At 40.3% G+C, this 144,179-nt stretch overlaps 1 protein-coding gene, 1 non-coding gene and 1 pseudogene across 5 annotated transcripts; 1 reads left to right on the forward strand and 2 right to left on the reverse strand.

Annotated features, from left to right (window-relative positions):
* Nucleotides 1-23,144: 23,144 nt before the first annotated feature.
* ATL2 (atlastin GTPase 2) lies at nucleotides 23,145-91,972 on the forward strand. 4 transcript variants are annotated; one of them, XM_036872822.1, is made up of 14 exons: nucleotides 23,146-23,299; nucleotides 58,714-58,958; nucleotides 75,678-75,812; nucleotides 76,059-76,163; nucleotides 79,355-79,405; nucleotides 79,705-79,761; nucleotides 81,225-81,317; nucleotides 83,438-83,576; nucleotides 84,356-84,483; nucleotides 85,612-85,668; nucleotides 86,593-86,664; nucleotides 88,164-88,595; nucleotides 90,141-90,155; nucleotides 90,253-90,413. In XM_036872822.1, the coding sequence occupies exons 1-14, from the start codon at nucleotides 23,182-23,184 to the stop codon at nucleotides 90,358-90,360; spliced, it is 1,755 nt and encodes a 584-aa protein (XP_036728717.1). In that variant the 5' UTR covers nucleotides 23,146-23,181; the 3' UTR covers nucleotides 90,361-90,413. The 4 variants fall into 4 exon arrangements, with proteins under 4 accessions (XP_036728720.1, XP_036728717.1, XP_036728718.1 ...); XM_036872824.1 differs by lacking the exon at nucleotides 23,146-23,299 and adding an exon at nucleotides 23,306-23,833; XM_036872825.1 differs by lacking the exon at nucleotides 85,612-85,668 and having other exon boundaries at nucleotides 23,145-23,299.
* Nucleotides 91,973-96,465: 4,493 nt separating this feature from the next.
* LOC118905776 lies at nucleotides 96,466-113,389 on the reverse strand (annotated as a pseudogene).
* TRNAG-CCC lies at nucleotides 108,649-108,721 on the reverse strand. The gene has a single exon. It is a non-coding gene; the product is annotated as a tRNA-Gly (tRNA).
* Nucleotides 113,390-144,179: the final 30,790 nt, after the last annotated feature.

Here is a 144,179-nt window from a genome sequence, read left to right on the forward strand (position 1 = left end):
TGGTGCGGGGCATTGGGTAGCTCTGATTGCCCTTCGAGCAGCGGGACGGAGACCGGACTGCCTCTGAGCTATCATCTAAGGGAGGTCAGGACAGCCCAGTCTCCGAGTATTTATCTGTTAAATGTGTCCACTGTCAGGACTCTGTTTCTTTTTTTTTTTTTTTTTAAAGGAATTCCTTTATTTTTATTATTTATTTATTTATTTATTTATTTTTGGCTGTGTTGGGTCTTCGTTTCTGTGCGAGGGCTTTCTGTAGTTGTGGCAAGCGGGGGCCACTCCTCATTGCGGTGCGCGGGCCTCTCACTATCACGGCCTCTCCTGTTGCGGAGCACAGTCTCCAGACACGCAGGCTCAGTAGTCGTGGCTCACGGGCCTAGTTGCTCCGTGGCATGTGGGATCTTCCCAGACCAGGGCTCGAACCCGTGTCCCCTGCATTGGCAGGCAGATTCTTAACCACTGTGCCACCAGGGAAGCCCAGGACTCTGTTTCTTGTTGAAAGCTGTTGGGTGTTAAAGAGCGCCCTATTAAAATGCAATTATCTTGGGGAGGGTTCTGCCTTAAACCTGACTGGTTTTCTAGTACTGTACTGATAATTGAAGGAGTGGGGGAAGGCCAGGGGGGTGGGCAGGGGAAGGGCCACTAGGTGGGGCAAGGCTTGGACCGGAAGAGAGAGAGAAGAGGAGGCTGAAAGAGAAAGAAACATTTTGTTTCCGGACTACACTGCCTTCCAGCGCCACCAAGAAGAGAAAGCAATGGCTAAGGTGCCTCTGTGCCACCAGCAGGTTGAGGACATAGCCAGGTTGGGGAAGGGAAGGAGGAGAAAGAAGAGAGAAGGAGAAGAGAAAGGAAAGGGAGGAAGGAGAAGGCTTCAGGTGGGCAGGTTGGGGGCTAGCGTCACTGAGTTGGTTGGGGGCAGGGGGCACGCCCAGTTGTCACCTCAGCCATCGGTTGCCGACCGCGGGCCCGTGGAAGTGTCAGAAGGTGCAGGTAGTGTGGTGGAGGGGAAGTGGCCACAGCCTGGACGTCAGCGGGTCCAGTCCTGTAGTAACTGCCTGGATGACCTCTGGGGGATTCTCATCCAGAACAGGACGGGGTTGGCCCTGTGGTTTCAAAGGATGCTTCCAGCTGGAACAGTTCTTGAATTGTGAAATGGTAAAGATTTTGAAACCCCATAATTCTACCACCACGGGTGAACCATGCCTTGCCCAGAAGATGCCCTGATTAACCCCCAGGAATGGCTAGCTGTGTAGCCTCTGTCACCCCTAGTTCCCAACGCTGAGCTGCATTGTTGGCAGAAAGTTTATAGGAAAAGTGCTTGGAAACTGCCGCTAGTCTTAATCCCTTTCTTTCACCTGGAGATAGGAACGCCTTTGTTCGAGTCTCAAGCAAGTCTCAAGTTATGTAACTCACTCTTATTAAAACTCTCCCTGACTGTTTTATATTCAGCCTTTTCGATGCCCTGGTTTGCAGTTTTAATTGAATAGGTGGCCTTGTATTTGTGCTAAGTTTTTTTGTCTTTCTCTTTCAGATCTTGACAGGATAATCACATTGGTTTGTTTAGTAAACACTGAGGCCAGCTCTGCAATCCAGCGGCCTGACAAATGGCCAGTGACTGCTCTGGAAAAGAAAGCTTTGTTCCTCCTGCAGGACGTCAGGAAAAGCTTCCAGGAGAACAAGCTCTCACCAAGCCAGACCCCCTTAGAGAAGCAGACAATTTCCCCAAGGACAAGATTCATTTATCATTTACACCTCGAGAGAGGTCATCCCTTACGCCCTATCTAAACTAGCTCCCTTTCCCCATCTGTAGTCCTTTTAAAATGGTCTTCATAGCACTTACTACTATCTGAGTTTATCTTATTACTTTTTTTGTTTAGAATGACTGTCGTGCTCCACCTGGCACTGGAGCGTGGGCTCCTCCCGGGAGCAGGGGAGCTGAGTGCCCACAGCCTCGCCTTGCGAGAGAGTAAGTGCACAACCAAGCAGTCAGCAACCACTTACTGAGCACCTAGTATGTGCTAGATATTGGGCTTGCTGGGATGCATGCGTCTATAAAAAAATGAAATGAAATAAATGTGTTACATGCTTAGAGGTCTATTGGCAAAGCTAGAAGTTTCCTCAAACCCTCGTGTTCTCTCCTGCCAAGAATTTGGGAAGTTGCCATCCACTGATTCACCACTTGATGTTGTACTGGGTCCTGGGATGGGCAGGAGAAAGCAGGAGATGAACAGAATATGTTCTCAAGGAATCCACCCGTCCAGTGTAGGGTGGGCATCCGGGGGAGGACAGACGTGGAAATGAGAGCCCTACTATGTGAGATCGGTGCCTTCATCGAGTGATACACACGGTGTCCTGGGAGCAGTAATCAGAGGAGGGGGACAAGACATGACTGAACCCTCATGCTTTACAGCTTTACCTGCTTGACAGCTTTAAAGCTGAACCATGGTGCTTTACAGAGCATGTGGGTTCAGCAAGAGTGTGACAGCAGGAGAGAGGAAAGAGCATTCAAGGCACGAGGAAGAGCACGTGCAAGGAGATGGAGCCAAGAGAGGATCTGTGTGAGGGTGGAAGAGGAATAAGTTGGTAGAGCTTCGCACAGGCTCGGGGAAGGCGGTGAAGGTGGAGGAGGGAGGAGGGAGGAGAAGCCACAGGGAACCAGGCTAGAAAGGTTAAGTGAGGCCAGACTATGGAAAGGCTGGTTCCAGGGCCTCGTAAGGAAAAGAGAGGCAGAATAGAATCTCAGACTTCCCGGACTGGACGGGGGACCCTGAGGTAACCAAAGGGAGACATAGTTCCAACCCTCTGGGTCCTGACTTGTTGCTGCAGCTCTGATCCTAGAAATTTGCCATGGCATTTGGATGCATTCAGTGGTACGGGAAGATTTGGGGAGATCTTTTAAAGAAAAAGAGTATAAAATTTGATGGCAAATATGCCAGGGTGCCTCCCAGGGCTTTGGAAGAGCCTGGTACAAGTGAGGCGTCCTGAAGCTTATCCTCATCAGCTTCTTAGTGACGCCACCTCTGGAACCTGTGTGGTGTTTGTCCTAAATTGTGCAAGGCAGAAGGAAGGCCTGATTTTATGATTTCACAGCTATTTCCCTGGGAGGAAAGTCTTTTGCTGCCAGTTCTTCCTCTGCTATAAACAGCGCTTGGTCCTGTGCCCTCTTTTCTACCTACACCCTTTCCCTAGGGGACGCGCCCTCACCATGACTTCTGTGGTCAAGCCCCTGCCCGCCCTCTGACCACCTCGAGCCTCTCTTCCAGCTGCAGCCACGCTGGCTGTCGGTCTGGTCGTCAGACTGTCAAGCTCCCTCCCATCTCAGCACCTTTGCATCTACTGTTCCCTCTGCCTGGAACACTCCCCAGAACTTCATTGTCACGTTCAGGACACAGCTTAAATGCCACCATCTCAGAGAAGCCTTCCCTGATCAACAAATAAGAAACCTCCTAGTCACTCTCTATTTCACGGCTTTGTTTTATTTTCTTCATAGCATTTTGTGTTTTTTTTTACTAATCAAAGGCATCTTATTTTTTTGTTTGCCTTTTTCCTGTCTGTCCTCTCCCCCCACTTAAGCTGCTTGATAGCGGGGACCTTGTTTTTCTTGCTCACTGTGCTATATCCTGCAGTGGTTCACATAGACACTCATTTTAAAAAGAGCCCAACAGAGTTTACTGAGAGCATTTCCCATAATTACAATACTTTGTATTTGTATAGCACTTTCTCGTTTCCAAAAAAATTTTAAATACGTATTCTCACTTCCACCTCAAAATAATCCAAGGAGGTAAGTAGGAGAGGGATTGATATGGCCCCAAATTAAAGAGGAGTAAATTGAAATTTAGAGAGGTGAGATGACTTGTCTAAAATTTTCTAGCTATTAAGTGATAGCACAAGGTCTCTTTCCATCAAAACCAACTCTCTTTCCATGCTGGCTTATATTCCTAAGACTTGTTACTTCTCCTGGCTCCTCAGAACCAAAGAATCTATCCATGTATGGAATGAGAGAGCACCTCTCCCCACTCCTCTGAGAGGGAAGGAAAAAAGGATTTGGCTTCCACATAAAGGTTCATGGCAGACAGCCCAGTCTTCACCTGTGGGTTCAGCAGAGAATCAGGACAATTATTATGTAGTGATAATGATTAAGTTTGGACAATAACAATATATCCCTTAGGTGCAGTAGAATTTTGTTACCTATCATGAAAATGATGAGGGACTTGAATTTTCATTTCGATTTATTGTCAAAAGTACTGACTGCTGGGCAATTTCACGTATCTCACCCATAAAGGTAAATCTATTAGATGGTGAATGAAGAATGAAAGCCAACCTTGCTGTTTTTTAAAACAGAGGCATTGGAAGTAATGTTTTCCTAAAACTGTCTGGAGAATCAGTGACAGAACAGGGAGTTGAGAATCCTGAAATTCCTGGTCCTCATCAGAGACTATTGAAAGTCAACTTCTGCAACTCTTTTGGGCTTTAATTCTCCACTGATAGAAATCTTTAGGAAAATGTTGATGCATTTGTGATACTTGATGTGACCCTTGTATGGATTTTTTAATTGACAAATTACTTACAAAAATGTGCAAATCATATAGAGTGCAATGAATTTGTACAAAGTGAACACACTCATGTAATCAGCTCCCAGATCAAGATATAGATCATTACCAGTACCCCCACATCCTCCTCCTAGCTCTCATCTCAATATCTACTCTCCTGGAATAAGGGTAACCACTATCCTGAGTTCCATCACAATAGATTAGTTTTACTTGCTTTTGAACTTTAAACAAATGGAATCATATAGTATGTAGTCATCTTTTTCTGTCTGGCTTCTTTTGTTCCACATTATGTTGGTAAGACTCATCCATACTATTGCATACGGTTGTAGTCTGTTATTTCTCACTGCTTTATAATAGTTTCTTGCCTGACTGTGCTGCACAGCTATTCTACTACTGATGGTCATTTGGGTTGTTTCCAGTTTGGGGCTATTATAAACAGTGCTGCTGTGACCACTCTTACACATGTCTTTTGGTGAAAATATATATGGATTTCATTTGCACATAAATCCAGAAGTAGAATTGCTAGATCATAAGATATATTTGTAGATATAGCCAAAGAGTTTTCCAAAGTGGTTTTACCAGCTTATTCTCCCATCGTTGATGTATGAGATGTACAGATGATCCATGTTCTTCTTTTTTTTTTTTAATATTTATTTATTTATTTGGTTGGGCCGGGTCTTAGTTGCTGCATGTGGGCTCCTCAATTGTGGCATGCGAACTGTTAGTTGCAGCATGCACGTGGGATCTAGTTCCCTGGCCAGGGATCGAACCCCCGGGCCCCCGGCATTGGGAGCGCGGAGTCTTAGCCACTGTGCCACCAGGGAAGTCCCATGTTCTTCTTAACAGTTGGTGTTATCTATCTTCTTGTTTTAGCTCTGCTAGAATGTGACCTATGATGGATTTTAATATATTTAAACTATAATTAATTTAATTTGTTATAATTTTGTAAATATATTTGTGAAATGGTAGATAAGGAACCTGAGATTAGGTAGACATTAGATCAAAAAAAATTTTTTTTAATTGGGGTATAGTTGATTTACTACTTTAGATCAATTTTAATGCTCAGTTATATTCTTGTGTTGTTCCCTGATTCCTTCATGTATATAGGTTCAGCCCACCCAAAAGATGACAAGCTTCTGGAGGTCAAGGGCTTTGTCATAGGCTCCTTTCATAGTTGTTATAGCCCTTAGCACAGTGCTGGGTACAGAGTAGGCGCCCAGTAAATTCTGATTGAATTGAGCTGAACTAAGTGATGGAGGCAAACCCACCAGTGTCTCTCTGTTCATGGTTCCCTGCCTAGTCACTCCACTTTCAGGTATTTCCTAGGGTGATAAAAGGACCAAGAGAGAGGAATTCTAGAAAATGTCCAATTCCTTCATGTTCTTCTAGAGCCTGCGTTCCAAGTGCTAAAACTTTTTAGGTAGAATGAACCCCTCTATTTTCAACAGGATTTTCCTGAGGCATGTACCTAAGTCCACTAGAAAGCGGAACAGACAGAAGACTGTCTTACCCGGGGTTGTCAGGAGAGAGCATTGTTTGTGCCCTTCCATGCTTGAAGGGGTGCTTTGGACTCAAAATGTCTAATCTTATTACACTAACCTGATTTCCCTATGGCTGCATCCAGTTTGAAAGCAATTTCTCCAAAGGCCACAGTAATCTCTAGGATACTTAGTTCCTTTTTTTGCTGATTTTTAAAAAAATCTGTCCTAATTGTTAAGAACTGTTTCTGTCATCTCATCAGCTGAAGGATCCGTACGTGGTTGTCCGTTTCAACACGCAGCAGTGTGTCACATTATGCACATTTTTGTTCATACTGAATATTGGCTCTTTCTGACTGAGATCCTGAGATGTTATGTTCGTACATTTTAACTGTTCTGATTGAGTTTGGAATTAGGCACTTATTGAAAACAATTGGTGGAAATATCCACCCTCCACCCCCTTTCTTTCAGTTTTGGACTCTCTCATTGGGAAGATGGGTTTTAAAGGGCGTGGTCATGAAGGGGGGATGAAAGAAGGAAGAAAAGATGGATCTTGAGAAACATGTATAGCATGCTGATCAAACTAAGCCAGTTTCCCAGACTCCATCTGGGTCCCCTGCTGTCAGGCATATCAAGGTAGAGGGTGTGTGTGTGCTTGTGTCTGGGGGATGGTGGAAGAAATGAGAAATCCCTGAAAAGAATATTGTGGTAAGATCCCCAAAGCATATCAGATTGTAATTGTATACAGTCACTGATGGGAACAGGCTTGTTCTGCAATCTGCAATCATGATCAGCAGGTAATCAGATCTAGTGCTCTGGGGCCTCCCACGACACAGCGATTGTTGTAGACTAGACTCAGAAACAATGGGCTGTTTGACTCTCTCTTATCCGGGCTGGGCAGCTTGCCAAGATTAGTGGGGAGAGGGAGGGGGGGCTATGAGTTTCAGAATGTTTTTCCTCTGGGGATGGGCCTCATGTCTCAAATCTCCTGATAGGAGATCACATGTCACATACATATATGTTTCTCCCTTCGTGTATGTATTTGCTTTTCAATCTCAGATTGAACTGGCTATGACTCTTGGGTTTATTAAATTCAGGTCCATTAGGTTACTCCATGGGTATATTTGTTAGGTAGCCAGGTGCCATAAGTTCAAATGCTTGGGGTAGATCAAGCAGGCAGCATGAATATGAAATGGGGTTTGTAGCAAGCTGGAGAATCTATTTCTCTTCCAAAGGGGGATACACTAATCAGCATCAGACAATGGTAACTACGTAGGTAGGCTGGCCCAGGGGGCCAGATCTTCTGATTTTTCAAGAAAAGCCTGAAATCCAGATTTAAAAAAAAAAAAAGTGTGTAATTTGCTGATTTTCCAATGTTTATAATTAATTCAAAATTAAAAAAAAGTCATTTTGCAGGCCAACTGTGTAACAAACAAAACAAATCTGCAGGTCTTATCCAGTTCCCAAGCCTCAGCCTCCAGGTTAAACTGATTTGCTGGTGGGAAAAACCCAACTTATTCAAGTCACTTCAAGTTATAGAGGACTATATAGATGGTCCCTGACTTGTGATGTTTCGACTTAATGATTTTTCGACTTTATGATGGTGTGAAAGTGGTATGCATTCAGTAGAAACCGTACTTTGAATTTTGATCTTTTCCTGGGCTAGTGATGTGCAGTACCGTCCTCTCTCAGTGACACTGGGTAGTGGCAGTGAGCTGCAACTCCCAAGCAGCCACACCATCATGAGGGTAAACAACTGATACACTTACAACTGTTCTGTTCCCATGCAACCATTCTATTTTTCACTTCCAGCATTCAATAAATTATATGAATATTCAATAGTTTCTTATAAAATAGGCTTTGTGTTAGATGATTCTGCCCAACTGTAGGCTGATATAAGGATTCTGAGCACGTTTAAGGTAGGCTAGGCTAAGCGTTGATGTTCTGTAGGTTAGGTGTATTAAATGCCTTTATAATTTAATGATACTTTCAACTTAAGATAGGTTTATGGGTTTATCATGGATTTATTCCATCGTGAGTGGAAGAAGATCTGTATTATAAGGATACGTGTGACAATAAGATAAACAGGATTTTCAGCCACGCAACAGGGTCTCATAGAAAGCCAAGAACTCTATAAACATGCCAGGTCAAGGGCTGAATAGGAACAGCACATGACTGGTACTTACTGAGAATTGGAAGGTTCTTTATCACCATCAGTGGTGTAACTTACGCTTCTCAATTGGTGGCACGTTTCAATATAAGCTGCCTATGACTACATTAATTTCTCTGGTAATCGTAGACTTCTTGAGTGAGTCTCAGGGCTTCCAGGCTGCTCCTAGCCTTCATTACTTCAGTTATGCCCAAATTTGGGGGTGTGGAGCTAAGTTTATTTTCCTTGTGGCATGTGGATTGTTGGGGCAGAAGAGGAGGAGCTGCTGGTCAGGGTGTATTTGGAAGTCATGCCCCATGTTCTGATCTATGACAGACAGAGCTGCTTCTCCATTGACCACTCCTCCTTTCATCCTTGCTAACAATATCCCAACTTTGTTCAGGTATCCGGCAATGTGTGTGCTTCAGAGAAATCTGCTCCCAGCCCAAAGCAGGGTGGATCTTAATTACATCAAACCAGTCATGGTAAGTCCATTTTCCTTGTCAGAGATTAGTTTAGAAATCAGCATGGGTAGCAATTCTGAGCATTGAGATTGAGAGAAAGCCTAAGGGAAATTTTTGTCCTAGATTTAAATCCCCCTGACTCAATGAACTGCAAATGATCTAAAAATTATCAAAGGATCGATGAGCCTAGGAAGTTGCCTTTTCACTGCATCACCATTTGCAAGCCCAGTGCAAGACGCCCTGAGGCTGTCTCCCAGATCCTAGCTCACTGTAGATCCTGTCTCTCCGTGTTTCCCCAGCAGCACCTCCCAAGTCTCTCTTATTAAGATATTTGCTGCCTGTTGTCCTTTATATTTCCTTCCCACCTTTGCGGTCTGCATCCTTCTCCTTTCCCCTGCCACCCAAGAGAGAATAGCTGGCCAGATTGCTTTGGTGGATGTTGGAGCGGATAGACTAGAAACCAAGATCTTCTTATTCTTCATTTCCTTGCTTGTGGGGTTTGGGAACACCATCATTTAGTGAGCAGATGCAGATCGACCAGACTCATATGGGACTCCAGTATATCCCATTTATACTCTCTCTTTTCTTTTTTGGTTCCTGAATTTTTGTTGCCTAATTTCTCTTTCTTTGCTCTTGACCCACAATGGGCTTTTTCTCACCTTTATAAGTCTAACTTCCTCTTAGCCTCACTTTCCCATTCTTGACTGCTTACAACTAGCTCTTTTATCCCATAATATCCCTTTTCCTTTCTCTTCACCAGAGGCCCGTTATTTTCCTTCCACCCTCCCCAAAGCATCTGTGTGTGCGCCTGGAATTTCTCCTGACTTATTTTGGAAAATAGCCGTGTATCAGTCTTCTGCACATACTACTTAACCGCCCCCCCCCCACCCCAGAATGACTACCAGCTCCTCAGGCCTCAAATAAGCGTCATGAAAGATATTAAAACCACTCTGTAATCATTTTCCTTGTTAAAGTATTACACTGAGAGGTTTTGTGTTCTCTCCTACAACTGCAACTTTTATTGTGGGAAATAACCTGCTTATCTTGTAAAGAACGAGTACCCTACCTACAGTCATGGTGAGCTTCCCATGGTTTTTTTCATTGACCTGAATTTGATAAATCCTATCAGTCATCATCAGTAAAGAATGAAATAAAAGAAAACATGAATGTATTCGAGGAGAGAGTCCCAGCATGGGATCCAGGGTGCTGTTGGTCATGACCTTCAGATTTAAATATGCCCATGATCTAAAATTTTTAAATGATGTTTCCCAGATGGACATACCCTTTTTTGGTTCTGTATCAGTAAAACAAGAACAGAAGGAAAGTATCTAATCCATGCTGAAATTCCTAAGTATGTTTATTTTTAACATCTGTTACAGGACAATTTTGCCGTACAGAGCTGGGGCCAAAATATAGTGAGGACAATATTTCTCCTTCAAGGTAAGCTGTGACAAAGAGAGTGGCATGGACATATATACACTACCAGACATAAAATAGATAGCTAGTGGGAAGCAGCCGCATAGCACAGGGAGATCAGCTCGGTGCTTTGTGACCACCTAGAGGGGTGGGATAGGGAGGGTGGGAGGGAGGGAGACGCAAGAGGGAAGAGATATGGGAACATATGTATATGTATAACTGATTCACTTTGTTATAAAGCAGAAACTAACACACCATTGTAAAGCAATTATACTCCAATAAAGATGTTAAAAAAAAATTTCTCCTTCAAATCCTTTTCAGCTTTGCACCCATTGTCATCACTAATGTGCATCGTTTTGTGCTGGGTTGGTCAAATATCCAGTGCCCTTGATGGGAGAACAGGTAAGATTAGTTGAGAGTAGGGCCTGAGGGGCGGGAGGTAGAGGAGAGGCACAGCATCAGCTCCCTGCCTGTCCTCTTGGAAGCTGCTGGAGACCTTGGTTAGAGGGGTGAGACCAGAAACTGAGGAAATGACTTCATGGGACTTTGAGGCAGCAGGAGGTGGGAGGAAAAAACTGCAAAGTCTCCCTTCAGGAAAGACTTTGGGAATCTTCAGGCACACGCAGAACTGCTTAGAGCAAAGCATGGCAGGGCTGGTTGGAGCCTGATCTCGCTGTGTCTGTATGGAATCTTTCAGCCATGGTACCCAGTAGACCAGAGGCTCTAGGAGCATCAGCAGTCTGCAGGCTTGGCACAGATCCTAGCTCTCTCTGCCAGCAAGGATATGGCTTTGTCCTCAAGAGCTCTGAAGAAAGCAGATGCTGATGGAGTGTTGGAGGAGGTGGCAAGGCTGGGCAGAGAAGAACCCTGAACACGAATACTTGCTCAAGAAAAAACAAATCAAGCAGCCTATAAATGATAGTAGTATGTTGCATCCCCTTCAGTTTGGTGGAAATGAAAGTCCATAAAGGTTAAATATGTTTTCAACTGTTCTTATCACGGAGTCAGAATTGCAATCTAGACCCCTTGCTGCTCCAGTTTCTGGGTTATCCTTAGCAAGTGTGGTTATTTTTAAGGATGAATTTCCATGGATTAAAACATGGTTGTGCTGGAAGTGAGCGTGTCTTTAAAATGCACCATTGGCTTCTGGAATGGAAGGCGTGGTCAGCCATTGCCAGCATGCCCCAGTGTGGTATCCACAGGGTGGTGACAGCTGCTGTGTAGTTCTTCTCCAGCAACAGGGGACCCTCCTCTGAAGCAGTCTGGGCTCTGGATTTGAGAAGCAGACTACACCTGATACATTGGAGCAGCAATCTTATATTCTGAGATCTGCCATTGATGTCACGTGGTGACAAGGAAGGGACATGTAGTGGGGGATAGTCAGGCCAACCTCAAGGAGCTAGTGGTATCATACACCTGGAGTTCCTCAAGTTGCTACAGGAGAACAGAATTTAGTAGTTCCAAGTGTGAACTCCTGAGTTCTACCAGTGGGTTCAAAGCCTAGCTCCACTATTTTATAAGCTGGATAACCTTGGGCAAATTATTTAATTTCTCTTGGCTTCAGGCTTCTTGGTATAAAATGGAAATAGTAATAGTACCTCTGCTTTGGAGTTATTGTGAAACTTAACTGAAAATAAAAAGTAATATAATATAAATATATTTATTATGGTAACATGAATTACCAGACACATACAAGTACCTGATAAATGTTACTTTTTTGTGTGTGCTGTGTACAAGAAATGCACTTTATTTTTTTTCTTCCAATTTTATTGAGATATAATTGACATACAGCACTGTATAAGTTTAAGGTGTACAGCATAATGATTTGACTTACAGACATCATGAAATGATTGTCACAATAAGTTTAGTGAACATCTATCATCTCATATAGATACAAAATTAAAGAAATTGAAAAAAAATTTTTTTCCTTGTGCTCTTATAAGTCTTAGTAGAGGATTCCAGGGATCTTCCCCTGTGACTTGAAAATCTAATTCTAGTATGTTAGGTTCCATTGTTTCTACTTGCTCCTAAGGCACTAAAGGAACAAACAGGGTTGCAGACAGAGTGGAGAGCTTATTCGGTCGACCACTTGGCAAGGGGAGGGTCCCAGATACACGTCTGGGTCCCAGTGCTCTTGTTCGGGGCCTTGCTGGACTCTGCTGTGAGGTGGCTTGGCTAGTCTGGTCCCTAGGCACCTTGCACTCATCTGCGGAGCTGGAGCTGACCTGCCTGTGCTTTGTTCTTTGGTGTGTCCTGGACCCAGTGCTCTTTTTTTGCTGGTTCAGGTCACCTTGGAGTGGCATACCTGTCTGAATCTCGCCTACAGCCTCCATCTGATTCCTAGCTTAGGGTGAACCCTCTGTACTCACAACGATGACCTCTGGTTTCCAAATCGGCTACCTTCCTAGTCCTCCGTGGTGTATGTGGTGGCCTCTAGGCCCCAGCCAAGGGGAGCTCAGAAGGGATAAATAAGACCTGTTTCCACTTAACCTCCGTGCACCATCGTTTTTATTTTTATTATTTATTTTTTTGGCCGTACCACTCGGTATGCAGGATCTTCTTCTCTGACCAGGGATCAAACCTGAGCCCCCTGCAATGGAAGTGTGGAGTCTTAACCACTGGACCCCCAGGGAAGTTCCGCACCATCGTTTTTAATCTGCTATGACCATTTCTTGAAGGAGCAAGGACGCTCAGTGGAGCAGTTTGCTCCCTGAGTACTAAATGGGGGAGAGGACACAAACTCTCTCTGCTTTCTGTTTAACATCGACTTCCTGATATAAGCCCTAACAGGGCAGACAGGATCACATGTCCCCTTTGTCTCTCTTCCTGCTCTCAGACTCAAAGGAGATAGGAACATGTGCAAGGTCAGGAGTAAAAGTGTCGCACATGCCCAGCACCAACAGTGTATATGTGGGGAGTGGAGGGAAAATAATGTTTGAAAAGTAGGGAGCCAGAAACTAGCCTCTGGAAAATTCTTCCAACCGCTAGATGGGTAAAAATGTAAAAAGAGGATTTTGTACTCATCAATGATGATGAAAAATGGAATTTCTCTCCTGTTAAGCCTCTACTGCGAAATGCAGCACATACAATTATAAATGCCCCATGCATTTTCAATTCAAAGAGTATGTGAGATTATAGTCACTGAAAAGAAAACTTGATATGCCCTGAAATCTGAAGCTCCTACATGAAAGAGACCTGATAGAGATTTTCTCAAATTTGACAATAATCCTAAAAGTTTACATATCAATAATAAAATGTTATGAAGCTAAAAGAGACTTTTCTAAGCTATCAATAAATGAAAATTTTATTAACTATGTTGGAGAAAAAACTAAATTGTCTTTATTTTCTCTTCAGAAAATGATATCCCAATTCATATAATATGAAAAGCCAATCAAAGACCATGCAGCCAAAAAAGTCAGAAAAAAAGTATGAGATGTATGCCATGAGGTTAATCAATAAAAATATAAATTTTCTGTACATTTGTGGAATGTTAACTTTATAAAATTTGTGATTTCTTGGGATTTCTTTTCTTATTCTAAATATTTACTTTCAAATCTACTTTTGGTTCATAATTTGTTTTCTTAAAGAAGTTCCCCAAATTTGTAGATGCTTTAGACCCCACAAATCCTGGATCTGCTCCTGATGGGAGCTGCACAGCCAGTAGTCTAATTGACAGTGGCCAACAGTGGATATTTGTGCATGCCTATGGGAACATGACCTGTAAGTGAATGCCATTTATTATCTGTATCACTGTCAAATAAAACAAAACAACAACAACAAATTAAGAACCACTGCTCTAACCTAAATGTCCATGGACGGATGAATGGATAAAGAAGATGTGGCACATATATACAATGGAATATTACTCAGCCATAAAAAGAAACGAAATTGAGTTATTTGTAGTGAGGTGGATGGACCTAGAGTCTGTCATACAGAGTGAAGTAAGTCGGAAAGAGAAAAACAAATACCGTATGCTAACACATATATAAGGAATATTAAAAAAAAAATGGTACTGATGAACCTAGTGGCAGGGCAGGAATAAAGACGTAGACATAGAGAATGGACGTGAGGACACTGTGGAGGGGGAGGAAGCTGGGGCAAAGTGAGAGTAGCATCGACATATACACACTACCAAATGTAAAACAGGTGGCTGGTGGGAAGCAGCAGCATAGCACAGGGAGATGAGCTCCGTGCTTTGTGACGACCTAGAGGGGTGGGATAGGGAGGATGGGAGGGAGGCTCAAGAGGGAGGGGATATGGGGACATGTGTATGCATATGGCTGATTCACTTTGTTGTACAACAGAAACTAACACAGTATTGTGAAGCAATTATACCCCAGTAAAGATCTATTAAAAAAAAAAAAACCCCAGTGCTCTAGACAGCAAAAGCAAACAAGTAACTATACCAGAGTGATAACCACTATCCTGAATTCAATGTTTATTATTGTTATGTATTGATATTAGTTTATACTTTTCTATGTATATATGTTCATGTTCACACATCGGTAGTACACTCTGTGCATGTGGTCTGGTTATCTATTGCTGTATAACAAATTACCCCAAAACTGAATGTTAAAATAACAATCATTTCATTATGTCTTATAATAGCTCACCTTCTTAGAGGGTGATCAGGACAAGCTTGAAAGATAAATATTCGCCAGTCAGATCAGGTGGCAGTGGTATCACCTGCAGATATCTCAGCTTGATCAAGGAACTGTTATGGGAAAAGAAAGAAGGAACTCACTTTCTGAGTGTTTATACCTGAAGACAGACCTCAAGAAGATTGGGGGTGCGGAGAAGTGGCACTGGGCTGGGGGGAAGTGTTTCAGGTGAGGTGCAGCTTTAACAGTCAAAATATGATGATGAAACTACACTGGTGGCAGTGAATCCAAAGATTAAGTAGGTTACAACAGGGACAATTAATTCTAAGGGTATCGTCAAGGTGGAGTGTTTTGCCTGCCAACTAGCCAGCCAGTTTTGGGGAGTTTGGAATTATGCTTGGGTGTGAGATAGAAAGAAAGATTTCGTTGCTCTCCAGTTACAAATACAATATGTTGATTGTAATAAGGCCAACGTGGATATTGTCTTAATCTTAAAAGAGGCTAAGTAAGATGTGTAGTTCCTTCTGTGAAGCATGGTTTTCCCACTGACTTCAAAGGCATTCCTGAGGGCGGGAGTGATGCGGGGCGCTGTTAAGTGTGTCTGGATGGGCTGTCTGGGGTGGATATCATTCACTGCCCTGTTCTCAGAGGAGTTGAAAGCACATGGCAGTGTTTGCTTCAAGCTTCTAGCACATTTTCGGTATCCTGGTGGCTGCATTCACTCCATCATCGTTACTTTTGAAAAGATGTTATTGAATATAGTATAGTTCCTAAAGAGTTCTCGCCAGTGTTCTTTTGTATGCCGATCTTAATTTAAAAACCAGTCACTACTTCTCAAAATGTTCTCAAGCAAGTCCAGTTCACGAATTGGGATTTTTTTTTTTTTTTTTTTATGGTAAGTTACCTTATTTATTTATTTATTTATGCTGTGTTGGGTCTTCGTTTCTGTGTGAGGGCGTCTAGTTGCGGCGAGTGGGGGCCACTCTTCATCGCGGTGCACGGGCCTCTCACTATCGCGGCCTCTCTTATTGCGGAGCACAGGCTCCAGACGCGCAGGCTCAGTAGTTGTGGCTCACGGGCCTAGTTGCTCCGTGGCATGTGGGATCTTCCCAGACCAGGGCTCGAACCCGTGTCCCCTGCATTAGCAGGCAGATTCTCAACCACTGCGCCACCAGGGAAGCCCCCACGAATTGGGATTTTTGTTACTCCCACTACTAGACTATTTTAGTGACCACAAGATACCCTTGAATTCCATAGAAGTCGATCACGCAAGTAATGTTTCCATTGTGTCAAGGAGAGTGCTTGTCACGGTGCTCATGGGTGCCCCTGTGTAGGACTTGTCTTAAAATAAATTTATTTATTTACGTATTTATGTATTTATTTTTGGCTGCGTTGGGTCTTCGTTGCTGTGCGTGGGCTTTCTCTAGTTGCAGACACTGGGGGCTACTCTTCGTTGCAGTGCACGGGCTTCTCATTGTGGTGGCTTCTCTTGTTGCGGAGCACGGGCTCTAGGTGCACGGGCTTCAGTAGTTGTGGCACACGGGCTCAGTAGTTGTGGCGCGTGGGCTCTAGAGCACAGGCTCAGTAGTTGTGGCACACGGGCCTAGTTGCTCTGTGGCATGTGGGATCTTCCTGGACCAGGGCTCGAACCCGTGTCCTCTGCATTGGCAGGCAGATTCTTAACCACTGCACCACCAGAGAAGTCCTTTGGGCTGGACTTTGAGTGGTGTTTACCTCCACTCCAGCTACCTGAAACAGTTTCCTGGACATCCAGAAGCTATTTCTAGCTTCTTAGTGGTCGGCATAAATGGTTCTTATGATTATAGCGTTTCCAGCATCTAGCCCCTAGACCATGTGTTATCCGGAGATAGACAGTTAAGAACATAGACTCTGGAGGCAGACAGAGCTGCATTTAGATCTGAACTCCTCAATTTACTAATCATGTGGGCTTGAACAAATTATGCCACCTTTTAAAGCCCCAGTTTCTTGTTCTGTAAAAGGCTGATGGTACCAATAATGCTTGCCTCATAGAGGTATTTTATAGATTAAATGAAATTATGAATAGGTATTATCATTTTTAATTATGCTCCCGTTCTTCAATTTCTTCTTAGACTTGATTGGAGTAATAATCATGATGGTTATCATTTATTGCCATGTGCCAGCCACTGGGCTAAATACTTTATCTATATTATCTGTGATCATCATGAAAAAATGCTAGGAAGAGACCTTTACTTTACAGCAGAGGAAACTGAGGATCAAAGAGGTTACTTAACTTTCTCAAGGTCATTAAACCAAGTGGCATAGCTGGGGTTTGAACTCCAGAGTTGGTGTTCTTTTCACTAAGTGACACTGATGCTCATGTACCCAGTTCAAATCATTACGTCTGAGGATGAATATGGATTGGAAGGGTCATTATTTCCCTCTCACATTCATGAGGGACAGCTGTCCCTTGCTTCAGAGAACAATGGACACCTAATATTAAGCAGCAAGCTGGATGGAAACCCATCTGCCCACAGTGTTCCACATGGAGCAAGTGCCTTTCAAGATGTCCACAATTCTCAACATGAGTTCAGCACGGCTGTGTCAGAGAGGCGTGCACCCATGTCCAGGGTGCTACTAGTATTAGCCTCAAGGAACCCTTGATGTTCTTGATTTGATCTCCTTTATAAGATGTAAGTCAATGACCCTGGCATATCAGCTTTGTATATAAATAAAATTTCCCTGCCAATCAATAATTCAGAGTCCCTCTTCTTGTTCACAACTACTCCAGCAAGAACTTTGATTTCCCTCCTTCCTTGCAAAAAATTTCCTCTTTGGCCCCTCCCTCAAAATGGTAATCCCAAAGAAAGCCAAAGCCAATGTGGCAAATCGGTTTGTTAGGCACAGTCACTGTACAACTTCTGAGATCAATCAGTGGCCACTGCCCCCGAGGTCAATGAGAGGAGCCTGCAAAGTCCACCAAGAGATGCCAGTGATTGGGTCAAGCTCACTAGTGCTCCCAACGCTGCCAGGGAATTTCCCAGCCTTGTTCTTCTTTTTGTCTACTGGCCCCTGAAGCAGTCCTGCCTGTGCCCAGATCTGGTCTCACATAGCCTCCGGGAAATGGCTCATTCATCTTCTGTCAACCATTCTTGGACAAAAGAGCACATCTCTTCACACGAAGGAGCAATGGTATGCAAACATGGTGGGTACCTTAAATTATACTTCTAGTAAACACATCACTGAAAGGATAAGGTCTACAAAGATGCAGTTTGCCCCTAACACAACCTTTTCCATTCTGAGAGAGCAATTTATCTTTTAGCTGCAGCAATATTCAGCATCTCTTCTATGGTGGACACTGTTTTATAATTGTTTACCTGTTCCCCTACTCTAACCCTGCCCTATCCATCTGATGCCCCTAAATCAAGGTAATAGTTTCCATTAATAGATACCCAAATCTCTACCTCTTACAGGGAGGAAGATTCCTTCTGTCTTACACCATTTCCATGAAGGTGAAAAATATCCTAGGGTTGGTTCCAGTCACATCTCATATCCCCAGTACCCTGTGCTTTCCTTCCCTAGAAGACTCAGAAAGAGTCTCTCTGAGATAGGCTACATCATATTTTTGACTACCTCCTTAATTTCTGCCACAAAGATGATGCTCATGGTTCGCCTTGTACCCACACTACCCCAGCTCTGGAACCAGCCGTTTCTCCAATGACTCCACTTCTTTTTAGAAGGGAATAGTATTAGAGATCAAGAGTGGGCACTAGGTATGATCATTACTACCCGGGTGTCTCTGCTTAGGCCTTTTCTGTGGACAGAGCTAGGAAATATTTGCATGTATATACACATCTGTACATATGCAACACATATATATGAATGTTTACACTTGCATACACACACATATTCATACACATATTTTAGAAACCTTTGGTTGGTATCAATACCTCCAATTTAATCCATCCCATAGAGTCTATCTTACCTCCACCTTTTGTTATTTGTATGTCCCTTCTTTCCCATCAAGAACCCTGGCTCTCAACAATAAAACACACTTACTCATTTGTTTACTTCTATAAAACGTTGAAAATAGGTTCAGAATTGCTTTGCCCATACCTCTACAAAAACAAGCCTACTAAAAAGAGTTCAGGACTTGTTTGCTGTTCTCCCTCCACCCTGACCAGGACCAAGAAATATTTGTAGTTCAATACTATGTTTGTAGGTTACTTGGATTAGTTGGCTTTCTTTTCCTCCCTCTTCAGTTTGGTTCTGTTATTCATTTAAATACTGTTAACATTTATTTGGTTTGCTTTCAGTTTTAGAACCCCCTTCCCTTTTTTTTTTTTTTTTTTTTAATTTTATTTATTTATTTATATTTATTTATGGCTGTGTTCGGTCTTCATTTCTGTGCGAGGGCTTTCTCCAGTTGTGGCAAGTGGGGGCCACTCTTCATCGCAGTGCGCGGGCCTCTCACTATCGCGGCCTCTCTTGTTGCGGAGCACAGGCTCCAGACGCGCAGGCTCAGTAATTGTGGCTCACCGGCCCAGCTGCTCCGTGGCATGTGGGATCTTCCCAGACCAGGGCTCGAACCCATGTCCCCTGCATTGGGAGGCGGATTCTTAACCACTGCGCCACCAGGGAAGCCCCCCCTTCCCTTTCTTGTTGATTTAATTTTATTTTTTTTATCATGTAGAACATGTTTCCAAAAGTCAACACTAGATAAAAAGGCGTACTGTGTTCTGTGTTACTTCTATCTTATTCCCCCCACTCCCAACTCCTTGGAGGCCACTAACTTTATTATTTAACCTCGCCGAGTTTCTTTTTGGATAGGCAAGTAGATATTGTATGTTTTCTTATTCCTCTCACACAAAAGGTAGGCTCTACATAGGCTCTTTTGCAGTTTGGCTTTTTCACTTAAGAATGTCTCTTGGAAATCACTCTATATCAGTTCATAGAGATCTTCCTCTTTCTTTACAGTTAAAAAGTGCTCATCATGAGTAATTATCATAGTTTACTAACCAATCACCTACACTTAGATATTTAGATAGTTTCCAATATTTTGCAACTGCAAATAACGCTGCAGTGAATAATCTTCTGCAAAAAAAATTTTTTTTTGATTATTGGAGTTGTATCTTCAGGGTTAATGCCCAGAAGTGAGATTGGCATGTCGAAGTGTAAATGGGAATGAAATTTGTTGGATATTGCCAAGTTCTTCTCCATAGGGGTTATACCATTTTGCATTCCCAGCGAGAATGCAATGTAGGAGAGTGCCTGCATTCCCCCATATCCTTGCCAACAGAGTGTAATCGTAAGCTTTTGAATTTTTGCCAAGCTGACACCTGACGGGTGAGAAATGGTGTCTCAGTGTTGTTTTAATTTGCATTTCTCTTATTATGAGTAAAACTGAACCTTTTTTCATATGTTTAAGGTCCACTTCGATAATTCTTTTTGGTGAATTGTCTGTGGATGTCTTTGCCCATTTATTAATAGGATTTTAAAAATTTAAAAGTTGTTTATTTGGTAGAAATAGCTTTTAATACAATTTACATTAACTGAAAGCAGAATCCCAAAGACCTGGCTGTGGATAAGCTATGGATTCTGCCCTCCAGGAATTCACAGTCTATAAGCTGAACACTATTACAGTGGATATGAGCATAATCTCTGGACCCAGATTGCCTGCCTTCAAATGCCAGTCCTGCCACTTAGGCAAGTTTTTCACCACTTGGTGCCTCAGTTTCTCCATCTGTAAAATGAGAATAGCATTAGCATTTACCGCTTAGGATTACTGTTAGGATTAAATGACTTACCATATGTAAAGTACTTTGAGCAGTAAACATTCCATAAATGTTGGCTATTTTAGAGTCAAGAAAATGCTCTCAATACGTTGATTTGATCCCATAAGAATCCTGTTATATAGTTAGTTATAAAAATGAGGACCTGGAAGTTTAGAAACATTAGGTGAATCAGTGGTAGAATCAGGTGGTAACCCATTCATTCATTCGTTTATTCATTCATTTATTCCACAACTATTTTTTGAGACCCTGTTATGTACTAGGCACTGGCTTAGGTGCTGGAGCTATAGCCTGAACAAGAGAGATCTTTGAGCTCTTGGATGCTCACTTTTTTGTGGTGGGGCGGCCTGTGTGGGTGTGGAAAGAAACAAAAACCAAGGAAACCAATTTTTTCTGTCTTGTTTGTCCTTGTCTGTTCAGCACACACAACAGTGTCAAAATTCATTTGTTAAATGAAAGAATAAAGGAATGACAGAGTAGTGAAAAACGAGGCTTGATGCATAGGTAGGGCACAAATCATGAAAAGTCTTGTCAACTATTTTGAAGAGCTTGGACTTTATCCTGAGCAGAGAAATCACATGAATAGATTTGCATCTAAGAAAACTCAAGCCAGTCTGTGTGGAGGACCCACAGGAGAAGGGGGAACAGCAGGGAGGTTGTTATAATAAGTCCAGTGGGAGGTAATGGGGTCTGAATCAAGAGGGAAGCTGAGGGGATGGAGAGGAGAAGAGCTGGAGGGAAATTTAGAAGTCAGAATTGACTTCACTGGGACTTGATAGGTGTAGAGGGAGGGAGAAGTCTGCAGTAACACTGAGGTTTCACTGTGATAAGAAATTGAAGAGGGATGGCTGACGGGGGAAAATGGAGGAAGGCCTTTTAAACATATGGATTTGAGGTGACCATGGGACAACGCTCAATCTCTTGACTGTATTTGCGTTTGGCTTCTTTACACTCCTTGGAGTCAGGAGATTTGGACCTGTCAGGGCACTGTAGTAGCATATGGGATAAACTGTCTAACAGTGGAAAGGACACTGGCTAGGAGGTCACTTGACTAGTAGTGCAGCCTTAACCCTCACCTCCCTAATGGGGTGAGCTCAGGGCTAAGTTAACTGCTAATTTGTAATTGGAAGTTTATTCTTTGATGGCAAAAAATACTCATCTTTGCATCTTGTCTCACACCTTAGATGATACCCTGCATAAAGCAGACTGTGGCAATATTAAATAGATGCCTCATAGGGAGATTATGAAAGGAAATCCATCATCAAGCAGGGCTTATGGCTTGGGGCTTAGGTTGTCCCAGGGCATCAAACCAGGATGCAGGGAGTTAGGAAGTCCAGGAGGAGCTCCAAATCCCTTTCCATTAATACAGAAAACAGATGAATAAACAGCCCCCAAAACCCCTCTAGAATGGCACCTTGCAAGCTTTGGTGACACACAGTGCTTTTCTAGAGGTCATGCTGGATGAAAGTCTGTGAGAAGACCTGCACAAGGCAGCGATTTGGACACCTGGACACATGCGTTTACCAGAGAGAAGGAATTTCTAGTGCAGCTGGTGATAATGGAAAAAATCCAAAAGAATAGGGACCAGGTTTCACAGAAGCTTCCACAGGCAGATATTTATTTATTTATTTATTTTTTTAATTTATTTATTTATCCTTGGCCGTGTTGGGTCTTCGTTTCTGTGCGAGGGCTTTCTCCGCTTGCGGCAAGCTGGGGCCACTCTTCATCGCGGTGCGCGGGCCTCTCACTGTCGGTGGCCTCTCTTGTCGCGGAGCACAGGCGCCAGACGCGCAGGCTCAGTAGCTGTGGCTCACGGGCCTAGTTGCTCCGCGGCATGTGGGATCTTCCCAGACCAGGGCTCGAACCCGTGTCCCCTGCATTGGCAGGCAGACTCTCAACCACTGCGCCACCAGGGAAGCCCCAGATATTTATTTTTAAAAGTGACCTGAACTTTCTATAAGATGTCACTGGATTCCCCACAAGAAGGTTCATCACAGTTAGGAAAGGACCTGCTACAATTCATTTTCTGATTAGAGTGCTTTCTGGTTTGCACCTGTAAGGGGCTAGGAGCAGGAGGGTAAGGGTATGCACAGTTAAGAAGATAGGAGGAGGGCCTCATAAGTAGAAGGAAGCTATGCCAAACAAAGCATAGGATGGTCTCTAGATGGGAAACAATATTAGAGACCTGTGCGAAGAAAGATCAAAAGGAAAAGCAGGGCACCAGCAATAGCTTGGGAGTGCGGGGCGGGGGGAGCGAAGGAGGGAGGGGGGAGAATAGCAGTGGAGGAGGAGATAAAAAGGAGAGAAGGAAAGGAGCATGAAAGCACCCTCACGTGCAGTGCACGAGTCAACGATTATGGAGAAGAGCTGCAAAGAGAATTGGGTTACTCGATTGGGAAGGAGGGACTTGGTTCTCTGGAGAGCCCCTTCGGCTTTTACACAGACGCGCTCAGCGCTAAGGGGGTGTGGTCCTGGGCTTAGGGCGGTGGGAGTGTGAGACGATTGCGGTGGGGGCACCGCCCAATTTCTCCCCAAGGTGGAAGCCTGGGAAAACCGAGCGGCAGGCTGCAAGGCAAGCAGGGCGGAGGCGGAGCGAGGGCGCCGAGGGGCGGGACGAAGGAGGGCGTGGGGAGGACATGGAGGCGCAGTTGCGGGCGGCGCTAGGACCCGCCGGCGCTCCGCCGGCTCCCGGGAGGTTGATAAAGCGGCGGCGGCGTTTGACGTCAGTGGGGAGTTAATTTTAAATCGGTACAAGATGGCGGAGGGGGACGAGGCAGCGCGGAGGCAGCAGTCGCACGAGGGGCTGCGGCGCCGGAGGCGAACCAGCGACCCAAACACCGGCGTTAACCACGTCTCGTCCACAACCCTCCTAGGTACGGGCTGGCGAGGCGTAGGCTGCAGGGCCCGGGTGGGCAGAGGGCGCGGGCCGCTCGGGCTCGCTGGCACCGGCCGCAGGGTGTGGGGTCGTCGTCCGCCGCTGGCTCGGCTCTCCTCCCGCCGCCGCGTCTGGCCGCAGGGCCTAGCCCCCGCCGCGCCCCCGAGCTCCCGCGGCGCGCGGCCTGAAAGGGCGGTCCTCCGGCCGCGGCTCCCGCAGCTGTCGGTTGCACGGGCGGCGCGCGCGTCTGCGCCCGGCCCGGCCCCCTGCCTTCCCGCCCGCCGCGTGGCTGTAGCGGCGTCCTCCCCCCCAGAGGGGGCGGCCTGGAGCAGGGGCCGCAGACCCGGGGCGCTGGGAGGTCGGCGGCGGCGCGGGGAGGTCCTAGGGAGCTCCGGGCGACCTGTCACCCGGCCGGCACTCGCTGTCCTCTGTCCTTCGCGCGGAAAGGGAGGAAGGGTTAACCAGGTCGTGATGGGCCCAGCAGAGGAGGAGGACGCGCAGCTCGCGGGGGGAGCAGACACCTCGCTGCCAGGTTGGAAGGTTCTCCAGACACGTTTCCAGGAGGGAACCGCGGTCCGCGGGCCAGGGCTGTGTCCGGGGGCTCGGGTTCCGGGGACCCTCTGTTCCCGAACCCATTCATGCGGATAGCGCGTGGCTAGGATGCAAGTTCAGATTTAATTGTCAAAACTGGGGTTATGAGCTGTTTACTAATATTGAGGTCACAGTAAGGCCCGATCGGACTGAAAGTGTCGGTGGTGTGAAGTCACCTGATCCTTCGCTCCCCGGTTTTGCTGAATGTGAGCTCCTACTGTACGTGTACAAGGAGCGCCCCTGCCCCCTGGAAGACGCATTTGCCTTGGCGGCGGAGTGTTGTGTGTCCCTCTCACTCATAACGCCCTATTTTTAGGAGTTTAGCATTTGATCTTTCACTGTGGTGTGAATTGAACGCCTGAAATCCTGATTGAGAATTTTGATGTTACTTAAAGGCATAAAGTTTTTCCAAGGCTTATAAATAGTAAAAGCCTACGGTTAGGTAAGTATGGCCATGGCATAGATAAGAGTTTATTAACTACACTAAGTATGAGCTGTGTTTTTCAAATTTCTCTCCACAATCTGATAAAGGTTTTGTGAGGTAAAATGTAAAACATTTTGATAAAAGACTCACTTTAAAAGAAAAGTTTATGTGAAATATACTTCGTCATTCATGGTAGACCTTGGACGTGTGGAATGTATGTCAGAGGTGATGACAAACTATAAGTTTTGCTAAGGGGAAAAGAACAGGAAATAAAGCTGATTTTATTATTGTTTGCCAACCAAAGCACTTGACAGAACTGTTTACATAGAAGAAAATGCTGCCAGAGGAGAGAGTTTTGCCTTAGACCTATTCTGGTTGGAATTCTCAAGTAATAAGTTGTTCTGGAATGCTGATGGATGATTAATTTAGCTCTTTTGGACCCTGGAGAGGGGGGTGGTGCGTATTTATTTACTTACCTACTATGCCGTTTTAGATGTAGTTTCAAAGCGTTTTATGTGTTTTCCTTATTAGGAGAAGCATTGCTTTATGACTCAGGGTTATGAACATCGTTTTTAGGCTGTGGCACAGTGAGAAGAGATGCTGTTCTTTTTTTTTTTAAATTAATTTATTGGCTGAGTTGGGTCTTTGTTGCTGCGTGTGGGCTTTCTCTAGTTGCGGCGAGGGGGGCTACTCTTCACTGTGGTGGTGGGCTTCTCATTGCGGTGGCTTCTCTCGTTGCGGAGCACGGGCTCTAGAGCGCAGGCTCAGTAGTTGTGGCGCACAGGCTTAGTTGCTCCGCGGCATGTGGGATCTTCCCGGACCAGGACTCAAACCCATGTCCCCTGCATTGGCAGGCTAATTCTTAACTACTGCGCCACCAGGGAAGCCCCGAGATGCTATTCTTAAGACTTGATCAATAGGGGTCATCAGTTATTAAATGCTCCGTCTGCTACTCACAGGTTTTTGTCTTTGTGTGTGTGTGGAGTCAGTCCTTCACTTGATAGCCATTCCTATCAAATGACTGCCTAAAATAGTCCCTCTCCCTGCTAATTTGCTCTGAGTCACCCATTAATACATTAAAAACCAAGTAAACTTTTTGAGATTTGTGTTTAAAGTAAGAGCAAACAGGCTGTGAATGAGTAGGGACTCATCTGATTTTGGCTGTAGAAACTCTTTGTCTCCCTCTGCTTTCTGGATAAAGTCATAAGAGTTGAGTTGGGGTGAGTCAGGTGCCACTCTAGTAGTTTAGTCTTAGGAAGATGCTTTGTGTCTCTTAAAGAGAAGTGCTTACTCTTTCTAGGGTTATATTGTAAGACCTTTATAAAGCCCTTATGAACTCTTCTATTTTAATGACTTTGTCGGATGCTAAGAATCTGTGGATGTGATTATTTAGTGAAGTGTTTTGAAATCCTTTGAAATTCTTTATTTGGGGAAGAAAGAGCTTCCTTACAGTAAAGAGGTACTTATTATAGGGCAAATAAACCATGAGTTAAAATGAGATTCTGGCCTTAAGTCCAAGGCACCTATTTTCGGTGCCTTCATTTTTAGTTTACGTCTGTGTTTTAACTTTAGGATAAAGTTTTTGAGTATTCACAAGTGAAAGTAAATTTCTTGAAATTGTTAGACTGTTTCCGAAATTGTGTCTTTTCCATTCATCTGCTATTAAGCAGCTGCTAAGAGTATACCTGGAGGACTGTCATGTAGTTTGATGCTGGAGTTCAAGACATATTTAAAATTGTGCGACCTAGTAGTAAGATGCATTTTAAAAAGTTATTTATGCTCAATTGGAAGACCTTTTTGACACACAGGATTGTAAGCAAAGCTGTTTGGCAGGCTGTCAAAGAGCCAGAAATGTAAGGGATGGGAATAGAAGTTAAACTTTTTTGTAATAGTGATTTATAGCGTTACAGAAGGAGTTTTTTCCAGAGTGGGTGCAGGGAAACAGTTTTTTTTTTTTTTTTTTCTTTCTTTTTTAAAGTGTAATCGTATTCTGATTGCCTAGCCATTTTGGGGTTGTATTGTTTACTCTCTCGGGTATTATTTAACTTAAGGAAGAGAGATGTGAATATAGAATAACTAAACTTGATCCCCCAATTAATTCATTACTCATGTAAGTTTCTTCCTATCCTTTACTCTTTTTCACCACCCATAATACAGAAGAACTATTGAGGGTTTTCTCCATAGCTTTAAAAGTGGATATCCAGAAAAAAAGAGCAACCTGAAAATATGGATATTATCAGTAGGATAATACTTGATACTTTATAAAGCACTTTAAATACCTTGCTTTGATTTTATTCTTAAAACCTTCCTGTGAGGGAATTAAGTTGTTCCCATTGAAGGGAGTGATTGTGCCTGGTCTACAGCCACAGAAACTACTCAGAGCTACTCTTAGTGCTCCTCACCAGACTTGGAGGAGGGTAGGGGCCTTTCTTCATTGCAGATTATTACATATCATTAGAGATGACTGGGTAAAACTTTGTTGAATGAAGTCTGAAATCATACTAATGAGAAGATGGGACAGTTAAAAAGTAAAGATAGGGCAGGTCACTAAGTGGAGTGGGAAATTTTAAAGTAGGAAGGCAAAAGATGGATACTGTAGAAAGAAGAAGAAGAATTAATAAAGTAGGCTTTGGAGTTAGTCTTCTGGGCAATACAAGTAGAATCTAGGGGATTCCCTTGCTAAGGTACCAGTTTAATAAAATTATTTGTATAACTTGTATTTCTATGATTGGCATCAAAATAAGCAGTGACTAATAACTTGGGGAAATGTGTAACTGACGATGTTTATCTAGGCTCTGTAGCACATTTTACCTGTTTATTGTGTAATACTCTGATTGTGAGGGCAGTATTTCTTTAATCACAGGGAATCAAGATCGTGTAGTGGAAAAAGAATGAGGAATCAAAAGCTGAGTGACTTGGTTTAAACTCTTTGAGCTTGAAACCCCTCACATACAGTAGTGATAATAATCCCATAAGGGCGGTAGTGGGAAACAAATGAGGTGATAGGGTACAAGTGTTTTGTAAATTGTAGAGCTGTGTGTAAGACAGTAATATTTATGTAAGAATGTGCCAGTTTGACTACTTGTTCTATTATATATGTGTATATTTGCAATCACAAAGTCTCTTCTAATTTTTTTTCCCTATAATGTGGACAAAGGTTTAATGTGGGTAAGGATGGTGGGTAAATTTTTAACTTTATCTGTAAAATGCTGATAATGTGTTCATGATTAGAGTTATTGTATTAAATGTGATTAAAGTGCTTAACCCAATGGCAAACATTCTATTTGATGATACTTATTACTATAATATGTGGTTATTTAAGAGATTTTGAACTAAACATTTAATTTTTAAAATAGGTGATTTAAAAGGTCTTTGTTGGGCTTCCCTGGTGGCGCAGTGGTTAAGAATCTGCCTGCCAATGCAGGGGACATGGGTTCGAGCCCTGGTCTGGGAAGATCCCACATGCCGCGGAGCAACTAAGTCCGTGAGCCACAACTACTGAGCCTGCGCGTCTGGAGCCTGTGCTCCGCAACAAGAGAGGCCGCGACAGTGAGAGGCCCGCGCACCGCGATGAAGAGTGGCCCCCGCTAGCCGCAACTGGAGAAAGCCCTCGCACAGAAAGGAAGACCCAACACAGCCAAAAATAAATAAATTTAAAAAAAAAAAAGGTCTTTGTTCAGTTTTTATAAGATAAAAATAAGCATTCATGCTTCTCAGCTATCTCTATTTTAATAAACTTGCATTTTAGAGAATCATTTAATCATGTGGCAAAATACTCTTCTGAAATTGTTTATTTCAGTTACAGGATTCAATGTGAATTAATTTCGTGGTTAAGGTCATGGCAGTTTTCCAGTAGAGTACATTGGGTTTTCAAACAGTAAAGGTACAAAATCTAATTTATGTCTCTTATGCACAAGAATGCCTAAAAAAGTGATTGACTTGAAACCACACTAATCATGAATCCCATGAAAAGCTTTTTTTCCCCTTCATGTAATAGTCATTTATAGAAGAGTCATGGGTAGTGATAAGAACATACTTATTTTAACTAAAGACTTAATTTTGAGTACTGTAAACTTCCTGTGGCCTTCAGAATGGAATAACATTTTTTCCTTCCTGATGGTTAATATCTACCCTAGCAAGCTTGTAGGTCTTTTTTTGGGTTATTAAATAGATAATAATCTATGAAGGCACTTTAGAAACTTTAAAGCCTTCTACAAAGAAACTCTGTAAAGGGGGTGAAATTGGCACATTCAGCGAGCTGCTCTTTTTGTATTTGAGTGAATGGGTTTATGAGATATTAAAAGCTGGATTAAGTTCACCTTTATTGGAATGGTGGGGGGAAGTTGAATTTTGAATGATAAGTTGGAGAGAAATTTTGACACGAAAATCACCCTTCTTACTAGTTTTTTTGACAAAAACAGTTATTAATCATGAGAAATTGCTGTTTTATAGCCCTTTAATTTTAAGATAGATTTGACAATATGAGCAGGCTATGTGGAATTTTTGTTTAGAGTCAAGAAGCTTTTTATTGCATACACTTGGGTATTTCTCAAAAAATTCTGAAGTAGGCTAAAAGTCCTTGGGAAGGTTGAGCAATGTACCAGATACCATGTCTTACAACTGGATATTAAGACAGAAATTTACTGCCTTTTAAGTTACAGCTAAACTTGTGATTGAACAGGACTTGTGATCACAGCTCTTAACCTAGTTGAGTAATATGGTAATTTATGCTTTGTTATAAAAGTTTAAAATTTAATTCCAAAAACAATAAATCTTTGTAGACACTTTGGAAAATACAAATAAAGGAAAAAAGAAGAAAGTAGAAATCATACCAACTAGTGGTAACCACTGCTAACATTTTAGTATACATCCTTTTTAAAATGCATAGTTTCATTTTTCCTAGATTAGGATCTTACTGTAATTTTGTAACTTACTTTTTCATTTCATATTGTATTTCTCTATATGATTAAATCTGTACAATATGATTTTTTAAATGGCATTATTCTACTACTTAACTAATCTTCCTTTTGGTTATGGAGTTGTTTCTTGTGAATAATGCTAGCTAAGCATCTTTATAGATAAACCTTGACCTATAGGGTAAGGTCTTAAAAGTAGATTTCTGGGTCAAATGGCCTGTACATTTTCAAAACTGAAGACATGCATCAGCAAATCCATTCAAAAAGGTTGTATCCATTTATTCTGTCTCCATTAAGGTTAGATTTGTGCTTGTTCACAAGTGGGTGTTAATTAAAAATAAATGCCAACACATAGGAAAAATGGGGATCTCACTGTTTGTTTCATTTGCATTTCTTCAATTACAGTTGATGTTGAAATTTTAATATGGTAGTTGAACGTGAATTCTTTTTTTAATTGCATTTTTGTATTCTTTGACCAGCTCTCAGTGTTTCTCTTATCTTTGTGAAAGCTCTTTTGTATACAAATTCTTCTTCATGTCTGTTTTTTAACAAACATGAATAGTATGTTTTAAAAATGGTATATTTATTATTTATTATTATATTTATTATTTGTATGTTATTATTTATTATTTTAAAAATAGTATACTAGTATATAAAAAATAGAATAGTTTGTTTTAAAAAATATTTAAAATGGTTCCATATGGGTGTTTTTCTTAAATGGCAACTCTCAACTTATTAAGTTAGTGCTAGTCTCTTTTGAATATTTAGGTATGCTGCTGGAGTTTCTTTTTTTTTTCTCTTTTTCTGTTTTTATTGTTTTAAATTCTTTGTGAGATATTAGTTGTTTATTCCTGTCTCTTTATAATGCCAGAGTATGGGCATCTGCTTCAGTGCCCAGTAGTGTGGTAGAAGCTTCCAAGCTGAGGAGCTGGGTTCAAATCACCACCACCACCAAGCTTTGGCTTCCTTAACAAAAAAATCTACTTTAGAAATTTAAGGTTAAAAGATAATGTCTTAAAACACCTGACGTGTATTGAATGTACAAAGAAAGTGATTCCTTCTCAAGGGTAAAGGAGAACGTGAAGGGGCTGAGATTAGTTTTCTTTTGGGAGTAAAGAGATGAAGTAGGACAGGCAGATAGAGGACCATACTTGGACAAAGAACTACCTTTTCTGTCCCCTTGATGTTATGTTGCTGTATTGAGCACCTGCCTTATAAAAGGGCTTCTCTGTTGCTTGTAATTAATACCTACATAGAAAAGTGTAGAACAGATCCCAGTTTCTAAGCTTTTATGTAGATGGGAGATCAGATAGACCTTATGCATATTTGTGAATAAAGTTTATCATTAAGTTTATAATTTCAGAAGTAGAAATTAATGTGTGTTAATATTGTTGAGCAAGACTTCATGGGGGAGGTTGGGCTTATCAGTCCTTGAAGAATGGGTGGGTCTTAGCAGAGTTGTAGGATATATCACTTGTTTGAAGATAGAAAGATAGGCAGTATGTTGGGAAGCTTTAGTTAAAGCCCTTGTTCTGCTTTCTAAGAATATTTCTAAAAAGGATACTTAAAAAGTATTTAAAAGCTATTAGAAGCAATTGAAAGATCAAATGTGTTAGAGCATGTTTACTAAAAAAAGGAATATGAGTTTTCCTGTAGCCAAGTAGAGCAAAGAATTGATTTAAATAACTGAATAATTCCTAGAAAAACTGAATAGTCCCCCAAATGTGACTAAAAACTGTAAAGATGTGTGCTCCCTGCCCCTATTTTTGAGCATGTGTATTTCTCTGCCACAAGGAATCCTGACACATACTCTAAAATTGCCAAACTTAGGGAAAGGACAAAAGGAGAGTATAGTGAGAACCTCTGACTCTTATCCCATTTGTTTTTTTCAAATTAGTCACATTTTATCTAGCTGGAAGGATGTTTATTTTTCTCTTTTTGGCACTATTTCTTTTTTACAACTGCTCTCTTAGTAGGAATTTTGCCTGTATTGAGCCAAGGTTGGGATTTGAGTATATACTCTACTTTCCTTTCCTTTTTTTTAAACTGCAACTATAACAAGTCATCTGAGGTTGAGAGCTGGAGCAAAGTGGAACTTAGTGTCTTATTTCCAGAGTCTTGGCAGATACCTATTTGAGATTTGTCATGAAAACACTATTCTAAATTTAAGCTTGTATGTATTTTTTTAAAAATAACTCCTTTGTTAACTGGTTATCCCAAACTTCAATAGCTCTTCTATGAGTTTAATATCTTTTAACTTACTACAGAGTTAATTTGGGGGCTACAAAGAGAATGGTTAAACTATTCGCCTAAATTGAGGCAACGTATGTACTCTGGTTTTGTTGGATTCCTGATTGCTGTGTTACAAAACCTTGGAGTCACTGTACCAACAGTACTTTTGGAAATGGAAATTTAGTACATTGTCGCTTTATAAAGGCCTATAGAAAAGAGAATCTATACAGAATAATTTAGTGTTATCTGTTGCCTACTCCAAAGAAGGATGTTGAAGAACTAACTAGCTCTTGCATGCATCGCTTTCTATTTTTACTGTCACATCTTGACTTTGCGCTTTTCACCTTACATTCAGGCTCTTCCATTTGCCTTATATCTGATTTCCCTGTTTTTAGACTCTCATTATACTTCTTACTCACTCATCACTTTCAGTTTATCTCTGCAGTACAGCTTTGATCCTATCACTCTGCTTCAGAATTTTCCATGGCTCTCCTCAGGATAATGCCTAGCATTCTTAGCCTAAACTTTTACGGTTAGCTTAATCTGAGTCTCATGGATACAGCCTTCTCCAGGGTGTCTTCATTGATAACCCTAGTTTAAATAATCCAATATAGCTCTTTTTCTTTGTACTGTCCTTTTATACTTGTTTGTGTCAGAACTTTGAGAGTAAGGACTATTAGTAGCAAATTGCACTTCTTTAGTATCTAGCATAGTGCCTTGCTCTCTCATTACTAGTTTGAAGTAGGTAGGGTGGGAGAACCTTCCTCAATTCATGACACATTGTATAGGTGTGCTGAGCCTTGTTGGAATCAGTGAGTATGAAACAATGAATTGCACATTTATTTACATATATATGCATATCTTACTAAATATGGGAAAGTATAATTTTATTGCATCTTATGTTTTAAAAGTCTGCAATTTAAAACCTGCCCTTCTACATAGCTTATGAAGAAAAAATTGTTTCCCAAATGTTGGGGGACTGTATAAATGATTTGCTGACTATAAGTCATTAAGTTTTGACAAGGAGATTTTTGGAAAAAATAAAGAGAAAAATAGCTGTTGCCAAGATTTGTTATAAAGATGAGAAATAAACTTTTCTGCTTTTAAACAAACTGTATTTTTGATAACTTTTTAAAGCTTTCTAAAAATCTTGAGCACATAAGAATTCACTTCTGAGTTTAACGAATGTGCATAGTTGGAAAATGATGGATCTGACGATTAAAAAGACCTGGGTGTACATCGTGATTTGATTACTTACAAAATGTTAAATTTTGTTTAAGCAAACTGCTTAATCTAAACCTCAGTGTCCTCCTTTATACAAACAAGGAAACTCTTAGCTAATCCCGCAAAGTGATTTTGAGGATTATGTAGTCATTAGTATAGAGTAAGCACTCTTAAGTGTTTTTCTCTCTTCTATAGTAAAAGGAACAACACCTAAAATTATTTCGTACAGTAAATTATTTCAAGGAATGAGAAAGTTCCTAATAATGTTTTCACCTCTTCTCCCAGATAGCCACTTCTTTCAGTTCTCTGCTCGAATGTCTCCTCATTAGAGAAGGCTTGCCTGACTGTTCTTTTGTAAAATGGCAACCCCAGCTTTCATTTCCCTTAACCTGTTTTATCTTTCTCTATAGCACTTAACACCAGCTGATGTCATATATTTGTTTTCTATCTCCTCACCTTTTGGATGTAATAAATTCCTAAAGGAAGGATTTTCTTTGTTGTTTATTTTGTTTGGTCCTGAATCTGCAGTTCTTAGAACCATGTTGTAGGTGTTCAGAGAATATTGAAGGAATAAAGGCTTATGCATCCCCACTTCTAGTCCTTTCACCCCTGCATCAGAATTGCCTTGGTGGTTGTTAGTGGGGTGCTTGTTACAGATGTAGATTCCTGGACCCCATATCTGAGCTAAATCAACTTTGGAGATGAGAATCAAGAGTCTGTAGTCCAAACAAGCCACCCAGGTGGTTCTTTTAAGCTTTAGTGTGCATGGGACTCACTGTTTTACAGTGTGGCTGGGGCTTATTAAATATTGACAGTATAACTTGGTTTCAGACCCATGTATAATTAAATTTCAGATGAATCGACTATTCTGTAGCAAACATTTTTTTTTTTTCCTGTTGCTGTGTCAAGGAATAGTTATGTGTTTTTGTAGTTTTGATTATTTTGGTTACTCTAGTTTTTGTCCAGAAATCCAGTTTAATCCAGACCTTAAAATCTCAAATACAGGATGCTTATCAGTCCACCTTTCCCAAATAAAACCAAACCCTTTAAGCCCATACATAATCTGTACTTGTTATTTTTTACTCATAAGAATAGATGAGCTAATATCAGGGATTTACTTTAAGTGATAAGCATCATTTAAAAATATGGGCTGATTTGAATCTTCTTTCTATGGCTATACCACTGGGGGACAAAGATTGATCTTTATAAGAACTATCCTGTAACGTTGAAAGGCAGTTTGGTATAGAGGAAACAGCATGGGCTTAATAAAAAGACTTAAATAGAAATCTTGATTCCTATACTACTTTTTAGCTGTAGAATCTTGGAAGAATTTTTTTTTTTTTAAACTTCTTTGAATGTCCACATTTCTTCTCTGAATTGGGGATAATTGCTAAGTCACAGGGTTGTTGAGAGGATTCCTCTCACAGTGCCCAGCATAAAGTTACAGAGTCATTCAATAAATAAGTTCCTTTCCCTATGGAAGTAAATTCTTAAGCAACTTAAAATACTTCATTAGAAACAATTGTAATGTATTTCAAACTTACAAAAATGACAGAGGAAAATATAATAGATGCCCAAGTGCCCATTGCATAGATCTAATACATAATATTTGCCATATTTGTTTTGAATCCTTTTTTTAAAGAAATAAAATGTTACTGTACAGTTAGTGTTCTCCTGACATCTTTCTTTTTTCCTCTTCCCTCCCTCCCTCCCTCCCTAGATATACACCTATCTTGAAGTTAGTATGTATGTTTCCTGGTTTTTTAATAGTCCTATAATATATATATTTATTTTTTTCCATAAACAATATATGGTATAGTGCTATATTTAAAAATTTTTAGTAAGTGGCTTGAACTATGTATTTGTGGCTTGATTTGTTTTTTCATTCAACATTGGTTTTGAGTTTTATCTATGTGTACACATTTAATCGTATTCATTAATTTTAATTCTCTATTTCATGGTTTATTTATCCGTGGATATTTAGGTTCCAGTTTTTTTTTTCTGCAGTTACAAACAATACTTCAGTGAACAAGGAACCTTGTCTCTTCTGTGCATTTGTGTAAGAATTCCCTCTAGCATATAAGTAACTTATCTAAAAATTAAATTCAAAAAGTTTCAGTATTGTGTACTCTAATTCTTTAAAAATCTGGACCACAGAACAAGAGTGTATCTCCCTACCCTTTGAAAAAAGGTACAAAAGATGCCAGACCCTTTGGGTGACTTGGGTGAGATTTTCTGCAAGACTTTCCTTTAGAAGAAAATAGAGAAGAAACTTACTGAGGATTCTAAGTTGCGGAACCTAAATAGAATTTTTCTGAATTTTTGTCTTGTTGCTTAGAGTCTCCTGAACCATTATTTATTCTATGGAGTATACTTACTTCTTATTTAAATGTATGCTTTAAGAGCTGGTTAATATTTGATGATAAACTTTGGGAAAAATATTTTGTAATCTATTTTACAATTTTCTTCATCTGTTTAGATAAATGCATAAAAGCATTTTTATCTTCAGTATTTTTAAAATGGGAACAGCAAAGATTCTGTGACATCAGTGCTGGTTACTGTGGAAACAGTAGATTTCAAGTGAAAAATGTTTGAATCTTATAGGAAAACAACTTTTTGTTTATCTCCTGATTTGATAGTAATGAAGGAAGGAAATATGAACTACATTATATGCTCTTTAAAAGTATTTTTAAAGCTTGGTTATTTAGGATGGTCTTGTTGGTCAAGTGGGCAAAGCTGATGGGGGAAAGTATCTGATATCTGACATTATTAGTAGGTCTTCTGGAGTCTTTATAGTTTCTATTTTTGCAGTTTGCATCATAGTTCCAGTTTTATATGAGAGAAATTTAACTTTATAAGTTATTAATAACATTATTTTATAGGAGCAAATAGTTAAACCCTTTCTTGTAGTAGCTGCTTCTCTCCTTAAATTTTTTTGAAGTCCAAGTTTGTGTCTTTGTCAGTATTCTTATTCCAGGCGGCATCTTTTTGGGCAGGGAGAGGGAAGCCTGCTATTAAAAGCTCACCCTGGGCTTCCCTGGTGGCGCAGTGGTTGAGAATCTGCCTGCCAATGCAGGGGACGCAGGTTCGAGCCCTGGTCTGGGAGGATCCCACATGCCGCGGAGCGACTAGGCCCGTGAGCCACAATTGCTGAGCCTGCGCGTCTGGAGCCTGTGCTCCTCAACAAGAGAGGCCGCGATAGTGAGAGGCCCGCGCACCGTGATGAAGAGTGGCCCCCACTTGCCGCAACTAGAGAAAGCCCTCGCACAGAAACGAAGACCCAACACAGCCATAAATAAATAAATTAAAAAAAAAAATTATTAAAAAAAAAAAAAAAAAAGCTCACCCTGGTGACCGATGATGACTCCAGACCAAATCTGTACATTTATATTCTTAAAGGAGGGATGTCCAAGTACACTGCCTCTTTTCACTTTATACAGAATCCACAGTACTTCGACTGGAGTGTTTAGTTTTATCAGAGTATTAGCAGTCTCCCAGGAAAAATGGAGGATTATAGTTTAGCTTGAAAACTTTTTTTTCCTTCAGTGAAAACAGTAGCATCACTAGAAACTACATGAAGTAAAATAAACTGAACGATCTTTATGTACTAAATACCTCTAAAATATCATGATCCTTGGTACTCTGTTCTGTTCAGAGGACCATTGATGTTGCCATCACCATGAAGTTATTTAGAAATGCAGTTTCAGGCTCCATCCCAGATTTCCTGAATCAGAATATTCATTTTAACAAGATCCCCAGGTGATTCATATGCATTTTAAAAGTTTGAGAAGCACTAATATAGAGGAAATAACGTTAAATTAATAAGACCACGCCCAGTTCTCCCTCCAAACAGTGGTCTAGTCTTGTGTTTTCCTTATCTTTAAAAAGAGTGAATTTGGCTGCATAATCTCTGAAGCCCCTGTGAGTGATATATTAGATTTAATTTTAAGTATTGAGGCTAATTTTATTTTTTATAAACACTTTACTATGGAGAATTTCAAACACATACAGAAGTAGAGAGAATAGTGTAATGAACCCATTTCCCACATTCAACAATTACGAACTTCAGCAATTATTAATTTATGGCCTATTTTTTTTTTTTTTTTTATTTTTGGCTGTGTTGGGTCTTCGTTGCTGTGCGCAGGCTTTCTCTAGTTGTGGTGAGCGGGGGCTACTCTCTGTTGTGGTGCACGGGCTTCTCATTCCGGTGGCTTCTCTTGTTGCGGAGCACGGGCTCTAGGCGCGCGGGCTTCAGTAGTTGTGGCACGCATGCTCAGTAGTTGTGGCTCGCGGGCTCTAGAGCACAGGCTCAGTAGTTGTGGCTCACGGGCTTAGTTGCTCCGCGGCATGTGGGATCTTCCCGGACCAGGGCTCAAACCCATGGCCCCTGCGTTGGCAGGCGGATTCTTAACCACTGCACCACCAGGGAAGCCCTTTAGAATTCACCTTTTATATTGTTTTGCCTTTTTTTTGTTGTTGTTTATTTTGGTCGCACCGTGTGGCACGTAGGATCTTAGTTCGCACCGTGTGGCACGTAGGATCTTAGTTCCCGATGAGGGATCAAACCTGCTCCCCGTGCAGTGGAAGTGTGGAGTCTTAACCACTGGACCACCAGGGAAGTCCCTATGGCCTATTGTGTTTCATGTTTACTCCCTTTCTTCCCTGGCACTTCCTTCTTTCCCTTATTATTTTGAAGCAAATTCTACACATCATGTCTTTTCCTCCACAAAGAGTTCAGTATGTATCTCTAAAAAATAAGTATTGTAAAACTTCATACATTTAGAACTAACATACAGGTATGCACAACGATCAAAGATCATGTTTATTGGTTGAATTTTCTATACTCAGTTCTTTTAAATTAAAAAATAAGAAGAAGGTAGATCTTAGAGTCAGGACATAATGGAGTTGGAAAGCAATTTAGAGATATCATCAAAATGTCCTTAATTAGCCAGCGCAATATCTTAAAGTCAAGTTGTTTAAGTGACTTCCTAAAGTTGACATGCTGGTTGGAGGTAAAGTCTAAATTAAGTGCCCAGGTTTATCTGGAATCAGTGAGCTTCAAAGAAATATACATTTATGACTGTATGGATTATAGGATTTTGTAACATCTGCTACTTACTATGGTGACTTGGGGTTGTGTGAGATCAGCTGAGCCAGAAACATGTTTCCTTGAATGATTTGAGCTGGAATTGGCTGAAAGAGAAATGTATTCGAGATTTAGAAGGTGGAAAGGGAAGTAGCAGCCGTGTTTACACTGGGAAGATTGGCTGAGACTCAAGCACTATTGTGGCTCACAGCATGCACATTGTCACAGATCTGCTGGGTCACCTTGGCGGTGTGGGGCAATATCCAGGCCTCAGTTCTTCCAGCTCTATTGAAGCTAATTTTCAAGCATCTGTAGTAGAACTTGAATGTCCTAAAATTTCTTGACATTCTAGGGAGTGTATGCATAGTCTCTTGATGCTTAAAACTTAAAACACTTGTAGGAGTTAAAAAATGTCCGCTTCTCCAATATACAAACATTTGTGTTTGAGTTATTTGTTGTCATATGTTTAATTTCTCTTTTAAGTACCTAGGAGCGTGATTGCTGGTTGTATGGTATGTGCTTAACTTTATATAATGTATTGCCAGAAAGTTTTTTAAAGTGGTTGTATCGCTTTATACTCTCACCAGAAATATATATGAGTGCTAGTTGTTTCCCACCAACTCTATTTTTGTCAGTCTTGTAAATTTTAGCTATTTCAGTGAGTATGTAGTGGTATATCATTGTGGTATTAATTTGTATTTCCTTAGCATCTGATGGTGTGAGTATATTTTCATGTGCTTATTGATCATTCATATATCTTCTTTGAAGCGTCTCTTGCCCATTTAAAAATTGTTCTTATTGAGTTGTAAGAGTTCTTTATGTATTCTGAATACTGGATTTTGATTAAGGGTTTTTATGTCTGTTCATGAGGGATGTTGGTCGGTAGTTTTGTTTTCTTGTAATGTCTTTGTCTGGTTTTGATATTGGCATAATTATATTGGCTTCATAAAATGAGTTGGAAAATGTTCCTTTCCTTTTTTTTCTGTAAAAGTCTGTGTAGAATTTGTATAATTTCATTCTTAAATGGTTGGTAGTTCACCACATTTCCAGTGAAGCCATCTGGGCCTAAAGTTTTCTTTTTAGGGGTTTAATGCATTTGATTTTAAACCTGATTCTTTTCAGTTCTCCCAGTATATTCTTTTAGTTAGCCAACTAGTAATACATTTCTTAGAATAGGGTTTTTTCTTCCAGATTTTAGGAGGCAAGAATTGATATGTGTTTAGAACTGTATTTCTGGAGAAGTGGGGTGAGGGGAGTGATGGGGTAGGTTCAGAATTTTATAGTCACTTTACCTTGTATATTTTGAAAACATTTTGTTTTGATCCTTCACACCACCCTCCTGCCCCTCCCAATCACTAAAATGTTGTGGAAGCAGAAGATTGAGAAGTAGTGTTCTAGAATATTTGAGAGACTTTTTCTCGCTTCTAAGAGCTGTAGCCTATATCTCTATCTTTCGTACTTAGATCTACTTCATTTCCTAATAAAGCCTTTGTTAGCTTCACCACTTAAAAAAAAAAAACAACTTAACTATTATGGAATTGTCAAATATGTACAGAAGTAAAGAGAACAACATAAGGAACCTGTGTATATACATCTCCCAAATTAAACAATTATCAATATAATGGCCACTTTGTTTTATCTATTTTCCGTAGCCAGTCTCCCTACCAGACTATTTTGAAGCAAATAACAGATTGTATGAATGTTTTGTGTCTTTAAAAGGTTAAAGATTTTTAAAAAACATAGTTGTGGTACTATTATCATGCTAGAAAAATAATTCCTTAATACCAAATATCCAGACTTCATGTTTCCCTGATTGTTTCAGATTTGTTATAGTTGATTTGCTTGAACAAGGCCCACATACTGCATTTGGTTGATACGGCTCTTAAGTCTCTTTCCCCCCTTTTTTCCCCACTTTTCCCCCTTTGCTCTTGGAATTTATTTGTCCAGGTTTGTTTGTCCAGTGGAATTTCCTATGTTCTAGAGTTTTCTGACTCCATCTCTGTGGTGGTGGTGGTGGTGAACGTGTCTCTTATCTTTCCTTTCCCATAGTTAGATCTAGAGGCTTGATCAGTTTCATGTTTTAAAAAATTTTTCCTCAGACATACATCTTTGACGGTGTCTTGTGCTTCCTGATGCATTGAATCAGAAACCACAAAACTTTTGATTGTCTCTTTGTAATGTTAAGACTGATTCAGGTTAGGCGTTAATCTAGCCATTATAATCTATCCCATCAGCTTTTCTCTCAGTAGTCTTAGTAGTCATTGTGCATTGTTGCCTTTTTGAAGTCCCCATTTCTAGGCAGTGAAGACCACCTGGATTCTCTTTATCCATGACCTTAGACCTTACTACTTAATTGGTTCCTGGGTAAACAGTGTTAAGTCAGATCATTAGTTCCTGTAAGTTTGCATTGTTTCTAATTGAGTTTTGTTTTAGGGAATCTGTTTCGTTCTATATCATGCTTGATCTTGAAAATAGATGAAAAGAAAATTGGACAAGAAAATTTCAGGCATTTATTAAGAGCATAAATTAGATATCTAGCATAAATATAAATATATTATTACTTAGTAATGATTATATACTTAATACTAACACAACCTTTTAAGGGCTTTTTTTTTTCTTGAACTAGATTGGCTGAATTAATTGATTGACTTTTTTTTTTTTTTTTGGCCGTGCCACAGGGCTTGTGGGATCTTGGTTCCCTGACCAGGTTGAACCTGTGCCCCCTGCAATGGAAGCTCAGAGTCCTAACCACTGAACCGCCAGGGAATTCCCGAGGGCCTTTTCTTAAGAGCAAGATAAAAATGCAAGTCAGGAGACCCTCTTTCCCTGGTAGAATTTGCTTTAGCAAGTTTAGGAGGTCTGCATTATTCCAAAGACCTTATAAATATATCCAAAGTTATTATCATCTGGTTCATATTTTGCTTGGTGATGCTTTAAAACTTTGAATAGCAAATGCTGTCTTCAGTGATTCCTTGCTTTTTCCACTTTGAAAGTGCTTTGTTGCTGAACTATTTTGAGTGAGATTCTAACAATTAGGTCAAGTTTGCCTTGAAACTATGCATTGCTGTCTCTTGCTTGGCTTTACTTATGCATTCACTTCCTGAAAAACTTTGTTTTGTTGATAGTGATTTCAAATAGTGAATTCCTTCTTAACTTCCAGGTAACATTACTGGAAAATTCTTCAGTCCATCTGTAATGGCATTTAACAGTTCCCACTGAATTTTCAGTGCTGATCAATTTTCTTTCTAAACCTCTCAAATCATCTTTGAAGCTAAAAACCTATTCCTTTGATAGCTCACTTACCCAGTTTTTAAGCATTTTGAAGACTGTACATAGTGCCTTTAAGAAAATGGTCTCTTTGGTTCAGAGTTTTATGGATTTGCTGATACATACATTCTATCAAAGTTTTCCCACATTGTTAATCAGTCTGTCCCTTTTAACAAAAATGACTGGTAATTGTATTGACCTAGAGATCTATGTTTCTTCAGTTATATTTTTTGTCTTTCACAGCTGTACTTTGTTGAACATGATAGTTTGAACCTGGAATATAACTCGTACTCTTTATTCCTCACTTCTGTAGATTTAAAATGCCATGCTTTATTTCTAGAGTGATAATTTTTTTACTTAAAATTTTTTTTGACTTTTGATGATACACTTTTTTTTTTTGAGGTCATAGTTAAAGGAAAAAAGTTCCAAAATTTGAAGAAAATATAAAAAAAGTAGAGAGCAGAGTACATTTTTTTGTGCTAAGCACTGACTCCAGATTTTTTTGCTGGATTATTAACGTCAGCTCATTAGCCAATGATCCTTAATTTCGAGTTGGTCATAGTGTTTATAGTTATAAATTTGAATTTTGACCTTTATTGTGGGAATCTTAATTGTAATAAAGGTCATGAAAACAGGGTAGGGTTATTGAAAGTAAAGCCATTTCAATTTGAGGCTTTGCCTGTTTGTGCTTATAAGAGAGGCAGCGATGGGGCTTTAACCAGTTTTGCTATCTGTTGTGTGTTTATAGGCAGTTCCAGCTTTTTACCCCCTTCAGTTGAGGGAACCACATTATTCCTATGGGAAAAACACAATTTGCTTTATAATGTTAAACTGAAGCAAAATGTTCCTGACTGAGCATTCTGTAAGAAGTAAATCATAGATATATTATGTAAGCAAATATATAGGAACTATAAACCTTTTTGATTAGTTGCCAACATTAATTATGTATTGTATACAAGGTACCCCACTGTACTCTAAAATACGCAAGCAGCACATCATTTTTTTTGAAAACTGTCTGCAAAATACACTGTTTAAGCATTTAATAATTTGCTACTATAGAATTAAAGGGACTTCTGGGTTGTAATTTACACTCTTTGTTTTCTTAAAGCTGCCTAGGTTATGAATAGACAGTTCATACAAGAGGAAACAAACATTATGCATGGAAAAATGGTCAGCCTCGGTCAATTATATGCATGTTAAAGCAAAATGGGGACTTCCCTGGTGGCGCAGTGGTTAAGAATCCATCTGCCAATGCAGGGGACACAGGTTCGATCCCTGGTCCAGGAAGATCCCACATGACGCGGAGCAGCTAAGCCCGTGCGCCATAACTACTGAAGCCGGTGTGCCTAGAGCCCGTGCTCCACAGCAAGGGAAGCCACCGCAGTGAGAAACCCGCGCACCACAATGAAGAGTAGCTCCCGCTCGCCACAACAAGCCCGTGCGCAGCAACGAAGACCCAATGCAGCCAAAAATAAATAAATTAATAAATAAATTTAAAGGGGAAAAAAAAAGCAAAATGGGTACTGTGATTAAGAAATGAATTTTAAATTTAATTTTAGTTTGTATTTTAAAAACAAGTAATTTTGTCAGTATGGATGTACATATCAATGGAAAATGATTTTTAGGTGTTTGATTCAGTTATTGGAAAACTTTAAGTGTGTTTGGAACAACTTGTGTATGTGAATCTACCTCTTCAGTTGTAAATTTTATGAAATCTAAGTGATCATGTGTTTTTGATAAGCATTTAGTGTCTGAATTGAAAGGTGCTGTAAGTGTAAATACACAGTAGATTTCAAAGACAGTATGAAAGAAAAATGTAAATATCTTAATGTTAAAATATTGATTTTGAGTCCAAATGAGAGTATGTTGGGTATATTGGGTTAATAAATAAAGTAATATTAAAATTGTTTTCTTCTTTTTACTTTTTAATGTGACTAAAGAAAACTAAAAATTACATGTGGCTCATCTACCATGTGGACAGGGCTATCTGTTCTATAGTCTTTTTTTTTTTTAGCAACTTTATTTGAGTATAATTGCTTTACAATGGTGTGTTAGTTTCTGCTTTATAACAAAGTGAATCAGTTATACATATACATATGTTCCCATATCTCTTCCCTCTTGCGTCTCCCTCCCTCCCACCCTCCCTGTCCCACCCCTCTAGGTGGTCACAAAGCACTGAGCTGATCTCCCTGTGCTATGCGGCTGCTTCCCACTAGCTAGCTATTTTACGTTTGGTAGTGTATATATGTCCATGCCACTCTCTCACTTTGTCACAGCTTACCCTTCCCCCTCCCCATATCCTCAAGTCCATTCTCTAGTAGGTCTGTGTCTTTATTCCCATCTTGCCACTAGGTTCTTCATGACCTTTTTATTTTTCTTAGATTCCATATATATGTGTTAGCATATGGTATTTGTTTGTTTTTCTCTTTCTGACTTAGTTCACTCTGTATGACAGACTCTAGGTCCCTCCACCTCACTACAAATAACTCAATTTCGTTTCTTTTTATGGCTGAGTAATATTCCATTGTATATATGTGCCACATCTTCTTTATCCATTCATCTGTTGATGGACACTTAGGTTGCTTCCATGTCCTGGTTATTGTAAATAGAGCTGCAATGAACATTTTGGTACATGACTCTTTTTGAATTATGGTTTTCTCAGGGTATATATGCCCAGTAGTGGGATTGCTGGGTCATATGGTAGTTCTATTTTTAGTTGTTTTTTTTTTTTTAAATGTTACTTTTTTAAAGATTTATTTATTGATTGATTGATTGCTATGTTGGGTCTTCGTTTCTGTGCTAGGGCTTTCTCTAGTTGCGGCAAGCGGGGGCCACTTCTTCATCGCGGTGTGCGGGCCTCTCACTATCGCGGCCTTCCTTGTTGGGGAGCACAGGCTCCAGACACGCAGGCTCAGTAGTTGTGGCTCATGGGCCTAGTTGCTCCGTGGCATGTGGGATCTTCCCAGACCAGGGCTCGAACCCGTGTCCCCTGCATTAGCAGGCAGATTCTCAACCACTGCGCCACCAGGGAAGCCATATTTTTAGGTTTTTAAGGAACCTCCATACTGTTCTCCATAGTGGCTGTATCAATTTACATTCCCACCAACAGTGCAAGAGGGTTCCCTTTTCTCCACACCCTCTCCAGCATTTATTGTTTGTAGATTTTTTGCTGATGGCCATTCTGACCGGTGTGAGTTGATATCTCATTGTAGTTTTGACTTGCATTTCTCTAATGATTAATGATGTTGAGCATTCTTTCATATGTTTCTTGGCCATCTGTATATCTTCTTTGGAGAAATGTCTATTTAGGTCTTCTGCCCATTTTTGGACTAGGTTGTTTGTTTTTTTGATATTGAGCTGCATGAGCTGCTTGTAAATTTTGGAGATTAATCATTTGTCAGTTGCTTCATTTGCAAATATTTTCTCCCATTCTGAGGGTTGTCTTTTGGTCTTGTTTATGGTTTCCTTTGCTGTGCAAAAGCTTTTAAGTTTCAGTAGGTCCCATTTGTTTATTTTTGTTTTTATTTCCATTTCTCTAGGAGGTGGGTCAAAAAGGATCTTGCTGTGATTTATGTCATAGAGTGTTCTGCCTATGTTTTCCTCTAAGAGTTAGTGTCTGGCCTTACATTTAGGTCTTTAATCCATTTTGAGTTTATTTTTGTGTATGGTGTTAGGGAGTGTTCTAATTTCATACTTTTACATGTACCTGTCCAGTTTTCCCAGCACCACTTATTGAAGAGGCTGTCTTTTCTCCACTGTATATTCTTGCCTCCTTTATCAAAGTTAAGGTGACCATATGTGCGTCGGTTTATCTCTGGGCTTTCTATCCTGTTCCATTGATCTATATTTCTGTTTTTGTGCCAGTACCATATTGTCTTGATTACTGTAGCTTTGTAGTATAGTCTGAAGTCTGGGAGCCTGATTCCTCCACCTCCATTTTTCGTTCTCAAGATTGCTTTGGCTATTCGGGGTCTTTTGTGTTTCCAGACAAACTGTGAAATTTTTTGTTCTAGTTCTGTGAAAAATGCCAGTGGTAGTTTGATAGGGATTGCATTAAATCTGTAGATTGCTTTGGGTAGTAGAGTCATTTTCACAATGTTGATTCTTCCAATCCAAGAACATGGTATATCTCTCCATCTATTTGTATCATCTTTAATTTCTTTCATCAGTGTCTTATAATCTTTTGCATACAGGTCTTTTGTCTCCTTAGGTGGGTTTATTCCTAGATATTTTATTCTTTTTGTTGCAATGGTAAATGGGAGTGTTTTCTTAATTTCACTTTCAGATTTTTCATCATTAGTGTATAGGAATGCCAGAGATTTCTGTGCATTAATTTTGTATCCTGCTACTTTACCAAATTCATTGATTAGCTCTAGTAGTTTTCTGGTAGCATCTTTAGGATTCTCTATGTATAGTGTCATCTGTAAACAGTGACAGCTTTACTTCTTCATTTCCAATTTGTATTCCTTTTATTTCTTTTTCTTCTTTGATTGCTGTGGCTAAAACTTCCAAAACTATGTTGAATAATAGTGGTGAGAGTGAGCAACCTTGTCTTGTTCCTGATCTTAGTGGAAATGGTTTCAGTTTTTCACCATTGAGGATGATGTTGGCTGTGGGTTTGTCATATATGGCCTGTATTATGTTGAGGAAAGTTCCCTCTATGCCTACTTTCTGCAGGGTTTTTATCATAAATGGGTGTTGAATTTTGTCAAAAGCTTTCTCTGCATCGATTGAGATGATCATATGGTTTTTCTCCTTCAGTTTGTTAATATGGTGTATCATATTGATTGATTTGCATATATTGAAGAATCCTTGCATTCCTGGAATAAACCCCACTTGATCATGGTGTATGATCCTTTTAATGTGCTGTTGGATTCTGTTTGCTAGTATTTTGTTGAGGATTTTTGCATTTATGTTCATCAGTGATATTGGCCTGTAGTTTTCTTTGTTTGTGACATCTTTGTCTGGTTTTGGTATCAGGGTGATGGTGGCCTCGTAGAATGAGTTTGGGAGTGTTCCTCCCTCTGCTATATTTTGGAAGAGTTTGAGAAGGATAGGTGTTGGCTCTTCTCTAAATGTTTGATAGAATTCGCCTGTGAAGCCATCTGGTCCTGGGCTTTTGTTTGTTGGAAGATTTTTAATCACAGTTTCAATTTCAGTGCTTGTGATTGTTCATATTTTCTATTTCGTCCTGGTTCAGTCTCGGCAGGTTGTGCATTTCTAAGAATTTGTCCATTTCTTCCAGGTTGTCCATTTTATTGGCATAGAGTTGCTTGTAGTAATCTCTCATGATCCTCTGTATTTCTGCAGTGTGAGTTGTTACTTCTCCTTTTTCATTTCTAATTCTGTTGATTTGAGTCTTCTCCATTTTTTTCTTGTTGAGTCTGGCTAATGGTTTATCAATTTTGCTTATCTTCTCAAAGAACCAGCTTTTAGTTTTGTTGATCTTTGCTATCGTTTCCTTCATTTCTTTTTCATTTATTTCTGATCTGATCTTTATGATTTCTTTCCTTCTGCTAACTTTGGGGTTTTTTTGTTCTTCTTTCTCTAATTGCTTTAGGTGCAAGGTTAGGTTGTTTATTTGAGATGTTTCCTGTTTCTTAAGGTAGGATTGTATTGCTATAAACTTCCCTCTTAGAACTGCTTTTGCTGCATCCCATAGGTTTTGGGTCGTCATGTCTCCATTGTCATTTGTTTCTAGGTATTTTTTGATTTCCTCTGATTTCTTCAGCGATCACTTGGTTATTAAGTAGTGTATTGTTTAGCCTTCATGTGTTTGTATTTTTTACAGATCTTTTCCTGTAATTGATATCTAGTCTCATAGCATTGTGGTTGGAAAAGATAGTTGATACGATTTCAATTTTCTTAAATTTACCAAGGCTTGATTTGTGACCCAAGATATGATCTATCCTGGAGAATGTTCCATGAGCACTTGAGAAGAATGTGTATTCTGTTGTTTTTGGATGGAATGTCCTATAAATATCAATTAAGTCCATCTTGTTTAACGTATCATTTAAAGCTTGTGTTTCCTTATTTATTTTCATTTTGGATGATCTGTCCATTGGTGAAAGTGGGGTGTTAAAAGTCCCCTACTATGACTGTGTTACTGTCGATTTCTCCTTTTATGGCTGTTAGTATTTGCATTATGTATTGAGGTGCTCCTATGTTGGGTGCATAAATATTTACAATTGTTATATCTTCTTCTTGGATCGATCCCTTGATCGTTATGTAGTGTCCTTCTTTGTCTCTTGTAATAGTCTTCATTTTAAAGTCTATTTTGTCTGATATGAGAATTGCTACTCCAGCTTTCTTTTGATTTCCATTTGCATGGAGTATCTTTTTCCATCCCCTCACTTTCAGTCTGTATGTGTCCCTAGGTCTGAAATGGGTCTCTTGTAGACAGCATATATACGGGTCTTGTTTTTGTATCCATTCAGCGAGTCTGTGTCTTTTGGTGGGAGCATTTAATCCATTTACATTTAAGGTAATTATTGATATGTATGTTCCTATTCCCATTTTCTTAATTGTTTTGGGTTTGTTATTGTAGGTCTTTTCCTTCTCTTGTGTTTCCTGCCTAGAGAAGTTACTTTAGCATTTGTTGTAAGGCTGGTTTGGTGGTGCTGAACTCTCTCAGCTTTTGTTTGTCTGTAAAGGTTTTAATTTCTCCATCAAATCTGAATGAGATCCTTGCTGGGTAGAGTAATCTTGGTTGTAGGTTTTTCTCCTTCATCACTTTAAATATGTCCTGCCACTCCTTTCTGGCTTGCAGAGTTTCTGCCGAAAGATCAGCTGTTAACCTTATGGGGATTCCCTTGTGTGTTATTTGTTGTTTTTCCCTTGCTGCTTTTAATATGTTTTCTTTGAATTTAATTTTTGATAGTTTGATTAGTATGTGTCTTGGCATGTTTCTCCTTGGATTTATCCTGTATGGGACTCTCTGTGCTTCCTGGACTTGATTAACTATTTCCTTTCCCATATTAGGGAAGTTTTCAACTATAATCTCTTCAAATATTTTCTCAGTCCCTTTGTTTTTCTCTTCTTCTTCTGGGACCCCTATAATTCGAATGTTGGTGCGTTTAATGTCCCAGAGGTCTCTGAGACTGTCCTCAGTTCTTTTCATTCTTTTTTCTTTATTCTGCTCTGCAGTAGTTATTTCCACTATTTTATCTTCCAGGTCACTTATCCGTTCTTCTGCCTCAGTTATTCTGCTATTGATCCCTTCTAGAGAATTTTTAATTTCATTTATTGTGGTGTTCATCATTGTTTGTTTGCTCCTTAGTTCTTCTAGGTCCTTGTTAAACGTTTCTTGTATTTTCTCTATTTCCAAGATTTTGGATCATCTTTACTATCATTATTCTGAATTCTTTTTCAGGCAGACTGCCTATTTCCTCTTCATTTATTAGGTCTGGTGGGTTTTTACCTTGCTCCTTCATCTGCTGTGTGTTTTTCTGTCTTCTCATTTTGCTTAACTTACAGTGTTTGGCTCAGTACAGGCTGCAGGTTCGTAGTTCCCGTTGTTTTTGGTGTCTGTCCCCATGTTCTATAGTCTTAGTGGTAATTTTTTGTCTCCTTATAGCAGTTATTTAGAGAGGGTTGTTAATATCTCCAAGTATGATTATGCATTTGTCTATTTTTCTCTTTAATTGTCTAAATTTTTGCTTCATGTATTTTAAATCTCTTATTTAGGGTTTTTATGTTTTTCTGATGTTGACCCATTTTATATCTAAAAATACTTTTACTCTTGAAGTCTACTTTGACATTCATATAGCAGCACCATTTTTCCTATGGTTATTTGCATGTGTATCTTTTTTCCTACCTTTTACTTTCAACCTATCTCTGTCTCTTTATATTAAAAGTGCCCCTACTATACACGGTATATTGTTTTGCTTTTATTATCCAGTCTGACAATCTCTGTCTTTTTTGAATGTTTAGTGTATTTACATTTAATTTAGTCATTGATTTAGTTGGGTTTAAGTTTGCCATCTTCCTATTTCTTTTCCATTTGTTCATTTTGTCTTGTTTTTTCTTTGGGTTAATTGGATATTTTTTAATAATTCATTTTGGTTCCTCACTGGCTTATTTAGCTATACCTCTTTATTTTTTTAGTCATTGCTCTATAGCTAACAATATGCATCTTTAATGTATCAAAGTCCATTTAGAATCAGTGTTTTTACCAGTTTCCACTTCAAAATCATAATAACCTTAGAATGAATTTAATTATTTGTCCCTACAACATTTGTCTTAATTTTTAAAAACCCCACCTTACAGTCTATTATTTTTCTTCTAAATGATCAGTTATCGCTTAAGGAAATTACTTGGGGGAAACAACCAGTCTTTTATTTTTGTACCCATTTATTTACTACTTTGGATACTATAGGAGGGAATGAAGAGGCTTTCCATTTGGTATCATTTCTTTTGAGCCTGAAGAATCATTTAGCATCTCATGTAGTGCACATCTGCTGGTGACAAATTCGCTTAGCTCTTTTGCTCATTTTCTTTATTTGCTTTTATTTTTCAATAATACTTTCACTGAATATACAAGTCTGAGTTGACATTCTTTTTTTTCTTTAAGCACTCTAAGGATATCGTTTTATTGTTTTCTGGCTTCCATTGCTTCTGATGAGAAGCAGTCATTTGAATTATTCCCTCCACCACACCACTCTTTTTTTTTTATTTTATAAATTTATTTATTTATTTTTGGCTGCATTGGATCTTTGTTGCTGCGCCTGAGCTTTCTCTAGTTGCAGCGAGTGGGGGCTACTCTTCGTTGTGGTGTGCAGGCTTCTCATTGCGGTGGCTTCTCTTGTTGCGGAGCACGGGCTCTAGGTGCGCGGGCTTCAGTAGTTGCAGCACGTGGGCTCAGTAGTTGTGGCTCGCGGGCTCTAGAGTGCAGCGTCAGTAGTTGTGCACGGGCTTAGTTGCTCCGCGGCATGTGGGATCTTCCCAGACCAGGGCTCGAACCCATGTCTCCGCATTGGCAGGCGGATTCTTAACCACTGCGCCACCAGGGAAGTCCCCACCACACCACTTCTTTAAAAATTTTCCCTTTCCCTTTGGTTTTTAGCAGTCTGACTGATGTGGTTTTCTTTGTGTTTACCCTACTTGAGGTTTGCTGAGCTTCTTGGATCTGTAAGTCTCTGTCATCAAATTTAGTAACATTTTGACTATTATATCTTCAAATATTTTTTCAATGTTTTTTCTCTTTGTTCTCCTTCTGGGACTCTAACTGCATATTGGATGTAGCTCTACAGGTCCCTGAGACTCCGTTAGTTATTCTTTTTTCTTTTTCTTCTTTGAATTAGAGAACTTTGGTCTGATTTCAAGTTCACTGACCCTTTGTTCTGCTGTTTGCAATGTGCTGTTAAGTCTATTCAGTGAATATTTCATTTTAATTATTGTACTTATCAGTTCTAGAATATTCATTTGTTTTTTAATAGCCTATTTATTGGCTGAGACTCCCTAAGTATTCACTTATTAAGAACTTATTTTCCTTTAAATCCTTGAACATATTTACAATGTCTTCTTAAAAGCTTTTATCTGCTAAGTTGAACATCTGGGCCATTGCAGGATTGCATTTATTTATTTATGTATCTATCTATCTATTTATATATTTATTTATGGCTGTGTTGTGTCTTTGTTGCTGTGCTCGGGCTTTTCTCTAGTTGCGGTGAGTGGGGGCAACTCTTTGTTGCAGTGCGCGGGCTTCTCACTGAGGTGGCTTCTCTTGTTGTGGAGCACGAGCTCTAGGCACGCGGGCTCAGTAGTTGTGGCTCACGGGCTCTAGAGCTCGGGCTCAGTAGTTGTGGCTCGCGGGCTCTAGAGCTCAGGCTCAGTAGTTGTGGTGCACGGGCTTAGTTGCTCCGCAGCATGTGGGATCTTCCCAGATCAGGGATTGAACCCTTGTCCCCTGCGTTGGCAGGCGGATTCTTAATGACTGCACCACCAGGGAAGTCCCAGGATTGCTTTCTATCAACTGCTTTTTTTTCTTGACTGTGGGCCACATTTTCTTCTTTCTTTGCATTTCTAATAATTTCTTGATTCATATACTTTACGTTACACATTGTGGAGATTCTGGATTCTGTTATCTAGTTTTTGTTGTTACTTGCAGTTCAGTTACTAATTGCTCTTGAGCTTTTGGAGGCTTGGCTTTATACTTTTTAGTGTAGATCTGTGGAAAACTTAGAGGCAATCCTCCTAACTTGAGGGTGACTAAATCTCCAAACTGTCTCCCCTCTTTTCAAGTCTTAGTATTAGGCTTTGTTTGGGTGTATCTTCAGTAGGCCTTACTCTAGAACAGGGTCTTTGATTCGAAGATGTGGCCTTTCTGGTGTTTCAGCTTGATGCCTGAAGTGTTCATCTGTTCATCATGGCTGGGCCAAAATGCCAGTGTCCCAGTACTGTTTGACTTCTGGTATCTCTGTTCTTCTTACAACCCTGTAGTTGCTGCTTTTTGGTAAGCCTTGCATAGTGTGTTCCCCTGCAGCTGTGAAGCTTATCACCCTTGGCCAAGGACTTCTGGGCTCTACCTCTGCATAGTTCCTTTTTCTCCGTCCTGCTGCACAGCTTCCAACTGCTTTTAGTAGTCCTGAACTCAGATCTTTGCTTGTGCTTTGGTTCCCCACGCTGTGTTTAGGAAATTGTTCTTAGCAGAGTGTGGCAGTGGATGGGAGGGGTGTGTGTGTGTGACCTTTTCTCGAGGATTACTCTCTTCTGCCTGTTGTCCAGTGCTTGAAAAAAGGTGCCTCTTATATTTTGTTTAGATTTATAGTTTGTGGCAGAGGGCCAGGCTGGTAGCAGTTACTCTAATGACTGGAAGAAGAAGCCTCAAATGTTGTTTTTCTCTCCCCCGCAACTCCCAAGTAAGTGTACCTGTGTTTTTAAAAACAAGGCAAAACAGAATTGGGGAAGATTTGTACTACTTTGTGATTTGCCTTTTCCCCACTTATTTTATACTGATTTGAAGACTATCTTTGATTTTTTTAAAATGTGTGTATGTGGTTTAAAGCTGCATAATATGTCAACATGTAGTTAAGATATTAGGCCGGGACTTCCCTGGTGGTGCAGTGGTTAAGAATCCGCCTGCTAATGCAGGGGATACGGGTTTGAGCCTTGCTCCGGGAAGATCCCTCATGCCGCGGAGCAACTAAGCCCGTGCGCCACAACTACGGAGCCTGCGCTCTAGAGCCCGAGTGTCACAACTACTGAGCCCATGGACCACAACTACTGAAACCCGCGCACCTAGAGCCCATGCTCTGCAACGAGAAGCCACCGCAGTGAGAGGCCCATGTGCCACAACGAAGAGTAGCCCCCACTTGCTGCAACTAAAGAAAGCTCAGGCACAGCAACGAAGACCCAATGCAGCCAAAAATAAATACATTTATTAAAAAAAAAAATAGGCCAATTTCCAGTTTTAAGACGTTTAACATTAGGGACTTCCCAGGTGGTCCAGTGATTAAGACTCCGCACTCCCAATGCAGGGGGCCTGGGTTCTATCCCTGGTCAGGGAACTAGATCCTGCATGCTACAGCTAAAAAAAAAAGATACCACATGCTGCAATGAAGATCCCACATGCCACAACTGAGACCCGGCGCAGCCAAATAAATAAATAAATAAATAAATAAATAAATATTAAAAAAAACATTTAACGTTAATTTTCACTACCATAAATAACACTGATAAACCAACTTATATATCTGTGTTAGCATCTTTGTTTCTTATAATAAATATCTACAAATAGGTTTACCATGGTATAACCTTTTTAAGGCTTTTTAAAATATGTGCTGGGGGCTTCCCTGGTGGCGCAGTGGTTAAGAATCCGCCTCCCAATGCAGGGGACACGGGCTCGAGCCCTGGTCTGGGAAGATCCCACATGCCGCGGAGCAACTATGCCCGTGAGCTATGATTACTGAGCCTGCGCGTCTGGAGCCTGTGCTCCGCAACAAGAGAGGCCGCGATGGTGAGAGGCCCGCGCCCCGCGATGAAGAGTGGCCCCCGCTTGCCACAACTAGAGAAAGCCCTCACACAGAAACGAAGACCCAGCACAGCCATAAATAAATAAAAATAAATAAATTAAAAAAAAATATATGTGCTGGATTAAACTTTTGAATACTTAGATACTATTTTCATTTTGTTATGGAGTATAAATGTTGAGGTCCAAGTACCAGACATCAAAATATCACTTTGCTTTTGTTGAATAGCTAATTTTTATAGATAGACTGAGTGCACTGAGTCCAGGCTACTCTCCATAAAAATTTGTTACAAGTTTTTATTTGGAATGTGAATAATAACTTAAAATATACTTTCACTGCTTTTGAAAAATGAAATACTTTTTACTTGTTTCTCTTTCTACAAGTTTAGTTTTGGGTTGATGTAATCTAATGTTAGGAACATTGTAATGCAGATTTGTAGCACCTTTTTATTGTCGTAGTTTACGATTAAGATTGAAGTTTGCAAATGTACCTAGGTCAGTCCTGAAGTGTAAATTTTCCTGTTGGAATATGTGCTGAATGTATGAATTTGGCAAATTTAAGGTAAAGTATGATTAAATAGCAATAAAAAAAGACAGGTGTCTTTTTATTTTAATAGACTTTTATTTTTTAGAGCAGTTTTAGGTTCACAGCAAAATTGAGCACAAAATAGAGTCTGGCCACAGGCATGCGCACCCCCCAACCCCTGACCCCCCACCCCCGGTCCTCACACACCTGCAGCCTCTCGCCCTATCAGCGTCCCTCACCAGAGTGGTACACTTGTCACAATCAGTGAACTTTCATTGACACATGATTATCACCCAAAGTCCGTAGTTTACATTAGGGTTCACTTTGGGGGTTGTATATTCTATGGGTTTTGACAGATGTATGATGATGTAGCTCTACCATTAGCTTCATAGAGAATAGTTTCATGGCCCTAAAAATCCTCTTGTGTTCCACCTAGTCATCTCTCTTTCCCCACTTTTTTACTAAGACAGTGTCTTTTTGTAGGCCTTGTGGTAAATAGGTTAGGTATGCTTAGTGTTAAGGTATGGAGAAATATTTGAGAAACAGTTGATTGTCTGTAGGTGTCTTTCAGCTTTGACCCTGAAAGATCTACGTCGGGGAGAACTGACTTGGAACAGTGAATTAGGAAAATCTATTGGAGGGCTGAAATCTTTTCCCAGCAATCTCTTGGCATTAAAGAGTGGAGATAAAATCACTAGTCTCTACATAGATTTTAACTTCAGTTTAAAATCTTAAGTAATGCTAAATTTAAGAAGACTTCTAATTGTAGGTGAACACAGAGTATTAATATTTATAGGTATTCTAAAGAAATTTGTATATAATTCTCTTTTATATGGTGGCCTATATCAGTGTTTGAAGAATGAAGTACTTTATCTGGAGTTAGTCCAAATTTAGTAGAGGAATTATGATGGGGGAGTAAATGTAGCTGAATCATGTCATTGTACTCCATGATACCTGTGAAACATATTCGCTACACTTCCCTTTAGAGGTCTGTTGACTAGAAATAGTGACAAATATGCTGCCTGTATATCTGCAATATCTATCTTTATTCGTGCTAATAAAAGAAAACTGGCCACTGTAGTCAATTAATTTAGGTGAAATTTTAAGGTAACAAAGATTTCCTGCCAAATGGTTTGTTTTTATTTTTATTTTTAAGAAACCAACTAATGCTTTCTTTACATTAAGAATAAGACTACTTGTTGGTTTTAACAAAATCAGCAATCTCCAAATTTGGTCATTATGATACTTTAGCACTTATTAATTTTGAGTTCTTTTTAATTAAAATGTGTTACTTGGTAGAACTTCATACTTTTAATTGTAATTTTGTGATAAATATACTACTCTTGAGTTGCTAGAAGTATTTCCCCAAACTAATTATGTGATTGTCAAATTTGCTTATAAAATAGGTAGGGACATGTGTAAAACTCCTGAGTAAAATATGTAAATTTCATTCATTCAAGAAATATTTATTAAGCACCTGCTAGGTGCCAAGCGTGTTCTAAGAGAGTGGTCAGTAGGGTGATTGGGATCCTTATTTTTGTGGCACATGTTTTCTATGGAGGGGGAGATATAAGGCACACATGTAAACAAATGAAAAAAGTTATTTTAAATACTGAAAAGGGCTGTGGAAAAAACCCTGTTTTGTTAAAGTGATGGAGAGGGGTCTGTAATTTAGACTGAGTGGTTGAGGAAAGCCACACGGAGAAGATAACATTCGCACTGAGACCTAGATGATGGAGAAGCAAGCCACGTAAATTTCTAGGGACAGAGCGTTCCAGACGGGGGAGAACACAGGACAAAGATTCTGGGGTGGGAAACAGGTTTGGCCTGTTCACGGAATAGCAAGGGGGCCGGATTGCAGGGGCCAGGTCACAGAACTGTGGAGGCTATGGTAAGGGGTTTAGAAGATTTTTTTCCCTCTATTTTCTGGTTATGGTGGGGAACTAATTGAGGGTTTTAAGCAGAGGATTGGCAATCTAGGAGGGGAGACATGTAATAAATAAGTACTTACGTAAATAGTCAAATGATGGGTGGGTTAAGATTGGGAGAGTGTAGGAGGACTAAATTTGGTTAGGAACCTTGGGGGAAGATATTCCTGAGAAAATGACATTTAAACTGAAACTTAAGGAATTAATTAGGGTAACAACATGGGAAAGAGTATTCCAGGCAGAGGAATATCATGGGTGAAATAAGAGTCTAGAAAGAGCTTAATAGCATAAGGATCTGAAAAAAGGTTAGTTTGTCTATTTGTAGTTTACACAGGGGAAAATAGCACCAAATGGGGCAGGAGAGATTTGGCAGTGAGTACAGGATTTTATGAGGCACGTGTAGGATTTTAGTTGTTAATGCTCTGTATCAGTGATTTTAAGGAGAGTAACTTAATCACATTTACATTTATATATATATATATATATTTTTAAAAGTTTTGGCTATGTTGAGTCTTCGTTTCTGTGCGAGGGCTTCCTCTAGTTGCGTCAAGCGGAGGCCGCTCTTCATCGCGGTGCGCGGGCCTCTTCACTATCGCGGCCTCTCTTGTTGCGGAGCACAGGCTCCAGATGCGCAGGCTCAGTAGTTGTGGTGCATGGGCCTACTTGCTCCACGGCATGTGGGATCTTCCCAGACCAGGGCTGGAACCCGTGTCCCCTGCATTAGCAGGCAGATTCTCAACCACTGCGCCACCAGGGAAGCCCAATCACATTTACATTTAACCGTATTATTCAGTTGCTACTCTGTGAGGATTGGTTTGGAGGAGGGGGCAAGAAGGGAGACCAGTTCGATACCACTTTAAGTGAGATAAGATGGTGGTGATGAGAATAGGGATGGTATCAGTAGATTTTGAATGAAGACAAATTTAAGACCTTCGTTATTGGTTAAATTTAGGGGAAAGGAAAAAGAGGGATGTATCATGGACAGCCCTCAGGTTTGTGCCTGCAAATGGGTAGATGGTGATGTTGTTACACAGCTACACTGGTCAATTGAAAGTCACTGTAGAGTTTTAGCATTTTAAGGCGTAAATAAAAGCTTTTCTATAGGATTGATTATTTTAAAATTACTGTTACCCTAATGACAAGCACCTGTAATGCTTACGATGTATCAAGCGTATTTCAAATCATTTAATCCTGATGACAACTTAATGTGGTAGATGCCATTATTATCCCCATGTTACAGATGAGGAAGCAGGCATAGAGAAGTTAAATGACACGCATCTAGGCAGTTTTGCTTCTTGGTTCATTCTCTTGTTTTTTTAAATTTATTTATTTTATTTATTTATTGCTTCTGGCAGCGTTGGGTCTCATTGTTGCACGTGGGCTTTTCTCTGGTTGCGGCGAGCGGGGGCTGCTCTTCGTTGCGGTGCGCAGGCTTCTCATTGTGGTGGCTACTCTTGTTGCGGAGCACGGGCTCTAGGCCTGCGGGCTTCAGTAGTTGTGACACGTGGGCTCAGTAGTTGTGGCTCATGGGCTCTAGAGCACAGGCGGGATTTTCCCGGACCAGGGATCAAACCCATGTCCCCTGCACTGGCAGGCGGATTCTCAACCACTGTGCCACCAGGGAAGTCCCTCCTGGTTCATTCTTAACCACTAATTAGGCTTGGAAGGTTTTAATCACACAATTTGCATACTGTTTGGTAATATATTAAATTGGAATTTAACTATGTTGTACTTGTCCTGGAAGGTTTACTTTTTGTGCATTCAAATAGCATACCCGGCTATATCTGTATAGCACTGAAACAAGCAGTGATAATATCCTTTTTAATTACATACTGATTGCTTTTACTTTCAAAAATTCTCCTTTGAAATTGACTGCTCTTTATATTACATTATATTGTTACTGTTTGCAGCACCTTTTGAAATAGTGTTGATTTTGCTTTGTACAGTTAAATGTGCCTTGTGATGTGAAGGTAAAGGCTCTAATAGTCTTTGCAAATCAAATAAGCTAGATGTTTCTTTCTGTAAAGAAATTAAAAATTCATTAATGTAAGTATATAATCTTTGCGCTGAGAATAGTGTTTGTGTGGATAAGGTATTGGTGCACTAATAATGTGCCACTCCTCAGTGGACTGGCTGTCTCCTCGGTGAGGAGGGGCTGTCATTGCATCGAACACAGTAGATACTGTATGTCTCCTTAGATTGGAAACTGGCACTTAGTAGACAATCTCAAGGGGAGAGTCTCTTAAAAATGTTGATGTGGGAGAGGATAAGGTCCCCAGGAGTGTTGCTAGTGGGATCAAGCAATTGATAGGGAAGAAAGGCAGACAAGGTACATAGTCTCTGAAACTAGCTATTATGTGGGTTTAAAAACAAACAAAAAACAGAAAACAAAACAGAAACCTAAACTTTAAAAAACTCTCTCTCCTGTTACATATTCTATAGTTATTTCTTCATCACTATTCAGTAAAGTTCTTCTGCAAAGGTTAACTTCTTTTCGTGTGCTGAGTGAACAAAAGAGTTTGTATAGCTGTTTTTCAAGAGCTGTATAATTTTGAAGGGGTGTCTGTGGTGTTTGGTGAAAAAGGGCCCTAGAGACAGATGAAACTCTGCACCTCATTGACTGTTCTTCTTATGTCTTCCACTAAAACATTAATCCTGTGCTTTGTTTTAATAAGGAATGCTATACTTTTAGGTAACTCTTATTAAGTTAGGAAACCATTAGCTTTATCGTGTCATTTTTGGAAATTTCTTAGGACCTTAACCCTTTAAGTTTCAGAATGGAAAATAATGTTTACAATTTATATGTATATTTTAATCTTTGTAACTTGGAGTAATTTCCAGGTGATGCCTATAGGGAAATTGGAATCTGAATTATTAGGTGAAATTGATTTTCCACTCACTATATCTAGTTTCTGTGTGCATACAGTAGCAAAAGTTGTTTACAGAATAATACAGTGTTCAAGAACAGCTGCTGCTCACATTTAGCTGTTAAGACCTGATTGAGATAGAGGTCTTACTTAGTATTCCTGCTTAACTCTATATATAGTAGGAAACTGACTGGTATTCTTGGTCCTATTATAGAGGGAGTGAGAAATCCAGTGTGTGTTTGAGCATCACTTTTTGTAACTATTTCCAAATGACCTATAATGGAGGAGAAGTTATTTGAAATTTTGCTTTAGTTGTGATCCTTTAGGAAAAGTTTAGAATGCAGGAATTAAGGTAACCTGTTTTCTCTCTTTTTTAACTCTAGGTGAGAATTATGAAGATGATGACCTAGTAAACTCTGATGAGGTTATGAAGAAACCATGTCCAGTACAGATTGTTCTTGCTCATGAAGATGACCATAACTTTGAGCTTGATGAAGAAGCTTTGGAGCAGATATTGCTACAGGAGCACATACGAGATCTTAACATAGTAGTGGTATCCGTGGCAGGAGCTTTTCGTAAAGGGAAATCATTTCTACTGGACTTCATGCTTAGATATATGTATAACAAGGTGAATAGTGTCTTTTAAATTGAACTGAGTTAAAAACAAAAATTACCAACCAATATTGTTTAAAAATAATAGACAAAAAACAGTAAGAGCTGTATCTTTAATTTTACGAAAATACAGTTCTTGATAAGATTTCTCAGTTAAGACAGTAATGTAAGTTTGTTTGAGCTCTTGATTCTTCTTCATCTCCATAATTCCTTTTTGCATGTAGTACATATTGAGGCATATGATTGAGCACCCGTGTTCCAAGCATTGTAGCTTTAACCTAAGATGTCTGAGTATACTCTAAAGTCTCTGAAGCACTGTTCAGTCTCTCGCTTTTTGTTATTTCCTCACACCTTCCCCTTCTCAATCGCCTTTACAGCAGTGGGGGAAGTAGGCTGATAGAGACTTCTGTAAAGGTATACTTATGCTCTTCAAATAAGTCTCCTTCAGAGACTTACTTTTTGAGATAAGGTTCAGTTCCTTAAAGTTGACTTCCATGATCTCTGAGCCTCCTCCCTTGTCTCTGTATGTCAGGTATACTATAGTTTTTGCAGTTCCTCGAGTATGTCGTGTTATCTCTCAAATGTTGCTGTACTGTTGGCTAATCTTTTTTCATAGGAAGCCTTCCTTGGTTTCTAAGACTATGTTATGACCATATGGCACAGGTCCTATGTCTCATTGATACTACTTTAGTTATTTATTTTTCCTGGCTAGTTTACTGTCAGGAGTGGGCCTTATCTTGATTACCATATCTCCCATGCCTGGTACAATAATTGGCCCATAGTAAGAACTTATTTTCTATTTTGACTGATGAATCACCCTTTCTCTACACATTTTCACTTTTTGATGGTACCAGACAATTATTTCCCTCCCCGTCCTTGACTTTGACTTTGACTTTGACTTTCTCCCCTGAACAAAAGCAAAAAAAAAAAAATTTTTTTTTCCGCTTGAGTCAGAGTAGTTTTCTAACAGTTGAAAGTTGGGCTGAGGGAATGAGAGTTTGATAGGAACCAAGAAAGAGGAATTGGAAATTTGTAGTGGAGCACGTAGGGGGAAGGGCTTTATAGGAGGAGGCTTTAGACATTCAGAAGGCCACATGAATGTGCTAGAAATAACACTTTGACAGAATTATGTAATTGTCTAAACATCTGTCAGGATGTTCACCTTTACGAGTTCTGTGTAAATCTGTAACTGGATATGCATCCTACTTGAGATAAGTAATAAAGCAAACATTCCTAGTTGATTTTCAGGAAGCTTTTCAATATTCTTTCCATAGGGAGCTCTTCAGGCATGTTCAAGCATGCCTGAGTATCAAGAATGTAGTTCATGATAAAGAACACTATTTTACACAAGTTGGAAATTGAGAAAGATATAGTATTTTAAGGTTTTTCCACTTAGACTTGATTATTTTCCAGAATTTTACATCTGAAATAGAGAAATGTATAAATAGTGACTTATTCTTTAAAAAAAAGTCTGTACATTTAAAGGTGATAAAGAATTTCTGTATTTTGAGGCTCTAACTCCTTAAGTTAGCTTGTGTATATTGTTTCTATTTGTGTCTGAGCTGTTCACTGCAAATGTATTTGATTCCAAGTAGGTCACAGACAGAATGTTAGAAGGGGAAGGAAGCTTAGATCACTTGTCTAGCAAGTTTCACCTTAGGTGCCATTTCTTATTTGATCTCTGATCAATTAGTAGTGGCTGTTCAGAGGGGGGAGTAGCAGCCCACACGTGTCATATATTTGTAATCTCTGAACTCATAGAATTTCCTCCTTTGTGGGGAAGATACTGAAGCCACAGAATGGTAAGGAGGGCGTGAGGCTACACACCTAGTTAGTGGTTTCTAAGCTAAATGTCTTTATTAATTTTCATTAATAAGGTTTCCATATAGGATTCCTGATGTAAATAATCTTATTCTGTCAGTTGAAAATCACATTAAACAGTGTTTGATTTGGAGGAATAACAGGCTTCTACTTATACTGACTTAGTGGTGGGTCATGCTTTTCCTAGGAGATGAAAGTAAAGGAGAAAAAACAGTGGGATAGTTTTGGAATATTTCATTAACCTATATGCCTGCAAAGATGGGATGGTAGTTGAAGAAGGCAGGAGATGAACAGTGGCTTTATACAGTCGTCCCTAGGTATCCCAGAGTGGGGGCGGGATTGGGGAGGGTATTGATTCCAAGACCTCCAGTGGATGCCAAAATCCCTGGATGTCTAGGTTCCTTATATAAAATGGCGTAGTACAGTCAGCCCACTGTATCTGTGGGTTTCACATCTGGAGGACCTACTGTACTGATTTTGTATGTCTTCGGTATTGACCTGAGTCAATTTATGTAAAGGGGCAGTTCACTAAAGGAGCCAAATGTAAATATTTTACTTCATGATTTAAAAATAGATATGTGTTTTAATTTTGATTAGTTAGTAAAGAAATCATAACAAAGCTGAATGTGAGCTCTTTTCTGTTGGTTGGATAAAAACAAAAACTTCAGTAGCTAAGTTCTTAAAACCAAGAATATTCTGAGATTGTTACCAAACATTTCCAAATTACAGGGGAAATTCTGATTTTTAGGTCTCATTTTCTTGCAAAGTAAACAGCTTCCTACACAGTTTTTTTTTTTTTAAGCTGCTACTTGTATTATGAAAGTAGGTTGTTTTTGCTTGAAATACAGAAGGAAAGAAATCAGTCTTTTTTAAACTTGAGAAGTGAATTAAAAGTTTTTCTAGAATAAAATTCCTTCATGTCATGTTGGAATTAATTGGTTATTTATTTATTTTTAAAATAAATTTATTTATTTTATTTATTTATTTTTGGCTGCGTTGGGTCTTCATTGCTGCGTGCGGGCTTTCTCTAGTTGTGGCGAGCGGGGGCTACTCTTTGTTGTGGTGCATGAGCTTCTCATGGAAGTGGCTCCTCTTGTTGTGGAGCACGGGCTCTAGGCACGTGGGCTTCAGTAGTTGTGGCACATGGGCTCAGTAGTTGTGGCTCACGGGCTCTAGAGCGCAGGCTCAGTAGTTGTGGCGCACGGGCTTAGTTGCTCCGTGGCATGTGGGATCTTGCCCGGACCAGGGCTCGAACCTGTGTCCCCTGCATTGGCAGGCGGATTCTTAACCACTGTGCCACCAGGCAGCCCAAGACTGAATAATATTCTATTGTATACATATATCACATTTTATTTATCCATTCATCGTTAGTGGGCATTTGGGTTGTTTCCACATTTTGGCTTATGAATAATGCTATAATTCTATGAATATGTTAATATAACATATATTCACTAATTATATATAATACATTAATATATAATAATGAATGATAATGGTATGAGGTAAGGGTTCAGCTTCATTTTTTTTGTATGTGCCTATCCAGTTGTCCCAGCACCATTTGTTGGAAAGGCTATTCTTTCCCCATTGAATAGTCTTGGCACCCTTGTTGACAACTAGTTGGCCATAGACATGTGGCTTTATTTCTGAACTCTCAGTTCTGTTGCATTGGTCTGTACGTCTGTTCTCATGCCAGTACTAGACTGTCTTGATTACCTTTGCTTTGTAGTAAGTTTTCAAAACAGGAAATTAGATCTCTTATTTTGTTCTCTTTTCAAGATTGTCTATTCTTGGTCCCTTGCAATTCCATATGATTTTTGGACTTAGTCTATCAGTTTCTATGGGAGGTTAGCTGAGATTCTGTTGGTGATTGGATTGAATCTAAAAGGTCAGTTTGGGTATGTTGCCATCTTAATATTAAGCATTTCAATCTTTTTTTTTTTTTTTTTTAAATTATTTATTTATTTATTTTTGGCTGTGTTGGGTCTTTGTTTCTGTGCGAGGGCTTTCTCTAGTTGGGCAAGCGGGGGCCACTCTTCATCGTGGTGCGCGGGCCTCTCACTGTCGTGGTCTCTCTTGTTGCAGAGAACAGGCTCCAGACGCGCAGGCTCAGTAATTGTGGCTCACGGGCGTAGTTGCTCCGCGGCATGTGGGATCGTCCCAGACCAGGGCTCGAACCCGTGTCCCCTGCATTGGCAGGCGGATTCTCAACCACTGCGCCACCAGGGAAGCCCAGCATTTCAATCTTTGAACGTGGGATGTTTTTCCATTTATGTGGATCTTCTTTAATTTCTTCCAAAAATGTTTTGTAGTTTGCAGAGTATGTTTTACACTTCTTTTGTTAAATTTATTCATTTTTTGTTGATGTTATAAACAGAATTGTTTCTTAATTTCATTTTCAGATTGTTGCAAGTTTACAGAAATACAATTGATTGTTTTATATTGATCTTGTATCCTGCAACCTTGTTCAACTCATTTATTCATTCCAATAGTTTTTTTTAAAATTGTTTTAAGTGGACAATTTATTTTTATTTATTTATTTAAATTTATTTATTTATTTATTTATTTTTGGCTGCGTTTTGTCTTCGTTGCTGTGCACGGGCTTTCTCTAGTTGCCTCGAGCAGGAGCTTCTCTTTGTTGTGGTGCATGGGTTTCTCACGGGTTTCTCATTGCAGTGGCTTCTCTTGTTGCCGAGCACGAGCTCTAGGCGCGCGGGCTTAGTTGCTCCGCGGCATGTGGGATCTTCCTCGACCAGAGCTCAAACCCATGTCCCCTGCATTGGCAGGTGGATTCTTAACCACTGCACCACCAGGGAAGTACCCATTCCAATAGTTTTTTAGTGGACTTTTTAATGTTTTCTATATATAAGATCATGTCACCTGTAAATACAGTTTTCCTTTTTCCTTTCCAATCTGAGCACCTCTTATCTGTCTCTTTCTTAGCTAATTGTCCTGGCTAGAATCTCCAGTACAATGTTGAGTACAAAGTGATAAGAGCAAATATCCTTATCTCTTTCCTAATCTTTAGGGAGAAGCATCTAGGTTTTCACACTATGTATGTTGTTAGCTGTAGAATATTTTTGTAGATGTTTTCAAATCAAGTTCAGGAAGTTCCCTATTTCTAGCATGCTGAGAGGGTTTTTGTTTTCTTAATCATGAATGGATGTTGGCTTTTGTCAAATGCTTTTTCTGCATCTATTGATGTGATCATATGATTTTTCTTTAGCCTGTTGATGTGTTGGATCACATTATTAATTTTTTGAATGTTGAGTTATTAGCCTTGTGTCCCTGGAATAGTTAGTTGTGGTGTATAATTCTTTTTATACAATGTTGGATTCAATTTGCTAATATTTTGTTGAGTATTTTTATATCTATGTTCATGAGATATATTGATGTTTAGTTTTCCTTTCTTGTTATGTCTCTATTTGGTTTTGGTATTAAGATAACACTGGCCTCATAGAATGAGTTAGGAAGTGTTCCCTCTGCTTCTATTTCCTGGAAGAGCTTAGAGAGAACTAGTATCATTTCTTCCTTAAATGTTTGGTAGAACTTACCAGTGAAACTGTCTAAATTTGGTTCATTCTTTTTTGAAGGTTATTAATTATTGATTAAATTTCTTTAGTAGATACAGGTCTATTCAGATGATCTATTTTTTTCTCATGTGGGTTTGGTAGGTTGTGTGTTTCAAATAACTGGTCCATTTCAACTAAGCTATCAAAATTGTGGGCATAGAATTGTTCTTAATATTCTTTTACTATCTTTCTAATGTCCATGAAATTAGTAGTTTTGACTCCTCTTTGATTTCTGATATTATTATTTGTCTTTTCTCTCTCAAATTGATTTTATTGATCTTTTCAAAGGACCAGCTTTGGTTCCATTAATTTCTTTTCCCTGTTGTGTTGTTATCCTGTTTTCTTGTGTTCAGCTTTTTTGGTGTCTGCTGTATTTTTTATTCTGCTTCTTTTTTTTTTTTTTTAAAGAAATTCACGTTCTTTTATTTATTTATTTATAACTGTGTTGAGTCTTCGTTTCTGTGTGAGGGCTTTCTCTAGTTGCGGCAAGTGGGGACCACTCTTCATCGCGGTGCGCGGGCCTCTCACCATCGTGGCCTCTCTTGTTGCGGAGCACAGGCTCCAGACGCGCAGGCTCAGTAATTGTGGCTCACGGGCCCAGTTGCTCCGTGGCATGTGGGATCTTCCCAGACCAGGGCTCGAACCCGTGTCCCCTGCATTGGCAGGCAGATTCTCAACCACTGCGCCACCAGGGAAGCCCTATTCTGCTTCTTTAGGTTATATTACTCTTCTAGTTTCCTAAGGTGGAAGTTTAGATGATTGATATTAGATCTTTTTTCCTAATATATACACCCAATGCTATAAATTCTCCTCTAACTATTGCTTTCACTGCATTTTACATATTTTCATGGGTTGTATTTTCATTTTCATTTAGTTCAAAATATTTGATCCATGTGTTATTTAGAAATGTGTTGGCCCATGTGTTACTTAGAAGTGTGTTGTGTAAACTCCAAGTATTATGGGGTTTTCCAGCTATGTTTCTATTACTGGTTTCTAGTTTAATTCAATTGTGGTCTGAGAGCATACTTTGTATGATCTTTTCTTTAAAATTTATTTTAAGGTGTGTTTTAAGGCCCAGTATATGTCCTATTTTGGGGAATGTTCTGTATGAGTTTGAGAGGAATGTGTATTCTGTTGTTGTTGGATGAAGGATTCTATTGGGTTGGCCAAAAAGCTCCTTCGGTTTTTAAGTAAAAAATAAAGGACACATTTTTCATTTTCACCAAGAACTTTATTGAACAACGTATTCCCCGTTTTGTTCCACTACCTTCTGCCATTTTTCAGGCAACTTCACAATTCCATCCACCCAAAACTTCTTATCTTTTTGAGCAAAGAACTGTTCCAGGTGCCTTTTACAGTCTTCCAGGGAATTGAAATTTTTTCCATTAAGAGAATTTTGTAAAGACCGAAATAAATGGAAATCCGAAGGTGCAATGTCTGGTGAATACGGCGGATGAATCAGAACCTCCCAGCCAAGCTGTAACAGTTTTTGCCTGGTCATCAAAGAAACATGCGGTCTTGCGTTATCCTGATGGAAGAGTATGCATTTTCTGTTGACTAATTCCGGATGCTTTTCATCGAGTGCTGCTTTCATTTGGTCTAATTGGGAGCAGTACTTTTTGGAATTTTCATTTGGTTTTCCGGAAGTAGCTCATAATAGAGGACTCCCTTCCAATCCCACCATATACATAACATCACCTTCTTTGGATGAAGAATGGTGTTTGGTGTGGTTCGTGGTGGTTCATTTCGCTTGCCCCACAATCTCTTCTGTTCCACATTATTGTACAGTATCCACTTTTCATCACCTGTCACAATTTGTTTTAAAAACGGAACATTTTCCTTATGTTTAAGTAGAGAATCACGTCAGAAATATGGTCAAGAAGGTTTTTTTTGCTTAACTTATGTGGAACCTAAACATCAAAGAGGTGAACATAACTAAGGTGGTGCAAATGATTTTCATCGCTTGATTTGGATATTTTGAGTATGTCGGCTATCTCCCGCATGGTATAACGTTGATGGTTCTCAGTTAATGTCTCGTTTTGATCACTATCAACTTCAGCTGGTCTACCCGAACGTGGAGCATCGTCCAGAGAGAAATCTCCAGCACGAAACTTCGCAAACCACTTTTGACACGTCGGATCAGTCACAGCACCTTCTCCATACACTGCACATATCTTTTTTTGTGTTTCAGCTGCATTTTTACGTTTCTTGAAATAATAAAGCATAATATGCCAAAAATGTGGCTTTTTTTCTTCCATCTTCAGGATTAAAATGGGTACACAAAAATTCACCAACTTTAATAAGTTTTTTTTTTAAAGGCGTGCTGGGATGACAGCTGTCACAATACAGTCTAACAAAATTGTTTCGAATGAAGTTAAAGACAACTAAGCGCTACTAGAGCCATCTTATGGAAGAAACCAAATGAACCTTTTGGCCAACCCAATATAATGTCAATTAGATCCACTTGATTGTTGGTGCTGTTCAGTTCAACTATATCCTTACTGATACTCTGTCTTCTGGGTCTGTCAGTTACTGATTGAAGGGTGTTGAAGTCTCCAAGTATAATAGTGGATTTGTCTTGTTTCTTCCTGCAGTTCAGTTCTTGCCTCATGTATTTTGATGCTTTGTTGTTAAGTGCATACACATTAAAGATAACTGTTAAGTTTTTCTGGAGTATTGACTCCTTTATTATTATGTAATACCACTCTTTATCCTGATAATTTCCTTGTTCTTAAGTCAGCTCGGTCGGAAATTAGTATAACTACTCTAGCTTTTGTTTGATCAGTGTCAATATGGTATATCTTCCTCCATTCCTTTTCTTTATGTTTAAACTGGGTTTTTTGTGGACAACAAATATTTGGGTCTTTTTTTTTAATCCACAGTGACAGTTTCTGTCATTTAATTGGTTTATTTCAATCATGCACATCTAAATGATTTTTGGTAGGATTGGATTGTTATTTCTTATGTTTGTAATTTTCTATTTGTTGTACTTGTTTGTTCTTTTTTAATTTTTTCTGCCTTCCCTAGCTTTAATTGACTATTTTATATGATTCCACATTCTATTCTTTCTTAGTATATCTATTATACTTATTTAAACATTTTTAAAAAAAACTGGTTGCCTGGAGTTTGCAATATACATTTACTACTAGTCTAAGTCTGCTTTAGAATATTACTATACTGCTTCATGGGTAGAGCAGGTACATTATGACAGAGTATTCCCAATGCCTCCCTCCTATGCCTTATGATGTTGTTGTTCATTTCCTCTGTGTTATGTACCATAATCACCCAATACATTGTTGCTATTAGCACTTCATACACATAGTTGTCTATTAGATGAATTAAGAGAAAGAAGAATAAAAGATTTACTTTCTTGTCTTTCTTTGACATTCTTTTATATATATGTCTGAGTTTCTGACCTATATTATTTTCTTTCCCTTGGAAGAACTTTTAACGTTTCTTTCAAGGCAGGTGTGCTGGTGACAATCTCCCTCAGTTTTTGTCTAAGGAAGACTATTTCTCCTTCACTTTTGTAGGATAACTTTGCTGGATACAGAATTCTAGGTTGGTGGCTTTTTTCTTTCAGCACTTGAAATATTTCACTCCATTCTCTTCCTGTTTGTGTGTGAGAAGTCCAAAGTGATTCTTATCCTTCCTTGTTCCTCTACAGGTAAAGTGTTTTTTTGTCTCTGTTTTCTTTCAGGATTTCCTTTTTGTCTTTGTTCTTTTGCAGTTAGACTGTGATATGCCTGGTATAGATCTTTTGGTATTTATCCTATTTGGTGTTCTCTGACTTTCTTGGATCTGTTTTTTAGTATCTGTCATTAATTTTATAAAATTCTCAGCCATTATTACTTCTGATGTTTCTTTTACGCTTTTCTGCCTTCTCCTTCTGGTATTTCCATTACACCTATATTACACCTTTTGCAATTGTCCCACAGTCCTTGAGTGGTCTGTTCTGTTATTCTTATCCTTTTTTGTCTATGCATTTCAATTTGGGAGGTTTCTATTGATATATGTTCATGTTCACTGATTCTTTCCTTGGCCGTGTCCAGTCTGTGGATAAGTATATTAAAGGCATTCTTTATTTCTATTACAGTGTTTTTTATATCTAGCATTTTCTTTTAATTCTTTGAGTTTCCATCTCTCTGCTTACGTTACTTGTTTTTGCACATTTTCTACTTTTCTCATTAGAGCCCTTAAGATATTAATCCTAGTTATTTTAAATTTACTATCTCATATTTCAAAATCTGCATCATATCTGAGTTTGGTTCTGATGGTTGCTTTGTCTCGTCAGTCTGTTTTTCCTTACCTTTTGGCATGGCTTGTAATTTTTTTGTTGAAAGTCAGGCATGAAATATCAGAAAATAGGACTGATAGTTAAGTTTTTAGTGTGAGGAGTTATGTTAATCTAGCTCTAGCTCAGAGATGTGTTTAATGTTTTCTGCTGCTTTAGGTCCCAGAGACTTCAGTTTTCTCCCCCTCCCCCATTATCCTTGGGTTTCTCTAAGAACTCCTTAAATAGAATGTGTCTTGCAGCTCTCTCAGTTGTAATCCACTGTCATCGTAGTGGAGCCTGGTTGATGTGGTGGTAAGGTGTGGGTGAGGAAAGCTATATCATTTTATGATTAAATCTCAGTTTTGTAAGTGGGCCTGAGTCCCTGGGCTGTGACCTTCAGCAGTGTTTCTTAGCCTTAACAATTTTTTTTCTCCCCTTACTTGAGACAGGAAGGATAGAGGGGGCTGGAGTTGATGAATTGCCCTTTCCCAGGCTTAGATAAAGCTCTGATAAGGTAGTTTGTCTTGGAGGGCAGGCCTTTGTTAATGGGGACTGCTATCAGTGCTTACTTTCCTGAGTGTATTTGAAAATGGTTGCAGGGAATTCCCTGGCAGTCCGGTGGTTAGGACTCAGTGCTTTCACCGCTGTGGCCCAGGTTCAATCCCTGGTCAGGGAACTAAGATCCTGCAAGCTGTGCGGCACGGCCAAAAAAAAAAAAAAAAAAAACAAACCTCAGGGAGCTCCTTGAGGTAAAACCCAAGAAAGTGGGGGCCTATGAAGCCTGAACCTCCACGAGAGGTCTTAGGTCTCAAGCTAGCCTACTAATCTTAGCTTCCAGCAGTTTGTCCAAATTACCATTTAAATGTTTCTTCCAGTTGCTCCAGTAGCTTCTGCTCCTTGGTAACTGACCTCAGCTTGTGATTCTTTGTATTTGCCTGTCTCTCAGATTTTGGTTTGCAATTTTCCCTGTGACCTCAATTCTCTGATCTAAGAAAGAAAGTTTGTTGATTTTCGTATTGAGCTTTTTTCTTGTTGTGAGGCTGGTGTGCTTTTTACATTAGCTTTATATATGGGAGCACTGAGGCTGGAAGTCCAGTGGAAGACTGTGAAGTCAAATCTCCATGCCAAACCTTAATTTAATAAATAGAGGTGTTTCGCCTTTCTGTTCTAGTAGCACTCAAGTACACTTAAAAAAAACTGTGGTTAAAAATGCATAGCAAAATTTACCATTTTAATCATTTTTAAGTGTACAGTTTAGTGGCATTAAGTATATTCATATTATTGTGCAATCATCATCACCAGTGCATCTCCAGAACTTTTTCCTTCCCAAACTGAAACTCTGTACACATTAAACTACTCATTCCTCCCCTTCCTCCAGCCCCCTGATAACCACTTTTCTACTTTCTGTATGAGTTTGACTACTCTAGGTACCTCATATAAGTAGAATCATAAAATTTTGTTATTTTGTATCTGGCTTATTTTACTTAGCATAATGTCTTCCAGGTCAAAGTCAGCTTTTAATCAGAACCTTAAAAAAAAGGTTATTTAAACTTCTTTGGTGTGTACCTAAGTTGATATAGTTGTCCTTGTTTGAGCTAGTGCCTTGGGTCAGTCATAATGTCATCTGTTTGTCCAGCCCCAAAAGGGAGGAGTTGGACATGGGGGTGGTTCAGATGTTAGACAGTTTTAAAACTGTTTTAAGAGTCTAATGTTGCTTAATTTGTTCCAGGACTTGCAGAGTATTCTTACATATTCAAATGAAAACTAAATTATGTTTGGTGGTCAGAATGTTTATATTAACTCATTCTATCCACTGATTTGTGTGTTTAGTGTTAATAACCTACCTCCAGAATTAGGCATTAGTTTTATACAGATTAAGATTTTCATCTGTTATGTTTTTTAAATTTATTTATTTTATTTTTGGCTGTGTTGGGTCTTTGGTGCTGTGCGCGGGCTTTCTCTAGTTGCGTTGAGCAGGGGCTACTCTTCGTTGTGGTGCGTGGACTTCTCATTGCGGTGTCTTCTCTTGTTGTGGAGCACGGGCTCTAGGCACACAGCCTTCAGTAGTTGTGGCTCATGGGCTCTAGAGCGCAGGCTCAATAGTTGTGGCACACGGGCTTAGTTGCTCCGCGGCATGTGGGATCTTCCCAGACCAGGATTTGAACCTGTGTGCCCTGCGTTGGCAGGCGGATTCTTAACCATTGAGCCACCAGGGAAGTCCCATCTGTTATGTTTTTATGGGGAATACTTCATAACTAGGAAGGATCTGCTCTTTTATTGTACAGTTACTTGGGTCTTTAATTTCATCCTTTTTATCCCTTTTCCTCCTCGCTGTGATGAATTACTGTGGCTTTTGAATGGGCCTTTATTCTTCTGGCCTGCCCATTGTTGGAGTCAGTAAGACTGGGAACAGGGTGTATGGTCTGATACATATAGACCTGGTTGGACCACCAAGTCTGTGTTTCAAGTTTACCAGCTATTGTTTCACTTTGTTGCTAGAGAATGTTATCTTTCCTGTGGTGAAATAAGAATTTGTTTCTTATTATTTAGAGTAGGTAGGGGTTCTTTATTTTTTTTTTTTTTATTTTTAAAAAATTTGTTTATTTTATTTTTGGCTGTGTTGGGTCTTCGTTGTCTTCGTTGATGCACGCGGGCTTTCTCTAGTTGCGGCGAGTGGGGACTACTCTTCGTTGCAGTGTGCAGGCTTCTCATTGTGGTGGCTTCCCTTGTTGTGGAGCATGGGCTCTAGGTGCGCAGGCTTCAGTAGTTGCAGCATGCGGGTTCAGTAGTTGTGGCTCACGGGCTTAGTTGCTCCGTGGCATGTGGGATCTTCCCAGACCAGGGCTCGAACCTGTGTCCCCTGCATTGGTAGGTGGATTCTTAACCACTGTGCCACCAGGGAAGCCTGGGTTCTTTATTGTTGATAATTATATTACACTGGTAAGTCTTCTTGGCAAGGGTTTATGTTTATTCACTGTAATATTTGACTACATTTAAAGTTCAGGTGTTTTCATATTGCCTTTTGCAACTGAGATTTATTCAATAAGATTTTTTAATTTTACTGGAGGATTAAAATCATTTTAGAAATTTCGAGTTTTAAGGCCTTTTTTGTCCCTACAGTAGTAAATGGTATCAGATTACTGTTTTTCAAGTTCTTAAGTTTGCTTTTACTAACTTATGACAGCAAATAGTATCTGTTTGTTATCAGCAAGACTGCTTCTAGAATTCATTAGAATGCTCCTTGAGGGCAGGAATGTTTGTTCTTTTTCAGTGCTGTGTCCCTAGAACCTAAAACAGTGGCTGGCACATGGTAGGGGTGCAGTAAATATTTGTTGAATGAGTATATATGAATATATTAAATTTATCAGTATTCAATATGTTAGAGAAATAGCAGGACTTCTTAATTTCATGTTTTGAAATATCAAAACTTAGTGGTTTTAATTAGCTAGGTTCTCTGACTTACCTTTTCTTTCGTCCTTTTATTGACTAATCAGTTTAATAAACATTTCCATTACAGGGTAAACTAAGAAGAGATGATATATAGTCAATAGATTTTTTAAATGAGACACCAGTTCTTTTTAAAGTTTCTTTGGAGAGGGTAAGGTTAACAAACATCTTAGCCTATGATATCAGTCATCTATACTTTTAAAAATTTATTTTTACTCTCTTGTTCGTGTAATTGTTTCTAGGAATAATTAAAAGGATCATATTTCTTTTTTTTTAGTAAACGTATTTATGTATGTATGGCTGCATTGAGTCTTTGTTGCTGCACACAGGCTAGTTGTGGCGCACGGGCTTAGTTGCTCTGAGGCATGTGGGATCTTCCCGGACCAGGGCTCGAACCCGTGTCCCCTGCATTGGCAGGTGGATTCTTAACCACTGCACCACCAGGGAAGTCCCTAAAAGGATCATATTTCTTAGGTATCTCTTACACATGCTCAAAAGGGAACACATTGAAGCTTAATAATTAAAAATTTTAATGTATTTATTTATTGAGCAAATATTTTGAGTGCCTACTGCAAGCCAGGCACTATTCTCTCTTCTGGGAGTACTATTCTATGTTTTGAGAGAAAAAAAAGACAAAACTTTCTTTCTTCATGGAACTTACATTCTCATAGGAGAGAGAGGGAAACAAGATGTAGAATAAAAACAGATTTCTCTAATAGGGTAGATTCTTTTAAGTTACTTGTGTAGGTTGGACCTTTTAAAAATAATCAGTTCATTAAATACCTACTACTTTGACATTGTTGGGGAATGAGATGCCACATGTGAGAGCCTAGAATAGGGCAAGGCATTTTGGTAGGAACAGTTTTGTAAACAAAAATGTAGTTTACAGCCCGTGCTCTCAGTATTCACACAAGAACTGCATTGCAAAGCTATTTAAAGATAACCACCTGCAGTGTCGGTAATATGCTTTAAGAGTTCACAAAAGTCAGAGTTTCTTGACAGCTGGCTCAGTCTTGGCAGACAGCAGGTGGAACAAAGGTATAGAGATGCTAAACAACATACGTTTTTTGGGAATAGTGACCTTTTTGGAGTGGTAGAAACTGGAAGAGGGGTGTGTGTGTGTTTGTGTGTGTGTGTGTTTGTGTGTGTGTTTGGGGAACTTATGAGTACTATCAGGAGCAGAGATAGAAAAAGTAAATTAAAGGTGGATTGTATGCAACAGGTCTCTAGATGGTCCTGTAAATAAATGGGGAGCCACAGATGACTTTTTAGTAGGACAATGGCAAGATTACGTTTCTTGTTGAGAAAATTAAGTGACTATGGGAAGGATGGGTTGGAGAGTACGACAGGGAGGTTCCAAGCTATTTGGGGCATCTAAAATATAGCCCAGGGGCAAGACCATTGTTGGGCTTGTCCATAGTATATAATGTGAATAGAATTGTGCCATGTGGCAGGCAGCCTTGTGACCAACAGAGGGATGAGGGTCAAAAGTTGAAGATACTGAAAGTGAGGAAGAGAATCCAAGAGAATTTTGTAGTTAATAGGATTGGTAACCTACTGGGGATGGGAGTTTTGTGGGATAATAATAATTATAGATGGTTTGAAGTTTAAGATGGATCTTCACATTAGGTAGTGATGGTCTGGACAACACTTTTTTTCCCCACCTTGTATCTCATTTTCATAAATTGCTTCATCCCTCATTGAGCCTACCATACCCATCTTTTTTCCACCCCTAATTTGAGCTTTGATATCTGTTTTGGACTATATAGTGAAGCTTATTAGAAGTATTTCTGAAACAAAGGAATTTTTCCTGTGGGGGGAGGTACTTTGAGAAAAGGGTATATGGACTTTAAGTATACTTAAAGTATAGGGCTCTTTTTAAAAAAAAATTATTTATTTTATTTATTTACTTTTGGCCGTGTTGGGTCTTTGTTGCTGCACGCAGGCTTTCTCTAGTTGTGACGAGCGGGGGCTACTCTTCGTTGTGGTGCATGGGCTTCTCGTTATGGTGGCTTCTCTTGTTGCGGAACATGGGCTCTAGGCGTGCAGACTTCAGAAGTTGCGACTCGCTGGCTCTAGAGCACAGGCTCAGTAGTTGTGGCTCACGGGCTTAGTTGCTCCACGGCATGTGGGATCTTCCCAGACCAGGGCTCAAACCCGCGTCCCTTGCATTGGCAGGTAGATTCTTAACCACTGTGCCACCAGGGAAGTCCCTAGGGCTCTTAATATATGTCAAAGTTAACTCATTTATTATATTCCAGATTTAATTTTCTAGATAAATTACCTTATGGTATAGTAACGTCTATATAATTTTATAATATTTAATTATAACAGTCTAGCCCTGTGAGATACGTTAAAGCATTTTATTATGGAAAAATTTAAATATACCCCAAAATAGTAGAGTATTATGAACCCCAGTATACCTATCAGAATTTTGCTGGTCTTGTTTCATCTGTTTTTCTCTCTGCCCTTTTATTCTTTTTTTTTGCTGAAATATTTTAAAGCAAATGCTAGGCATATTCTTTCACCATAAATACTTGAATATTTAACAGTTAAGGACTTTATTATTGTTATTAATACAACCACAAAACCATTATCACACCAAGCAATCATCTTTACCCCAACTTAACACCATCTAATATACCCAGTCTGGATTCAGATTTCCCTTTTGGTTTCGAAAAAGAGTTTTATAGCTGGATTGTTTGAATCAGGTTTCAAACAAGTCTTGTGGTTATTTTTAAAGTTGATATTTTTTTTTAATAAATTTATTTATTTTTGGTTGCGTTGGGTCTTTGTTGCTGCACACAGGCTTTCTCTAGTTGCGGCGAGCAGGGGCTACTCTTTGTTGTGGTGCGCGGTCTTCTCATTGGGGTGGCTTGTTGCGGAGCATGGGCTCTAGGTGCACAGGCTTCAGTAGTTGTGGCACGCTGGCTCAGTAGTTGTGGCTCCTGGGCTCTAGAGCGCAGGCTCAGTAGTTGTGGTGCACGGGCTTAGTTGCTCTGCGGCATGTGGGATTTTCCCGGACCAGGGCTCGAACCCGTGTCCCCTGCATTGGCAGGTGGATTCTTAACCACTGTGCCACCAGGGAAGCCCAAAAGTTGACATTTTTTAAAGAGAAAATTGAGGCAGTGTGAAAACATTTTAGTATAAGCTATTCTAAGAGAGCAACACTGTTTTGACAGCCATTCTGTCTGGAACTTAGTTTGTACAAGGAGGTGTCGAAATAGCTAGTATCTATTTTTTATGATTTTTAAACATAGGAAATCTTTCCAAAATGGAGGAAGTGGGTGTGACCCCACTTATCTAGAAGCCTAGAGTATGAAAATGTGAGCTATTCAAGAAGGTTCAGGTTTGGAGGAAGACCACATCTCTCTTAGTCAAAACACCCTAGATGGGATTTGGGACTGTTTTTGTAACTACTTGTGTAATGTTACGGTATATTTTATCTCCCTGGATGTACCTTCCTCATCTATAAAATGAGTGGATGATTTCTTTTCTTTTTTTTAATTTTTATTGAAGTGTAGTTGATTTACAATGTTGTGAAGAGTGGGTGATTTCTTATATTCCTTTTGAGTTCTTATTTTTGTGTGTTTTATTTTCTATTTATGCTTGACTTTAACAGGATTCTCAAAGTTGGATTGGTGGAAACAATGAACCATTGACTGGCTTTACATGGCGAGGTGGTTGTGAAAGAGAAACAACAGGCATACAAGTCTGGAATGAAGTGTTTGTGATCGACAGACCTAATGGAACAAAAGTAAGATTCTATTTATAGTTTTTTACTATTTTTTTTCTTCCATATTCTTTCTTGAGCAAAACAACACAGAACTATTAATATCTGATAACTTTAACATATGTGGATTATTATGTCAAAATGTGTGAGATACTTAGAGTACTTTTCTTGACTTAGTTACTGATTTTGATATTAACCATTTTATATTTGACTTTTATAGTCACTATTGGTGAATTTTTTACTTAGTATTTTAAACTTTTAAATTCCTAGGTGGCTGTGCTGCTAATGGATACCCAGGGTGCCTTTGATAGCCAGTCAACTATCAAAGATTGTGCAACAGTGTTTGCTCTGAGCACTATGACTAGCTCTGTCCAGGTGAGATACAGAGATGCTGTGGTATGATCAGGTCAGACAATCCTAATACCTTTGCTCCTCCTCAAAATGCCTTTTGATTGAAGAAAAAAAAGGATTAAAATTAGAGAAACTATTTACATTTAGTATTGGTCATTTACATTTCTGTGCTTGCTGTTCTGGCTTACAATGTGAAATTTCATACTTTTAGTGCTTACCAGGGAAGCAGTGAACCAATAGCCAATCCCTTTGGTATTTCATCATAGCATCTATGCTTTTTTCTTTTTAAAGGAATATATATTATTGCATGTTATCCTTAATTGAATTCAAGGATATTCAGTTGATATTGAATTCAACTGAATTCAGTCATATACAGTAAAATATAGAGTGTTTCTTTATTTTTTGGCTAAACCAACCAAACAAACAACAAAACCAAGTAATTAAATTTAGTTTTCTACTCGGTATGTATGACAACTAGTACATGATTATTTGAACTAATGGAGGTAGAGACATAATAATTAATTCGTATTGAGGAAACCTTAATGATGTTTATATAATAAACTAAGGACTTAAAGTACCTGTTTCATTTAGAAAAGGGTAAAATCCTTTCTGTTTTTTCACTTATGCTGTACCCTAGTTATGTTTGGTGTTCTATCAAGTTCTAGTCTCTTCAAGCTAGGCCATCTCTTTTCTGTATAATTTAGACTAATTGCACTGAATTAAACCACCACAGGTCATTTTTTATTTCTTTACTTTCTGTTTCCTGAGCTCATCTGTGGTTGATACTTCTCTGGCTGAAAAATGAATTATTGAAGTATGGTGGTTAGGTCCAGCTGGTGATGTATCAAGATGTATATTTGCAGATATTTTAAAAAGTATGTGCTTCTCCTGAGATAAGAAATATTTCTTATGGATGGTAGATTATAGGTGATACCGTCACAGTGTCTTGGAATTTTTGTGCTTTCCATTAATATCTGGAATGTATGACCAGTTTCTATTAAAGTTCCCATTTCCTTTCTTCTTCAATGCGAAGTATCTAGCTGTCAGAGTGGAAACAAGTTTTGGAATTATTATGAGATAAAAGAGAAGTGGCTTCTTTTTATTATAGGGATGGGGATATCTGTCACTACAAACTAAGTGATGTTATTGGGGACCCTCAGGGTCTCTTTTTCTCAGTTTGTCCTACCTCTTTTCCTCTGATCTTGCAGGGCAGCACAACTGCCATTTTCTTGAGGCAAGCAGGAGCCACATCTTTGTGTTTATATTATCACATTATAGCCCTTCAGATTAGCTGGCTCTGTGGCTTGCATTAAATTATAAGTTCTCTGTCCTAAAACTTATACCATGGTGTTCTCTTGTTTATTCAACTTTATGATAGCAAGAGAACTGGTTTTGGACAACCACATAAAGCCATTCAGCCACTTCCTTATCGTAAAACAAAGATTTTGCCCATCTTGCCTATCTCACATGTGGTTTTGTGTGCAGTCAGAAATGAGGTCCAAATGAGATAATGCATAAGAAAGCGGTTTGTAAACTAAATAATCAAGAAGATAATTTTTTTTTCTTTTTTAAGGCCGCACCGTGCGGCATATGGGATCTTAGTTCCCCAACCAGGGATCGAACCCGTGCCCGCATGCATTGGAAGTGCGGAGTCTTTTTTTTTTTTTTTTTTAAATGAATAAATGTATGTATGTGGCATCTTCCCGGACCAGGGCTCGAACCTGTGTCCCCTGCGTTGGCAGGCGGATTCTTAACCACTGCGCCACCAGGGAAGTCCCAGGAGTGCAGAGTCTTAACCACTGGACCACCAGGGAAGTCCCTAAAATTAGTTTTTATTATTGCTTCTTTCCTGATTCTTGAGGCTAGATTTCTCTCCTTCCTTATGTAAGTTATCTGGCTGATAGATCAATGACAAATTGATCCCTTTGTCATTTATTCTTTCAAAAAATAATTACTGAGCATCTATTAAGTACAACACAGTATGCTAAGTAGTAATGATCCACAATAAACAAATCTTCTTTTCTGTTTGCTATTTACAACCTGGCCCTGACAATGAAAGGATCTGGTCCTATTTTCTAAAAACTAAGGCCCATATGGGTGAGAATAGGTTGGTTATGCTTTCAGTTTTTAAGTTTAAATCTAGAGTTTAATTACCTCATCATTAATTACTTTTTAAGAACCTGTTTGGAATTAGTCAACTGAGAATATCATTTTAGGTTTGCTGGGCTATATTGGCTGTTTATATTCTTGACCTCCAAGTGATTAAGTTAGATTATCACTTATTTGCTGTTAGAACAAATTGTTCTATATTTGGAGTAACCCTGTTTTGTTAGATATAAGTTATTTCCTAGCAGAGGCGACAACTGTGGACACCCACTTTTCTCCTTTGGTGGTCTAGGTCATCTTTTAAAGACCTGACTCAGAAGGATTGGACCTAGTGAATCTTTTCTCCAATTGCTGTTTCTTGAGAGTACTTAAGTTTCCGTTATCAGCTCTGGTCTATGGGCCTTGGAAGGTGGAAGAGTGCTACCTCCGGGGGATATGTGTGTGTGTGTGTGTGTGTGTGTGTGTGTGTGTGTGTGCTTTAGCTACCACAGTCTGGTAAAATTTTCATGTTAAGTTATTTAGATTGAGTTTGCTTAAGTAAAACGATAACCATAATATTAGAGTCAAGTTAGTTGAGGCACCCACTGAATAAACCATAAACTATATACTATGAATGCTCCAAGGAGGAATTTATCTTTGTATTGTGTTGGCCAAAAAGTTCGTTTGGGTTTTCTGTAACATCTTACAGAGAAAAACCCGAACGAACTTTTGGGCCAAACCAATAGAACTATGCCCTTCACATTCATTGACTTAGAAAAACAGTTGGGTAGTTGGGGAAACTCTTCACTTAAAAAAAAAAATCATGTCATAACATTAAAGAAACTTACTATGTAATATACTTTTTTTTTTTTTAATGTCTGCTGCCTTCTTGGCCCCATATGCGTATGTTCATGATTTTTACATAGTTTACCACCACTGCTTCCCCCTTAATGTTTTATCCTGACTGTTAGGAAAAAAGAAAATTCTTTTCATGGACCACTGGTTAAGATATTGACTGAGTCATTCATTCGTGCTCAGGTGTAAAATAGCCTTCATTTCCACAAGTAAAGTTATACACAGCTGGGTATTCAAAGTAAAACACTAATAAAAACAAAAATTTGTTTTAACAGGTGTATAATTTGTCTCAAAATATTCAAGAAGATGATCTTCAACACTTGCAAGTATGTATGTCTCAAAGAATGTATGCCAAAGTATTGAAAATTTAATTCCCACTTTGTTGTGACTTTACACCAAGAACCTGTAATATTGTAAGAAGATTGACTATTAGATGGTTTTAAACAGATGTACGACTTCTTAACTAGAAGAAATTTTAAAGTATACGCAGTCTTAAAAAATTAAATGCTTGGCTTTCAAATGATTTTAAAGACTCTGACATTTAGTCGTCTGATACAGAATAGCTTTACAGATGTCTTCTTTCAACCTCTTCGGGGGCATTATTTTAAATAATTTGATTTAATAGTTGTTTACAGAATATGGCAGACTTGCTATGGAAGAAATCTACCAGAAGCCATTTCAGGTAAATAAATATTTTATCATTAAAAAAAAATTTATCTATGAAAAGCTATCATCTTGTATCTCTGGAGATATGAGGACATTATGTGAAACTAATTTTTAACAACAGATCTAGTGGAATTGAAACTAACTTATGGTAATGTCATCACCATCTTATCAGTAGCAGCTTACAGGATAGGAAATAGAGCAAATGAATATAGACTGGTTCTTAATACTTTTACTTAAAGAGGTTAATAATATTACTCTTAACTGGATATTACTTCCAAAACTTGAGACAGTCATGTAAATTTCTTTTATATGTGATAAACTACTAGAAAATGTTATTGGTTGTACATGTGCGTGTGTGTGTGTGTGTGTGGTATATTACAAGTTGAGGTTAGACCTGTTATTCTTTATTTTTGTTTCAAATAGAAAAATTTCAGAACTTATTATATCTCTCCCCCATGTGTTTTTTCATTACTTTTAAATGCTAGGTACAGAATATTAAGTCAGAAATTAACCTTGATTTGAGAAGCATATGCTCTGCTTGCTTCTGTGGAGTCTTATCATTAGAGATTAAAAAAAAAAACAGAGCTAATTTCAGATAGATTCTTTTTTGAAATAAGTGTAATTTGTAAGTAGACATTGTACTATTTGGCTAGTTGTGTTATAGTAGGTGAGAATGACTCCACCCCGTTTGCTCATCAGTGTGTGAAGTCCTTCCTGTGTGATAGCATCACTGGTGATTCTGTTAGTGGGTTACACTGATTCTGCCTCTGTCTTGTCTGGCTCAGGTGATCACTTCTACGAAATATTTGGGCAGGTTATGGTGTCATTTTGTGTATATGATGAAATATACTCTATTTGGCCTATATCAGTTTTTCTGAACTGGGGTAATTTTGCCACCCAGAGGGCATTTGCCAGTGTCTGGAGACATTTTTGGTTGTCACAGTTTTGGGGAGGAAGTTCATGCCATTGGCATCTAGTTTATAGAGGCCAGACATGCTGTTCAACATCCTACAAAATGTAGGACAGCCGTGATAATAAGAATTATCTGACCCAAAGTGTTAGTAGTGCTGAGTTGAGGAACTTAAGCATATGGGAATAAAAAATTCTGTGAAAAGAACTAATTGGTCTAGAATTAGGTTAGTTGGTCTTCTAGTTACACAATCTTGACTTAAAATTATGATCTGTATACCATGATATGTCTTTTGTTTCTTTTTTAAATATCCTGTATTATTTCTTGTGGTGACTCCTTATACACAGTGAGGTTCTCAAATGGAGGTAGTTTCTTGGTATAGGAGCTGGGAGTATTGTTGGCTTATGTAGGCTCTTGATATAACTATGAGTAGTATTAAGCCATTTGGTTACTATAACTTTTGATAAGGATTGTTTTTGGGGAGTAAGGGGTGCTTCAGTTATTAAAGTAGTAATTTTTGGTAAAATTTTATAAGAAATGATTTCAATTTGTTTCCCTTCTTTCTGTAGACATTAATGTTTTTGATTCGAGACTGGAGTTATCCTTATGAACATTCATATGGTTTGGAAGGTGGAAAACAATTCCTTGAAAAGAGATTGCAGGTAAGCCCCCATTTCTTAGAGAGGAGAGCATAAGCACCAAGCCCCAGGGGAAGGTGTGGCCTGTCTGGACTGCTGCTTAGACTACCAACCTCTAAGTGTCATTGGAACAAATTGAGTATCCCAGGTTAACCCAGATAACTGCATACATAATTGATGAGAAGTAAATTGGTAGCACTCCTGTGAAAGAGGACAATAGAAATGCCCTCAAGTAGAAGTTAAGGAATGGATATTTCTCTCCAGAGCCAACTGCCCCTTCAGTAAATCAATATTCAAAGGATAAAAGTTTGAAGTAGACTAACTTTTTGATCTGCTCAGGTTGCATGCATGTCTCTTTCTGGCCCAGCTGAGCTTCTGAGCATTTGGGACAGGCTGGATCATCTAGTGTGGATGCATTGAATACAGATGATGTGAGACTCTCTTTCCAAGGAATACTATCTCGTAGAGTGGCAGCATATAGAGAAAAAAGGGATCTTAAACATTATCTAGTATAGCCTTTACACACACACACACCCCAAACCTGGGACCCAGAAAAGTGACTTGCCTTTGGTCACTTAACTAATTATTGATAACTGGGAGTAGGACCCAAATATCCAAACTCCTGGCCTGGCCTATGCAAAATGCCACACCAAGTCATTCCTGGAAAATAACATCACCGACATGATCCTTTATTCCTAAAGGTACCCTCCTATGGAAGTACTTTGGGAAACCCTCAGGTCAGATACTACCTACCTACTGATGTCCACAAAAGATACATAAAAATACCTTTATTCATAAGTAGAAGGTTTAGCTCTTTGGGGTAATAAAATTTCATTTGTTTCCTATGGAAAAATGCATTTAATTTCGCAGCCACATTCAAAGACTTAGGGTATAATGTAATTTTTCTTAATCCTAAAATGAGATCAAAACCAACTCCTCATTTCTTGGATTATTTGAAAGGCATTTCTAGACTTGTCAGAGATAATTTCATTCATCAGCATTTTCTCTGGTTTGTTCAGAAGAAATTAACCCACAGCACATCAGGCATGCTAACTAAATTCAGAATTATGTACTTCAAAGATAAGGAGGTTTTTAAATATATTATTGAAGCGATACAGAAAAGTGCTCAGATCATAAGTGTGCAGCTTGAGGAGTTTGTACAAATTGTACATAGCCATGTAACCACCCAGAAGCAGCTGCCTGTATCCACTAACTCCCGCCCCCTCCCCCCCCAAATCCTTCATTACTCTTTTGACCTCCAACAGGCTTTGTTTTTGGACTTTTTATGAAAGGAATCATATACAGTATGTATTCTTTTGTGTCCAGCTTCTTTTGCCCAGTATTACATTTCTGAGATTAATCCATATTGTTGCATGTAGTTTAGTTCACTTATTCTCATTGCTATGCAGTATTCCGTTGTATGAACAGGCAACAGGTTTTCCATTCTACTCTTGATGGAGATTTAAGTAGTTTCCAGATTTTGTTGATTACGAATGGTGCATGTTTTTTAGAATGGTTTTTGAGAAGAGTTTGGGAGAATATGTGAGTTATATTGGGATAAGTAGTTAGTAAAAATCTAACATTAAGATTTCCTTCCAGAAAATGCATAGCAGTTCTCTCTTCTGCAAAACACTGATAAACTAGCATAAATCATAAATAATCATTTGGAGTGAGTGCCGAAATCCTAATAAATTTTTAAGGCTCTTTGGACTGCGTTGGAGCTTTTCGCCTTATCTGTTGTTTTGCTCAGGGGCTGACCTTTTTATTTGTAGGCAAATTAGTACTTTGTTTTTCTCTTTGCCATTATAAGTACTTTAAAGGCAAATTCTTAATTTATTTACTGGTTTATAAATCACAACCACACCTGTTGTTCTGGTGTTAGATATTATGATTAATTATTATTTGTATTTATTCATATCCTTGGCAGCTAACATGGGAAGAAAAAATCTTTTTTGGTTTAAGACAGAGTGGGGTCTTATCAAATGGTTAGAAATGGGTCTTTAGTAAAATTTTATTGTCAAGAAACACCCATCTAGACTAGCATCTGAGTTAGTGTGCATGCATGTGAGTACGTGTGTGTGTTTTCTTAAAAAAATGTGTTTTTCTCTTGTTTGCACCTTCACCTTGTCTCCTTATGTCCCCAGGTAAAACAAAATCAACATGAAGAGCTACAGAATGTAAGGAAGCACATTCACAATTGTTTCTCAAATCTTGGTTGCTTCCTTTTGCCACATCCTGGTCTTAAAGTTGCAACTAATCCTAGTTTTGATGGGAGATTGAAAGGTGGGAATTCCCATTCTTGCTAAAATCAGAACTTAAGTTTTAGAGGCTGAAAGTTAAAAACAATACATGGTTCATTAAATTTTCTCTTTTATACTGGAGGACATTTTGATGCATTATTAATGGTGTGATTGTAATGTATTGGTTTGTTGCAAACACCTGGCATATTGATTAACATTTTATAATGTGGTCTGTTGCTCAGCACTGATGTCCTAAAAATACTGAAGGCTAAGAACATTTCAGTATTTCATCTGATTGCAGTCTGCTAAAAAGCATTACCAATGTATTATATTGATGTAATTAGATTTAAGTCTGTTTGGGGGTGATGGTGTAATTTTTTGTGTATGTTTTAGGATTATTTTGAGCATGATGGCAAAAGGCATGAGGATTGACAAAACTTTTAACAGTATGGCTGGAGAAACAAAATTTAGTATTAAAATTTAATACAATTTCATGAATTGCTTGCCATTTGGAAAGGATAGTTTAGTTAAAATACTTGATGTGGAATTTGTTCTGGTAGGCCACAGTTTCATTTATTATTTGGGCTGAAAGAATTATTGGGAGATGAGGGAAGTGGGGTAGTAGAGTGGAGGGGTGGTTATATTTTTTCCTAGGAGATGTGACAGTGTGATGTGTTTGGATGAGTTTTTTGAAATGAATCTACACTTAAGTAGCGTATTTTTATTTTATGAAATAGAATATTATTAACTCTTACCAATGGAGACTTTACTTTTTTTTTTTTTTTTTTTTACTAACATGTTGACTAATTTCATGTCCACTAGATATTGATGAAGAGTTTAAACGAGAGCTTCGAAATCTGGTTCCATTGCTGCTTGCCCCAGAAAATTTGGTAGAAAAAGAGATAAGTGGATCTAAAGTCACTTGTAGAGATCTTGTAGAATACTTTAAGGTAGGAAAATTCTTACATTAAATGGCTTTGTCTAAGTTAGAAATATAGCTGACTTAAAACTCATCTGTAGGTACAAGAAACTTCTTATCTTTATTTTAAAGCAAAAAAGTAAAATTTATATTTTTTTGCCTTGAATTGGATGTATCAGTATTTAAGAATATTTAAGATTGTAGCAGACAACATGTATCTTCTAGACAGTGATTTTATATCTTTGTAGAGTTATCCTACTTTTTCTCCAGCTCTGATATGGAAAGAAGAACCATTCACCGTAATATTATGATACCACTCTATCATTTGAGAATGATAATTAGGTATTGGGAGCATAATTCTGTATCCTGAGTTCTCACAAAAGCCTTCTCTCAGAGTCTGGAACTTGATAAGAGCAGCTGAAAGTATCCAGACTGGGTTTGAGCTCAAGTAAATTATGCATAGATTTTTTTTTCCCCCTCTGCTGTTCTCTAATCTTTATAGCTTGCTTGCCAGAGCAAGGCTATTGTAGAGGTTTGCATTTATTCATTGTAGTTGTAAATAGGCGGAAGGGAAATACAGTTAACTAAGAGTGTATTTTTGTATTATTTAATGGACACTTGATCACTTTCATACTATCTTTGTTCAGTTATGTGTTAATTTAGAGTCAGTAGAAAGTTGAGGTGAAAGGTTCCTATATGGAACTTACTTAAAAACTTTCATCTTTCTTTCTTACTCTTAAACCACAAATTCAGTAATTTCTTTTCCTTTGAACTGAAATATACTTTAAGCTGGTCAAAGTAAAATACTGAGTTAAAATATTTTCTTACATATTTATTTGAAATGTTGGCAGTAGGGGAGAATTATGGATTTCTTTTCATAAAGTAGATGGCATTTTATATATAACTTTTAAATATGAGACATTTATGCCAAGTTGGAGTTATATTTGGAGACATTTCTCTAGGATATTATTTAGCAACATACACACTTAATAATGTTGAGAATAGGGGTAACTGTTGGAATGAGAGTGTATGATTTTTAAAGCCTAGACTTTCCTTATAATAGTGTGAATCATTTTTCTATTTAATGATTTTTCTTTCTTTGGGGATGTGGAGCCAAATTGCATAACCTATGAATATAATGAGTCTTCTGTATTTTTAGGCTTACATTAAAATTTATCAAGGAGAGGAACTTCCACATCCAAAGTCCATGCTTCAGGTAGTGTGTGTGTTGTACATACATTTATTTACGAAGGAGAAAAAAAAATCTTTGCTTTAGAGATAAATGCTGGAAATGGGGTAGTGTTTCTTTCCATGCAAATACATTTTAGATACTTAAGGCATGGGTCCTGAAGTTTTAATGAGTTTTTGTGACTACAGGTTGCACACCTTGCACACCAGAAATGAGGGTCCTCGGTGCCTTCTCTTCAGTTGCTCAAAAAGTGTAGGAGAATTTCTGCTTCAGAAGATAGCTTCATATGGGCCTTGCCAAAGCAAGGGCCTTGCTTCTGCTCTCTGAGTCTTTGACAATGAATGTTGTTTGAAATAAGGCTTATTTTCTCTTGATATTAATGATAGACGTCTGGTTCTGGTGAATATAGATTTTGTTTTTCTTTTTTTTAAAAAGGTGTTCTTTAGGGACAGTGTTATTTTAACCTAATTCATTTTTTTAAAAATTTGCTACTTTGGGCAGTTTCTCAGTTTTATAGTGGATTAAACTTTTTTCATAAAACCCATACAATGAGCAGTTTTGTGGATCTAAAAATGTATCTTGTGTATAATACTGATTATGAGAGAGAGGACCATATGAGTAATTCTTGATTCTTTGCACCTGGGCACTTGACACATTTTAGGGTTGTATCAGTTTAATTCTCTATAATTCCCTGGGCATATGTGGTATTTTCTACAAACCCACTTTAACAAACCTAAGCAAAACAAAATTAAGCAGGTAGTCCTATTAGAAGCAATTATTATATCCTTTATACTGGTGTTTCCTTCCATTAGAAAGGAAAACTGGAAGTTGATAATATTTTCTCTGATTCATTTTCAGACTTGGTCATTGTACATAATTTATTGTCTTAATCAGAATTTATAGTTATCAGGTATTTCACATAAAATTGGCACATTTTATTTTATTTCTTAGGCAACAGCTGAAGCTAATAATCTTGCTGCAGTAGCAGGAGCAAGAGAGATCTATTGCAAAAGTATGGAGCAGGTTTGTAACTAAAATTTAAATTTGACACTAGAGTAAGATAGAAGATTTTTATATTTAAAATAATTGAACCAATTTGTGCTCCTTATACATTGTCAGGTTACATCATTCCCAAATTTCCCTTTATCATCTCTGCTGGAAATAAACTAAGAATATAATTCCCATGGTTAGAGTGCAGGATACGGGTAGTAAGTTATTACACAGACCACACTGAAATATTTCCTGACACATGATTCAGAGTGCTGCTATTAGTAGCTTCTGATGCAAGCAACATCAGCTGAAGGGCAATAGCAATTTCTATGCTAAGCTTGCTAACTCAAACATTAAAGTACCTTTTTTATGTTATCCTTTTTTTTTTTTTGATTTTTTTTTTAACATCTTTATTGGAGTATAATTGCTTTACAATGGTGTGTTAGTTTCTGCTTTATAACAAAGTGAATCAGTTATACATATACATATGTTCCCATATCTCTTCCCTCTTGCATCTCCCTCCCTCCCACCCTCCCTATCCCACCCCTCTAGAGGTCACAAAGCACAGAGCTGATCTCCCTGTGCTATGCGGTTGCTTCCCACTGGCTATCTATTTTATGTTTGGTAGTGTATATATGTCCATGCCACTCTCTCACCCTGTCACATCTTACCCTTCCCCCTCCCCATATCCTCAAGTCCATTCTCTAGTAGGTCTGTGTCTTTATTCCTGTCTTGCCACTAGGTTCTTCATGACCTTTTTTTTTTTTTTCTTAGATTCCATATATATGTGTTAGCATACTATATTTGTTTTTCTCTTTCTGACTTACTTCACTCTGTATGACAGACTTTAACTCCATCCACCTCACTACAAATAACTCCATTTCGTTTCTTTTTATGGCTGAGTAATATTCCATTGTGTATATGTGCCACATCTTCTTTATCCATTCATCCGATGATGGACACTTAGGTTGCTTCCATGTCCTGACTATTGTAAATAGAGCTGCAATGAACATTGTGGTACATGACTCTTTTTGAATTATGGTTTTCTCAGGGTATATGCCCAGTAGTGGGATTGCTGGGTCGTATGGTAGTTCTATTTTTAGTTTTTTAAGGAACCTCCATACTATTCTCCATAGTGGCTGTATCAATTTACATTTCCACCAACAGTGCAAGAGTGTTCCCTTTTATGTTATCTTTTACCCACTTTCTTGCCAGCAATCTTCTGTACGCTTTTGGTGTATTGCTGGATCAGGTGAAGTCAGGTACAGATTGCAGTATAATTCTTTTTGTCTTTATTGCTATATAATTAATACCAGTATAATTAATTTTGGAAAGTTTATTTTGCTTGAGTCAGTTAAACATATAAGAAATAAGTAGGTTATGATAATGTGTGAAGTATTATGAACAGATTTAAAACTAAACCATGTAGGTGGTTTGACTTTTTGAGATTAAAAATTATGATCAGGGAATTTCTTTCAAGTGTGAATTATTTCCAGCATGTAATCTGTCCTAATGTAACCCTGCCTGTACAGGTATGTGGTGGGGACAAGCCTTACATTGCACCTTCAGATCTGGAGCGAAGACACCTGGATCTCAAGGAAGTGGCGATTAAACAGTTTCGTTCAGTAAAAAAAATGGGAGGAGATGAATTCTGCCGTCGTTATCAGGACCAGCTTGAGGCTGAAATAGAAGAAACCTATGCAAATTTTATAAAGCACAATGATGGCAAAAATATCTTCTATGCTGCTCGTACCCCTGCCACACTGTTTGCAGTCATGTTTGCTATGTATATAATCTCAGGACTGACTGGCTTCGTTGGCCTAAACTCTATAGCCGTCTTGTGTAACCTTGTCATGGGGTTAGCACTGACGTCTCTTTGTACTTGGGCATATGTTAAATACTCTGGGGAGTTCAGAGAAATTGGAACAATGATTGATCAGATTGCTGAAACACTATGGGAACAGGTTGGTATCTGTCTTTTGGTTTTTCAGTGACTAATCTTATCCCTGTGACTCCCCACCCCTCCTTCCAGTGCCCCATTCCCCACCCCCAGTATTTGCATACCTACTTTTCCTTCATATGGAGAATGGTAAAAGTATATTTTCCTTTTTGTTTAGATGCATAATTTGAATATAAAGTATGAACTGTTTTTTTTCCCCTTTAAAGTTGTAATTATAGTGTGCTTTGGTTGGCTTACATCTGTAATATCCTTTGGATAGATTCTTAGTCATAGGCCTGATTATACCAGACAAGTGGGCAGGGCCAGAGTCTTTAAGGATTTTTTTTTTTTTTTTAAGAAAAGAAAATATAATTAGTGCAAGAGTTATGAAGGTAAGGAAAGAAGTTTAGAAGTGTAATTCTTTTGCTTTAGGAAAGCAAAAGAAGTTTCTAATATTGGCAAGAACCAAGGCATGCTTATATTCCAGGAAAAATATTGGGTCTTCATTGCCTTCCATGAAGTTAGTAGTGATTTACTGATGTACTACAAGGAACGATCTTATAGGGAATTCTTACATCCAAGAAACTTTGTTTGACCTCTATACTATGGAAATACTAATGAACAAAGCAAAGCACCACAAACAGAGAACCAGCTTTTCTTAATCATAATCCGTTATCTCAACCAGAATTCAAATCATGATTTTTTACCTCAAACCAGAATTCAAAGTTGGGCCTGACAGGTATCTACTAAGGAAAGCCTTGTTGTATATCAGCCAACTGTTGTCTGGAATTGCCTGTGTTCAGAAAATTTCATTTAAGGATGTTGTCATTAAAATGATCATCGTGAAATACTTGAGCATCATGTCAAGGACCAGAGTGAAAACTACAGTTATTACTGATGGACAGTTATAAAAGGTGTTTTCAGATACCATTTCTGGGCTGATGAAGTAGTGGGCTTATTTGAAGATCTAAGATATGCAGGTCCATGTTGGTTTTGGCTTTAAATTCAAAGACTAAAGAAGTTGATTGGATGTTGACTTTTCTATTAATAATGTCATTATTATTTTATACAGTGACCCACTATATTAATTTGGATTTTATATTTCTTCTTTATAGAAATGCTCTATTTATTCAGATCTGATTTGGAAGCTTATGTCTGGATATTTGTAAAATTTAAATTTTTATATCTTAAAAATAATCTCATTCTTTATATTCCTTTGCTATCTTCTGACAGAAGATGGATTAAAAGCTATCACAACCTCAAAAAAAAAAGCTATCACAATGTCACTTAAAATATTACCTACTTTAAAAATGTTGGACCATTACTAATTTTCTGCAACATGAATTTCGATAGTTGTACATTGTCTTCTTTTGAAAACCACTCATCTCCCGTACAGCATTGATTCTAGGATTTTAGAGGTGCCATTATTACAAAACAAGTAAATGGAAGAATCTAAAGTGTGTAAAATTATTTTCAGTATAGTTGAGGTAAGATGATCACTAGTCAGAAGATCTGTGCTGTGTCAACACCTGTCTAAATTTCTTTGCATTTCTCTTTTCTTTTGCTTCAGAGGAGTCCCAGGAAGGTGAGAAACCTACAAAGTCTCAAATTCTTGTAGTCTTAAGTTCTTTAACTTCAAGGCACTCTGAGTCATTCTCCTAACGAATCACTCCATGTTTTAGGTGTTTTCCAAACTGTTTGAAGTTACTAGACGTCGAATGGTTCATCGTGCTCTTTCATCAGCACAGCGACAGAGACTGTCATCCAACAATAACAAGAAGAAAAATTAGACAGTATTTTTAACTTTTTTCTCTATCCGAAGTGTTCACACTTATACATGTAGGACAATAAGCAGGACCGTCTGGGCCGGTCTGCATAAATGCTGTATACATACCAGATTTGATGCTGCATATAGGGTATGGAATTGCACATCCATCTCATAGGAATTGTAAATGGTTTGAATAGGAGGAAAGTAATTTTTGTTGCATTATAAAATGTCTAACTGCATTATTTGTAGCATCATAACTTTTTTTGGGAGAAGCACCTTTTTATTTCCCACATTCCTGGTTATTTTCTTCATTGCTTTGAATTGAATTTTTATATCTATTTTTATATGTAACCCTTTTTTTACCTCATGTTTTTATTTGTTTTGCACATTTCTCATACCACAGGTATTGAAGCCCCTGGGTGATAATTTGATGGAGGAAAACATAAGGCAGTCTGTAACAAACTCTATCAAAGCAGGCCTGACTGACCAGGTGTCTCATCATGCCAGATTAAAGACAGACTGACAGTTCATCTACTCATGGACTCCACTCTTTTTTTCACGCTTGCTGTACAATGAGAACTCAAATAAAAATAAACCAAAGTTTACAATCAACTGTAGAAGTAGTTTAGTATAACTGGCTTCACAGATGGCTGCCACAGAGTGTGAAATTGTTTGTTGGTTTTAAGCATTCTGTTCATGGCTCCTAAGGCATGAAGATGGGCCGAGGAGCATTAGTTTTCATGCACACTTGTACCATGTTTAATTCTTTTTTTTCCCTTTTTACTTAATCTAATGTTAGTGAAATTTGTCTTATGTAAAGGATATTTCAGGGAAATATTTTAAGAAATCTATTTAGAGTCTCTTTAACACAGTGTCCCATTGAAATTTTAATTTTTAGAGAAGTTATGAATCACTGTATCAAGAATCAGTTTGGAATGACAATGAAGCCTTTATTGAGCCACGACATTAAAAGTATATATTGCTTTACTGCCTTCAATACCAGTATTACATAAATGCATGTATCAGAAACTTCACAGAAATTACATGACAACTCTTGTAGCTAAGAAAGTGATTCTGAGGTGTACATTTGTCTTGCCTTTTAAAATTTATAAACCTGCCCTAAAAGGAGATGCATATCTGGGAAACTGAACTGTCTTTATGCAGTTTAGCCTTCATGTACATAAAATATGCCGTTAATTTATTGGGGGAGAAATTCCATCCAAAAATGTTGCCTACAGCTATGAGTTAAGAGTGTCTATACAGTGTGTAGCTTTTATTTTCTAAAATCACAGGTAGGGCATGTATATGAATTATAAATATATAAATACGATTTTGTATTAAAAGTTTTGTAGTTTATGACAAAATCTGGTTCTGTGGTAGGCTAATGAGTACAGTCCCTGTGAAGGAATGTTTGTGGCTCATGTCAGTGTGTGAATGCATAGACAATTTGAAGTTTTTGATATATTTGTGATATTTATCTTCTTGAGCACTGCAATCTCACCACCCTCCCCCCCACCCCCTCCCCCCAAGGGAATTCAATGGGAATGTTTATTGTGACTTTGTCCTCTGTTGCATTTTAAAGTTCCTTCCTGTAATTTATTTTCAGTACATAATTAAAAATTTGTATATATATAAAATGGAACTTGTGATTTTTTTTTTTTAAGGAATTCTTCAAATATGTATTCCATTACATAAACCTATTTGTTTATACTGAAAAGAGCATGAGTGGGAAACACCCAAGTGAGAGCTGTAAGGTATCGTACCTCATACCTCGAATCTAAGCTTGTAAAAAGTTATTTTTCTGTGTCTGTCTCTGTTAGGGAAAACTTGTTGTGATTAGCCTAGGGGATTTATTAATTTTGTTTCTCTCTTTTTTGTGGTGTATGTAAGGCTAACGTTTTGTAATACTTTTGTAGCCTTCTCTAGGAACACCTATTAAAGCGTCTAGTTTGGTTCTTAAGCGAACAGAACTCAGGTGTTGAGTTGCGTGGCGGAAAGCTCGGAATTTGCTTTGGTTGGCCTGTCCGCCTCCTGCTGCAAATCCTGTCTTTATATGGACTGTATTTGTTTCCATCTGTATTAAACTGCTACCAACTCATCTGTTCTTAAACAGAATCCACCTGAAATGTGTCTCTTTTTATTTCTTTTACCACCCTGTTTTATGAATGCCGTGGACTGTTTTTATGAGTGGAAAAAATAAAAAGTTCGTTGTATAGTAGCAGTTCTTCTGAAATTAAAGACAGGTTGGTTATTTATTTATTTATTTTTAAGCAAAAGAGTTGCGAAATCTGAACCACTGGATTTCTTAATAGTTCTTGTTGGAAAGAGCGTTTTCCCCAAAGATACAATTCTATATAAAGGATTCTAAGAAAGTACTTTGGTTTCAGCTGGAAGACTCTGAACATTGCTAAGCAAGAAGCAATAAAAGGGAATGAAGACAAACTCAAAACTGTTTGCTGAAATAAGTTTAGTGTTAGTATATTTTCCGTGGTATAATTTTTTAGTAATTTATATTATAAGGTAGGTTTTTTAAAAAAGAAACTTAATAACACACAGTCTATCTTCCTAATTAAGACATAAATAATTTACTTTTGTGGAAGGGACAATCATTTGTGCCCCTACTATTGAGTATGCCTTAGATGTCTCTCATGAAGATAGCTAGTCATCCTTGCTTCACTGAACAGATTCTACTTGTGAAACTGAAGAGCAGTATTTAATTTTTGAGGGTTTATATTTTCGGTGAACTTTGAGCAGGGCTTCCTTTTTAGTTGTTTTACTTCCGGAATTGGGCTAGCTAGGGACTTGACCCTTGCTGTAGGTGTGGGTGCTGCCTGTGTTAGTTACATTGTTTCATTATTGTGGGATTAAAAAAATTTTTTTTTTTGTCTTAACTTGGTTAAGAACCTATTCAAAGATAGCATGAAATTTCAGAAAACACTGACGTTGCTGTTAATGGTCCACTGAGGTCAAAAGACCTTACGGAAAGCTTTCTGACGGGCTGCTTCTCTGCTAGTGCGGGTTGCTTGGGTCTGTTGCACACATTCTTAGGTTTCAGCAGCTTCATCCCTGGCTTGAATTTTCCTGTACTTTGACCATAATTGATCTGTGCGCCTAAATGTTTTTCCCTTTGTGTCCTAGTTGTGGGGTGATGGTGAGAATCAGCTTGGAGAGCTGGCAGCTGTTTCAGGCAGCCATCTTACTTGGCCAGAGTTTACTAATCAAATGACTGTCTTACTTGGATTCAGTCTGGAACCTCTGTCAGAGAGAATCCTTCCACTTGGCTTTTGGGCAAACAAAGCTACATTAGAGCTTTCCCAAGCAGGACAGAGAAATGCCACCTTCTCTACCTAAGTCTTCTATCAGATCCTAGGAATTTTTCTCTCCAGATTTGCAGTTTGCTGGAATTTAGGCTGAAGAATTGATCTACCCTTGACATACTTGAGTGCGATACAGCTCCTATTATGTTCTCTTTAGGTTTGTGACTTTTTCGATTCTTCAGTGCCAAAGCTAGCAGTTGACCAGGTCAAAAGTGCCTAAAGATGAGTGTAAAAAAGCTTAGGAGAAGAGGGGATCATAGCCTTTGCATAGCTCAATCAAGCACTTAAATAGACATTAGCACTTTTTGTACAACAGTCGTGTGGTGGGAAACCACTTTATCAAAAAAGGTGTCTCGGGGATCTCAGGCTTGCAAACCAGGATTCTGCAACTCCATACCTCCAAGGGTTTGAGTCAGTGGAAGGTTTCAGATACAGATGAATAACGTTCCTAACTCAAAGCTCTGTCTTAGCTGCATTCTGAAAGGTACTAAAGGCGGAGAAAAAAGATTCTGTTAATACTGAAACAAGGTGAAAATTACCCATAATACTACATTAAAAAAACAAGTCACATGAGGCAAGAAGTGAAAATCTTCCGGTGCTTTTGATTATACACCCCAGAGGTAACCATATATTTGGTGTGTGTGCTGTGGAAATCTTTCCCTGTGCTTATTGACATGTCGCTATATTGCATAAAACATACTCAATTTTTATTTTACACAAAAATAGAATTACCCTCTACATGATATATTTTTTTCATATAACTGACATTATTCTAGGCCATTAAGTAATTCTTTTTTAATTAATTAATTAATTAATTAATTAATTAATTTTTGGCTGTGTTGGGTCTTCGTTTCTGTGCAAGGGCTTTCTCTAGTTGTGGCGAGCGGGGGCCACTCTTCATCGCGGTGCGCGGGACTCTCACTATTGCGGCCTCTCGTTGCGGAGCACAGGCTCCAGACGCGCAGGCTCAGTAATTGTGGCTCACGGGCCCAGTTGCTCCGCGGCATGTGGGATCTTCCCAGACCAGGGCTCGAACCCGTGTCCCCTGCATTGGCAGGCAGATTCTCAACCACTGTGCCACCAGGGAAGCCCCATTAAGTAATTCTTTAATGCTCACATGGTTGCTTTGACCCTTCTGAGGGTAAGTGGGGTTTTGAGGAGAGAGCACTAGACCTTGGATCTCTGCTAACAGTTTCCTTACTTTTTATGGCAATTCCTGCCCTCTCACAGGATTGGTGAATCAAATATGAAGAGAAGCAGGTAGCATAGAAAATTTGTACTCAGTTTTGCTTGTCTTAAGGCTCCATCTGCTGGCTCTATTTGGCCAATAGTCTGTCTGATAACTACTTCCTGAAGCTTGTCCATAACGATTTTTTTTTTTTTTTTTGGTGGGGCATGGGAGTAATTTGGGCTGTTATTTAAATAACAGTTAATTTTAAACTTTCCGACAAATATGTTTATATGGCAAACAACACGGTCATTGTGGAGGAAAATGGGTCTATAGCTACTGACAGAGCAAGCAAGAAAGGTCATCTAAAATGGCATAGTTTAGATTTCCCAAACACAAAATGTGAAGACCCCCTAAACACTTATGTAACCTAGAACTGGAGGAATACTTGAATTTCAACTCCAGGAAAAGGAGATGGACCTTGGAGTTAAAAGGGAGCTTTGTTCCCAGCACCACCACTTCCAAGCTTTGGGAACTTGGGCAAACACTTAGGTAACAGCTGAGCCTCACCTTCTTCATCTATAAAATGGAGATAATACCTACCTCTCAGGGTTGTGAGGAGGATGAGATGAGAACATATATCAAAATCCTGGTAGACATTCTTCTGAATCCCTTCTATGGGGATGATATTTGTGAAACGTGCATCTATCTTCCAAACCATACCTACTCTTAATTTTACAGCCTCTGCTTCCTGAAGAGAAAAAACATGATGAATCTTGGAGGGTGGTGGTCATTGTTATTTTGTCTATGGAGAAAAGCAGTATCAGTAAGTTCTTTTTTCCTCAACTGGATTAAGCTCCTTGGAAAGAAGAAACCATACTTCATGCATCTTTTAATCTTTCATATTATCTGGTATTTTTGTATATGGTAAATGCTCAGAGTATTTTAACATGGGCTGGACTGTTCAACTTCATCCGCTTCACCCACCTTCTGTATTTAAACACATACCGTCTGCTATACATGAGCGAGGTGGTTACGTGACAGCTGTGGGCCCGAAAGTATCAGTGTTTGCATTCTCTCCCCTTGGCCTCAAAATGCTAAGGAACGTGATTATTAAGTAAAAAATATCTGGTATAATAACTTTGGGGTAGAGTGAGGTTAGGTTACCCTGAAGGATTTGGATTATCTTTAGAACTTTAGTATACTGATTTGATCTAATGCAGCTTCTTAAGTATCTGCTCTTAAGTCCTTAACAGAATTGGGTTTACAGACCTGTGCAGTAAGGAGATAAGGGTTTTTATATACATCGAGTATCTCTAGGAATGCTAGCACTGCTTAGAACAGAGGAGAGAGCAGTTAGTTCTTCCAGGGAGGATTGACGGTTTTACAGGAGGCAAAACCCTCAAACTAACACATTTAACATCTAAAATATGCCGCCAGTGCTGGTGTAATAATAACCTTGCGGTGGGTATTTTAACCTCTGTTTTGATAGAAGAGTCATCTGAGGCTCACAGTGGTTGGCCACTTTTTTTTTTTTTTTTTTTTTTGGTGAGAAGATAAAGGATCTTTGTTTTTATTTCCACTGCCTCCGAGCAGGCTTATCACATTTAGAGCATTACTTCTCTCCCCTTCTAGGGCACTGCATCAGAGCATGAGGGACAGAACAAAGAACCAGCCAAGAAGAAAAGGAAACAGAAGTGAAATGCCTGAGTTAATGTGAACTTTGGGGCTTCTGCTTTCTTTTTACCTAACAAGCAACAATGCTCCCTTGTCCTACAGCCTGCACCAACGTTGGCATCGTGGTTCTGAACTCAATTGCACCGTCAATTAGGGGCAATCATTCTTGGCAGGTCCTGCTACTGAAAAATGGCTGGCCTTAGGCAAGCCCTTTTGCAAAAAGCACAGCTGAAAGCCTGAGTTTAGGAGCCTGCACCGCCCCGATGAAGCTCCAGGGAGCAAATACAGAGCCTCCAGGCAGAGCTACCGTCCAGGCTGGTTTCATTTTTCCAGGGAGCCTTTGGTGAGTTCAATTATCTGGTAACTATCCAGTGCTTCACCCTCGGGAATCCCGTATCTGCTTTCCATCCCAGTTGAGTTGGAAGGGGTTTTACAATCCACGTTCACTTCCTTCCTGAGGCACTGGTCAATATTGGCTGTACTGAAAAAGGCGACTGACTGGGGCAAGTCATTCAGACCCAGCTTGTAGACAAACGTGCACCTGGTCAAGAGGCTGGCGATCTGCAGGGTGAGGGCAGCACGGTAGCAGTCCTCCCGCACCAGGTAGCGAACCTCATCGTGGATGCTGATGCAGAAGCGCCCATCAATGGCAAACGCCTCAGACAGCCACTTCATGGCCACAAGCCATGAGGTGTAAGTAGTCCGCAGCGGAGCTTTGCACCGCTCAATTCACACGGCGGGTCATAAACTCCCCCTGGACAGCAGAGGACTCCAGGGGTCGGCTGATGCAGCGGCCCAGCACCGGGGTACGTGGTGTGTCAGACGTCGCAATGCTCTCCAGCTTACTGAACATTTCTGACTCTGTGTCCCCCATCCAGGCTTGTTCAGCAACCACCTCCCACTTCTTCCATCGTGATTTCCTAGAAGCTTCTCTCTGGATCTTGCGTAGATCCTGCAGGGAAACCAAGCCATCCTCCATCCTGTCCACAGGGAGGTCCAGCTCCGTCACCAGCCACTCGCCCTCATCTAACAGCCGATACCTGCGGAGGCCCTTGGTGACCGCATACATCTGTTGGACCTTCTCAGCTGCCTCCTGCCGCGTGAGCCAGTGGTTGAACTGCATTAGGAGGCGCTCAGCGAAGGGCTGCCCCGCCCCATAGATGCAGCCATCGTTGAAGACCTTGGTGTGCTCACGGGTGATGCCCACTGTGGCAGCTCTCTTACTGTGTAGATTGGTGCCCCTGCTCTTCCTGCCCTGCAGTGTCATCCACCCGAAGGCCGTGCAGCCATGCATGCCAGCAAAGTGGGCATCTCTAAGCACAGCCGCAATCCACAGCTCCTGTGCGTCCACGTCGGCACCCACGAGGACGTAGCCGGGTGAGGCCTGCACCATGGCCTTCAACTCACTGCCTACTTGGTCATGTCGGGCGTTGCTGGCAATGAGCCACGTGGGCTCTACAGCCCGTTAAGTGATGGTGCCAGCGGTCACCCCCTGGGGCAAGATGGCCCCATAGCGACCTTCCTCATCATAGTTTGGGTGCCTGGTCACAGCACGGGGCAGAGCTGACCTGGGCAGCCACACCACCATCTGGGACCTGATACGTTTATGGGCATTCCTCCAAAAAGAAATCATTTTGTTGATTTCCAAGGCACGGGGCCCACTGGCACCTCCTGGGCCAGCCTGCAGGGTGCCGTCCTCCATCTTGGGCAGGAAGTCTTTGGCAAAGGGGCTGCCAGCATTGCAGCTGTTAACCATTCTTGTGAGGCAGCTTGAAGAACCAGCAGCCGGGGAGATCCACATCATTGTGGGGTCCGTTGCCATGGTGATAAGCTGGCTGGCTGGCTTTTGGACCACCAGCAGCAGTCAGAGCTAGGGGCCGACCTGGAACCGCCACTCGCAAGTTCTCCATCCTGGCCTCGGCCTCCACTTCTAAGCAGCCCATTTCTTCCACCGTCTGCCACATGGTGCTGCTGTCAGTGAGCAGGAGCTCCTCAGCCAGGTCTGCCGCCTGCGGCTCCAGCTGCTGCTTCCCCTGTTCAAGACAGTGCTTCCTGTACAGGGACCCGATGGCTATGTAGGGACAGACCCCCCCCCCCCAGGGTCGGCCACTTTTACCAAAGGGTACTGGGATTGGAAGCCAGGTCTACTGGCTTTAGAATCCAAATAGCCAGGAACTGTCCACGCTATTGCACTGCTGTGAAAAATCAACAGCCCTGCACAGGCAGGGGAAGGGAGAGGGAAAGAGGTCAGCAGCAGGAGGAACGCAGCAGTGGGCCGGTTGGGCTCCAGGATAGGAGGTGGTTGTAGGGCAGAGATGGATGGAGTGGTGGGAGAGGAGGTTGTGAGACACCAGTCAGATTGTGAAGTGCCTTACGGACCATGTAGACAGACTTGGCATGTAGATGTTAAGGATGCACGGTGAGTCTTAGAAAAATGGAAGAGATCAGTTCAGCAGGTTTTAATTGTCTAGATAATTTCTCAAAGTGTGGTTTTATGTATTTTTAAATCAATCACCCGGAGTGCTTGTTTCAAGTGCACAGTATTGCCGAACCCCACACTGTACAATGAACTCAGATCTGTATGTCTAATAGGCCTCTCAGATCATTCTGGTGCACGCTGGAGCTGAAGGATTTGAGAAGTGTTTCCTAATGGGTAGTAGGGTAATCAATTTCTGCTGATTTTATACTGACTAGGAAAGTTTTCTGCAGACAGCTGAAATTATGTTCTTATGTTGTTTACCTGAGAGGGAGGTGGAGCCTGTGTTGGAAAGGACAGCTATTAACAGTAGATTAAAATTATATTCTTCCAGGGCTTCCCTGGTGGCGCAGTGGTTAAGAATCCGCCTGCCAATGCAGGGGACATGGGTTCGAGCCCTGGTCCGGGAAGATCCCACATGCTGCGGAGCAACTAAGCCCGTGGGCCACAACTACTGAGCCTGCGCTCTAGAGCCCGCGAGCCACAACTACTGAAGCCCGCCCACCGAGAGCCCGTGCTCCACAACAGGAGAAGCCTCCGCAATGAGAAGCCTGTGCACCGCAATGAAGAGTAGCCCCCGCTCACCGCAACTAGAGAAAGCCCATGCACAGCAACAAAGACCCAACACAGCCAAAAATAAAATAAATTTAAAAAAAAAGTATATTCTTCCATATTAAAGTGAATATTGTCTCTCCCAAATTACAGACACATTTTTAACCTTAGACATTCTTTTAAAACTGCCACTCTGCTTCCCAAGCTTTGGACTGGTTCTCTCTTAAATACTTTCCTCGAGGAACAAAGTAGTTTTAGGCACAGCTGATCATCGCAGTTGTCTTATTTCATTTCATTAGGGAAATGTTTAAGAACAAGAGATTTTCATAGTGTTCCTTGCTTCATCCACCTTTGAATGCAAAGCAAAGAACCCCAGGGCTAAATTGTAAATGTCTTTATGAATCAGCAGAGATTACACCTCCTATCAAAGTATAATCTTCAAAAGATCAAACTTGACTGTCATACATATATAATGAGTATTAGTCAAATTTATTCACCTCCTTAATGAGGAAACTGTTAAGATGGCAAAGCTGGTTTGAAGCAGAATCGGAAGAACAGGAATTATGCGGTCTGCCAGGAAGGGTGTTTTGAAATGAGTGTGCTGAGTGATCTGAGCCCTCCAAGGTGAATAGCAAAGTCAAACATGTAGCTCAGCGAGTCTCAAACTTTTGTTCTCAGTATCCCTTAATACTCCTAAAAACTGAGGATCACAATGATCTATCAATATTCACCTTATTAGAAACTAAAACACAAATGTTTAAATGTTAGTTATAGTGGACCCTTGAACAAGGTGAGGGTTAGGGTTACCCACCCGTCCCACAGTCAAAAATCCAGGAATAGCTTTACAGTCCACCCTTCGTCTTGGGTTCTACATCTCTGGGTTCAACCAACCATGGATCATGTAGCACAGCAGTTGGTATCTACGGAAAAATATCCGTTTATAAGTTGACCTGTGCAGTTCAAACCCGTGTGTTCAAAGGTCAACTGTATTTTAAAAATAAAAATAACAAGCCCATTATATGTTAACATTTTTTAATGAAAAATAACTTCAGATATATTTTGAGAAAAAAGGCATTGTTTTACACTTTTGCAAATAGAACACTTAATTGGCTTATCAGAAGACAGCTGAATCCTTATATCAATTTCTGCATTCATATGTTGCAATATGTTGTTTTGGTTGAAGTATATGAGGAAAATTTGGCCTCACACAGTTATGTAGTTGGAAAGGGAGGACCTTACAAAATCCCTAAACTGTCTTGGGAACCCTCAGGGGTCCTTAGATTACACTTTGAGAACCACTGCCCTAGATTAAGAAATACCCTGGCAGGCATGTTAAACAACGCACCAGTATGACCTTGAAAGGACATGCTGTAACTGTCTTTTGGTTATTTCCAAGTTTTGGATGATTTTTCTTAATACTTCAAGGCCTATGTCATGCTCCTGTCACCAGAAACAGACTGGGTCAGACAGACCAAATTCCACTTGTGAACAGTGGGAATTGGGAATATATTGTTAACTCATTTCTTTAAACAATCCCCTCAAATAAAAACATCTTTTTTTCCTTTCATTATAAAATGCAAAAAATTTAGAAAATATAAAAACCAATTACCTTGAATACCTTGAACTTGTTGGAGATAAACACTGATAACTTCTTCCTTTTTTTTTTTAACTTTTAATTTTATATTGGAGTATCGCCAATTAACAACGTTGTGATAGTTTCAGGTGCACAGCAAAGGGACTCAGCCATACATACACATGTATCCATTCACCCCCAAACTCCCCTCCCATCCAGGCTGCCACATAACATTGAGAAGAGTTCCCTGTGCTATACAGTAGGTCCTTGTTGGTTATCCATTTTCTAAAAGTTCCCCAGGTGATTCTATTGTGCACTTAGGACTGAGAACCACTACCTAGTCTAACTCCATTTTCTTTTTCTCTTTTTTTAACATCTTTATTGGAGTATAATTGCTTTACAATGTTGTGTTAGTTTCTGCTGTATAACAAAGTGAATCAGCTATACGTATACATATATCCCCATATCCCCTCCCTCTTGCCTGTCCCTCCCACCCTCCCTATCCCACCCGTCTAGGTGGTCACAAAGCACCAAGCTGATCTCCCTGTGCTATGCAGCTGCTACTCTCTCACTGCGTTCCAGCTTACCCTTCCCCCTCCCTGTGTCCTCAAGTCCATTCTCTACGTCTACGTCTTTATTCCTGTCCTGCCCCTAGGTTCTTCAGAACCTTTTTGTTTTTTTTTTTTAGATTCCATATATATGTGTCAGCATACGGTATTTGTTTTTCTCTTTCTGACTTATTTCACTCTGTATGACAGACTCTAGGTCCATCCACCTCACTACAAATAACTCAATTTCGTTTCTTTTTATGGCTGAGTAATATTCCATTGTATATATGTGCCACATCTTCTTTATCCATTCATCTGTTGATGGGCATTTAGGTTGCTTCCATGTCCTGGCTATTGTAAATAGTGCTGCAATGAACATTGGAGTGCATGTGTCTTTTTGAATTAAGCCCGGGAGTGGGATTGCTGGGTCACATGGTAGTTCTATTTTTAGTTTTTTAAGGAACCTCCATACTGTTCTCCATAGAGTTTTTTTAGATATAAGACATTTTGTATTATTTCTGGTCTTTACAACAGTGCTTGAAAGTTTTCAAGGATCACAAAGCTGAGGCTGAGAGAGGCAAAGCAAACTGCCCTGGGCATATAGCTACTAACTTTTTCTATTCTAATCAGACGTCTTAGTTCTAACGATAGAATCCTCTCTAGCTAGTCTATGTGGGAAGGGATTCACAAAGGCTGTTAGAAATTTGTGGAATTTCTGGAGAAGCTAGGTTGAGCTTCTAGGAACAACTCTCAGAACCACACCTCAGATTTGACCATGTAACGGAGCCCAGCCAAAACACATGGACTCTGCTGTGGACGGTGGAGACAGTCCCGTCACCACTTGACTTCAGAACTGGCTGCCTTTGCTGGCCTGGACCTTCTCTGTTTTCTCAGAAAATTCACTTTCAAAACAAAGTCTTACACATGTATATCTGATTGGTAGACTCTAACACACCTGTTGTATTAATTTCAAAATTTCAATGTAGTTTTAAAAAGTTATTCCAGATGAGGGAGGTAGGATTTATACTTGGAGAATTATCCAAGCGAGAAGAAGCTGTTTGAAAGATTCGGGGTAGGGACAGATGTCCACCGCAGTCACCCTCTGGAGGCCCAACATCAGTGTACACCCTCCCTCCATCCTTAAGTCTCCAGCCTGCAGAACACAATGCAACAATCCCTTATACAAAATATGCTACTCTCTCCTCAAAAGGGGAAGCCCCAAATTTCAGTTGATTGCATTCAGCTCCATATTCAGAATTTTGATGTTCATTCTTCTAATTTAAATACACTCTTTACTTAATGCCCTGTTAGCCATGGATAAATTGTAAAATAAATCCACAGAGGCTATATACACTATATATCTGGGGAAGGGAGAGGGGAAAAATTTAACATATATTCTTATATAACGTAACTCACCTGCAAGGGGAAATATAAGGCTACAGTTGATATTTACCCACTCCATGTCACCTTTGCCCTCAGCCACAACTTGGTCTGCCTTTACCTGGTGGAGTGACCCTAACCTTTATTCCTGAGCATCTGAGTTCTTGGTGGCCCTCTACTTCCCTAAGGTTGCTCTAGTCCTGCTAACTTGCAGCATTCCGTGGGGAGGTACAAGGAGGACCCCTCAGTTTGTGTACATTGCTCCGGCATGTCTAAGGAAGCACTCCTATTTTCCCTAACACCCAAGATCAACGGCCTCAGCTGAAATGGTCAGCACTCCCCACTGCACCCCATCTTATTTGCTGGTTTAGTGGCGTCGTGCAAGGAACCTGAAATGGCCAAGTGTCAGTCTCAACTGGTAGAAAGATTCCCCTGGTGGAAACATTTCTCTTTCGACATTTTCTATATCACATCCATTGGCACTTAATTATCTTCCCTTTAGAACTGTTCTGCATACACTTATTTTTTGACTCATCGGAGAAGCCTAACCTTCAGGGTAGGTATGGAGGTGTATCAAATGTCTAAATCTTAGCCCTAACGTGACTTCTTTCGTATTCAATAAATCCACCCCCAACTAAGGAAGATGCCTATTATTTTTGTCCTTGCCTTCACTAGTGTTTGAGAGATGCACGGATAATGACTAAGAGGGCTGGTAGCAGCAGGGGTCTCTGGAGACAGGGATGAAAGGGATAACACAGCGAATTTTATGATATCTCAACCAGTTCTCCATCTTGGAAATAATCATATGGTCTTTTAACTTTGTGGCTTTCAGATCCTAAGCTCTCAAAGATTTATTTCTTGGCAGTAAGCAACATTTAGAAAATCTATCTTTATTGTTAAGCTTGAATATTCCAATTTATTATTTTGTTTAGCCCAGTGGAATTATTAGAGGACGTCAGTCATGCCCAATTGCCACCAGTTTATTTCAAACACTTATGAACAGAGAATTGCAAAACATTTTTTTTCCCCCCTTGGGCTTATATGCGCTTGGTATTATGCTTATGCAAACAGAGTATGTAAGCACAGCTTCCTTTCCTGTATGTGCATGCATTCGGCACATATTAATGTCATGCCTGCTACATTCCAGCTACAATTCATGCTGGAGACATAGTGGTGAAGCCCAGGCACCGTCTTTTTGCCATAGCCTTTCTATTCTGGTAAGGGGTGCTAGTACACACCACGTCTGGCTCTGTCTCCTGCTGCTAAATTAGGATGTCCTGTCATTTACCCAGAGTACAGCAGGGGGCGGGTAAAGTCCATCTTTCAAAATCATTTGCGGCAGCCCAGCATTTTAGGTGGCAGCAGATTAGAATTGTCACTTCAGTTTTTGAAGGAACCTAGAATCTGGTTTTGCATTTTGCTCATTGCTTATCTGACTTTCGGTATCTCTGGTATCAAATCTGGGAAAAAGCCAAACTGCAGGTACACTTTCTCTTTCAGAGTAAATATTTTTTGGGAAATAGTTGTGAGGGACGCTTGCTAAGTAAAGGAATTCTACTCCGAATGCTTTCAAAAATAAAGACTGTTCAATGGATTTAACATTAATTCAATTTAATATTTTCTATAAATCTGAGTTTTCATTAAAGTATTTGCTTAAGTTGAACTGTAGCTGTGTTTTGATTTTTGCTGAGAGGATGGGTAAAAAGACCATCCTCATTAGCTAATCTTATTCCTATTTCAGAAATAGTAGCCACTCCTACATCCTTTTGGAGTGAATAAGAAGAAATTTTAGAAATGTAGAGAAAGCAAATGCACACACGTGTGTGTGTGTGTGTGTGTGTGTGTGTGTGTGTGTGTGTTTGACATACTGTTATGGCCACGAGAATGGCATCAGAGGGGCAGAAGAAAGGAAAGGACCAAGGATGTGGGGTGTTGCATTTTGGGCAAAGACCTCGAGAGAATATCCTAATTTTGGACTTTTTAATGGTATGTTAGGTTTGCTGGGTCCTTTAAAGCAATAAGTATTCAACTGAGCTGTGGAGCTACACATTAAAATTTCCTATGAAAAGGAAAATCTGAGCTAAAGAGAGGAGAGTTACCTGAGCAGATACCTTTTATCAACCAGCACCTTACTGGATCTTTTATTAATCTATGGTTTCCCTGGGCCTCCTGTTCTATTACTCTCTATGGGGCAAACACAGGAAAACTACACCAACTCCCTCCGGCAAAGGCTCCTTAGACAGCGAGTGGGTGAGTAGAGGTGGAAGGGGAGAGGGCTAAATCAATTTCTAGTGAATCTGAGAGCCAATCAAATCTTATTATTCTGTTGAATTATTTCTCTTCTCCTGTACATAGTAAGTTCTGTGGGACGGGGTCATGTTTATCTTGTTCACCACTGACTTTCCTGTGACCATGACATTTTTCATACACCAGTGCTTTAGGAGCAAAAATAACAGCCCTCCCACTGACCTCATTAAGAAAAGACTAAAGAGATTAAGAAATGTGGATAATCCCAGCCATGAGTTATTTGGAAATTGTGTGTGTGTGAGATTTCCAATCATCTGTCCCTGTTCACCTATGAATATGATGAAATGCAGAGGTACTGAGTAAGAATAGCTAAGGAGTTCTGAAATGCCTTCAAAGTTGACATAATATTGTAGATTCTTTGAATTAGAAGGGCCTTACCCTGCCCCACCCATCCAATTCAGGAATTCTGCAATGTCCCTAAAGGGAAGTCACCATATTCTGCTGGAACACTCACCAAATCTTGAAGTAGTGATTCCATTACGAGAAAGCTCTTCTTCCTTTTTTTCTTTCTTTCTTTCCTTGTTTTTTTTTTTTTTTTTTTTTTTTTTTTTTGGCAAGGGGTGTTTAAAAAAATATAGAAGAAGACAGAAAAGAAGGTAATGGCTTTCATATGCCCACAGTCTAAGAATAAACAAGTCCTAATGTTTTGTCCTTTCGGTCTCAGCTGTCCACTGTTGGGAAATAGTTCTCCATGGGTCTCTCACCTTTTTGTGCATTTGTGAGTGAACTACTGGGCCATCTTTTCCAGGATGTTTGGATAGTGAATGACTGTGGAAGGTAGAGATGGTGGTTCCCTTCAGAATAAAGGGCAGGTTACTTATGACCTTGGAAGATAGAGTGTGTCTCGCAATGGAGCAAATGGCAGGTATGCTTAGTGCCCATTATAAAATTATCAGGTTCCTTAAACCCAGGGTTCTTCTCTCCTGTACTCCAACCACTGCATGTGCAGGTGTCATCTTGTCCTCTTCACATTGCCCTTAGGAAATTGGCACCAAAATGCTGATCTGTCACTACTGCTATTGCTGTGGGTAACACACTGCCTTTTGTCTCTGATCCAGGAGTTTTGTGCCAGCATCCATGAAACTGTGGTAGGTTACTATTTAAACTATCATAGGCCAGAGAAACAGGTGGAAATAGCTCCCAGGTAATATTAATATTAAAACTTGATGAGGATAGAAAAAGAAAACTAGAAAATTTCACTTATGAATGTAGAAGCTAAGATACTAAACAAAAATTAGCAAGCACAATCCAGTGGAAAGTTACAAAAAGAATGAAAGGAAATTAAGACCATGTTTATTTCAGGTTTATAAAGATAGTTTAAAATTTGGAAATTCATCAAAAAATTTACTGTGTTAGATTAAAAGAGAAAAAACCTGTGTTATTATAGCAGTAGAAAGTAAAAGCATTTGATAAAATCTAGCAACAATTACTAATAAAAATTCCATGTAAGTTAGGGATAGAATAAAACTTTTTAAACATGCTGATGACTGTATCAAACTATGAAATAGAGAAGCCATTTTAAAATCCGGAACAAATAGCATTGACCACTTGTATCGTTATTTAGTATTGTTTTGGAAGTTTCAAATAAGGCAATAGGACAATAAAATATGTAAAATGTTGGAGAAAAACCAGTCACAAAGAGGCGGTATGAGCCAAGGAAAGATTAGGAACTTGAGACGCACAGACATGGATCAGAATCTCACTTTGGCCCCATTTTATCTGTGGAACTTTGGGCAAGCTATTTAATTTTTTACGATTCAGTTTTCTCTTCAGTGAAATGGGCATAATAATAATTTTTGGAGATCCTGCACAGATTAAATTCCCTGCTATCTTGCTTTTTTTTTTTTTTTTTTAATATTTATTTACTGGGACTTCCCTGGTGGTCCAGTGGGTAAGAATCTGCACTCCCAATGCAGGGGGCCTAGGTTTGATCCCTGGTCGGGGAACTAGATCCCACATGCATGCTGCAACTAAAAGTCCGCATGCTGCAACTAAACATGTCTCAATGAAGATCCCAAGTGCCTAAATATTTATTTATTTAGGCTGTGCCAGGTCTTAGTTGCAGCACCTGGGATCTAGGCCCCTGACCAGGGATCGAACCCGGGCCCCCTGCATTGGGAGTGCGGCTTCTTACCCACTGGACCACCAGGGAAGTCCTCCTGTGGTCTTGTTAAAGGGCCCAGCTCAGTGCCTGACACATGTTCGGTGTTCCGCAAATGTTAATTCCTTCTGACACTTTCAACCTCTGAGAATTTGAAAAAGAATAAGGATTTGGATGTCTGCGAAGCCTGTCACGGTAGCAACCTCTGTGATTAAGGATAAAACCAGTATAGAGATGCCTAATTCTTTTTGTTCAAGCTTCTTCCAGAAACCTGAGAACTTTCAACAGTGGCAACCCAAATTGATGATTCTGCCTCTTACAGAAGAAAATCAATAAACATTAGCTCCTCTGAAGCAGACAAATTACAGGAACAACAAGTTCCACAGTGTTTCATAATCTTATGACAAACACCATCCGAGTTCCTGGATGAGGAATCTTTTCTTACCAGGATCCCACTGGCCAGTCCCAAAGAGGGCTTTGTCTCCCTCTCTTGGTTTTGTCACTTTGCTCATATGATTTGTTTGCCCTTTTGCCTATTGTGAGCTTGGCCATCTCCTGGTTTGGTAAGTTCCCAGCACTTCAGAGGCAGCCCATGTCCGCGGAGGGTCCTGGGAGGCCTCCTGCTCTGACCACTAACTATTGGGCCTCAGCTCCAGCGATAACAATGAAGGTTTATTTTTCTGGAACATTTTTAAAGCCTATGGCTCAGCCTTCTCTGTTCATCTGAGAGAAGTATCTTTGAGTCAGCTTAAGGAGACACCACTCCCACTGTCAACTCTGGGATTTAGGGTCTGTCCTGGGCCACAAAAGAGCCCTCAGACCTACCCCTGCCTCAGGCAAGTCCTCATGTGTGAGCTGGGCCCCATGTTCCAATCTGAGTATGTTGTCCTCAGGGCAGTTCTATTAGGAGTAGGGGTGCAGGGAATGTGAGGTTGGGGCACTGGTGGAGAAAGTTGGGCTGCTCTGGGCATGTAGAGAAGGGTATAACTCGGGCTTGAGAGCGAAGGAAACAAGTCATGAAACTGACTCTGTGGCTCGATCATCTTTATTTGTTTGTTTGTTTGTTTGTTTGTTTATGTATTTGGCTGCGCCGGGTCTTAGTTGTAGCATGTGGGATCTTTAGTTGCAGCATGCAAGATCTCTTTTAGTTGTGGCATGCGGAATCTTTAGCTGTGGCATGAGGGCTCTTAGTTGTGGCATGCAGGATCTAGTTCCCTGGCCAGGGATTGAACCTGGGCCCCCTGCATTGGGAGCGCAGAGTCTTAACCACTGGACTACCAGGGAAGTCCCTCGATCATATTTATACATCACAGAAATGTCACTGGACTTGATAGCTGAGATAGCTCAGGCTCAGAGGGGTTAGGTGATTTGCCCAACACTGCACAGCACTGGAATCAAGACTGGATCCAGATCCTCTGACTCCTGGTCCAGTGCTCACTCCTTCCACTCAAGGTCCTGCTCCCCCCAGGTTTGCTTTGGTGATGCAGCAGGTAGGACTCAGCACATTAGTGGGGTGCTTGGAGACTTGGTTTGGTCACCACCTCAACACCTGGTGTGGTCACACTCTTCAGATCCTAAAGCCTTCAAGGCTGGGGTGATGGGGTGGGACAGGAAAGGGGAGGAGGAGAAGCAGGAGGGATTGGGGGACCTGTCAGGGAGCGGAGAAGGCTGGGGCTCAGAATTCTAGCTCATGTGCCAGAGGATGTCTGACTCACAGACAGCAGGGTGGGGTGTAGAGGATAATCAGACAGATCCTCACTGTGCCTCCAGCAGGCCCGTAGGTTACGGAGGGTACAACAGATGTGGAAGATCCTCTCTCTGCTAGCAGGACCTCTTCTGAGGTGGCATTGGCAGTGCTGGAAATTCCTGCCCAGGGTAGGCCCAGCTGCGTAGACCCTACTGGATGGCCGTGTCCAGTAGGTAACAGGGCCATCCCTGGGCAGTGACATGAATTTGACCTTGGGGAAGGGAACCCAGGGCAGCATCCTTTCCCTTCATACGTCTACTTCCCTGTTGATTGGCTTCCCTCTTGACCCACAACCCCTCTTTTTGCTGCCAAATGAGTGGCGAGGGCTGTGTCATGTGAACGATAGTCACAGAGGATCACAGGCAGTTTTCAGGGTGTGCATTCACACCCTTTCCTGTCATTAGGAAACATGCAGTTTCTTTGAGATTCGACTCACCATGTTTCTTGCTCTTGCTTTCTTTCTCTTGAAGCGTGGGGCCATCTGGGTTCACTTCTGCTGTGATAGAAACATAGACGCCACCTCTTTACTGTAAGAAAGTCAACACCGTGGACATGATGACTAATGGCAGCTGATGCTGAGGCTCAGAGCTGGGGAGGCCACAGGACCGATGGCGCCTGAAGAGGACGCATCCCACGGCGGGCCATAGCTTCCTGGCACCCACCTCTAACCGTCATGGAAGCCTGCAGTCACCAGCTCTTTCTACTTTTTTAAGAGAAGCTGAAAATCTAAATTGAAAAACTTCAGCACAAAATTGGCACAGAATTTCTCAAAGATACAGATAGAACGAACAAGACATGATTTGATTTGAAGGCGGGTTCGTTTGTAACTTCTGAGCTACCTGTTTAAAAAAAATTCCTCCCAGGTATTTCACCTCTGGGTCTTCTTCCTCAAAACCCATAATTTTAGTCTATTATGAGACAACATCAGACAACCTGAATCGAGGGACAGTGTATGACATACCTGACCAGTAATTTTCACAATGGTCAAGGTCATGATAAACAAGGAAACACAGAAAAACAGTCACAGATTGGAAGAGACGAAGGAGACATGATGACTACATGCCATGTGGGATTCTGGAACGTTAATGGGGAAATGGGTGAAATCTGACTGTCCGGAGTATAGCTGATGTCAGGGTACCAATGCTAATTTCTTAACTTGGACAAAGGCAGCGCTGTCAGGAAAGATGTTATCATTAGTGGACACTGGGCGAAGGGTATATGGGAAATGTTGGCACTACATTTGCGACTTTTCTGTAAATCTAAATTTATTCCAAAATCAAAAGCTTATGAAAAAGAAAAAGTCCCTTCCAAGCCTGAGATAACCTCTGGTTGTTATGGTTCAGAAAATGAAGCCAGGTTTCTAATGTCAAAACAAATGCTGTCCCACTGGTGTTCTCCCTCCCACCCTGTGAAGTGTACTTAGTACAGTGTCAAGATCTACTCTCATTTTCTTTTAGATCAAATGGGACCAAGGACTCCTAAAATGGGCCTGCGGGTTAGCCCAGAAGCATGCAGGTGGTCAGGCAACTTTACAAAATGGTGTCTCTCTTTCTACTAGAAAGAGAAGCTCTGTTTCACGGCCACACACACTGCTGTGCTCCCACTCTACCTGCCCTACAGTGACTGGAGTTTGAGATTCGGAGGCAGAGTTCTAGGTGTACTCCCAGGACTGACATTTGCCTAAGGATACGGTGGTTGGACCCGCCAGCCATGCTGTACGGCTGCATCACTTTCTAAATGGCTTCTGGCATTGTGTAGTAGGATCCAAGAAGAGCCCCCTCCTTTCCAAGAAAACATTCTCAGCATCAGGAACATTGGGGAGGCAGAGAGGGCTGAAGGGAGCGGTCAGAGGGCGGAAGGGGCCAGCATGGGAGTGAGAAACCTTGACAAATATTTTCATCTCTGTAGAGGAGTCAAGTTTCTCCAAATGAGTGGTTCCTCCAACTCCACAGGAACTGTATAACTCTGCAGTGTTCCCAGGCAATTATTCCTGCTTGCAAATCTGAGCCTCCCCTTTCAGGATCCAATCAAGTGACCACAAATCAAAGAGGGCTTGGACTCATTCCACTAATAGCATGGAAAGCCATTAGCTGAAGTTGTTTGAAAAGGGAAGTGGCTCAGATATCTCTGGTCTCACAAGAAAAGCTTCTGTAATATCAGATTATGGTTACCAAATGGCTTAGGGACTGAGGCATCATGTTTCTCATAACGAGAGGTTATTTATTGCACCACTGAACCAACACTCTCCCTTGCTCACTTGCACAAGATACGATGAAGAGTCCTTTCAAGTTGAATTAAGTTTAAATGGAAAAGTAACACACATGCTCCCAGCTAATGCTTGGGTTTAGCTCTGGTGGTGTGGGCAGGGAGGGTAGAGGGCTCCTTCTGTGGGTGGTCCCGGGGGCTCTGCAAGGCCCTCTTTGCCCCAGTCTCTAATGCTTGAAGTTGAACTCATGGGGATCATTCCTTGGGGTTAGGGCCCTGTTTCCAAGAGAGTCTTTGGCACTAATGTTGAGAATCTGGGCTGTTTATGATCATTAACCTAACAGGGGCCCCCACTTTCTTTGGGGAACTATTTCTCCCAGTCCCGCTTCCCTGTGGTTCTGAGGGGCTGCCAATCCCAGAACTCCACGCTCTTGGCCAGGACTTAGGCAAGTACCCATCCCTTGGGCCACAGTGATTGGTTCAGGGATGGGCACATGACAGAATCTGGGCCAATCGGAGGCCCTGTTCTAAGAGCTAGTGGTGAAGTCATCCTAACTCAGGGAGGTTGGAGGGATGTTTGGGAATCTAGAGTCCCCCAGGCTATGTTTTCAGTCATGCAGAGAAAACCCATCTTCACTGGAGTAATGAAGCCAAGTAGTGGTAAGGAGAGAGGGGAGGCGGGGAGAGAGGGGAGGCGGAGAGAGAGGGGTCTTCAGGGCGTTGAGGCCCAATTCTAGGCATTGAGAGCCCAGACATGTGTTTGTTTGGATGCTCCAGGATCTTTTTTTTTTAAATTTAATTAATTAATTTATTTATTTTTGGCTGTGTTGGGTCTTCGTTTCTGTGCGAGGGCTTTCTCTAGCTGCGGCAAGTGGGGGCCACTCTTCATCGCGGTGCGCGGGCCTCTCACTATCGCGGCCTCTCTTGTTGCGGAGCACAGGCTCCAGATGCGCAGGCTCAGCAATTGTGGCTCACGGACCTAGTTGCTCTGCGGCATGTGGGATCTTCCCAGACCAGGGCTCGAACCCGTGTCCCCTGCATTGGCAGGCGGATTCTCAACCACTGTGCCACCAGGGAAGCCCTGCTCCAGGATCTTTACAACGAAGCTGCATCTTAATTAAGCTTGTTTGTACTGGGCTTCTACCACTCTCAAGAGAGAACATTCTAACGCTTTCATCAATGTGCCCATCTTCTACGGCTTTCCATAAACACCATTCCTGCACGGGCAAGAGAAGGCTGCCTGCTGGCCTGGCTTTAGAGTCTCTGAGGGCACACCGTAGGTGGGCTCCGAGATGTCAGGGGCCCCAGCTGGTCAAGATGGAAGGGAGAGAAAATCAAAACACCTTGTCTCCATAGATGCGAAAGCGAAGGGCTTTTCTTCCTGGGGTTTCATCCGTTTTGCTCACTGGGTTTTCTGGTAAGATTCTTTTGAAGAAAGGGCTCTGCAGCTAGAATAGTTTTACGTTCACCCTCTTAGAGGATCTTTACCTGCCTCTCCAGGGCTAATGTTCTTTATGGTTTCACTTTCCTAGTCACCTGGCCTGGGCATGATTCACGTTAGAGGCCTAAGAGCTTGCTATGTTCATGGGCGGGGTAGGCCCAGGCCCAGGGGATGCGGAGGGAGGTGGTCACGTGGGTGGAGACAGGACCGAGCTCCCACCCAGGCCCTCCCAGTGGCGTCCGTTTCTGTCCGGACTCTGCAGGCCCCCGCTGAGATAAGCCTGGAGTAAGTCAGTCTTGTGGAGTTTCCGCCTCAGCTGGCCATTCTCACCCTTGGATGCCCCATCCCAGTCGGAAGGGTATGTGTGGGCGTTCAGGGTGGTCTGTGATTCCGGACTCCTGGAACAATCCGGCGGGAAGGTGGCCGCTGGCCAGCGCAGGTGCCCTGAGGCCCCCGCAAGCCGGAGAGCCTGCTGTGAGTGTGGGAGGATGTCAGGCCGGAGGGGGAGGCGAGAGGACAGAGGGAAGCATGTGGGGTGGCGAATAATAAACTCCTTCATGGCTCCGAAGGCTCGCCGAGACTGATGTTCAATTATAAATAATCCCAGGATTTGTTCAAAGCTCAACAGCAGCCCTGAGTGCCCTACAGCTGGGCAGAGCAGCCCATGTGACTTTTCAGATCTCAGGGGTGTGACAACCTCCCTTATGGCCTTTGCAGTGATGCGGGGGGGAGTGGGTGGGTGCGTTTGAGAACACAACTGAGAGACATTTATCGAACTGAAATTGAAGTTCCCACCACGTATGTTTACTGAGTTTTTGTGCAGGTATGTTAAAGAACTTTGCGCTTGCAGTGGAGAACTTATAATTTGTACAGCTAATCTTTCTATTTTATTTTATTTTATCTTTTTTATATTTATTTTTTTAACATCTTTATTGGAGTATAATTGCTTTACAGTGGTGTGTTAATTTCTGCTGTATAACAAAGTGAATCAGCTATATGTATACATATATCCCCATATCTCCTCCCTCTTGTGTCTCCCTCCCACCCTCCCTATCCCACCCCTCTAGGTGGTCACAAAGCACCGAGCTGATCTCCCCATGCGATGCAGCTGCTTTCCACTAGCTATCTATTTTACATTTGGTAGTGTACAGCTAATCTTTATTGAACACCTACATACATATTCTGAGCTAGGCATTGGGGTGGACGGGGAGGCATAGAAAAATATGTCCTTGTTCCTGAGTGGGAGAAGCAAAGATGAGGCGAAGATAATTGCTAGAATCCTGGCCTTGCTCAGATGCTCTAGGAAGTTCTGGAGCAATGAGGGAGGCCTAGAGGGGCCATTGCATTTGAACTGGTTCTTTTTTTTTTTGGCCATGCTGGGAGGCTTTCGGGATGTTAGTTCCCCAACCAGGATCGAACCTGGGCCCCCTTCGGTGAAAGCACCGAGTCCTAATTACTGGACAGCCAGGGAATTCCCTTGAACTGGTTCTTGCAAGAGCATGAAGAGAACGGGGCGGGAGGACTGAATTCTGAGTCCTGGTGAGGAAGCTCAGGAAGTGAATGAGAATCCTGAAGTCCAGCACACAGGAGTCAGTGGACAGAAAGAGCCCGACCAAAGCGAAGGGTCTGGTGGGAGGGCTGCGTGGGAGAGGTGCGATCCAGGCAGGGCCAGAGGGTCAGGGGTGGAGCCTGAAGCTATCCCCACAGCATGGAAGCCAGAGGCTGTGAGCTTGTTTGTAAAGCCTGTGGCTGGTGGTGGCTGGAAAGGATCTTCCCCAGGAAAGTATGAGCAGCCTGAAAGCTGAGAGAGGGTGTGGTGGCCCCTGAGGAGGCCCTTTTCCCTTCTACGCAACCCCGGTCCCAATCGGCTTTGTCACTGCATGCTAGCCATGGCCTGGGCCAAAGCGTTTTGAAAGAAATAGTTTTCAGACAACATCAAGAAATCCCAGAAAACATATCATTCGAAGAAAATGTACTTCTAGAATTTTAATGAAGGTGGAGGGAAGGCCGGGTGGAGTTCAAAATCATGTTTCCACCCAAAGGAATGAAATGGTACATGGTGTCCTTTCAAACATTGCTGTGTTTTGGGAATGACGTGGGCTCTAGGGACGTAGGGGAGGGTAAAAATATCTCACTGTAATTTGAGGAAAAGTGTCCATTTTTTTCTGATTCCCTGTAGAAGTGAAAACAAAATTTGTGTGTGTGTGTGTGTGTGTGTGTGTGTGTGTGTGTGTGTGTATGTGGTGCCGGCTTGAATATCATATGACATGACATCTGATAAAAGACTCCTGTTACATGTGTTACTCAATCAGTTGCCAGCAAAGAAATTGTTAAATCTTTCAAAATCAGCATTTCCAAGCCTCACAACAAGGATTTTACCAGAAAAACAGGAAAAGACATCACATCTTTCCCAATTCAGTCCTCCTAGCACTCTCTTCATTCCCCTACTGTTTTTTCTTCATAGAAAAGAAGACATTTGTCCAAGGGAGGAAGATTCAGGACACTGCATCAGGACTCCCTGTTCCCCCTAAACCCCACCTTGAACAATTCATTTCCCAAACTTTTTTTTAAGTATCCATTTTATTTTTTTAAAAAAATTTATTGATAGCTAGTGGGAAGCAGCCGCATAGCACAGGGAGATCAGCTCGGTGTTTTGTGTTCACCTAGAGGGGTGGGATAGGGAGGGTGGGAGGGAAACGCAAGAGGGAGGAGATATGGGGATATATGTATACATATAGCTGATTCACTTTGTTATACAGCAGAAACTAACACACCATTGTAAAGCAATTATACTCGAATAAAGATGTTAAAAAAATTTATTGGAGTATAGTTGATTTACAATGTTGTGTTAGTTTCTGCTGTACAGCAAAGTGAAGCAGTTATAAATATACATATATCCACTCTTTTTTAAGGTTCTTTTCCCATATAGGTCATTACAGAGTATTGAGAAGAGTTCCTTGTGCTATACAGCATTTTCCGAACTTTTAAAAGCCTTATGGACTTACTAGAAGCCTAACATTCCCAAGAACAGAACACATGTCTGTTGAAAGTCCCCAGGTGCCCAGGGCTGGCGGGACACAATTGGTGGTGTAAAATATTGTCTGGTCGTTAAATGTGTGGGAGTGATGTCTAGTGGGGGAATCCAGGATGGTCAGAATGTGGCCAAAATACGCAGAGCTGCAAAGAATGCTGGGAGCTTGGCTCCACTGCCCTTGACCCCTGGAGACAAGGCTGGCTCTGGGAACCCTCGGATCATCATGGGAGCCAGTGGGCTCCAGGAAACCTGGACAAGGACAGATCGGGAGATGGGGGTCCCTCTGGATTTAGCCTATTTCAGTAAACCCCTAGCTCACTCCTCAAGGTCTGAAGATGGATGAAGTTCCTCCCAAGCTACCCTTCCCTTTTCATTTCCTGAGCAAGATGTCACTTCACTTCTCTGGGCCTCATCTTCCTTGTCCAGTGAAGGGATTGAGCTAGATAATCTGTAGGGTCTTTTCAGCACTAACCTCCTATGCAGGGCTGGCTACCTAATTTGTTGGGCCAAGTGCAAAGTGAAAATGCAAGACCTTTGTTCAAAAATCAGGGGAAAAGTGCCATTAAAGGTCCTAAAATATAAAGCTTTTCCTTTCTCCTGTGTTCTCTCTCTTTCGACTTATGATTTTTTTATTTACTAGTTAATGTTTTTGTAAGTAAAGTTAAATTTTAATATTATTAGCGTGAATTTTACCATTCATCCTTATATTGTGCAATGCCTGTTTTAAGTTATTAAATATAAGAGCATTTAACTTATATGCACAATCACTGAAATTACACAATTCATATTTTGTAGCTCACACATGCAGATATATTTGGTCTTTACCAGAACAGTAGGAACACTGCACACAATGAGCTCAGCTCTTTTCACTTTACTTCTTCTTCTTTTTTTAAAAATAAATTTATTTATTTTATTTATTTATTTTTGGCTGCGTTGGGTCTTAGTTGCTGCACGCAGGCTTTCTCTAGTTGTGGTGAGCAGGGGCTACTCTTTGTTGTGGTGTGCGGGCTTCTCATTGCGGTGGCTTCTCTTGTTGTGGAACACGGGCTCTAGGCACGTGGGCTCAGTAGTTGTGGCGCACGGGCTTAGTTGCTCTGTGGCATGTGGGATCTTCCCGGACCAGGGCTCGAACCCGTGTCCCCTGCATTGGCAGGTGAATTCTTAACCATTGTGCCACCAGGGAAGTCCCCCACTTTACTTCTGATATGCACACATTCTACCTACACTCTCAACTTCCTGATGAGTAAGGAAGGACTGAAAGGAAAAGAACTATGGAAGTGCCTTATCTCTCCCCTTCCTTCCACGTCACAATTTTCAGCGTAAATGGTGGACTAACACAGGCAAGTAACATATATAAGAAAGCAAAAATCTAATACAGGAAAATCTCACCTGCTTCTATAAAAAGAAATTAAAAAGGAACCACCATAACATCTTGTAATGTACAAAGATATTATAAGAGGAAAGAAGGAAAGGAACAGGAAAAACAAATATCAAGGAAAGTACAAGCTCCAGAAAAATGTTACAGTCTAGCTGATAAAATTTTGACATTAAAACAACATTACACACTCATTAGAATGGCCAAAATTCGAAACACTGACAGTACAGAATGCTGACCAGGGTGTGGAGCAACAGGAACTCTCATTCACTGCTGATGGGAATGCAAAGTGGTACAGCCATTTTTTAAAAAAATTGAAGTATAGTTGATTTACAGTGTTGTGCTAATTTCTGCTGTACAGCAAAGTGACTCAGTTAGGTACAGCCACTTTGGAAGACACTTTGGCAGTTTCACACGATTCAGCAATTGTGCTCCTTGGTATGTACCCAAATGAGTTGAAAACGTATGTCTACACAAAAACCTGCACACTGATGTTTATAGAAGATTTTTTCATAATTGCCGAAACTTGGGAGCAATGAAGACTTCCTTCAGTAGGTGAATGGATGTGGTGCACCCCAGCAATGGAATGTTATTCATGCTAAAAGGAAATGGACAATTAAGCTATGAAGAGATTTAGAGGAACCTTAAATGCATATTATTACTTAGTGAAAGAAGTCAATCTGAAAAGGCTACATATTGTATGATTCCAACTATGACATTCTGGAAAATGCAGAACTATGGTGAGAGTAAAAAATAGATCTGTGGTTGCCGGGGGCTAGTGAGGAGGGAGGGGTGAATAGATGGAGCACAGTAGATTTCTAGGGTGGTGGAACTATTCTGTATGATACTATTATGGTGGATACATGCCATCATTCATTCGTCAAAACACATAGAACGTACAACACCAACAGTGACCCCTAATGTAAACTAAGGACGTTGAGTGATAATGATGTGTCAGGGTGGGTTCATCAACTGTAACAAATGTGCCACTCTGGTTGGGGATGTTGACAGTGGGGAGGCCACGCATGTGTGAGCGCAGGGGGTATAAGGGAACTCTCTGTACTTTCCACTCGATTTTGCTGTGGACCTAAAACTTCTCTAAAAAATAGAGTCTATTTTAAACAATTATGACAAAACATTTTGGAATTAATTTCAAGAGTAATCAAGAGCCCAAGGTAGAGATACAAAATATCGGGGGAAATATGCTGCAATGACAAAAGTTGCTGAAATGTAAACAGGTATAATATTAGTGACCAAATAAAATTCACGGGAAGTTAGAGCCTTTAAGAGCCTTTGCTGAGTTAGAGAAGGAGGCTGCCAAGTCCCCACAAACGAGGATCCTGGCTCAGCCTTCTGGTGATAGGAAAGGTCTGGAAAAACCAGGGGAGGAAGAATAATGATACTTGAATTAGACTGATTTGCTTTTGGATTCTTGCATCCACAGTGAAAACAAGGCCGAGTCAGTCTCCTGGAAGATGGGCGATTCTGTGGAGGAGACCCGAGGGACTCCAGTTACCAGCCAGTCAACCATTCAGCTTCTTGCCTAGCCAACCCAGAGCTGACCACCAATGTACAACATAACTTAGCCAACACTGCAAAGCCATCCTAAATTGTTGATGCACAGAATTTTAAGCTTAACGTGTTTCTATTATCTTAACACTCTGTATTTCGGGGCAGTTTATTCCCCAGCAAGAGTAACCGATTCAACTCTGCAACTGCGGACTTCTTATCAAAACTCACATGGCTTCAGCCTTTTCATCTGTAATGTGTGGATAAAATCAACTTGAGGTTGTAATCATATTAACAAATGAGCGTTTAAAACATATAGAACATAGTAGGGTTCCAACAAATATTTTAAGTGAATGAATAAAAGGTGAGTATTCAATAAACCTTTTCCAAAAAAAAAAAAAGTATAATGATGATGATACCTGAGGGGACTTTCACCACACAGACTTCTGGGACTGGGGAAACCCGAGGTTCAGGGAAGCCATCAGTGAAGTAGATGGAAACCGCTTGCCTTGCCAGGAACGTACATGACTGGGAGCAGCTAGGCTGTTATTGCAGATCTAATGGAAGAGAAAGTGCTTCCACTGCTCATTCCACAGCCAAACCACAGATCCTGGCAACTCCTCGCCTCTGAGGCAACAAAGACACATTCACAGGGCTTGGCTTCTTTCTTCCGAAATCTACACCTCAAGCTACAGAAGTCAGTCACGCGAGGCTGGCCTGCTGGGACCAGCTGGGAAATCCATCCATGGCTACTGCTGAGATCTCTGGCCTCCCTTCCCTCAGATGCCTCCTCCCGTGTGCCCACACATGTGAGTTCTGGGAATGCCTGCTAATGACAGGACTGATAGTTTCTTCTGTTTTGCTTCCAGGAATCTTTTTTTTTTTTGGTTTGAAGCTCTTGAACCAGGAGAGAGAATTACCTTTTACCACTTGAGGGACACCTTGTGGACAATCCATCAAGAATTCCGTAATGTCCAGTGAACAGATATTTTTGAGAGCCAACAAATTGTCAGGCTGTGTTTCAGGTCTTAGAGAGGCAAAGATAAAGAAGATTAGAGCTTCCTTTTCTTTTTATTATCCACCAGACCAAAGGAATGGCCTGGGGACTAGGTGCAAGGCAGGAAGTGTCAGAAGACCTGGATGTGGCTCCCGCCTCTGCCAGGTGATCACGAACAGTCGCCTATGGTTGCTGAGCCTCAGTTTCCTCATCTGTAAAGTTAGTGATGGGCCTAGATGACCTCGCTGCCCTGTGCACCTCTAACGTTAGATGTTGGCAAGCCTGTGGGCACCGGCAAAATCATCAGTTACTGGAAGAGTCTTGTTTCCCTGTTCTCAGAAAAGCCTGGCCACCTGATGTTTCCTTTTATAATTATTTTGTCATAGTTGATATTGGCAAAAGAATGTAACTATCACACAGGTAATGATGAACAAGAATAGCAACAGGAAGATCTGTGGGCCTTAGAGATCACAGCCAATACCATTGCTTCAGCTTGTGGGCTCCTTTCCTGTACCACGTCCTGCCTACCCCAAGAAGTGACCAGCATTCTGAATTTTATTTCTATAAACCCCTGGTTTTAAAAAGTAAATAAGCCCATATGTATACAACATCAAATAATATACTATTTAATTTTGCTTGCTTTATAAAAATGGTATTATACTATACCATACCCAGTCTTCTTTTCATTTGCTTTTTTTCACTCAGTATTAATGTTTCTAAGGTTCATCCATGTGGCAAGGAGTTCATTATTTTTGCTATGGTATGTAACATTTTATTGCACAACTATGAATAAATAATTGTTCTCATTCTCCAGCTACTTTGGACAAGGGTTGTCTGGTTGTTATTACAATGTTGCTGTGAATGTTCCTATACATAAATGCTGTGCAAAAGCTTCTCTAGAGTTTATACTGAGAAAGAAGTAGAATCAAATGACCCTTAGGCACATGTGCAAGGGTTTCTCTAGGGTAGAATTACTAGGCTATAAAGTATGTGAACGTTCAATTTATGTTTTCCAAGGGAGTTGGTCTAGTTTAGACTCCTGTCAACAGTGTATAAAAATTCCAATTGAGGGCTTCCCTGGTGGCGCGGTGGTTGGGAGTCTGCCTGCCAATGCGGGGGATGCGGGTTCGAGCCCTGGTCTGGGAGGATCCCACGTGCCGTGGAGCGGCTCGGCCCGTGAGCCACAATTGCTGAGCCTGCGTGTCTGGAGCCTGTGCTTGGCAATGAGAGGCCCGCGCACAGCGATGAAGAGTGGCCCCCGCACCGCTGTGAAGAGTGGCCCCCGCTTGCCGCAGCTGGAGAGAGCCCTCGCACAGAAACGAAGACCCAACACAGCCATACATACATACATTAAAAAAAAGAATGTAAGCAGACAAGAATAGCATTAAAAAAAAAAAAAAAAGAAAGCCCTAGAATTAATTATAAAAAAAAAAAAAAAATTCCGATTGACTCACACCCTCTCCAAGATTTTGACAGTGTCCGACTTCTTAATTTTTGCCAATCCAGTGGGCGAAAAGTGGTATCTCACTGGTGTCTTAATTTGTCTCCCTGATTACTAATGAGATTGAGTGTTCTTTGATGTATTTATGGACCACTCAAGTTTACTACTCTGTAAACTGCCTGTTCCTGTCTTTTGCCCATTTTTCTACTGGGCTGTTGGCTTTGTATTTATTCATTTAATTATTGGACTTTTTGAAGATTAAAAGAAATCCTCTTTACATATGTTTTATTGGTTATACATATTGCAAATATCTTCTCCTGGTTTGTGGCTTTTCTGATCACTTTCATCACGGGATCTATTGTGAAACAGAAGTTCTTAATTTGAAAGAGGCCAAATTTATAATATTTTTTCTTTTGTAGTTTGTACTTTCATGTTTTGTTTAAGAAATCTTTGCCACCGTTAGGTCCTAAAGATACTCTCCTACATTTTCTTCAAATATTTTAGAGTTTTGCCTTTTACATCTGAGTCTGAAGACCCACCAGGATTTGATTTTTCTGTATAGTATGAAGCAGGATCTGATTACAGTTTTTTTGGGTTTTTTTTTCCATATAGTAACCAGTGGATCCTGTACCATTTACTGAAGAATTCGTTGTTTCCTTAGTGATCTGCAGTGCCTTCTCCATCATAACTCAAGCACCCACCCCCATCTCCTCTTTCTGTCGCTGTTTCTGGGTTCTCTAGTCTATTCCAGTGAGCAGTTTGTCTATATCTGTGCCAGCAAACACTGTCTTCATTACTTCAGCTTTGTAATAAGTCTTGATATTCCTCTTCAGGAGTGCCTTGTTTACTCTTAGATCTTGGCTTCTCCACATAAATTTGAGAATTATTGGTCAAATTCCTCAACAATTCTATTTGACTTTTTTATAGGAATTGTATCCAATCATTAGATCAGTTTGGGGAGAAGTGCATATGTATGAGGTTTCCAAAAGATTATATTATGGTCCTTGAATAGCTGATGGTCTAGTGGGGAAGACAGATACAGACACATTGGTATAATACCATGTGGTAAATATTATACAAACATGAAACAGAGGAGGAGCTAGGGAAAGAGTTATAGAGAAGATAACATATGTGAAGGCTCTCAGTGAACAAAGATTCTGTATTCTGGCTTCAGATGTAAAAAGTCTGTCTATCCCATTTTGTCAGACCCCCTCAGGAGATAACCACCAAGGTTACCCTCATTGAAACCCTAGAAATTTTGTGATGGTTGCACAGCGGGATCAGTTTGCCCTGGAACTAAACCCAAACGAGTATGCCCCATCCATTCTTTTCTCTGTATCCAAACCTGGACATCAGCACATGGTATCTCTTTCAGTATTATGTTCACCCCACAGCCTATATGTTGGTTACCTTCATAGGTCTGACTTGTCTTTCCCAGAGAGACCTGCTTAGGGTCTCTTCAGTCTTTTTATGAAGCCAATTTGTTTTACAACTCAGTTTTACAAGTTCAACTTTCCATAGCTTTGCCTTCTAGACCATGTTTTCCTGGTGGTACTTCAAAAATCAATTAGTGGGCTTCCCTGGTGGCGCAGTGGTTGAGAATCTGCCTGCCAATGCAGGGGGACACGGGTTCGAGCCCTGGTCTGGGAGGATCCCACATGCCGCGGAGCAACTAGGCCCATGAGCCACAATTACTGAGCCTGCGCGTCTGGAGCCTGTGCTCCGCAGCAAGAGAGGCCGCGATAGTGAGAGGCCTGCGCACCGCGATGAAGAGTGGCCCCCGCTTGCTGCAACTAGAGAAAACCCTAGCACAGAAACGAAGACCCAACACAGCCAAAAATAAATAAATACATAAATAAATTTAAAAAAAAATCAATTAGTACAGAGCACCGAGTGCCTATTGTGGGGCTAGGCAGTTTCAGGGCATGCAGAGCCAAGGGATATGGGGTCAGGCAGACCTGGGTTTGAGTCTTGGGTCTTTATTAGCTGGGTGACCTTGGGCCAACCATTTAATTTTCCTGATTACGTGGTTCTTCGGGTATAACAAAAGATGATAATTCTGGGTTCAGATAATATATTTAAAGGATCTTGTACATATAATATTTTAATCAATGGAAGAACAAAAAAAAAATGTTAGTTTCAAAAAACTAGAACAGAGCTGCGGTGCCAGGGTGGGGCGGAGGCGCCGACTATCCCCATGGAGGCTGCGCCGGAGCCCGGGGAGCCCCGGACGGGGAAGGTAGAGTTAGGTCATGTGACGTTGGAGTAGGAGGATTTATCTTGGTGACTTTAGGACGCTGGTTCCATTGTAGGTATAATTATGCAAACCTAAGAGTCCAGGAAAGACTTGTCAGAGAAGGAATTAAAAACAAGATTTTATATGAAAGTACCCACCTTGATCCTGAAAGAAAACAAACCAACAGCGGCAGAGCAGCAATTGAGCAGTCTTGAGCACAGAAAACCCAGGCACAACTCACTTCGGTGTGAACAAAGCTGAGATCAACTATAGAAAGCATTTTATGTACCATAAGGCTTTCAATCAAGTAAATAAAGTATGTGTAAGTTGTAGTCTTTTTTACACGTGTATGAATATTTACAAACTTATTCCGGCCCTGTATCTTTTGTCAGTATAGCACATAGTGGACTCGTACTTAAAATAAACCTCGTGTTTAACATGCTTAGAAAAAAACCAAAAAAACAAAAAATCTAGAACAGAAGATGATAACTTGCTTCTGAGATAATTTTTTCCTCAGAGGAGCATATGAAGTAGTGGGAGGTAAGACCCTCCAAGAGGACACGTACTAAGGGAAAAGCACATGCTAATAAGGTCCAAAAAATCACGTTGACACTCTGCTTTGATCCAGAAAAGATTGAAGATACCACATAAAAAAGATAAATGAAAGCAAAGTAACAACTTAGAAGTGATGAAAAAGCAAAGCAAAATCAAGGGTGAGGCTTACAGTGAAGGTGGTAAGGAGGAAGTGCAGAAAGTGCACACCAGGGAGTCCATTCCACACGCTTGCCTTAAGGGGGCACATATTCCATGCTAAGCTTTCCAGCGGCCCCACCAATAGTCATAGTGACGACTTAACGGATAACTACGGGGAATGCCAAATACAGGAGAAGGATCAGCACGGAGAGGGGCTGGATAGGGAAGGCGCCTTGACATTAATGAGGTTTGAGCCAGGTTTTGATGGACATTGGAGCTCTGGATGCCAGAGGGAGCCACCCAAGCAAAGTATATAGGAGGAGAATAAAGAGGTCGTCCTGGGGTGTAGGGATCCTTTTGGCTGGTCTCAAGGTAGGGCAGGCAGACGACTGAGGTCTTTAATACCAGCCTTTGGATTTCACACAAAAGAGAGCCCTAGCTCTCCCTGATGAGAAAATGACCTGATGGGAGTGGTATTTGGAGGAAATTACCCTGGCACCACACAGCTGCAATTTTCCCCTTTGCAAATTATAATTCATCACGGGCATTTAGGAAAACGCTGTCATGCATGTCTCTCCTGATATGGTTCACATCTGGCTTTGCCATTGGCAATACAGAATATTTAGGAAATCTGTGCAGCATTAGTGTCTAATAACCTTTGCTTTAAATACAGTGAAGCCGACCACAAACAGAAATGGCACCCATTCCTCCAGAGTAATTTATTCCAGGTTCTCTATGTGACTGAGGAAATCCCTTGCTGTGGCTGCATCTAGTAGTCTGGACACTGGCAAGAGTGTTGAAAACCAGGGAGGTTGAAACTAACCTTAGAAATAAGAGTAAACTGAGTGACTTTCACTTTGTATGCTTTCCTTGCATGTATAAAGTTTTGAGGGTTTGAAATGGCTCTAGACTGAACAGCATTCTACATAAAATAGTACAATCACCAGGATTTTCTTTTTAAAAGAAAGTTGTATTTTGTAGCATGTGGACATCATGATCACTTCAAATATTTGGATTTTAAATTTAGGCTTGAATTTTGGCTGAACAGATTTTTCCTCTGTTGTATTTTGAGGGACTAAGGAGCTCCTTCAGTCCTTAGAAGAAATGAAATTAATAGCTTCTTAGTTGTTCAATGACAGAAATCCGTAGAAGGTAGGAACTAGTACCATAGGGGGTAGGAAAATATCTGAGGGAGCACACACTTTCTCAGCCCAAGAAGAGCTCTGGGCAAAACTGTAGGCAATCTCTTCTTGACCCCAATTAGTTGTAATCCATATGCAATCCATCCTCTGGGACAGCTGTTATCAGGCTATGCAGGCTATGTGGGGAAAGCGTGTCCTTGCTAAACTTTTGAAGGGGAAGGGGAAAGAGCAAGGCTTTATTGCTCTGACAGTCACGCATTCATATAATCCAACTGGTTGTTTTCTTTGGAGGCCATTCCCAGCTGACTGTTGTGAAGCAAGTTGAATTTGTTGAAGGGGGAGCAGTAAGATGAACCACAGACCCATCTTCCTTGATTTGTCCCTGACTCTCAGCTGGGAAGAGAATTTCATTTGTCAGTGACAGAAACCCTTGGGAAAGACAGTCCTGGTGAAAGGGTCTAGATTTTTAATTCTTCCACGCCTATGTGGATTGCTCAAGTTGGGATGGTCTCTGTAGGGAAGTGTAAGTAAAATCTGGAAGGGAAACAGAAGGTGTAGAGTGTCGTTAAGTCAATTTTTCTTAATGAAGTTCATTCATTCACTTACTTAACAAATATTTGAGAGTCTTCTGTGTACTAGCTGCTGTGCTTGGTGCTGAAGGTACTAGGGGTTATAGTGACAAAGGAGATAAATCATGGCGTATGAATCACTGCTATGATGTATGGCAGAGTAACACTTCTCAAAGTGTGTAACAAATGATGACACCCATTCTGTAAAATTCTCTTGCCCCCACCCAAACAAACAAAGTAGAGAGGGCGATTTTTTTCTCAAATAAATTTGGGAAATACTGTATACTCTGTTTTGGAGTTACATATTGTATCATAGAATAAAAAGGGCTTTGATACGTTCTGCTCTCAATAATTGTGCTCTTCTTTGTTCGATCTAGCATTTATCAAAAGCATCTAACCATGGAAATCCACCTACTGATACCTGGGGGACTAGTCTTCTGTGAAACACCCTTTGGAAAACACGGGTAGAGGAAACTCAGTGGAAATTAGCAAGTGTTAAAAACTCTCAGGATCACACTGGCCGTGGTTAGTGGTGGTCAAGGGTTGCTGCCACTGAGTGAAATCCACTGCAGAAGCCACTGGGCGTGTCCTCTGGGGCCACCAAAGACAATTCTGTGCAGTACCCAGGGCTCTCTCTGTGTACTTTCCCTGCAAGAAATGACCTTTCTCCACCCACCCACTCACCCCACTCCAATTCGTATGTTTTCACAATCCTGCCTCCAAATTCACCTTTGCCTGGGAGTATTCTGTAAAGTGGCATCTTTAGAATAAAAGAAAAATTACTTTTATTATTTTATTTTCTTATTACAATGGCAAAGCATGCGTATCATAGAAACACTATGAAATGATATGAACCAGTAAAAGGAAATAAAGCCCATCCAGAAATAACTACTGTTAATGTCTTAGTGACAATCCTCTCAAAGTTCTCCTCCACCCCTGACACATACACACACACACACGTATCAAAAGTGGGATAATTTGACCTTGTTCACTTCGTACTCTACTGCGATGGGGCTGTCTTGTTCTCATTGTACTTGCCGTGCCTCACACAGAGAGTGACACTCTGTAAGTGTCCAATAAATATGTGATGAACAAATGACCAATCCTAAGGTCTCTTCTAGCTCTGAACCCATTTGATCTTTGTCATTCTTTTACTCTGTGAATCTTCCATGCATCCTCAATTTACCCTGTACTGGTTTTTTAAAAATTAGGAGACTTCAGTTTTTAGAACAGTTTTCAATTTACACAAAAATTGGGCAGATAATACAGAGAGTCCCCATATGCAGTCCCTCCCCACCAAAACAGATTGCCTATTATTAACATCTTGCATTAGTGTGGAACGTTTGGTACTGTCAGTTCTTTTTTGTTTTGTTTTGTTTTTAACCATTCTAATAGATGTGTATTAGTAGCTCACTGTTGTTTTAATTTGCAATTCCCTAATGATATATGATGTCATCTTTTCATGTACTTATTTAAAGTCTGTATTTTTATTTAGTGAGGGGTGTGTTCAGATATTTTGCCTATTTTTTAATTGGGTTGTTCATTTCTTATTGTTGAGTTTTTTGTGTTCTTTGTATATCCAGTGATAATTTCACTGGATACAGAACTCTAGGTTGATGGCTTTTCCTTCAATACTTTAAATATTTCACTCCATTCTCTTTTTGCTTGCATGTATTCTGAAGAGAAGTCCAATGTAATTTTTATCTTTGATCTTCTACAGATCAGGTTTCTATTTTTCTTAAAAATTTTTTTTCTCTTTGTCTTTGGCTTTCTGTGGTTTGATATAGATTTTTTGGGTATTTATTCTCCTTGGTATTCTCTGAGCTTCTCTGCATCTGTGGTTTGGTGTCTGTCATTAATTTTGAGACTTTTTCAGCCATTATTACTTCAAATATATCTTCTGTTCCTTTCTCTCTTTCTTCTTCTTCTAGTATTTCCACTTCACATTTGTTCTACCTTTTGTACTTGTTCCACAGTTCCTTGATATTCTGTTCCATTTAAAAAAATCATTCTTTCTCTTTGCATTTCTTTTTAGAGATGACATATCTTCAAGCTCACTGATTCCTTTTAGAGTTTCCATTGCTCTGTTTACATTACCCATCTGTTCTTGCATGTTGTCTCATTTTCCTTGAGAGCCCTTAACATATTAATCATAGTTGTTTTAAACTCCCTATCTGATAATTCCAAAAGCTATGTTATGCCTGAGTCTCTTATGCTTCTTTTGTCTCTTCAGGCTGTGTTTTTCCTTGCTTTCTAGAATGTCATCTCCTTTTTTTGCTGAAAGCTGGACATGATATATTGGGTAAAGAAACTGAGATAATTAGGCTTTTAGCATGAGCTGTGCTATGTTTAATGTCTTCTGCCGCTGTAGGTGCCAGAGGCTCCATTTTCTTCTGGTTTCCTTGTTTTTTTTTTCTTTCTTGTGTTGTTTTTATGTCTCCCTAAACACTTCTTAAATAGAATCTGTGTCTTGCAGCTCTCGGTTGTATGCCACGGTAATTGTAGTGAACCCCTGCTGGTGTAGTGATTGGATGTGGGTGGGAGGAGGTGTTTTATAATTTTGTGATTAAATGTCAGGTTTTTAGTGGGCCTGAGTCCCTGGGCTGTGGCCTTCAGAAATGTTCCTTAGCCTTCTCCCTCCCCTTATATGAGACAAGAAGACTAGAGGGGGTTAGAGGTGGCTAATTTCCCTTTTCTTAGGTCGATTTCTTCTTTTTTTAAAATTAATTTCTTTTTAATTTTTATTTATTTTTGGCTGCATTGGGTCTTCGTTACTGCGTGTGGGCTTTCTCTAGTTGTGGTGAGTGGGGCTACTCTTTGTTGCAGTACGTGGGCTTCTCATTGCGGTGGCTTCTCTTGTTGTGGAGCACGGGCTCTAGGGATGTGGGCTTCAGTAGTGTGGCACGTGGGCTCAGTAGTTGTGGCTCACGGGCTCTAGAGCTCAGGCTCAGTAGTTGTGGCGCACGGGCTTAGTTGCTCCACGGCATGTGGGATCTTCCCGGACCAGGGCTCGAACCCGTGTCCCCTGCATTGGCAGGCAGATTCTTAACTACTGCATCATGAGGGAAGCCCTCTTAGGTCAATTTCTGTTAGAGTACAGGTCTTACTTATGGAGAATGCTCTGGACTTACGTCACAAGTGTTACTTTTCCCCTGGTATAATTAAAAATCGTTTACTTCCCTCCTCCCTCTCCTGGAAACAGGAGGGAATTGTCCTCCAATCTTCACTGTGAGAACCTGGTAGGAATCTTTGAAGTAAAAACCATGAAAAGGTAGCCTAACCTCCTTCCCCCAAAATCTGCCCCCAACTCCCACCAAGGTCTTTAAATCTCAAATTGTCCACACTCAGCCTCCATTAATTCCTCAAAATTACCATTAAAGTGTTCCTACTGGTCACTGCTTCTAGTGGCTTCTGCTTCAGGTAAACTGATCTCAGCTTTCATTTTGCATATGCACCTGTCTCTCCAGATTTCAAGATGATGGTTTGTCCTGTGATTTAAATTTTCTGATGTTCCTAAGAAAGGTTGTTGGTTTTCAATTTGCTTAGTTTTTTTTCTTGTTGTGAGTACAGGACTGATGACTTCCAACCTCTTTAAATGTCAGCGTTTGAACCAGAAGGTCCTCTATAGATTTTCACTTGATTCACTTAATGGTCATTTATTGAGCACTATCTGTTGCTAGGACATTATACTTAATCTAGCGTGGGACACAGGCATAGCCAGTCCAAGCCTCTATCCTCAGGGACCATCTGAGGTTATTTTCTTTCTTTTTTTTTTAAAATAAATTTATTTATTTATTATTTTATTTTATTGGCTGCATTGGGTCTTTGTTGCCATGCGCGGGCTTTCTCTAGTTGCGGCGAGCGGGGGCTACTCTTCGTTGTGGTGCATGGGCTTCTCATTGCGGTGGCTCCTCTTGTTGCGGAGCATGGGCTCTAGGCACGTGGGCTTCAGTAGTTGTGGCTTGTGGGCTCTAGAGCGCAGGCTCAGTAGTTGTGGTGCAGGGGCTTAGCTGCTCCTCGGCACGTGGGATCTTCCCAGACCAGGGGTCGAACCCACGTCCCCTGCACTGGCAGACAGATTCTTAACCACTGCGCCACCAGAGAAGTCCCTGAGGTTATTTTCATGGTGTATACTTTGTCTCTCAAACTGGGCCAAGGTTCCCCATTCCTGGTCTGTGTGTTTATATTCTGGCTTCCTCGGGCAAGTTTTTCTCAAACAAGTCCATAGGTCCACATTCTCAAGAGTTCAACAGTTCTCCAAGAACACTTTAAAATTTCATGTTACCATTTTAATTACAACATAAAATTTAGGGTAGTTTAAGGATATTCTAGAACAGGGGTTAGCAAATTATGGCTCATGGACTAAATCCAGCCCACTACCTGTTTATTTGTATAACAAGTTTTATTTTTACTTATTTTTAAAAATATTTATTTATTTGGTTGCACCAGGTCTTAGTTGCAGCATGTGGGCTCCTTAGTTGCGGCAGGCGGGTTCCTTAGTTGTGGCATGCGAACTATTAGTTGAGGCACGCATGTGGGATCTAGTTCCCTGACTAGGGATCGAACCCAGGCCCCCTGCATTGGGAGCGCAGAGTCTTATCCACTGTGCCACCAGGGAAGTCCCTGTATAGCAAATTTTATTGAAGCACAGCTATGCTGATTTGTTTATGTAATGTTTATGGCTGTTTTCATGCTACAATGGTGGAGCTGAAAATAGTGGAGAAAGTGTATGGCCCACGATGCCTAAAATATTTACCATCTGGTACTTTACAGAAAGAGTTCACTATCTTTGCTCTAGAAGATCTTTAGTTGATTATGATCACGTGATATCAGCATCAGTGTTTGTGTCTACGCTCATGAGGTCAAATGAAGATTTCAAATTAGGTTTTTTGGGAATTTGAAAGTAAAAAAGTGGAGAGTGAATTGAGTAAGCACATGAGAAATTTGAGAACAAATCATGCAACGTGCAAAAGAACCTGCCCTGAAGTAGGCAGAACCGGATTCATGTTGTGGGCCCATGTGTGTGTCTGTGTATGTGCTGACTTGCTGCAGCTTAATAATGACAACTGTAGTGGTCATGGCAATGACCACATTAAAAAACCCTTTTAATTCCATTTCTAATTTCTGTCCCAGAAATAATGAAGTTGATATCCATTTCATGCTGCTTCCAGTAATATCACAATGCTAATTTGTCTTCAATGGAAGATAATCATCTTTACATAATTAGGAGGTAACACCTTATTAAAATCAGCATTGGAGAATTGCCTGCTGACAGAGTTTTCCTTAAGTGTGAGATCTCAGTATCCTAAACCAGCAATACCATATCCTAAGCCAGTCATACCATTTACCATATCCTAAACCAGTCATACCATTTTGTACAATATACTTATGTGTATTCTGGGCAGGAATTCCAGACTCCCCCTCTCAAGGAATTTCAGACTCTCCCTCTACCTTATAGGCCCATGACCCTGGGTGTTCTTTATCATTCTGCCTGCTCCTGTCTTGGGGCCATGAGGGATACCTGGATGGGCTCTATAAGCACCCCTACCCCTACCCTAACCAAGAGCCTGCCCTTGAGGCAGTCTCTGTTCTAGACTCTCCTTCCTTCTTGTTGAGATTCTTTTTGGTGTCCTTTCTTGCCTGAGAACCTCTGTTAAAACCCATTGTGTTACACAGGTCTAATATCATTGATCTTCTCGAGGGAAAAGGTGTAAGTCTTGGTCAGTTTCCTCCTTAGAAGTATCTTGAGCCCATTAACATTTTCCATCTCCTTCCCCCAGAGTTCTGTACCAAGCAGTGTGTTTTGGAAACAGCAGTCCTTGTTACACCACAAAAATACCCTGTTACATTTTTCACCCAAGACAACAGGAACTCTCAGGAGTCCACTGCATATGATGGATAAACCCTGTGTAAGACTCTGAGTATTGAAGTCAGAGATAGTGCAGACATTCTTCTCACCCCTTTTACAGGTACAGAAGCCAGGAGAAGTCAGTTGTGCGCTTCTGTCCTTCTGTGGGATGTAAGGGGTCTAATGTACAATTTAGCTAGATGCGATTAGAAGACATTTTTAAAAAGAGCATAAAGTGCTCTAAGGCAATGTTCATTTCTGGCTTTTTTTGTTACAGCTTTATTGAGATATAATTCACAGACTCGATTAAAGTGTACAATTCAATGGTTTTAGTATATTCACAGAGTTGTGCATCACCACAATCAATTTTTGAGCATTTCATCAACTCAAAACTAAATTCCATACCCACTAGCTGTCATACTTCAGTTTCTCCATTTCTCTTGACACTAAGCTAATTTACTTTTGTCTCTCTGTATTTGCTTATTCTGGACAATTCATATAAATGGAATATTATGTGTTTTGTTATGTGTGACTGCTCTCTTTCACTTAGCATATTGTTTTCAAGGTTCATCTATGTTATAGTATGTATCAGTACTTCATTCTTCTGTGTGGCCAAATAAAATTCCATTGTATGGATATAACTCATTTTGTTTATCCATTCATCACTTGGTGGACATTTGGGTTGTTTCCACCTTTTGGCTATTGTAAATAATGCCACTATAAACATTTATGTACAAGTTTTTGTGTAGATACATGGGTTTAATTCTGGATGTGTAAAAAATCAGGATGTGTAAGTCCTCCAAATTTGTTCTCTTTTAAGTTTGTCTTGGCTGTTCTGGTTTCCTTTGTTTCCATGTGAATTTTTAGCATTCAGCTGGGATTCTGATAGAGATTGCATTGAATCTGTAGATCATTTTGGGGAGTATTGCTGTCTTAACCATATTCAGTCTTCCAGTCCATAAACATGGATGTTTTCTCATTGATTTAGATCTTATAAATTCTCTCAACAATGTCTTATAGTTTGCAGAATATAAGTTCCCCTGCCGAGTGCTCAACATGCATGAGACACATCAACAGTATAATTCCTCAACCACATTGCCTTTTCTCCCACGTTGTCTAGAGAGTACAGACCATAACTTAATTCCACTTTTCTACTCTACTTTGCACAGAGGAGGTGCTCAATATGGATTTGTTGAAAAAATAACTAAGGAACAAATAAATTCCTCACTTTGCTTCCTGTGCCCTGGAAATAAGAGCAGCGGGATCCTTTTCAGTTCGTTAACAATCACATTGCACAAAGCAGATGCTGGCTCATAGCAGATGCGCTGCCAATACAGATGTGCTGATGTGCTGCTTCTGGAGTCCTTCATTTTGACCAAAAAAAAAAAAAAAAAGAGTCCTTGTTTATATCCACAGTCTTTCCCTGGGAGGAGCCACCTCTACAAGCGTCTCCAGATAAGGAGCGGAGGTTGCCCCTGAACCCCAGGCTTTTACAATTCCATGCAATTTTGCATGCACAGTCCTGTCTGCTGAGCAGGGCTGGGACAGCACAGAGAAGGTCCCAGGATGCTGTGGCATGCAGACCCACAGATGTGCGATCGTCTCAAACCACGAAGCCTCTCAGAAAATGGGTGTGGGGTTTGCAGGGTTGGTCAGATGCACAACCAGAGCTTTTGTCTTCAGTCTCCCACCAAACCTTTGCCTTCCTCTGGCCAGTCCACCCCATCTTTGGCCTCCAGGCACCCATCCCTGATCTCCAGACTTCAGCCCCGTTTCTAACCCTACCCGAACTCTCCTCCCTGAGAAAGGGCCCCAGAAAGGATTTGCTCCACCTCCTTCTAAACATTCAAAATCAGTTAAGCAAATGGAACAGATATTAATAAATAACTGAGTGTTTTTGTAAGAAAGGATAAAGGGAAAAAATATGTTCTTCCACCCACCCCACAACATGGTTCCTGGTTCCTCATCACCAAACCAGCAGTAGCTGAGTTGAGCCCTGTGGAGTACTGGGAACTAGATCTTAAAGAAGACAGGGAGAATCTTTGTGGGGATAGTGCAGGAAGCACCTACTCTGGATGCCAACCCCAGCCCGGTGCCTTTGGGACCTTAGACAAGTTAAGGTGAGTTAATCAAGTTAATTAAACTCCCATGCCAACCGTTTCTTATCCTTAGAGCAAGGAATACCTGCCTCACCTAGTCTTCTGTTAGGATTATATGAACTAACATAGGGACAGTACTGGCACGTGGTGAACTCAATCACTGTTATTTTCTTTTCCTTTCATGGAGGTACTGAGGATGGCAAAGAGACCGTAACTCAGAGCCAGGCACAGGCAGAACTGGACAAATATTTATGAAATTCCCAGCAAGTACAGGAGCCCAGGCTCTGGTGGAGGGTGCAGACAAGCACACAGGCAATTAGAGACAGGGTAATAGTGACCATACTGTGAGTAAGATTGGGTGCTTGTGAGGTCATGGAAGGGGCACCTACTCTTGGTGGTACAGGGAAGGTACCTATAAACCTAGGTCAGAGGATTAACACGAATTACTTGGGCAAAGCGTATGGGACAGTATATTGGACAGAGGAAACCGTAAGTGTAAGTAAGTACCTGGAAGTGAGAAATCCTTATGCATTAATGGATGGTTGGTAATAAAAATAACAATAATAGCAACATTTGTTGTGGACCTACTGTGTCCTAAGCACGCTGCAAAATTCTGTATATACACTGTGTTATTCATTCTCACAGCTCTTTGAGCAATGTATTATTAGTTGTACAGATAAAGAAACTGAGACTCAGAATGATGAAGGAATCTTTGTAAGATCGCAGAGCAGACGGGTGGTGGTAGGTGTTTTCATCAAGACTCGTTGGGTACCAGAGCCAGTGCTCTCTCCTAACCTCTGTACAGAGCTGCCTTTAGTAACTGGCTGTGGCTGAGAAAGAGCTTTCTGAGGATGCTGGGGTGGCCATTGCTCCAAGCAAGGCTGTGAAATCAACAGTTAGATGAACAAAACAGATCTCACTCCGCCCTTCACCCGACTTGGCCATTTTGCAGATGCCCCTTAGGTCAGTGCAAATCACTCCCATGTTTGACTAAAGAGCAACTCTCAAGGACACTTCCTGTTAGAGGTGTGTTGGGAAAGGCTGCCTCACAAGGTGGGCACTGCCCAGCTCCAGGGGGCTCCAGGCACATAGCTGACATTGTGAATGGCACTCTAGGGCTTTGCAGAGTGTCAGCCTTGTGAAATTCAGGTCACCTGGCATGCTAGGATTTATTGAGAAAGTGAATTATTGGCACGATTTTGGAGTTCATCTGTTTTTCAGAGTTTTGTAGAAATACATGTTTTGCAATAGAGTTTGGTTCAGTTCAGGGCATAGTAATGAAGTTAGGTGAATTGCGGGGAGCGCTGGGGGAGATAGATAGTTCCCATAACTTAAGTAAAAATATTTTCAGGTCTTCAAAACTCTGAGAAGTATACTTGACAGACATAGCAAACAATTGATGCTTACAGAGTTTCATCTATCTTGACATCTTACACTATTAAATTTCCTGCCACTATCTTAAAAAATAAAGACTAATTGTGAGCACATGAAAAGATGTTCAACATTACTAGCCATCAGGGAAAGGCAGATCAAAATCACAATGAGGTACTACTTTGTATCCATTAGGACTGCTATGATCAAAAAGACAAATAATAACAAGTGTTGGCAAAAATGTGGAGAGATCGGAACCCTCATATACTGCTGGTGGGAATGTGAAATGGTGTAGCTGTTTTGGAAAAGTCTGGCAGCTCCTCAAAAGGTTAAATATAGAGTTACCATAGGTTAAACATAGAACTACTCCCAGGTACATATCCAGAAGAAATGAAAATACATGTCCACAAAAAAAACAAAAAACAAAAAACAAAAAACTTGTACATGTTTTTAATGTTCAATTATGTTCGGAGCAGCATTATTCAAAATAGCTGAAACATGGGCACAATCTAAGTGTCCTTCAACTGATGAATGGCTAAACAAAACATGGTATATCTATACAATGGAATATTATTCTGCAATAAAAAGAAATGAACTAATGATGAACCCCGAAAACATGTTAAGTGGAAAAAGCTAGTCACAAAGGATTCTATATTATGTGATTCCATTTATATGAAATGTCCAGAATAGGTAAATCTGTGCAGACAGAAATTAGATTGGTGGTTGCCTGAGGCTGCATGTGAGGTGGGGAGAAATGGTGAGTGACTGCTAATGAGAACAGGGTTTCTTTTCGGGGTGATAAAATGTCTTATTTTTTTAAATTTATTTATTTTTTCCTTTAAAAATATTTTCTTTTTTTTAACGTCTTTATTGGAGTATAATTGGTTTACAATGTTGTGTTAGTTTCTGCTGTATAACACAGTGAATCAGCTATATGTATACATATATCCCTATATCCCCTGCCTCTTGTATCTCCCTCCCACCCTCCCTATCCCACCCCTGTAGGTGGTCACAAAGCACCGAGCTGATATCCCTGTGCTATGCAGCTGCTTTCCACTAGCTATCTATTTTACATTTGGTAGTGTATATATGTCAATGCTACTCTCTCACTTCGTCCCAGCTTACCCTTCCCCCTCCCCGTGTCCTCAAGTCCATTCTCTATGTCTGCGTCTTTATTCCTGTCCTGCCCCTAGATTCTTCAGAACCGTTTATTTTTTTTTAGATTCCAAGGAGGCAAGAATATACAATGGAGAAAAGACAGCCTCTTCAGTAAGTGGTGTTGGGAAAACTAGACAGCTACATGTAAAAGAATGAAATTAGAACACTCCCTAACACCATACACAAAAATAAACTCAAAATGGATTAGAGACCTAAATGTAAGGCCAGACACTATAAATCTCTTAGGGGAAAACATAGGCAGAACACTCTATGACATAAATCACAGCAAGATCCTTTTTGACCCATGTCCTAGAGAAATGGAAATAAAACCAAAAATAAACAAATGGGACCTAATGAAACTTAAAAGCTTTTGCACAGCAAAGATGAAAATGTTTTAATATTGACTGTGGTGATAGTCGTAAACCTCTGTGAATATATTAAAACCATTGAGCTGTATTCTTTCAATGGGTGACGTATATAAAGTTATTTTAAGAAACAACCATTAGGGGACTTCACTGGCGGTCCAGTGGTTGGGACTCCGTGCTTTCACTGCAGGGGGCATGGGTTCGATTGCTGTGGCCAAAAAAAAAATAAAAGAAAAAAAAGAAACAACCCTATGGGCAGTGGTGGGATGCCATGGGCTTATGGGCAGATTTTCCTCACTATTCCGAATCCATTCCAGCCCCACTGGGCAGGTGGAATAAGGGATCCATATTTACCAGATGAGAAAGCCAGACACAGTGAGACCATGGAGCCTCCCCAAGCTCACACGGCTTTGCAGGTCTATTAGCATCAAGGTCTTCTAGCAACCAGTGCAGGCACATTTGACAGACCTGTGGTTTTCAAGCCATACTCTACAGAGCCTCTTCGGGGGACCCCATTGGTGGGGGCAGTGGGTTAGGGTGGGCATGAGGAGTAGGGTTGCTGGTCAGGTGAGCTCGAGTCTCCTACTTGGTTTGAATCAAAGCACTTCTGGGTTTAAGTCGACATATTGGGCTTGCACACATGCCTTCTTTGAAAAAAAAAAAGTTTCTCTGCCAAAATCCATTGCCCTTAACGCCATGGTTCTCAGATTGCAAAGACAGTAAACTGAACACTTTCCTCGACCTCAGCACCCAAAGTGCTGATTTATCTTTAGAAAAATGTCCATAATTCAAACAAAAAGTGATAACTCAGGCTGCCAAGCTCTTGTTGCTTTGGTGTTGTTTCTCTGCTGAGGAATGCACCCACAAGGTATCTGTTTCAACAATAATTGCCAATGAACGAGTGAGAAATATTGCTCTTGGCCAAAATATAGTCTGTTGCTAGAAAACAATACAGCTAAAGCGTTTATGAAATTATCATAGAACACTGTCACTTAAGAATAATATTGTACAGGATGTCCTTGTCCCCAGAAACACTCCCATCATCATCCAAGACTGCCTTTAGAAGCAAAAGTTGTTTCCCAACAAAATCTAGGTTTGTTCGCAATTTGTCTTAACAAGGAATGACGTAAGTTTACCAGACAAAAGAGTTCCATTTTTCGTTCCCTATGTTTAATCTGCACGGACAGAAAGCTGTAAATATCGTAAGTGGTTGTTACCGGCTGGCTTTGGAGGGGCCCCGTTCGTTAAAGACCATGGTTCGCTGGTTTCTTGTGTGTCTTCCAAGGACCAAGATGCTTGCTTATCATCACTATGAGGTCTGGCAAACAAAAGCCGGAGGCTCAGGAGCCTGTGTGGAAGGATGATGTGACCTTTGACCTCCACTAGCAAGGCCCGGAGGGAAAGAGGCGAAGTCAGGCTCCGGTAACGTTTAATGACAGATCTTGTTAGGGTTAAAAAAACAGCTCTGGCGTCCAGCTGGGACTTCAGCTGGGGAGGTGCTCAGAGGGCCTTCAGAAACAGCCATGGGGCCCTATGAACAGCTGCCCTGTGTGCCCGCTAAGCAGTCTTTCTGAGCTGCTCCTGCTGAGAACCCCACCCCCAGTCAGTGTGAGTCAGGAGGGAGAATCATTCATTTTTTTCCCTATTGCCACCAGCAAGTATCACCCCTCTGGATGCTATGGTGAGGTTCTGACAGCAGCAAGGCGCAGATCCTGGTTTTTCTCGTATAAAAATAAATATCTAGAAAGCAGCTGAGATTAGTGCCCTTATAAAAGAGACCCCAGAGAGCTCTCTAGCCGCTTCTACCACGTGAAGCTACAGTGAGAAGACAGCTGTTTATAACCCAGGAAATGGGCTCTCACCAGAACCAAACCATGCTGGCACCGTGATCTTGGAATTCCTGTCTCTACAACTGTGAGAAATAAATTTCTCTTGTGGATAAGATTGCAAGTCTATGGTATTTTTGTTCTAGCAACCCGAGCTGACTAAGACAACACCTTACATAAATGTAAGGAGCTTTCAGCGGGGTGTGATTAATGTTTAACTTGCAGGTTGAATGGTGTGAGATGAAGGTCTAGGATGTAGCTCTACCCTGAAATATTCAAACTTCAGATTGAGAGAATCATGCCATAAACAGAAGGCCTTCATTATCTTCACTTTTGAATAATTGCTCTCTGCCATCATATATGTTTTTGGCACTTCTGAATAGATATTAATGACCCCTCTTTTTCATGCAGAAAAGAGAAAGTGGCGTGGCACGCCCTAGACATCTCCAGATTTGGCACTATGGTCCTCACTAATGCTTGCAGCAACCTGGCATTTTTCTGCCAAGATTTGAGCATCCCAAGACCTGGCATCTGCTGCCCCCTGAAGCAGATCCACGGCTCTTGATTCGTCCTTGGGTGCAGTGACTCTGGGAAATAAGGATGGCTCTGTGGAAATAAACATAAAGGGAAGGGTAAAACTCCAGCAAAAGTTGAAAATGTAGTGAGGTGAACTGAAGATGTTCCAGTGGAGCTGTGATTCCAGAGGAAGTGTGATGTGGGAGGAGGCCTGTAGGCGCACATCCATTTTCTGATATTTGGGGATTCTTGAAGGTTTGGATATGTTATTCTCAGTATCAAGTGTTTGTTACAAAAAAGAGTGTGACATAAGAAACGCTTTTTAAGACAATTATTGATTCACATGCTCTTGTAAGAAATAATACTGAGAGATCCCATGTGCCCTTTCCTCAGTTTCTCCCAAAGGTAACATCTTGAAAACTATAATGCAATCCTATTACCAGGACACTGACAGTGATACAGTCAAGATGCAGAACATTTCCATCACCACGAGGATCCCTCATGTTGCCCCTTTATAGCCACACACACTTCCCTCTCACCCTCACCCCCTCCTTAGTCCCAGGCAACCACTAATTTGTTCACCATTTCTATAATTTTGTAGTTTCAGAATGGTGTATAAATGGAATCACACAGTATGTAACTTTTAGGGATTGGCTTTTCCCACTCAACATGATTCTCTGGGGATTCATCCGGGTTGTTGTGGGTATCAGTAGTGTATAATTTTTTATCGTTGAGTAGTATTCCATCATATGAATGTACCACAGTTGTTGTTTTTTTTAAAGCAGTCATCCATTGAAGGATATCTGAGTTGTTTCCAGTTTGGGGCTATTATGAATAAAGCTACTATAAACACTTGTATACAGGCCTTTGTGTGAACATAAGCCTTCCTTTCTTTGGGATAAATGCCCAAGAGTGCGATTGCTGAGGTGTATGATAGATTAGTTTTACAAGAAAACTAAGTGTTTAGTTTCTTAGAAACTGTCCAGTTGTTTTCCAGAGTCGCTGTACCATTTTACGTTCCCACCACGAGTGTCTGAGTCATCTAGTTTCTCCACGTGCTTGCCAGCGTTTGGCATCATTACTGTTTTTTATGTTAGCCATTCTGATAGGCGTGTAGTGACACCCCATGTGTGATTTACTTTCAACCTGCCTATAGGATGTTTGAAGTGAGTGTCTTGTAGACAGATTACAGTTGGGTCATGTTTTTTAATCTACTCTGCCAATCTCTTTTAATCGGTGTATTTAAACCATTTACATTTCATGGAATTATTGATGTTTTAGGGCTTAAATGTGCCATTTTGTTTTCTGCTTATTCTCTCTGTTTTTCATGTCTTTGTTTTCATTTTCCTGCCTTATTATGAAATGCTTGAATATTCTAAAGAATTCTATATTGATTTATATGTAGTATTTTAAAGTATATCTCTTTTAAAGTGGCTTGTTCTAGGTGTTCCATTATGTATATATAACGCATCACAGGCTACTAGTGTCATCTTACCAGTTTGAGTGAAGTATTGAAACTTTACTTCCATTTATGTCCCTTTACCTTCTTATAATATAATTGTCTTAAATATTTTCTGTATGTACATCTAGAACCTCATCAGACAGTGTTATAATTTTTCTCCAAATATCAAACAATTTAGAAAACTCAAAAGAAGGAAAATCTATTATATTTACCCACATTTTTACTTACTGAGTTCTTCCTGCCTTCCTGATGTTCCAAGTTTCCTTTTTTTCCCCATTTCCCTTTTGTTTAGAAGACTTCCTTTATCTATCCATTAGTATAGGTCTTTGAGCAACAAATTCTGTTTTCCTTCATCTGAGAGTGTCTTACTTTTCCCTTCATTCCTGAAAGACATCTTCATTGGATATAGGATTCTGTGTCGACAATTCTTTTCTTTCTACACTTGAAATATATTGTAACACTTTCTTCTGGCCTCCATGATTTTTGAAGAGAGAAATGTGTGCTGTCATCCTAATTATTTCCTCCCTATAGATAAAGTGTCAGTTTTCTCTGGCTGCTTTTAAGGTTGTTTTTTTTTGTCTTTATTTTTCAGAAGTGGGTTTGTGTCTTTTGCCAAATCATATGCATTTTATCCCTTGGGCAGCCAATCAGTGGCCCACTGGAAAAGAAACTTGAGATGGAACCGTTGAGTTGGTGCTTTGTGGACAATCGTCTAGGGCTCTCCTCTCCTTCCTGGGTGGGCTTTGTTGGGGAGGCTTCTTAATCTGAGAAACAGGAACTCCTCCCAAGCATTATTTCTGTAGGATAGTTATGGCTGCTTTCAAACTTCTAGGCAACTGAGAAAACCAGTGATTCTTTCTGGGCCACATGCCTGGAGGTCTCTGCCTAATGCGGAACCTGGCCAACCTCTGGCCTCCACCCGCCTGGCTGGAATGTGAGTGAATGAATACTTGGGAACTGGAGAGGTTGACAGTAGTGTCGCGCTAGAAAGCTGGAGGATCCACTTGTGGCCTTTTGGGCATTGCTTGCTCATCACTGGTTCACTCTTTCTGAAATCTATTTTCTCACCATACTTTGGAATCTTGCTTCTGCCCTCCCCCTGCCATTACTCTGCTAACATCTCAAGTCCTAACTATTAAATCAAGCAGCCTTTTCTCACACTTTTCTCATCCTCCTGGAACTCTCCAGATCACTGGCTGTTAGCCACTGTTCAGATGCATTAACCCAATGAGGTAATGTCCATTTGTAGCCCCATTTTACAGACAAGGAAATGGAGGATTCGAACCCAGAAACTCTGGCTCCAAAGCCCATGTTCTTTTTTTTTTTAATAATGTATTTTATTTTATTATTTATTTATTTATTTTTGGCTGTGTTGGGTCTTCGTTTCTGTGCGAGGGCTTTCTCTAGTTGCGGCAAGCGGGGACCACTCTTCATTGCGGTGCGCGGGCCTCTCACTATCGCGGCCTCCCTTGTTGCGGAGCACAGGCTCCAGACGCGCAGGCTCAGCAGTTGTGGCTCACGGGCCCAGTCGCTCTGCGGCATGTGGGATCCTCCCAGACCAGGGCTTGAACCCGTGTCCCCTGCATTGGCAGGTGGACTCCCAACCACTGCAGCACCAGGGAAGCCCCAAAGCCCATGCTCTTAACCACTGTGATGCATTTGTTTTTTTTAAATTTTATTTTATTAAAAAAATTTTTTTGGCCGTGCCACATGGCTTGTGGGATCTTAGTTCCCTGACCAGGGATCGAACCTGGGCCCACAGCAGTGAAAGCACCAAGTCCTAACCCCTGGACCACCAGGGAATTCCCTGTCCTGCATCTGCAGTTGCTGATCAGCTGCCCCTCTTCTCTCTATGAAGCATTCTTCTGGGTTGGCTTATGTGCATTCATTTCTTGATCCTTTTCTATCTGTTTTCTTCTCTATTTTTCTTTTTCCAACACCTATGGGTAAACATTCCCCAAGATTCTTTCTTTAGTTTTCTCTCTCCTTTCTCTTTATCTTTACCTATGACTATTGTAATGAATGACAAATGCATTTATCTCCAGTAACATCCTGTTAACTCCTAACATAGACCCACATTTCCTCCTTGTTTAATATCTGTATTTCCACAAAACTTATAATTTCTAATTCTGACTGCATCATCTAACCCCCAAACTTGCTTTTTTTAGGAATACATTTTTTATTAATGTATAACAGAAGTTTATTCACATTCAAGGAATTTTCACAGAGGGAACACACCATTGTAACCAGCACCAAGATCAGGAAACAGAACATTACCAGCACCCCCAGATATGCCCCTCCTGCCCCCCTTCTAGTCACTACCCCAAATAAACACCCCCAAATAACCACTATCCTGATTTTTAACACAATAGATTAGTTTTTTTCTGTTTTTGAACTTAAATGGAATCATATTTATGTATTTTGTGACTGTCTTTTTTCATTCAGCATCATGTTTATAATATCATTCCAAGTTGTTACATGTAGAGATAGTTGATTCATTCTCATTAATAAATAATATTCCATTATGCAAATATACCATATTTCTTAAAATCCATTCTGTTGTTAAAAGGCATTTGGGTAGTTTCCAGTTTCAGGCTGTTATATGAATAATGCTGCTTTAAACATTCTTGTAAGTTTTTTTGGTGGACATATGCTTTTCTCTTCTGTTCTGCTTAGGAATGGAATTGCTGGGTCTCTGGATACGTGTTCATTTTTAGTAGATATTGCTGAACAGTTTTCCAAAGTGGCTATACCAATACCAACTGACCTTTCTACCAGCAATGTATGAAAATCCAATTGGTCCACACTTTTGCCAATATTTGGTATTGCCTGTTTTTTTTTTTTAAATTTTAGTTATTTCTGGTAGGTGTGCAATGTTATCTCATTAAGGCTTTAATTTATATCTCCCCAGTGACTAATGAAGTTAAGCAACTTTTCATATGCTTATTGCCCATTTGCAGAGCATCCTGTGAAGTACCTATTCATGTCTTTCTGTCCATTTTTCTATTGGGTTGTTTGTTTTTTTCATATTGATTTGTACCAGTTCTTTATATATCCTGGAGATGATTCCTTTGTTAGATATTTCAACCACTCTGTGGTTTGCTTTCCATTCTCTTAATGGTGTTTTTTGGATGAAAAGAACTGTTAATTTTAATGTAATCTAAATATTCATTTTCCCCCTTTCTTGTTAGCACTCCTTTTATCCTGTTCAAATGTCCTTTTATTCTTGACTTCTGTATTTCTAATAATGGTCTTTCCATTTTTCCAGTCAAGCAAGTTTGCCACTTTGGAGTCCCTTTGATTTGTTTCTCTCTTCTGGTCCAATTTAATTAGTCACTATTCAATTTGATGCTACCTTAAAATCAATTCTTACATACCTGTCATTCTTTCAACCACCATCTCTGTTCAGGCCCCACTTAGCTCATCACAAAAGTTTCTAAGTCACTCTTCCCACCTCTCAGCTCTCCTTTGGCCATATCGCTGCCATAGTAATCCTGCTTACACACAACACGATACCACTCCTTGGCTCAAGACACACCAAAGTACCCTAATGTATTCAGAATGAAGTCCAAACTCCTTGCCTGCTATCCAAGACCTTCCAGGATCTGACATTCCTTGCTCACACATGCTTTCACACAACCTGTGCTCCACTAATGATGCACTATTTGCTGTTGTTCTCAATGATCCTGCTTTCTTTCTCTGTGCTAT

This window comes from Balaenoptera musculus, chromosome 13 (genome assembly GCF_009873245.2).
Source record: "Balaenoptera musculus isolate JJ_BM4_2016_0621 chromosome 13, mBalMus1.pri.v3, whole genome shotgun sequence".
NCBI classification, from domain to species: domain Eukaryota; kingdom Metazoa; phylum Chordata; class Mammalia; order Artiodactyla; family Balaenopteridae; genus Balaenoptera; species Balaenoptera musculus.

Excerpts from the sequence above, each read along its gene's own strand:
- ATL2 (XM_036872822.1), top strand. The coding sequence starts at position 23,182 with ATGGCGGAGGGGGACGAGGCAGCGCGGAGGCAGCAGTCGCACGAGGGG. Across the intron at positions 76,164-79,354 it reads CTATGACTAGCTCTGTCCAG|GTGTATAATTTGTCTCAAAA; the intron begins GTGAGATACAGA and ends TTGTTTTAACAG. Across the intron at positions 84,484-85,611 it reads ATCTTGTAGAATACTTTAAG|GCTTACATTAAAATTTATCA; the intron begins GTAGGAAAATTC and ends CTGTATTTTTAG.